The sequence below is a fragment of the Lytechinus variegatus genome, chromosome 16 (genome assembly GCF_018143015.1).
Source record: "Lytechinus variegatus isolate NC3 chromosome 16, Lvar_3.0, whole genome shotgun sequence".
In the NCBI taxonomy this organism is placed as follows: domain Eukaryota; kingdom Metazoa; phylum Echinodermata; class Echinoidea; order Temnopleuroida; family Toxopneustidae; genus Lytechinus; species Lytechinus variegatus.
In genome coordinates, this window is record NC_054755.1 from 1,294,676 (window position 1) to 1,432,798 (window position 138,123).

A 138,123-nucleotide genomic window follows, 5' to 3' on the forward strand; every position below is an offset into this window, starting at 1 on the left:
GGCGAGAGTCAGAACCACTACACCATGGCTCCTCCACAAAAACCATGCAATCACTTTATACTATTAATGGCTATTCACACATCACAAACAGAAGAATGTATCAAAGTTTAATATAGTATGGTAGTGGATCGTATTACCGAACACTTTTCATGAATTCAATCATATCAAACACATTATTCTCATAAAATTCAAACTTTCACCATAAATACACAATTACCTACATAACATAAATATGTAAAAAGTTTGCCAAAATCGATTTTCTTTTTTACAATATTAGCTTCGAATCGGACCCCTCTTCGCATGTGAAATATTTGGTCACTTGAAAAAGGTATTGTATTACCGAACGTGTGTTTTCTATGGGAAAAATTGAGAAAACAACAACCATATTTTATTATTTTTAAAATATTAAGACTTTGAAAATGTGTTTTTGACCATTTTTCATCATCTTTCTTTTGAAGTTCCCTTGGAAGGATGTTGCAATGAAATTATTTTCTGACGCGTACGATGTGTGCGTTCGGTAATACAAGGCCGGTCGGTAATACAATCACTCACTATACACAAAACAATGGAACAGACTGTGTATAACTTTATCAATAGTTCCTTTTTTCATACATTTCATAAGTTCCAAAAATAATATTCTAATATCAGTTCTCTATACAAATTTTCATACAAAATCCTAGCTACTCTGAGTAATCTACTTATTGATATTTCTGATTATTCTTCTACAATGCTGTGTCTTGACCTCTGCTAGGGCGCCCTCTAGTGCTTGAGTCAAGTGAACTAGATTGACTGGGTCTGTTTGAAGTACCTGCATATGTTTCTTGCCACAGTCTTCAGTGTGTAGCTTCATCATTATAGTGGGAATGGTTTGATGTCGAAGGGATCGACTGGCAAGCTGCAAACAAGGAGGAACGAAAACGATAAAAAGAATGGAAATTATGATTGAAATAAACCCCTTAAAAAGAGTTCTGCAATTCAATTTTGAGGGATGATATACTTTTGTTACTGCAAAAGATAAAACTTGTATCATTGAAAAGTCTTTTTATTCCTCTTTACAATGATGTGCCATCTACTGTGATTATGCATTCATGGATTGTGCACTTACCCTATATATATGGAAAAGTCAAAAGTGGAATGCTGCAAAATGCTTTGTTTTCTAACTAGAGTCTCCACTTCTATAGAATTTCAACCATGCAGGCGGGTGACAGTGAATGTTTTGCAAAAGTGTCGGTGGTGGAAGGATGTTTTTTGATGAATGAAATGTGCTTGAAACTAACATCCTGTCTTTTTTTTTAAACTCAACATCCTGAAGCTTTTGAAATAACAAGGTTCAATATTATTCCAAACACATTCAATCCATTAATCGTCCAAATGAGATTACACAATGTCTGTATTTTCAGGCATCAATGCATCTACATCATTCAAACTTGGTCCATCCTTGAAACAATTGGAAATTTGCTAATACATTGGAAAAAATGAATTTTGCAAAATTTCAATTTTGACATTGAGCATGCATATTTATCATGTCTGCGCATTCCATAACATTAGCATTGCAAATGACACATGATTGTAAAGAGGAATATTCTTGCTTTCCAGTGATACCACTTTTACATATTTGATGATGGCACTCTAAGAAATTTATTACCACTCAAACTTTAGTTGCTGGCATTATTTGAGTGGTTTATTATCATAGCAAAGCAATATTACTATTTTGCCACACTACAAAATAAGATGAAATATATTTGTGATGTTTGAGTAATTTCTTTCTGTTTTTTAATTACTTCATCATTTTTCTATAAAGATATATAATTGTGATCATCACTATGAATATAGAAACCTCTGCCTAGTTGACATCTCTTGAGGACACAGAAATCTGTTCAATGTGGGCAAAATTCAACTTGGAAGATGTAAATAAGTAATGTTTTGCACATTCTGGCAGGTGTTTCATAAAGTCGTTAGTGGGTCACAATGAATGGTAATCCTTTCTTGTAGTAAGTGATGCACGCCAAATTTCTATTGGTGCTGATTTGGTTTCGAAGAAAGGATCACCAGTCGTTAGTAAAGTCGCGAGCAATTTATGAACAGCTTTATAAAACACCCATCTGGTTTGATAATGATTCAAGTTAGGCGATTATTCTATTCACAGAAGGTAGATTTATGCTGAGTGATCTCTCATGTACTTACAATACAATGCAATACAATATAAGTAGTTATATAGCACTTTTCACAGTGACTCTATCACAGTACCTTACAAATGAGGTAAAATAAAAATTTTGAAAGAAGAAGAAAAAAAACACCATATATACATGAATAGCAAGTACTTACCTCTACATCTAGTCTCCATTCCAGGTTATGATAGTGTGGTAGGTCCATTGCCATCTCTCCAAGAATACCCCTAATCTCAGCTCGGTTCTCAATATATAAACCTAGCAGATCTTTGCGTAAGTCTTCAGAGAAACCTAATATTGCAATAGAATCTTGGAAATCCAGTTCAGACACCTGCACAAAAAGAAAGGTACACATTTAGTAGTCTTTCATACACAAACATTCTTTTAATTACCTTAAAGGTCAAGTCCACCCCAGAAAACTGTTGATCAGAATCGATAAAGAAAAATCAAACAAACATACTGCTGCAAATTTCATCGAAATCGGATGTAAAATAAGAAAGTTATGACATTTTAAAGTTTCACTTATTTTTCACAAAACGGTTAAATGCACAACTCAGCGATATGCAAATGAGAAAGTCAATGATGTCCATCACTCACTATTTCTTTTGTTTTTCATTGTTTGAATAATACAATATTTCAATTTTTACAGATTTGACAATAAGGACCAACTTAACTTAACCATAAACTGTTAGAATAATGGTAATGTTCAGGGAGAAATAAAACTTTGTTTCCCTTGACAAGTAGGAGAAAATTAGAATATTTCATATAATAAAATACAAAAGAAATAGTGAGTGGGTGACGTCATCAGTCTGCCAATTTGCATACCGACCAGGATGTGCGTATAACTGTTTTTTTTTTAATTATGTCATAACTTTCTTATTTTACGTCCGATTTTGATGAAATTTTCAGTGTTTTGCTTGTTGGATTTTTCTTCTTTTTTCAAATCAACTTTTTGTTGGGGTGGACTTGTCCTTTAAAGTCCACTTAATTGAATGTCAGTTGCACATGAAGGGGTACCTCTAAATTCCTCTAATGTACATTAGTCATGAGATATAGGACTCTGATATATTTGATGAATGAGAATATTGAATGATTTGAGGTAAAGTGTGATGCTATAGTTACTTTGCTACATACAAATTTGTAATATAAAGTTTTTTTGAATAAAGTGATTTTTTACATTCAATAAAGTTTGTTTCTCTGGGAATGCCGAACATTGTTGACACTCAGCATGATAGAGTGTATTTTCTGGTGGGGTTCTCTAACTTTTTAGTACCACTGCAAGTTCAAAAACTGAAATGTTGTTTACCATGAGATTACATATTCTTACCATGAGTCTAGCGCTTTCAGTCAAGAGGTACATAAGGCCTTCCACTCCATGTTTGACCGTCTCAGCATCTACATTTAGTTTCTCTGCAAGGAGTGAAAAAAAATTAAATATTCTACTAGGATATAAAAAATCAAGATCTACAATAATGGACCGTGATGACTTGTGAATTGAAAAGGACCAAATAGACTTTATAGAGTACAGTACACCCTCTTTTTTTTTCTGTACAGTTTAGCCAGGTAGGTATTTCATACAGCTGTTTGTAAGTTAAGAGCGACTTTAAGAATGAAGTGAACTTTTCTTATGCGCTAAATAATCTGCAATTAACATTTAATGATGAACATCATTTTCCACAAGGATCATCAGTCATTCTTAAAGTCACTCTTAACTTACAAAAAGCTTTCTGAAACAGCCCCCAAGGCCAACTTACCTCCATATGTATACAGAAAAGAGCTAGAGATGTTGGTAATTTTGCATCATATCTTATTCTATTATAATCCTGTGCTAATAAAGAAAATTAATTTTGAATCATCCACAGCCCGAAAGAAATAGGGGAGACCGGGGTTAGTTGGAACATGGGGTAAGTTGAAACATTGTAATTTTCTTTAACGCCTGTAAAATAAATTTATGCAATACTGCCCTCAATTTATTGCAATAATAATTCAACACTGTTGTATTATTAATAGCAATAAATTGAGGGCAGTATTGCATAAATTTATTTTACAGGCGTTAAGGAAAATTACAATGTTTCAACTAACCCCGGTCTCCCTTACATGTAGATATCAATCACAAAGCTTTCTCCCCAACAAACTTCCATTTAAATTGTGACCTATCATTACAATCTGGGAATTTTGTTCAAAAATACAGATGGGTGCTAGTCTGGAGGGGGGCAGACAAATATGGTCGGAATGTATATGACAGATGACAGGTTATAACTTACGAGCTGCACCCTGATAGACTTTCTGTGTGATACCTTTCCTCATAAACTCAATCGCAATCCTGCAAAATTCCTGAAGAACTGTTTGAGACAAAAGAGAAAAAAGGTACATTGTACATTAAAGAATACAAGCAAAGAGAGGAAAGATGGGAGGGAGAGTTGAAGGGGTACTTTATTGTAGCTAAATAAATGGTTCAAAATTCACTGAGGAAAACACAGAAAATGTCATCAAAATCTGAAAACAAATGAATTTATTGAATGAATATATGCAATAATATGATTATAAGTTATTTCCCCACTTTCTTTTTTTATTTTAAAGGACAAGTCCACCCTAACAAAAAGTTGATTTGAATAAAAAGATAAAAATCCAACAAGCACAGCACTGAAAATTTCATCAAAGTCGGTATGCAAATGAGGAGACTGATGACATCATCCACTCACTATTTCTTTGGTATTTTATTATATGAAATACTGAATATTCTAATTTTCACCTCATTGTCAAGTGAAACAGAGATAATTTCCTCCCTGAACATGTGAAATTAAAATTATTTTAATACAATATGGGTCAGTCAAGTTAATTGGCCCTTGTCAAATCAGTAAAAATGAAAAAAATGTATCATTCAGACAATAAAAAACAAAAGAAATAGTGAGTTAGTGACATCATTGACTCTCTCATTTTCATGTCACTAAGTTGTGCATATAACTGTTTTGTGAAATATAAGCGAAATTTTAAAATGCCATAACTTTCTCATTTTACTTCCGATTTTGATCAAATTTTCAGCATTATTCTGGTTTGATTTTTCTCCATTTATTAAAATCAATATTTTACTGGGATGGACTTGACCTTTAATCATAGTTGATATTTTCAAGATTCAAAAGTAAGTATATGTCCCCCTTGAAACAAAATATGTTGGTAAGCTGAAGCAATGATTATTTTACACATTATATCAGTTGCCAATCCAATATTTTTCATTTTTATAGGACAAAACTTGAAAAAATATGATTTCATATACTAAAATACAAAAGAATGAAAGGGGAAATGAAATCATCAGCTTGCTCATTTGATATTCATGAAGACATGCAATTGTTTTTACCAAAATAATGCATAACTTTAAAATGTCATAACTTTGTTATTTGTTGTCTGATTTTGATTAAATTTTTATTTTTGTTTGTCTGATTTTACTTTATCTGTTCAAATCACTTTATTTTTAAAGTACCCCTTTCACTAAAAGAGATAGTGAAGGGGAAAGTGAGATATGAGGAAAAGTTCTGGAATGACCAAAATACAAAATAATATATTACAACTTGGCTTCAGAAAAGTTTTTCCACTGATTCGTGGAATATTTTCCCAGACTCTTAGAACATTTCTGGTATTTTCTGAGCCATCCAATTATAATATAAATATTCACGCTGTTTGGCCTGCGACCAATCGCATGAAATGTTTTGAAATCAGCCGTGAATAATAGGAATTTGATACTAACCCAAGATCACCAACATTGAGGATAACCGGAGGATGGACACAGAGTAAAATAAGGGTGAAGAGTAAGAAATTAAGCTATTTTCATTTCTCGTTATATTTTTTCTTTAATTTTTACAATAACCACTGACTTTGTCGATCAAGTTTGTGATCCCACCTTAACCTTTGTCACTCGGAATATCGAAGTTCGGGTAGGTGGAGCGTAGTGTAGCGGTAGTGAAGTGGAAGGGAGCCTACACGAACTTTGCCCAAGGTAACCATAAGTCCATAGCCCTACCTGTAGATTCCCCACACAGGCAGAATTAATGGAAATCCTTGAGTGGGTACGTACCGGCTACTGAACTTACAACAAAAACAGTATGTGGGACTGAATTAATTCTCTTCCTCAAGACTATCGGCGCAAAGATGTTAATGATTTAGATTAGGGGTAGATTCTCTAACTAATTAAGTTTTTATTAATATATTTACCACTGCTGTCTACATTGGCAAGGAAGCTAAGATGCTCCTTGTGTTCATCGTCAAGAAACAGCAACATTTTGGTATTCGGCCAGGCCAGGAAAAGTCGAGAGATATTTACGATCCGCCTCCTCAGCTCGCAGTATAGTCTTGAATTCAGTCTAGATCGATCGAATATGTGGAAAGCCACATCAGTGGTGGAAGGACCCCGGGAGGACTGCTGACGACAATTTGTCATGACCCTGGAACGGGGTACTGAGGCATCCCAAAGATTGGGGGGACGAGGGTGCTGCTCCCGGCCCAATTAATATTTGCCTATCCGATCGATCAAAACTAAATCCAACATCCCCCACCCCCAGGCCCTGAACAGGTTACCCCCCCCCTGAACACCACGCCATCCATAGTATAGCCTTGTCGGTAGGTCATGCAAGGGGAATTCTTCATGGGGGGGGGGGTATATAATTAGGGACCTTGGAGAAGAGGGGGTCGAGGGGCATGCTTGATTTTTTTGCATCCGATCGGATCGATATAGGCGAATCTGTCATCACCCATCAGAAGGAAAATGATTTTCCAAGATATACATCGGCATGATCGCTATGAGATCCTAAACGCCTATAGATTTATTTCCATTTCTCATTTTTTCCTCTTTTTTTTACTATCTGACAAACTTCATTACACAGAGTATATTTACACTGTAAATGATTTATGAATTAATAAAAAACACTTACAAGATAGTGCATTGGTTATAAAAAAGGGGGATCTTGGAATTAGTCAAATCATTCAAAAAATGTAACTTTTTTATATTTACAGGGAGCAAGTATATCCATGATAACTAATTGGCTTTCTGTATAATAATTGATGGGCGTATGTTGACATATGTCTTGAAAGAATTTTTTTTATTCGAAATAAATACAATTGTTGTTTGGCCCAGATTACATCGCAATACAGATCATCTCAGGAAACCTTGAATGAGAACGAAATTCTAAAATGTGTGTGTTGTTTATTCTACAACTTAAAATAATAATAATAATAATAATAAAACAATGCTTATATAGCGGATATAAAATGATAAAATCATGTCTCTATGCCCTTTAGAAAGCCTGAGAATGGAGAAGATAGAAAAGCCTGTTCACAGAGGAGCAAATATATAATCAAATATTTAGGTACATGTATATCTTGTTTTACAAAAAGGAATGTCTTCAAAGGGACTTAAAGGATTCTACATTATTTTGATATTTCGTCGTACAATAATTCAGTAAGATAGTAACAATATTAATGTCAGACTCTCTCTCTCTCTCATCCTCTCTCCCCCTTCCTCTCTTCCTCTGCCCCTGTTCCACCTCTCTCTCTCTCTCTGCCCCCCCCCCACACACATACGCATACACGCATCCAATCAATTATTTTTTCTTCTGATTACGAAAGGGGAAAGGCAAAGCACACATAAAAAAGGTCTTTGAGTTAAACTGATTCTAATTTTGAGATACAAAAATGAAAAATGGTCGTAAATCGATTTATTTATTTCAGAAATGAAATACAAAAACCGGTAAAACGAATCATGGTGCCGTTCGACATAATTTTGATTTCGAAACGGGAAAAGCAAAAACTGTACGCCAGTGGCTTTAAATTCCAAAAATTAGAATTTCCCGTTTCGAAATCAGAAAAAATGAGTTATCTAACAGCACCTCAATAGCATCCCCTTTCTCTCTAACGAATACCGTCTCGACTTTCCCTCGATCTCTCTCTAAAGGGATGATCTGGTCTGAAAGTAAGAATAGCTTAATAAATCGAGTAGAATTCACTGAGCAAAATGCCGAAAATTGCATCAAAATCGGATAACAAATAACAAAGTAATTGAATTTGAAATTTTAGCAATATTTTGTGAAAACGGTCGTCATGATTATTCATTAGGTGGGCTGATGATGTCACATCTCCACTTGTTCTTTTGTATTTTATTATATGAAATTAGGAATTGGCCCAAATTAGCCCAACTAAGGAATATTCATGAGGACTGTTTTCACAAAATACTGCTAAATTTTAAACTTCAATAACTTTATTATTTGTTATCCGATTTTGATGAAATTATCGGCATTTTGCTCAGTGAATTCTACTCTATGTATTAAAATATAAATATTTTAATCCCGGACCATCCCTTTAAAACAATTCCCCTCTCGCATGCGGTCGCACTGCCATGACTACGACCACTCCGAATTCAGTGAGGATATCATGGCAATTATCATAATTATGAAGTAATCAACCCGTGTTATGAGATTTGCCTTCAGCACTTTGTCGAAACAATGTTTTGGAGGTTGATTTCATTATGCGATTCGCATGATCAATCTATCGACATGCAGAGAAACAGATTAAATCCCATTATAACAGCCAAATTGGAAATCGAGCCAAGTCTGAATTTAGGCCTATGTTATTTCTGTTCCTTCCCCAAAATATACAAGTTAGATTCATTCAGAAATAATTTTACATAGTGTGTGACAAAAAATAAAAATATAGGAGAGAATGCGACCACTCCTGCCACCTATGACTTTTCAAGTAGTGGGATATATAAAAGATTATAATTTTTTTTCAGATTTGAAAAAGCCACATTTGTGTCTAGTTTAGATTTTTACACAGCAAAAACTGTGGTGTTAACCGGTGTACATAGAGGACCACGCCAGCTATTTTACACCGGTGTTGAATTGGTGGTGTTAGTTTTACACCTATAGGTGTTATGACAAGACCTTTTGTTGGTACATTTACACTCTTTGGTGTTACGTTTAATCTCTAGGGTGTAATTTTAACACCTCAGGGTGTGGTCCTCTATTAACACCAATTGGTGTCAGTTTTAACACCGCAGTTTTTACAGTGTATGTCCATTATGATACATTAAAAAAGAAAATGGATATGTTTCCGGAACTAAAGTGGCTACCCTCGGTAAATATGTCTGTATTGTTATTATTATTATCATTATTCTTATTATTATGATATACACTCCATTGTCATGATTTGGGTATGGCTGAACAGGATTTTATTTTAGAAAAAAGTCATCAAAATTATCAAACGTGGTTTTTTTTCTTATATACCCATCTGTTTCTGGATATCTTTTTGAAATAATAAAACCATGCCGAAGCTGTGGTATAGGAATGATGTTTCAAAAATAATGAATGCTGAAGAATATCACAATGATTTTTATTTTCACTGAATCCAATGTTATTTAAAAGGAAGGGATTCAAATTTGTTCTAAATAAAACTTCCTTGTGAATATATAGCCACACAGCAAAAACTGTGGTGTTAACCGGCGTACATAGAAGACCACACCAGTTATTTTACACCGGGTGTTAAATTGATGGTGTTAGTTTTACACCTATAGGTGTTATTACAACACCTTTGGTTGTTACATTTACACTCTTTGGTGTTATGTTCAATCTCTAGGGTGTAATTTTAACACCTCAGGATGTGGTCCTCTATTAACACCAATTGGTGTCAGTTTTAACACCACAGATTTTACAGTGCATGATTATGATAGTGTGTTCAGAATTTTACTTCAATCTCTTCAGGGTATGTAATTGAATTCATAAGACATATTGACAATAGGTTTAATATATTCGATTCCATGTTTACATCACTTACGGAATAGTTCCCCATGTTTGTTTGTTTGATTGATTTTATTTCTGCTTTCACAATACATTATCAAAAAATATTTACATTATTTTCAATATAATCAAAGAGCTTTCCTTGGTGAACAAAAAAATCTCACTTTGTTAAAGCAATGGTATAAACATGTAGGTCCATGGTATAAACAAGTATTACGAATTATAGATTTAAAATATTATTCTGAAAGAAAGCCTTTTATCTATCATGTCTATAGGGTTGGCAATGTTTTAGATAATATTATTCGAGCCAATCAGTTCTTACCGATCAGTTCTTACATCCGTTCCACAATCCCCTTTTCAAATATGAAATTATTACAATGGTTTAAACATGATTCTCGCTGTTGGAATGGTAAATGGTATGATATGCGGGTGGATATTTGGTCTCTTCATTTTTTGTACACACCCTGTACACGTGTAGATGAAATCGAACCGAATGGTAATGTAATTTTTTTAGGCCCAATAATCCCTATATCACCATGGTAGCTGTATACCACCCGATAACACAATCAAACAATGAACTTTTCATTATAAATTTAGGCCACACATATAATAATCATGATTGATACATCAATCGCCTTCTCCTGGTCGAACTTAATTAAAAAATAAATCATCGATCAAATTTAGCTTGAAGTTGGTAAACCGGATCGACGGGTGCACCGTGGGTACTCCGCAATCAAATTTGCTCTGCGTGTGTGGTTTCAAATAAAGGTATTGATTTTTCAGCAATAATTTGTTAAGATATAATTTTTTATTCGATACCCCGACTGAAAAGGAGAATGAAGATTGCGACCTATATCATGAATAGGACATTAGGAGGCACAGCGAACGGGGTAAGCATACAACTTTAGTATTTATATCAACAAATAAATAAAATAATAAACACGACAGTAATTTCTATTTAGATGGGTGATATTTAATATTTGTTTTAACCGTTATTAACGTAACAAAGGCGTTTCGGATATTTGTTCTGTAAATTGCGTTTTGACCATGTTAACACCGAGGCGTTCTGCATGATAAAAACCGATTTCGGCCTTCTTTGCGTAATCAGTTGTAACTATTTTTGTCATATTTGAGATCTGTGTTCACTGTAGCGGTCGAGTTTGTAATCATTGTCAAGGAATTGAATTAAAGTATTGTCTATTATTTCTTTTTAACGAATAAGCGTATATCCTTAACGTTTTTTTATTGTTTTAAATGAGGGGAATTTTTTCATAATTTGGTATATACACATTTTCAACAACTGTTGTTGGAAATGCGTATATATCAAATAAAAAACAGTAGATATGAATTAAATACATTCCGTATTCATGGCAATACATGTAGGCCTTCAATGAATTCATTATTTTGTTGAATATATTATCTGCTGAACAAAAACGTCAAAAGCGTATATAGGTCTCATTAGCCGATGGGTATTTTCAATGAATTGATAGCAGTCATTATCCAGGAATATTTCGTTAAAGTCATTTTAAAGTGAATTAGATTGAATTTCGTGCTGTCGATTACTCTAATAACCTATTTTGAATGAGATGGCAATTGTTTTCCATATCACATTCAATATTTAATGCTAATTTATATGTACTTGTCCACTTTTCATTGAAGCATTTGCTCTATACTTTATTGCTAAATGGGTGTTATCTCTATCATTATTATTACTGTTATTATTGTTGTTAGTATTATTGTCATCATTATTGTTATTGTTATCATTATTATTATTATCATTATTATTATCATCATCATTTTTATTAATTTCATTGTTGATATTATCATGATTAATACTATCATAATATTATTACATTGTTTCCTTCACAGATGGGCGAAGCTATCCTTTATATCCTTGTACTTCTTAATCAACTAATATTTCCTTTGGCTAAAGACATTACATACGGAGGGGGTAAGATTATTCTTGTATCTGTGTATCTACCATCTATTACTATCCAGTTTAGTTCACATTACAAAAGAAAATGTTTGGAAAACATTGTTGGTTACAGAATTTTGTCCCAAAGTGCACAGAAATTATACTGGAGGACACTAACAACTACTTTGTCATGTTTGTCAGCTGGTATGAATTTGAAAACAAAATTCGGTTTTCAAGTACCACTATCAGAACATACGATTTTAATTTCGAGTAAATTGAATCCAGAAACAACTTGTCTCTTCACTACGTTGTCATTTTTTTTTTGGGGGGGGTCATACCACTAACACAATAGGAATATCATTTGCACTCATATAACTAAAGACTTAAGCCGGATATTAATAACTGTCAGCGTGAAAGCATTTATACGTTGTATATCGCCGAGCTTGACATTTATATTACAGTCCTCTAAAAATACAAAAATTTCTTCAGAATCCATGGACAGAACGTCATACCATTTCACACATATCGTTTAATGCATTCATAGTAAGCATGGTAAGTGATATGACTTCACCAAGATTCATCCTCCATTACCAATATTATATTTTTTAATCCCTTTTGGCCTCTTCTTTCTTTTTTTTCTCCTCATATTCTCTCACTGTGATTGTTTTATATTCATGACTTCCATCATCTAAATTCACTTTCCATCCACGTTCTGACCTAAGATTTGACTCCGCTGTCTTTCATTTTTTTTGTCTAACCCACTAGCGTACCTACGGGGGTGGGGCAGTCTACCCCCCTGACGAGTCACAATCCATGAAAAGGAGGTATCCCTGCCCCCCCCCCACGACGAGCATGAAACACCTTTTTTGTCCCCCCCCCCCTGACAAGCATGAATATCTTTTTTTTTCTTTTTGCTTGTCAATTTTTTTTGGCGGACTGTTTTGCCCTCCCCCCCCATGTGGAAAATCCTAGGTACGCCACTGGTCTAACTACTGTATTTTCTGCCCTGTCCCATCATTATATTTTTATTTCACTGTAGTTCTGAATCACAACCACTTTCTCATTATTCTCAGAGCGCTAATAACAGTGATAAAAGTACATAACAACATCCATTTTTATCAAGTCATAAAACTATACAGATCAATTATTCAAGAAAAGCCTAATGCCTTCTTTCTGATGAGTAATTCCCCTTTATTTCTTTCGTAAATGTATTTTCTGCAATTATTAGGTATTTGGGTGCTTATCGTTTGTAAGAGATGTGATTAACTTAACTATGGAGAGCGTACTGAATAACGGTTGCTATTATTATTATCATCATCATCATCATCATCATCATCATCATCATCATCATCATCATCATCATCATCACCACCATCATCACCATCGTCATCATCATCACCATCATCACCATCGTCTTCATCATCATCATCATCACCACCATCATCATCATCACCATCATCACCATCATCACCATCATCACCATCATCATCGTCATCATCATCGTCTTCATCATCATCATCTCCATCATCATCATCATCATCGTCTTCATCATCATCACCATAATCGCCATCACCATCATCATCACCACCATCATCATCACCACCATCATCATCACCACCATCATCATCATCATCATCACCATCATCATCATCACCATCGTCATCATCATCACCATCATCACCATCGTCTTCATCATCATCATCATCACCACCATCATCATCATCACCATCATCACCATCATCATCACCACCATCACCATCATCACCATCATCACCATCATCATCATCATCACCATCATCACCATCATCACCATCATCACCATCATCATCATCACCATCATCATCACCATCATCACTATCATCACTATCACCATCATCATCGTCTTCATCATCATCATCATTACCATCATCATCACCATCATCACCATCATCATCACCATGATCACCATCATCATCATCATCGTCTTCATCATCATCATCACCATCATCTCCATCATCATCATCACCATCATCACCATCATCACCATCATCATCATCACCATCATTACCATCATCATCACCATCATCACCATCATCATCATCTCCATCATCATCATCTCACCATCATCATCATCATCATCATCATCACCATCATCATCACCATCATCATCATCGTCTTCATCAACATCATCATCATCTCCATCATCATCATCACCATCATCATCATCACCATCATCATCATCACCATCATCACCATCACCATCATCACCATCATCATCACCATCATCATCATCGTCACCATCATCATCACCACCATCATCATCATCATCGTCAACATCATCACCATCTTCATCATCATCATCATCATCATCATCATCATCATCATCATCATCATCATCATCATCATGGTCATATATCATTGTCATCATTTTAATTTATTGCATTCTTATTATCTTCAGATATTCATGCTTTGGGTCTTGAAAGTGGAGTGATTCCAGACTCTAGTCTTACATCATCCAGTGAATGGGATGCTGATCATTCAGCAAGAAGAGCAAGATTAAATCTATTAAGAGTTAATCTATTACGTGGAGCCTGGTCAGCAAAAGAAAATAAACTCGGCGAGTGGATACAGGTATCGTAAAAAAATACTGCTTTACCAGTTTGAGTGTTTGAGCGTTATTAATTCGTTATATTAACATATTTTACTATCAGATCAGTTAGAAAAATGACACAATCATAATACCATTATCTGTGTGCTCAGGCAGGCGACTTGGGGCAGGCGACGTGTGGATTATACAAATCTGGGAGATTGTGTCATTATTTTGAAGCCATATGGATAGCATTTTGCTTGATATAAATTTAATTTGTCACATTCCATGACTAAGTTGAAGTTACAAAATACATGGTATTGATAACAGAAAATAAAAATAAAACTTGCCCGCCCTCTACCAGACAGTGGTTTGCGTTTATATGGTCAGTGGATTACTCAATATTCTTGGGATGATATGTTACAGCTCCAAGATCCTTCTGAAAAATATTCTCTTCTTATTCTAACTACTCTATCAAAGCTGGATGAATTATTACCGACTAAGAAAATTAAGATAAAGGCTAATGACAAACCTTGGATGACATCACAGATAAAAGCAATCATAATTGAAAGAGAAAAGGCTTTCGAGAAGAATAACAAACCTCTGTGGCGTAGTCTCAGAAATAAAGTAAATAGAATGATAAAAAGTGCCAAAAAAACATTATAACACACGTGTATCTCATCTTAAATCAACAAATCCAGCAGACTGGTATAAACAAATCAAGATTATTACAAAAAAGAATAACACATCTAACGTTATTGCTGTACCTGGTGTTGAACCTAATGATAAAGATCGGAATGAGAAGACTGCTGATACCATTATTTAATAAGCATTTCATTAATATAGCATCGGATTTGGCGCCGTTGGATAGAAGTTGCTTACCAGCTTTCTTACCTTCTCCTTGTGTTTGCCCAGAAGTACAACCTTATCAGGTTTATTCTATGCTAAAGAAAATAAAATGCAGTAAAGCAGGTGTAACAGATGACTTACCCCCTCGTGTAATTCGTGAATTCGCATGTGAACCTCTTGCCAACATCCTTAATACATCATTTCAACAAAGGTTAGTACCTTGGCAGTGGAAGAGAAGTCAGGTTGTTCCCATTCCTAAGTCACAACCACCGAATATTAAAGAACTTCGACCTATATCTCTTACATGTCAATTCGCTAAAATTGCAGAATCATTCATTACAAAATGGTTGTTGGAAGATATTTCTAAATATATTGACATTCATCAATACGGAAACAGACAAGGTCTATCAACTACCCATTATTTGGTAAAATTATTGCATTGTGTATTGGACAACTGTGAAAAATCTAAATCAGTATCCACCGTAGTTTGCACAGACTTTTCCAAAGCCTTCGATAGACTTGACCATAATATTCTGATTCGAAAATTAATTGGATATAACGTAAGACCTTGTATAATTGAGTGGATTGTTAGTTTTTTAGAAAATCGTTCACAATCTGTTAAATATCATGGCGTATTGTCTCCGTATATTACAAATCATGCTGGAGTGCCGCAAGGAACAAAATTAGGCCCGATATTATTTTTGATCATGTTTAATGATGCGTGTCAGAATGATTCTTTACCGCACTTTAAATATGTTGACGATCTTACTATAGTTGAGAATCGTTCAATAGAAACTCCTTCTGTATTACAATGTCATCTAAATGCACTCGTTACCTGGTCATCTAACAATCATATGAAACTAAATCCGAATAAATGCAATGTAATCAGAGTTACTTTTTCTGAAAATCCACCATTACCTAATCTTTTGCATATTGGTGACACTTCTCTGCAATATTCAGAAACTGTTAAAATACTTGGTGTCTATATTCAGTCAAACTTAAAATGGGATAAACAAATTTCAGATATTATAAAAAGGTGTACCAGAAAATTGTGTATGTTCAGACTTGTCCAACAATATAAACTCCCTATGTCAGACCTTATTCAAATTTACATTGGATATATTCGTCCAATTTTGGAGTATTGTGTACCGGTTTTTAATGGAGCACTAACTGCTAAACAGGTTAAAGACTTAGAAAAAAATACAAAAAAGAGTTTGCAAAATAATTCTTGGCTCAGATTTTATAGACTATGAAAATGCATTAACAAAATGTGGATTAGAATGTCTTGAAAGAAGACAAAAAAGACTGTGTTTGGAGTTTGCTAAATCTCTTTTAAAAACCCTCACTGTAATATCTGGCTACCAAAAAGGAAAAATGTCTCAATCTCATTAAGGAGTGTTCCAAACTTTGCTCAGTTAAAATGCAAAACAGATCGCTTTAGAAAAAGTGCAATACCATATTTCATTGATTTACTAAATTCTAAATAATTTTTTCTTTTCATACCCTTGAAATCAACTCAAATGTTTGCCATTGTTTTAGTCTCCATTCCAATCCAATTGATATTTGAATTTTTAATTGTCTAATATTCATCACCTTTTAATATTGTATTTCTTTTTTTCGTTCTATTTTATTATATTTAATGAATTTTTATGTACACTTGCTCTTTGAAATTTATTTATTATCTATGTACATTGCAAATTGTAATTGTTTGCTTTTATCAATGACTTGTGAACGTTTTATTGTAAACTTGTTAATTTCAGCCTTCTGGCTTTGTAACATGTATTGTTTATATACAAAATTAACCATGATTGAATTGAATTGAATCGAATTGAACAAGTCCAACCCAGAAAAATGAAAATTTGAATAAATAGAGAAAAATCAAACTAGCAAAACGCTTACAATTTCATTAAAATCGGATGTAAAATAAGAAAGTTATGACACTTTAAAGTTTTTCTTATTTTTCACAAAACAGTGATAAGCACAACTCAAATTAGAAAGTCATTGATGTCCTCCACTCACTATTTCTTTTGTTTTTTATTGTTTTATAATTATATTTCACTTTTTATAGATTTGACAATAAGGACCAACTTGACTGAATCATATACTATAAAACAATGCTCATTCCATATGTTCAGGGAGGGGAATTAATCGATGTTTCACTTGGCAATGAAGATAAAAGTAGAATATTTTGTATTTCGTATAATAAAAAACAAAAGAAATAGTGAGTTGATGACGTCATCAGTCTCCTCATTTGCATACCCACTAGGATGTGCATATAACTGTTTTGTGAAATCAAGCAAAACTTTAAAATGCCATAACTTTCTTATTTCATATCGGATTTTGATGAAATTTTCAGTGTTATGCTTGTTGGATTTTTCTCTTTTTATTCAAACCAACTTTTTGTTCGGGTGGACTTGTCCTTCAAACTACTTATCGGGACTATTAAGTTAAAATCACTAAATTCATTTGAATTAGGCATATTTCCTTAATTCTTCTCTGAATTTGTCATTCAGGTTGATCTTTCAGTTACATATCTGATCGTTGGAGTAGCAATCCAGGGTCGGAATGATCTTGACCAGTGGGTAACGAGCTTTAAGATTAATTGCAGTCTCGATGAAGTTTCCTTTGATACAGTTCAAGACCCCAACACCAACCCAGCTTCTGAAAAAGTAATTATAAAAATATTGTCGATCGTGCTTTGATCGGACTTATAGCTAAACCAAAGCTTAATATGTCTAACAAAAACGATTTACAATCTGAATTTCTGATATGAAATAAGATAGGAAAAAATTCGATTGAAAATATGAAAACGAATAATGTTGAACGCATTTCATTTTGCGAATCGCACGTCTCACCGAGAGAGTAATGCACTATATTGGAAGAAAAAAAAAAGTACTGCGTGACAAACATGTTATTTGTAAATGTATCTAAGTTTAAATTTATTTCTGTGTGGGTTAAAAGAAATAAATTATGAAAATTAATGATTATGAAAAAAAATCTTCAATCAATCGATTCATTCATCTATTCAATCATTCATTCATTCATTTAATTTAAGAGCAAGAAGTGCAACACGTGCAAAAATGCGTTCATTAACGACAAAACGACATCCAACTGCAACACACACAGAACTAACACTAAGATAAGTGATATTCTTCTTCATTCCTCTAAAGGTGTTCACAGGTAATAGCGACCGTAACACCGTGGTTAACAACACCTTACCCATTCCACAGATGTGTCGCTACGTACGTCTTGTACCTCAGACGTGGCATAAGCATATCAGTCTACGAATGGAAATATATGGTTTAATTCCTACTGGTGAGTGACATGAAAAGTGTGTGTGTTTTTTAAATAGCCCAAAAGTAAAATTTGATCATTCCAATAGCATTGCTAGCAGAGGCGTCATGAGCCAAAGATTTTGAAGGGGTAGAAATGGCGCATTGGTGTAAACTTCCAAGTCTCCGGACTTTGACCCACAAGGTCGGGGGTTCGAATCCCACCGTAGCATCTTGGGTCCTTTGTAGGGCGTTTATGTACTTTGTTCATCTCCACCTAGGTGAAGTGAATCAATGGGTACCCGATAGGGAAAAAAAATTCCTTGGATAAAAATAAGCTCCTGATTGCTCGAGCGCTCGATAAGAGAAGTAGTAAGCCCGGACAATAGTGTGTAGTACTTAGGAATCATTTTATTCATCGATATTAATGTTGCACATTATTAATTTTTTTTATCATTATCAATGTTATATCCAAAACATGGTTGCATAGTTTAGCGTTATCTATTCAATTCGTTTTTTATTTGTTTGTTTTGTCATGGCAATTTTTTTTTTTTTGGGGGGGTGCCCCCAGTTCACATTTGGCCGAATAGACGACTTGAATTTATTCGGGTGTAATACTTTTATACTGTTTCAAAGTCACATTGTTCATTCGAGCTTACCTCTTATTTTCTAATCTACAGGCTTTCAGCGATCCACCGTTTTCAGACTTATTTCAAATGACCAGATTCTCACTGATACATATGCATCCTATCAATCTGTGACGTCACTCATTAGATGTGGTCAACTTTGTCTTCAAGATAAATCGTGCAATAGTTTTACATACATCCACCGCAAGAGGGCATGCTTTATGGGACAACAATCTACCACAAAGTCACGCAATGGGGCGGCAACTTACGTCGTATAGGTTTTTGTTTTTTGATTTAGTGAACATGCCAAATACAATTATTTTTCCCTTGAAAATATTAAATACTCATGATTTTAGGAAATGATATAAAAGAAAAGTGGGGACAAGCAATCATCGTTTCCTCCTATTCCATATTCTAGACGGCGTGCATAATGTTAACTGTTTTCATAAAATATTGCTAAACTTTGAAATTCAATAATCTCGTTATTTACTATCAGATTTTGATGAAATTATCATTTTGCTCGGCAATTTTTACTCAATTTATTATAATACTTTCAGCCCGAAATACCCTTTAATGACGGCCACCAAGGTATTCGATAAATGTACGCATTATAAAGTCGAAAAACCCTATTCTTGATTCACATGTGAAAGTGTCCGGGTGGACATGATCATAATTTGGTGATTCTTGCCTTAGAGGTTATGTGTTTAAAGGCCTAGTCACACCGCCGGAGCGTTGTTGGAGCGGTGGGGAGAGAGGGTCGAATTTCGCTCACAATATTGGGGAAAAAATCGAAAAAAATAACAACAATCGAAATCGAAAATGGTGAACGGTAGCGAGCAGTGATGATTTTTTTCTCTCCGCTCCACGACCGCTCCAACAACGCTCGGGCGGTGTGACCAGGCCTTTTAATGCGTTACATGATGGGGAATTGGGATCTCCTCCGGCATGTATTTTGAAGCACGTTGCACAACAACATTTGATATTACAACCTTGATAATGGACAGGTTTACAAGAAAGGAGACCTAGCAAAATATCTGTATGAACATGATGAATGACTGTAAAATAATAAAGGATAACTTTTGATTTGCTTTATTTTTCTTCTGCATTCACATCTTTTGTATAAATACAATTTTCATTACGTAACAAACATAATATATCGGTAATTGATTTTGGTATGAATCATAATGAAAAAATACAAAATAAATAAGTCATTCTAAACAAATATGATCTACTACCAACAAGAAAAATTAACATTTACAGTTTGCAGGAGAATGATTGTCATCATAAGCATATTGCTTGAAAAAATGACAACCCATTTTGGTGTAGCTTGGTAAAAATTCATTGAAAATAAATGAAAAAAAACCCAACTTATCCCTTTAATCTGATTGAATGTGTTTTATTTTCTGATATTACAGTACAACCTAGTAAATGTTGATTTGCATAAAAAGAAGAAACATCAAATTAACCCAACTCTGAGAATGTCAACAAAATCGGATCTAAATTTAAAATGTTATGTTTTAAAATTTCGCTTTATTTCACAAAACCGTTATGCACATCCTGACCGATATGCCGAATGAGTAACTGATAACACCACCAGCTCATGGGGTGAAATCCCAGGGGGACAGGGGGGCACTTCTCCACTGCCATAAATAGTAGTGGGACACAATATCAAATGTCCGATTTGGTCTTTTAGGATGGAGAAAAATCCATCATTCACAATTGAAATAATGTATTTTAAACTAAATGACCTTACACTGTAAAAACTGCGGTGTTAAAACTGACACCAATTGGTGTTAATATAGGACCACACCCTGAGGTAAACATAACACCAAAGAGTGTAAATGTAACAACAAAAGGTGTTGTAATAACACCTGTAGGTGTAAAACTAACACCACCAATTTAACACCGGTGTAAAATAACTGATGAGGTCCTCTATGTACACTGGTTAACACCACAATTTTTGCTGTGTACAAGCAGATGAGGTACCTTACTCTGTAGTATAGAAATCCTAAGAATAGATTATGTGCTCTTGATATAGCCGACCTTTAATGAACTTCGGTTAACTTCTTTTAAAGAAGTTACAGCACCCAAGTTTTCTATTATTGCCATGATTGCGAAGGTCTTTAATATTCTTGCTTGGTAATTTATCAAATATTTGAAACTTACCTTTAGCACGTCTCGTCATCTTTTATTCTGCGTTTCGTGATCCGATGACGAAGTAATATCCCTTGAATTAAATCAGTGATGACACGCATAAACTTTAAGAACAAATATTTTGTAGATGGCGGAATAGCTTCCCTTATTTGTTGATGTGGTGCTGTCCTAGATGGACAATCACAAGTCTCGCCACACCAGACCTTAAAGAAAAATAGGACTTTCTATACAGTATAGCCAGACGTTCAGAAATTTAAAATGGAGAAAGAATATAACATAATACTATACCCGCTGGAAGACAAGTTGTCTTGTATGTTCTTTTCATAAAAGAGAGTTCGCTGAATATAACCTACTATCTTACCTTACACCTACAAATATATGCCGGGTTCATCACGATGGTCAACGCCACTTGTACCACAACGGAAGGCAAACATTGTATTTAGTCCAAATGATCAATATAAGGAAGTTGTCATTTTACAATTTAATTAATGTACACGAAGATAACACAACATAGATGAATAGGCCCATGGAGCCTAAAATAATTAAATTTCCTTAATAAAGAACGAAAAGAAGAAGAGTTAGAGAGAGAGAGAGAGAGAGGGGGGTATCATTGCAATCTTGTACAAGCAACAATTATCGGTTCTTTGAAAAGGAGGGAAATCGGAGAACAGAACAGGGAGAAATAAATCAAAGGGGGATTACAGTAAAAACAACAGTGAATTAAAAAAAAGAGGAAGAAAAGGAATGGAAAATAGATTTCCAGGTCTGTAAATTCCATTCGCGCTTGTACCGACAGTTAGAAGGGTGCCAGTGGTAGGAGGGGAGCTGAAACACCCTCATTACCGGCACCATGGCCCCTGATAGAAGAGAACAAAAATGAGATGTCATGAATCAGTAAAATATAGCCTATTATTATGATTATAAAGTCATGAACCTCGGAAAATTAGTCTGGACTTTGAAGTTTACTTATAGGCTTCCGGCCTGCAATAAAATCTTCATATAGGCCGTTACACTGAATTTCCGTAGCTGTATAGTAATTGTGTGTGAGACTGGTGAGAGTCATAGACATTATGCATTCACGTCATTATGCCACCATTTTATAGGATGAAACTATTACCGTACATACATTGATGATCTGCACCTGCCGCATCTCTTTATTCCGTTTATGCGTATTCCTATATCCTCTGAGGGAGGGCGCTATAAGCTTACGACGTCACATGCCTAAGGTCTATTGTTGACCCGTGAGTGTCCCTGAATATATTCTTGTCATGTCGATGTCATCTGATCAACCATCAGGACCTGTTCGGATCATGCTGTGGAGCACACCGAGGTCGGTGTCGACGGCGTTTGCGAGGTCGATGTCGGCTCGGGGTGATACAGAAGTCTTCTGGGAACCCTACTTTTCCTGTTATTTCTTTGGCCCCGATGGAGCAGAGAGGATCGGTGAATTGCCATTTGATGGTGGGTCTTTACGAAGCCCATGAGGAAACCTTTTCCAAAGTTGTTCACACGATTTCTAACTTCTTCCTTTGACGTGGGAATGGGTTAAAAGTCGATAGAATTAGCTATACAAGTTGAGGGAACGAGTTTGCAACTGGTATATATCAAACGAGGAAACTTAGGGTGAAAAGAAGGTCATGTAACTTTTGGGGATGCGTAGGCTTTTTATCCTTTTAGAGAAATTAAAAGTTGAATGAAACGACGCTGTCATTGCAAGGTGAAGACCATTCTTGTACACAAAAGCATAGCAGTTGGGAAAATTTATCGTAAGTTTCATTAAAAATATTGAAGCTAAAAGAAATTAAATAGCATCTCCGTGCCGTGATTCATGCTAAAAGTGAACTGTGGCTGTAAAAATAATATATGTTTTTATGTGAGTGAAATTTAGGTTACATGAGTGCGTTTAAAATTAATGTGAGGGTGAGTTTAAGACCGGGGGTGTTTCACAAAGATTTAATTATGACTTAGGTCGCACTTAAATGTCGACGCGTACATGATATGCAACGCGCAATCTTATTGATCAATACGCAGTAGTGCGCGTCCTCTTGGCATGATCTGACCAATGCTGTCATGCCTTTTATACTGCGCGCAGCTAGACATTTAAGTGCGACTCTAAGTCATACTTAAATCTTTGTGAAACAGCCCCCGGGGTTTCTAATCACCTATTTCTGGGGACATTTTCCTAAATACCTATCAACCATAGACGTCCTGCAGCCCGAGACGCCCCTATTCATGCCAATCTCTTCTACATCTCATTTCAAGCGTTTCACGTGATAATGTTTTGGAATATATTTCCATTCGTTCCACTGAAATAAAAATTGTGCGTGCACGGGGCTGTAGAAAGCATCCCCGGATAGCAAAAAATGTTCTCATGTACGTTTGAAATAAATGTGCCCTATATTAGTGGATGAAATTAAAGAACTAAGTGTATTGCAAACAAACGTCCCCACTTTGGGAATTAATGACAAGTGAGGCCCCGATTATATATTAGAAGAATGTGTCTGTAGGGATGTGTTTCCCCCATTTCAATATCAGCACTTCATCAATTTTATCGTAATATTATTAGTGATAAACGTTCTGTTCAAATGATTTCTCTTTTAAAACCTTGTAGGTACGGAGCTGACCAACGAAAAATATACGTATAACTATGTTAACAAGTTATTGGGATCCGTCGACTTTCCCGTATCAAGGATTCTCTTCGTCAAGGACATGGTTGAAGGTATCAAGGATGATTTCAATGTCGTCAAGTCGGGCTACAAACATTCTTTTATCATTCGCCATCCACGTAAAACTTTTCGTTCTCTTTACCGCAGCAATCAAGCGAGAAAAGTATCCCAAGACAATGCCAATCTGATTAAAAGGCACAAGGATGTGTATCATACCTTGGAGCAGTTTTACCGTCACGTCCAGACCGAGCTCGACCAGGGTGCACCTCCCATTATCGATGCTGATGACCTCGTCGATCAACCAGAGAAGCTGCTTCGGAAATACTGTCAAGCCACGGGTATTGAATACACACCAAAAATGCTGACATGGGAGAGCGTTGATGGCGACCAGCTAAACTGGCACTGTACCGATGTCGGGATCTTCGCGCGCCCTGAGACGAAAAAAAGTTTGATGTTATCAAATGCTTTGAAAGGACAAGGGTTTGGTAAAGCACCGGATCTTACCAAAGATATGAAACTGCCATCAGCCATTGAAGAGATGATTAAACATGCTCTTCCAGCCTACGAGAAGCTATACAACCTTCGTATCAAGCCATAGAGAGTGTCCCTTTTACAAACTACTCAAGGTTTTTCTACTTATGTATAACATATTGCAAAGTAAGATTAGTAAAAGCATTTCTTATTAATAATGATATTCATTACCACATTACAATCATGTAGGAGTAGTTTATTTCGTTTATCATGTTTGTGGAAAGTACGAGAAAGTTTTGGACAAAATGCTAAACTTTTCAGCTTCCCTATAATATGCAATTCTACGTTTGTTCGCTCATGCAACTCACTTTCACTCTTTAAAAGAAGATTAAAATGATACTTACTTAAAAATAAGTCTATAGAGCAGCTATATTCCCAAGTTGATCTCTTCATACTTGTATTGCTTATCATCCTCTTTCTTCACCCATTACTTTTGTCACGTATGCATTTACATATGATTTGATTATAAGTAACCTCCAAAATCCTTTATGTTTAGATCTTCCCTCGCAAGGTCAATATTGGCTTTACTTTGAAGTCCATCTATTTTATTCTTATGACACAGACCATGCTTATCAAATTTCATTTGTATGAATCCTAAGATGTTTATGTATTACTTTACATTAATAATCTTTATAATTATTTATATATATATATGTAATAAATGTGCGAAAATATACCAGATAAGATTTGGCAACCCTTCTTCTTTCTTCCTGCTTTAACTTTCTTCAATTATATCAACTGCTTCATTACAACTTCATCAATCATATCAACCATGTCAACTGATTTCTTACATCTTGCTTCATGGCCCTGAGAGCGGGGATGCTTCGTGTATTATGCTCCATAGGCAGCACCCCGAGGTATTCTGGAAAAAATGTAAGAGAAATGACCTTCATTTTGTAATGACCCCCCCCCCCCACTTTTTTTTTTGCTTTTCAATTTGACATCAGCACACCCAGCAACAAAATCGTTCCCAGGGCTGTGATGGAGAGCTGTTTACCCGTGACGTCACATAACCAAATTTTAAAATTTCATTCCTTGACGGATTTTTACCAAACCTTCCACAACTTTTTTCTACTTCTTCTTTTAAAGGTCAAGTCCTCCCCAGGAAAATGCTGACTTGAATAGAGAAAAATAAAACTAGCTTAGTGCTGAAAATTTCATCAAAATCGGATGTAAAATAAGAAAGTTATGACATTTTAAAGTTTCGCTTATTTCTCACAAAAATCACTATTTCTCTTGTTTTTTATTGTTTGAATTATACAATATTTATTTTTTACAGATTTGACAATAAGGACCAACTTGACTGAACCATATAGTATCAACAATGCTAATTCCACATGTTCAGGGAGGAATTAATCGTTGTATCACTTGACAATGAGGAGAAAATTTGAATATTTCATATTTCATATAATAAAATACAAAAGAAATTGTGAGTGGATGACGTCATAGTCTCCTCATTTGCATACCCACCTTGATGTGCATATAATTGTTTTGTGAAATTAAGCGAAACTTTAAAATATCATAACTTTCTTATTTTACATCCGATTTTGATGAAATTTTCAGTGTTATGCTTGTTGGATTTTTCTCTTTTTATTCGAATCAACTTTTTGTTGGGTGGACTTGTCCTAATTTTGATCAGGGTGAAACTCTCCTTTCAAACACCACAAACAAAGCAACAATGCACAAGACATAATAACAAGAAATTGAATCCTCAAAAGATTTAATATGAAATGGCTAGCATTTATTAGTTTATCATCATGATTACTGATATAAAAAGGGAAAATATACAGTTACATGGCATTCAAATGATCAATAGATTACTATGTCGATAAAACTAATAATTCACAAATAATATACACACTCATTCAGAATGAATAAACAAATACAATTGCTACACATGAACAAAATAATACAGCACACATACAGTTGATAATACAATGAGCCACCACACATAATATTTCAAATATAAAATTCAATAAATAATAATTTTGTATACATTATCCAATATAAAACAAAAGAGGAACTATTCACTGAAATATACATGACTAATTCGAAAAATAAATATGGACAAAATATGGGGTGTGTCGATAAAAGGGAAACTTATGTAACTTGAACGTAAAACTTATCAATAATCCATACTACATATATTCAACTAAAGCCTTCAGTAAAGGGCCTATTTGATTTTTCTTTAAATTGAATGTATACATATCAGCTTTAAATGACATTGCTGAGAATTAATAGATTAGATCAAAATGTTAGTACAAGTTTAGATGCAATTTTATTCAATTATTAATTATAACAAAAATAATAACATTACATCAGATATTATATATACATAATTGTATAATATACCTGAATTACATTGGAGATAGGCCTATGTCATGATCTTTATTTTTATTGATTACTATTTTACTTAGGAAAACATGAAAGTTGTGTTTTCTTCTTTTTTCTGCTACACCTATAAAGAGAAAAAAAGGTATACAGGTATGAGCCTTTTGTGAAAGGGAGTACATGTACTTAAGAAATAAATTATAATCAAGAAAATAATACACATTACTACTGATGGCAAATCATGTTTAATTACTTTTATGGCTTAAAAATCAACCACATTAAAATTTCCCTCATAAAATGTCAACCATGCCCCCAAATTCATTGTTATAACAATAACAAAATGTTACCATGTTAAAAACACTCATGTATATACGATGAAGCAAAAATGCAGTTTTAGGTTTTATACAAACTCTTAAAATTATATCATACAGTCATAATTGAAGAAAAAATATAAATACCAACACCAATAGATACATCTTTATCATCAAACTGTAGGTTTGTAGGTAGTGAGTGACTTCAATCCACCACCAGTATAAAAAGGCAATACTGCCCCCTCTAGTTCATTTGGAGGTAACCATACTGATAGCTCACTCAAGAGGCCTGTTTTCCATTTTCTAGATTTTGTAAAAAGTGAAAATCTTACAAAATCCCAAGAAAAAAATGCATATTTCTATGCAGAGATTGGAAAAAACATGCTAAATAGAGCCAACAGATTTTTCACTCATCTAGAGTTTTCTTTAATTAGGCTTTGCCTTGATTTTAACATTTTTTTTGCTTGAAAAAATGTTGTCTTCTGTGAAATTTTGTGAATTCCATGTATGGCTTTATTTGTAAGCCATTTTGGTATAACATAATAGAATATCATTGCATTATATTATTATTATTAGTACTATTCATTACAGGATAATATTGATATAAAAATACATTTTCAATATTCATTGCGTTGAATGAACATAGATCATTAAAAAATTACTATCATCTGTCACAACTCAGAAGTTTAAATCACAGTGCGTAGTAAATATCATAATTTATAAACTGTAATACTTATTGGAGATAATTGTTGAAAATATGTATGAAGAAAAGCTACTATGATAGTGTATGGTGCAATATACAGTCCAAATCAACATACATCATTCATTAAATGAATTATTCTTGCTTCGTCAGCTTTGGACCAACAATTTACTGTATAATATGTATGCATTAGGCATAAACATTTTACTGAAATGTAAACTAAACAACCCATTTCTTTGTATTGATTGTTTCATACATTGGGTCTTGCATGATTATTCTTTGCATCTATGCACATCAACAGATATGTGTTATCTATATAAAGCACACACACACATCAAAAAATTGAAATTACTTTGATTCTAATGCTTAATGGAATTCCAAGCCTTGTGTATCTAGTATATTTGATTTGATATATATCAAAGCTTTTTTGTATTGAGGTAAAAATGTAAAATGGTCAGTTTTAAGTTTGATATGATGTGATTGACCAACATAATGTTAAAATTCTATTATATTTAAGAATGATTAAAAACACAATAAATTTATATTTAATACTTTTTAAAATAAGAAAAAACATTGGAGGATGAAAGAATAAGAAGAGCATTATGTAAGGTTTAAAAGGTTTGACTATCACATAAAGAAGATGACTAATGCCATGACAATCAAGTTTAAGAAAACATGGAACCGCTATCTCTGGGAATTGCTCTATCATGACACATGAAAATTGAAGAGTATTCTTGTCACAGGGTTGACTGTTTTAAAGGTCACTTTCATATCTGAAATTATGATAATTTCAATTAAAAAAAAAACCCAAATAATTCTTCATGCACATATTCTTAGAAATTAATCCACATTTTATCATTTTCTCTATCTAACTATGCACAAGATATCATTATACTCTTTCTTCTACCAGTTAAGAGGTCTGTTTTAGAAATAGATGCAATCAAGAGGCAACTCGCAAAAAATCATACATAGCAAATCAAATGCAAGCACAATTTTTCGACTTATCAGATAGATTGATCAATGCGATCTTATTAACAGGGTTGAAAGCCATAAATTGTACCTACAATATAATCGTGACTTCTTCTTGAATCTGAAATATTGGAAAGTATAACAAAATTCAAGACTGCCTTTAATACCAACTCCTCACTTAAGACGCTGCTTATTCATTCAGAAAGCCAAGTTTATCACATCGCGGGATACGGTGTCAAGCCGCTTCAGACGGCAGCCGCCTGCCTCACCGGGTTGGTTGTCACTGGCATATGACATTGATATCATTGTTTATGCATTTTGGTACTCATCATTGCGACTAGCAAGCGCCCTTGTCTGGCGAACGAGCATGAATTGCGGAATGGAATGGAGGAAAGATGAAAACAAAGTGAAGGAAGATATTGATAAGATGGCACGCATGTATGATGGCAGTGTTTATGCTGCTGCTGCTACTGAAAAAGAATTACATGTGTAAAGAGTGCTATTATGAAAAGAGAACTGTACGTAACAGATGGAGAAGAGAATTTTGTACATGGTGTAATGTTTCATTCTATCTGACAAAGAAATCATAATTTCCATTAAAAATTACCATGATCGCTATATTTACACAGCAAAAACTGTGGTGTTAACCGGTGTACATACAGGACCACACCAGTTATTTTACACCAGTGTTAAATTGGTGGTGTTAGTTTTACACCTATAGGTGTTATTACAACACCTTTGGTTGTTACATTTATACTCTTTGGTGTTATGTTCGATCTCTAGGGTGTAATTTTAACACCTCAGGGTGTGATCAGGGTGTGGTCAGGGTGTGGTGTCAATTCTAACGCCACAGTTTTTACATTGTACCAAATGACAATAGTCATAACGCTTTAGGTGATGATGATCATGAGAGTAATGAGTGTTACTAAATTACAAACAGAGAGAGAGAGAGATAAAATGATCAGAATAATCTAAGAATATTTCATTTTCTAAAGAAAACACGAATCCCCCATTCACGTCACTATATTTTCCATGTCTGAATGACTAAGATATTCAGTAAGAAAGCAATATGTCTTCCAAAGCATTGTTTAGACATCGTTTAACTCACTGTGTAATCTTGTTGGATGTTGACACAAGACCTCCTGTTCCTTTGTAAACATACTTGAAGATGGCCAGTATTTCCATGGATCTCTTATATCAACTGGCATGGATCCACCTCATTCATTAAAAGCATTCATTATTAATTTTGAAAAGTCTCAACTCTACGGTCCCCTATTGTTGCATGTGTCTGTATGTTGAAAATTTTGAAGCCCTGTAAAAAAATTGCATCTGAAAATCATACTTTGGTGCTTGATAGAGTAAGCATGTACAAGGGACAGGAAACACCATCTCAATTTCACATTTGTATTCCGTACCTGTACTAGAGAAATTAGCTGATGTTTCATTCACAGATATCCTGTGAAGTGTCTCCAAGATTTTATTTTCTTACTGGGCGTTTTTCTTTCATAAGCAATATTTACTTAAAAATACAACACAGGATTAAAAAGAACCCTGTAATACTAACTAATAAACTTAACTTCATATTGTAACCCTATTTTTAATAGCTCATTATTTAGATAATAATATAGGATATTTATATTGCGCACATATCCACCTTGTTAGGTGCTCCTATATTACCCGGCTAAGCTAGGCGTTCATAGCGCACACAGCTTCTAAAGGAATTACTTCCTACTGGTACCCATTTACCTCACCTGGGTTGAGTGCAGCACATTGTGGATCAGTTTCTTGCTGACGGAAATTACGCCATGGCTGGGATTCGAACCCACGACCCTCTGTTTCAAAGTCCGAAGACTAATCCACTGGGCCACAATGCTCCATATTTATAGCATATTGAGTTGTGTTGATGAACTTAATGAAGATTTATTTGGTTTCAACCGTTAGGAATCTTATAATTCAAACAGACAATTAGGAGAGAATAAAATCATATACATTTATAGGGTAAGAGATCACAATTTGAGGCAGAAGTATAAAATATGGTTAAAATACAAAAAAATATATATTCATACAGCTTCAAAATAAAGAAAACAATAAATAGAAATCATAAACTGGTATTATAAATGAAACGTTATTCACATACACAAATCATGGAATTGGTTGCCAATTTTTCACTCTCATCTCAAGCGTTCATTCCACTTACACAACAGACTTATCGATAGTGGTTAATCTTGCGTAATCTCAGAATTAAAAATTGATGTGTATGTATGAACTCAATACATGACATAGTCTCTATTCATTCACATAATGAAATCCTGCTAACTTTAAAATGCCATCATTGTACTACTTCGTAAATTTTACCAAGTAGTAAAACCAGTGGTTAGGATATGATAATATAATGTTACATTTCTATCATAGAAACCCTATATTTTTTCTATTTATTGCTGTTTACACAATGAATATTTTTCACTTTGAGTGATATATATTTTGGGGTAAAAAAAATACATAAATCAAGGAAGATTTCATCATCAATATCTCTGAAAAATCTATTTTCTTAATGCCTATTGTTTTATCTTAACAAGACTCATGAGTGATTACAAAAATATAGGGCATATAGTAAAAATAACTAATTATTATAACATTCAGAATATAAATTCACATATATTTGTTATTTTACAACATTCGGTTAAAAAGTGTTCCAAGATGGTTGAAAGATGAAATTCAAATAAAACAGGTTAATACCGTACAAGATGGGGAAAAAGATGCCCAAAACATCTAGCATTTCAAAGAGGTTGTGATGTTATAAATGGCACCACTCTAAGCACATTAGGTGCTGATCTTTCTGGTGAAAATGCAATCAATCTTGCATACAACAATTTCACATGAACACAAAAGTTCACTTTATGAAATAAATGTTTCATTGTTTAGCCTACACCCATTCTGATATGATGTATATCAACTTAATTTGAAAATTTGATGATACAAGTCTGTTTTTCCCCTTTTTAAACATCTATAAAAAGATTTAGTGAAGAGATATTCATTGTCTGAAAGGAAATTGTTAAATATTGTCTGCTGCAGACAATGAGAATTATAAAAAAATTATTCAGTTTTATTTTACACAAAATGTCAATTTTGAGAGCAAGCTTCTCTGTCAATAATACAGATATGTTTATCTTCATGAACTGCAAGTGCTATCACTTTGTCCCCTACGCTATAACAATCTAGATTGGTAGTGAAATCTACAGATATTCTGTTTGATTTTCTTTCTTTGAGTGAAATGAGGCAGTGAAAAAAAAATCGTAACTCAGTTTGACAGGTAGATCAGCACGGGAATCAATCCCAATTCAGTTCATTACTCATCAAGGTGTCTGTAAAGATACCCAAGTATCCGTCTCAGATCAAAGCCAATACAAAATAGACCATGAAAGTACATTAATTATCTTTGTTGAAGGTTGCTGACAATCAACAAATTGAAACTGCGAAAGTGCAATCAGCATTACTTTCAACGGACAGTCTGGACAGCATAATTCAAATGATTTCTGTTACTTCCGAGGAGTCAAATTTCAGTAAACATGGCACTATCAAACCGGGAGTCGACTCTGTTTTTAGTCAAGTGCGTTGCTTCCAAGTTAATTTGAATTGGAACAGAGATGACTCCTAGAGCTGTGCCATTCGGAGTCAAATTTAAGAGTGTACAAAGTGAAAGGAATGTGGAATTCTGATTTAGATGAATTATGATCACTGATTATGACAGCTAACTCCTATGTGATACTACTGCAGCTACTACTAAATACTAAAAATGAATGCATAGTGTATTTCTCTTCAGAGAGAATGAATAGCTTTGCTATGGTACTGTGGCCAATTTCTTTCTCAGTCACACTGACAGTAAAAAGAGAAAAAAGACACATTTGAATCTTCTTGAATACTAGTACATTTAACAATTGTATCTAGTCGCATTGATGCATTGGAAAGTTGTAAACTATAACTATCATGTAATGATATTAATGATTACATTCTGCTTACAATGCAAAGATGGTTTCTTATTCATATCATCTGGTCTTCATTCCTCCATCTTTGGTGAACAGTGATTCGGCACCCAGCTACCGGAGTCACCCATCTCATTTTTTGGTTATGGCGTCAGGGAGTTGTATTTCGTCATAGACTTGTCTCACAGTTTCAGCTAAGAGGCGCCATTTGAAGATTTACGTTGTGACATGGAGAAGTAGCTGCAGCCTTCCTGATCCAAATCATGTTCCATTTTCGGATGCGTTTCGTATGTGACCTTTGCATTCCTCCAATGTCAAAAGGTCAAGGGTCATTGTCAGATCCCATAATGGTTCATTTTGGTTGCCCCAGCTCGGATGGACAGGAGAGAAGCCAATAAGAGTGCCCCACAGCTGCTTGCGGTCAAATAGAACGCCCAATCTAATGTACATTCACCTGAAGTTGAGTAAAACAAAAGAGAATACAAAATAATTAGTCAATATGTTGCATAATGACAACGTAATGCAAGGTTACATGACATTTTCTCCAGCGACAATTGCTCCAGGATTTATTTCATCTAAGATATAGGGTTAGGGTTGCAAGAGGGTTTCATGCTAGGATTAGTCCCGGGAGGGGAGGGGGCAGTCATATATATTCCTGTACACAAGCATGGTTAAGGAATTTCCAAACACCCCCTAAACAAGTTTTTCTGTGTGTGCAAAATAACCCCCTAAAACAAGAGTTTTTTGGGGCTTTATTTACACATTTTGGTCCCTAAACAAGTTGTCGCCAAAAAATTACCTCGGGGAAAAAGCTTGGGGGGAAAAACATACCCTAAACATGTTTGGCTAGTCTTAAAAAAAGCTTTGGGGAAAAAAATATACCCTAAATACGTTTGACCCCAATTGACCATTGACCAGTCTTTCAAACCCACCCTTTTTTTCTTGAAAATCTGTGTTTTTTATACCCTTAACGAGTCCACGCACGGACCCCATCAAACAAGTGGAATGCCTCTGGCCGTCTCACCTGCATCACGCGGTTCAATATAGCAGCAGTGCTGACTTTGAATACTACTCTAACTCGCACAAGATGTTCAGTGATACATGGTTACTCTTATGTCCACTTTTTATGAACTAGACCAATAAACTTACAGAGATATGATGGTTATTCAACAAAAAACCCCAACATGGCCAAAGTTCATTGACCTTACATGACCTTTGACCTTGATCATGTGACCTGAAACTCGCACAGGATGTTCAGTGATACTTGATTACTCTTATGTACAAGTTTCATGAATCAGATCCATAAACTTTCAAAGTTTTGATGGTAATTCAACTGATACACCCACTTCGGCCAAAGTTCATTGACCTTTGACCTTGGTCATGTGACCTGAAACGTGCACAGGATGTTCAGTGATATTTGATTACTCATATGTCCAAGTTTAATGAACTAGACTAATAAACTTTCAAAGTTATGATGGTAATTCAACAGATACCCCCGATTTGGCCAAAGTTCATTGACCCTAAATGACCTTTGACCTTTATCATGAGACCTGAAACTTGCACAAAATATTCAGTGATGCTTGATTACTATTATGTTCAAGTTTCATGAATCAGATCCATAAACTTTCAAAGTTATGATGGGAATTCAACAGATATCCCCAATTCGGCCAAAGTTCATTGACCCTAAATGACCTTTGACCTTGGTCATGTGACGTGAAACTCATGCAGGATGTTCAGTGATACTTGATTAACCTTATGTCCAAGTTTCATGAACTAGGTCCATATATTTTCTAAGTTATGATGACATTTCAAAAACTTAACCTCAGGTTAAGATTTCAATGTTGATTCCTCCAACATGGTCTAAGTTCATTGACCCTAAATGACCTTTGACCTTGGTCATGTGACATGAAACTTTAATAGGATGTTCAGTAATACTTGATTAACCTTATGGCCAAGTTTCATGAACTAGGTCCATATACTTTCTAAGTTATGATGTCATTTCAAAAACTTAACCTCAGGTTAAGATTTGATGTTGACGCCGCCGCCGCCGCCGCCGTCGCCGCCGCCGTCGCCGCCGCCGTCGGAAAAGCGGCGCCTATAGTCTCACTCTGCTTCGCAGGTGAGACAAAAACTGAAAACACCCCTTTAAACATGTTTTTTTGATCAAGTGTGTGTACAGCAATATATTTGACTGGCCTTCCCAGGAGTTTAGGGTTGGGTGTAGGATGGGGCATAAAGTTAAATCCAGGGTTAAAGTTGGTAATTCCTTTAGTGTATGGTATTAAAGGTCAAGTCCACCCTAGAAAAAAGTTGAATTAAATAAATAGAGAAAAATCAAACATGAATAACGCTGAAAACTTCATTGAAATTGGATGTAAAATAAGAAAGTTATGACATTTTAAAGTTTCGCTTATTTTTCACAAAACAGTTCTATGCTCAACTCAGTGATATGCAAATGAGAGAGTCGATGATGTTACTCACTCTCACTATTTATTTTGTTTTTTATTGTTTGAATTATACAATATTTCATTTTTTACGAATTTGACAATTAGGACCCCCTTGCTTGAACCAAAAAATGTTGAAATAATGGAATTCCATGTGTTCAGGGAGGAATGAAACTTTGTTTCACATGACAGTGACAAGAAAATCAAAATTTTCATATTTCATATAATAAAAGACAAAAAAAATAGTGAGTGGGTGATGTCATCGGTTCCCTCATACCGAATGGGATGTGCATACAACTGTTTTTTGAAATTAAGCGAAACTTTAAAATGTCATAGCTTTCTTATTTTACATCCGATTTTGAGGAAATTTTCAGTAATACGCTTGGTTGATTTTTCTCTTTCTATTCAAATCAGCTTTTTGTTGGGGTGGACTTGTCCTTTAACAGCTGAGCAATTGTCAGCGGAGTGAATGTCTAGGAACCATATTGCACAAATCACCAGGGTTGGTATTCTATCCAAACTGGGATGAAATCTGACCAAGTATTCGGTCAGGTAAGAATTTTACTATCTCATCTGCCTGTCTATCTTTCTCTCTCTTTCCCTTCTTTATATCCTCCTTTCCTCTATCTACCGGCCTGTCAGTCTCCTCACCTGTTTTTTTCTATCTCTCCTTTACTACCTCTCTACTTCTTTCACTCTTACTATCTCATCTATCCCTTCCTTCTCTTTGTCTGTGGCTCTGAGGTGAAATTAATAAATTCTTGACATTCAGTCCTTGAGTATGTAACAATCTGAACCTGATCTTAAAACTGAATAATCCCCTCCCGACTGAGGCTGATGCAATACTACACATCCCGATAAGAACCCTCACTTTACTTTAAAGAGCACTTTACTGGGGGTCCCAACAGCTCCTTGACAATATTACCTACCATTCAAATGTCAACCCAGCAGGCAATTAAAAATACAGAGAGGTGGATGAAGTGGCTACGAGCCTCCTGGCAAGCATATATGAATTCATTGCTCAAACCGTCTTATATAAAGTCACATTCATATAATTCACTCTCGTCATGTAGACCCAGTGCAGCTCATGGTACATAAATGGATTCAGAGAATAATTCAAGGGAATTCATTTTCATTAATTCGTTTCACTAAATATGATGTTCAGCATTTTTTTTTTTCAAATTTGGAAAGAACTGTAGCAAAGACAACAGCATCTTTTCATGGTTCGCAGTGAAATATTTGATTGAAAAAAAATTGAAATGCTTTGCAAATATAAAGGTTTTATTTCAATAGCCTAACAAGAATATCTTATATGTTTTAAATTATCTTATTGAAGTATTTTTAACACACCTGTACACAAAATAATAATTGATGACCTGTTAAAGCATACCCCTTTCATAAACCCAATTATGCGGATAATAGCTGCATAATTTGGTCGTAAAATCGGAGGAGGACCAGAGTTATCCAGATTTTGACTTTATGAACGAATTTCAAAGTAATGCGGATAATTGCCATGGTGCGGTCACAAGGTCACACTTTTCCAACGCAACCCCATCGGAGGGGGCGTGTGCAGTTGCCATGACAAATATCCTCCTTTTTCAGGTCGGGCGCTCGTAAAAAATAGTGTAGATTATTTTCGGAGTTTGTGAATGCAATTTTTATTGAATTATCCGCATTACTCTTAGGCGGATAATTGGAGGATGGGTTTATGAAAGGGGTATTTAAATGCTGCCATGCAATACTGCATGATATGTATAATGTCATGACCCCTATCATATTTTCATTGATCACAGGATGGTTACTCCTCCAACCAAGGGTATTGATTGTCTTGTTAGTATGAATGGAGCCCCTCAAGTGGAGACACTCCGAATCCTTCTCATGTTCAAGGGGTGATTACAATAAGGATATTTTGGCCTCTGACAATCTAATTTACAGAATTAATCAACAGAATTAGCCCGACTTTTGTTTCATTCACTAAGATTATTCACACAGGAATTTGAAAATTCCTTAAACGTTTCATATATACATGCTTAGAAATAGAGAAATATTTTCAATTACCATTGACTTATTGTGCTTTTAAAAGTTTTATTTTAAATGATTTTATCAATCTATCACATGCATTCTCCTGTTATTCATTCATCTTTATCAATAACTTACTGTGCAAATGTATGTGAATAATTTGAATTGTATCTGTATTTTTTTATCATGTATTTTAATTGATACCCTGTAAAGCATGTGTAATTCAGTTTTTACTGCGATACATGTCTATTGAATAAAACATTGAATGAATGAATGAATGAAAAAAAGTAGTTTGTATCATCTCTCCGTTTTGGTATGTGTTTAGGAATTTACTGATCTGAATGGGTAAGTTGGAGACTGCAGAAAGAACTGATTGCTTTAATCGCTAAATTAAGACGAGATAGAAGTTGGTTAGAGGCAATATATGCAGGAACGAAAGATGGATTACCGGACCGACGCTTGTGAATATCTTCGCATATCATTATATGCAGTACTTCAAGTTGACTTGTACGAATGAATAAAAAAAAACACTCAAAGCTAGGATAAATGTTGGGAATTATCTTGATCTAGTTGAAAGATGAATTATTCTGAAAATTGCTCCTTTACATCCCCGCTCGTAATACAAAGATAACTTTGGGAGATCGTGCTTTTGCCTGTGCAGCCCCAAAGTTATGGAATGGTTTGCCGTATGTTGTGAGATCCTGTCCATCAATAGAAACATTCAAACTTAAATTAAAAACATATCTGTTCAAATAACTCCCATACATTTCTTTACCCCCTTTTTCTAATTTTGTTTTTCAAGCATTTCACCAGCTCTAAATTGCAGCGCAGTAGAATATATGCACATAGATTCTGCGCTATATAAATCCATCAGTACATTATTATTATTATAAATACTTATAGCACAATGTATACTTAGGCATCATTATGGTGATTGCTCTGGGGAAATTGTTATACTCTGTGATCCTTAAAATGAATTATTCTGAAAAGTAATAACATTCCTATGTCCACAGGGTGCAGTCTTGTTATGGAAATTCACATATTATTTAAGCAAAAAAATAAACAACTTGGAAAATACTGACAATCCTCTAACCATTGATTCTAAAACTGATCAGCAGTTAATAGCTATGGTAAACTGAATTTTGTAAACTGCAGTGCAATGATGATTTGATACAGAATATCTTTTCACACACAACTTTTAATTTAATGATTTAATTACACTATGAATTAATCTGCAATAGCTTCCTCTATCCAATTAAGAGTAGACCATATTTACAATGTGTTATATGTTAATTCTTTATCTGCTAATATTCATAGGAACGAAACTCTGTATTTCTGAATGCGCTGACAAAAATAAAGTTGAAAAAAAAGGGCTTCATTATTCATGCGTAGCAGCAGCAGATATATCGAACAAGCGTGGAAGGAGGTCGATATTAATTTATCCATTTAGGAAGGACCAAGACTCGAGGCTCCCAGGGAGACAATCAAACAGGAGACAGAGGAATTAATAATCAATTTTTTGGATGAACGAATTGATTAATAATTAAATATCATATTGGAATGAGAGCAGGACTGCTTAATGCATTTATTGCAGGTATGTGTGGAAAGTTAAAGGTCAAGTCCACCCCAGAAAAATGTTGATTTGAATAAATAGAGAAAAATCAAACTAGCATAGCGCTGAAGATTTCATCAAAATCGGATGTAAAATAAGAAAGTTATGAAATTTTTAAGTTCCACTTATTTTTCACAAAACAGTGAAATGAACAACTCAGTTGCATGCAAATGAGACAGCCGATGATGTCCATCACTCACTATTTCTTTGTTTTTTATTGTTTGAATTATAAAATATTTCATTTTTTACAGATTAGACAATAAGGACCAACTTGACTGAGCCGTATGGTATCAAACAATGCTAATTCCACATGTTCAGGGTGGAATTAATCGTTGTTTCACTTGACAGTGAGCAGAAAATTAGAATATTCCATATTTCACATAATAAAATACAAAAGAAATAGTGAGTGGATGACGTCATCAGTCTCCTCATTTGCATACCGATCTGGATGTCCATGTAACTGTTTTGTGAAATTAAGAAAATCTTTAAAATATAACTTTCTTATTTTACATCCGATTTTGATGAAATTTTCAGTATTTTGCTTGTTGGACTTTTCTCCTTTTTTTCAAATCAACTGTTTGCTGGGGTTGACTTGTTCTTTAATGCCCTTCTTGAAGGTATGTGTGGAAAGTCAAAGTAGATTCAGAAGGTGGTACATGTGATATTGATATCTCCTTTGTATCAAGAAAAAGATGAAGAAGAAATGTATAATAATATTCATGAACTTAGACTGGGTATGATATACATGCAGGAGGGCAATTTTGTCCTCATTACACCCCAAATCACCCCTAAAATACCCCCATGGCATCGCCCTTATACCTGCTACAACTGAATTCTAGAATACTTAGAAAATCATATTCTAGTGAAATAAATGATATATGCATTTACTACATAATGTGTTCATTCCAAAAAAAGGAGCCCTTGAAATATACAAAATATATCCCTGAATATTCAACAATCACCCCAAGGTGAAGAAAAATATTTCCTTGAAAAAAAGAGACTATTGCCTATCCTGTTGCATGCCACATGACATGAATGAAGTAGTCTAATTCTGTCTAAATACAGTTTTCATACATCTCTTTCTTCCCCTTTATCTCTCCCTAAACAAGATCTTAAAGAACAAGTCAACCCCAACAAAAGTTCATTTGAAAAAAAGGAGAAAAATCCAACAAGCAAAACACTGAAAATTTCATCAAAATCGGGTGTAAAATAAGAAAGTTATGACATTTTAAATTTTTCGCTTAATTTCACAAAGCAGTTATATGCACATCCTGGTCGTTATGCAAATTGGCAGATCGATGACGTCACCCACTCACTATTTCTTTTGTATTTTATTATATGAAATATTATAATTTTTTCCTCCTTGTCAAGTGAAACAAAGTTTTATTTCTCCCTGAACATGTGGAATTACCATTATTTTAACAGTTTATGGTTAAGTCAAGTTGGTCCTTAATGTCATATCTGTAAAAATTGAAATATTGTATTATTCAAACAATAAAAAACAAAAGAAAATGTGAGTGATTGACATCACCGACTATCTCATTGCATATCGCTGAGTTGTGCATTTAACTGTTTTGTGAAAAATAAGCGAAACTTAAAAATGTCATAACTTTCTTATTTTACATCCGATTTCGATGAAATTTGCAGCGTTATGTTTGTGTGATTTTTCTCAATCGATTAAAATCAACAATTTTCTGGGGTGGACTTTGACCTTTAAATATACTATCCTCTTTCAGCCTCCCTCTCACTCTCCTCCAATTCATTACTCTATCTCTATCCTTCTCTCTTTCAATTCTCATACATTCTCACTCCCATTACATTTCTGGGTTACACTTTAATTGCCTATACCTCGATGTTCGTTAATCCGAACATTTGGGTGTTATTCCGTAGGTTCGTTATTCCGAAGGTTCGATAAACCAAAAACGAAATAAGGTTCGATGTTCCAAAGGTTCGTTAATCTAAAAACGAAATAAGGTCCGTTGATCCGTAGGTTCATTAATCCGTAAACAAAATAAGGTTCGTTGTTCCGAAGGTTCGTCAGTCCGAAAACAAAACAAGGTTCGTCAATCATTTTGTTTTCGGTCTAATGAATCTTCGGAATTATGAATCTCATTTCGTTTTCAGGTTAACGAACCATTGGAATTACGAACCTCATTTCGTTTTCGGACTAACGAACCTTCGGAAATACGAACACTCGGAATAACAAACCTTCGGAATATCCGAACCTTCGGAATTACGAATACTATGTGACATTTCTGTCTCTGTTTGCATCTCTTTGTCTCCATGTCTCCTATTTTGTCTCCCCTCCCATATCTCTTTGTCTCTCACTTAAAAACAAATTCTTAATCTCTAATGAGCTTGTCTCTTTCAGCACCCCTTCCGCTCTTCTCCCATCCCAATTTTTCCGACTATGTCCTTTTCTCTTTTCCATTCTCTAATGTTCACATTCCAATTACATGTCTGATATGCCTGAGGCAATCACTGGCTTGTAATTGTCACATCACATAGTCTGTGATAGTATGAGATTACATGTAGGTAGGAGCTTTCATCACATCATCACACGGCTCATGCCAATCAAATATCTAGTTTTCCTCATACTGAACGGCAGATCCAACTGGCTACAAATATTCCTTTCACTTGCACAGTGAATGCATACTAGTAGAAGTTTACAAAAAAAGAACGAACCAGACTATAAAAATAACACCAAAGTATCATTCATATAGTGCAGTGATTTCTAACTATGAAATGCAGTATTGTGCAATTGCTTGCAGTCCCAATTGTGACCTTAAAACTTTACAGGTATATAAAAGTTCATTTCTATAGCAAACTTAATTAGATATGAAGTCTGTGAAATAGAACAGTAATGCACGTGCACAGCAAAAACTGTGGTGTTAACCGGTGTACATAGAGGACCACACCAGTTATTTTACACCGGTGTTAAATTGGTGGTGTTAGTTTTACACCTATAGGTGTTATTACAACACCTTGTGTTGTTACATTTACACTCTTTGGCGTTACGTTTAATCTCTAGGGTGTAATTTTAACACCTCAGGGTGTGGTCCTCTATTAACACCACAGTTTTTACAGTGTGCAACAATGAACCGTGTACAAAACTTAAAAAATTACCATCTGATCATGTTTTTTTTGTATGGTCAGCCCCCACACACATTACGCTCAGCCCCCCCCCCTCCATTTTCAAAACTCTTCTGCGCGGGCCCCTGTTTGAAAATGGGTTGAGAAAATATTGCACACATTAACTCCTATGATGCAATGTCAAATAGATATCTAGATTTAGATGTGCACTTCATAACATGAGCTTTGGGGCACCTTCAGACCCCATACATGTTATCATTATTGATTTTTAAAAAATGGCAGAGGCAGGATACTGAAGCCAAAATAGTGTAGGAAACAAGAATCAAGAAATATTTGCATTATAAAAACAGTCATATTGCATTTCATCTTTATCTCTCAAGCCAAAATAAAAATAGAAATCTACATTAGATGTGGAGCTTGTACATAAAATATCATTAAAGGACAAGTCCACCCCAACAAAAACCTGATTTGAATAAAAAGAGAAAAATTCAACAAGCATAACACTGAAAATTTTATCAAAATCGGATGTAAAATAAGAAAGTTATGGCATTTTAAAGTTTCGCTTATTTTCAACAAAATAGTTATATGAACGAGCCAGTTACATCCAAATGAGAGAGTTGATGACATCACTAACTCACTATTTCTTTTGTATTTTGTTGTATGAAATATGAAATATTTTTATTTTCTCGTAATTGTCATGTGAAATGAACTTTCATTCCTCCCTGAACACGTGGAATTCCATTATTTTAACATTTTGTGCTTCAGGCAAGGAGGTCCTAATCGTAAAATTCGTAAAATTTGAAATATTGTATAATTCAAACAATAAAAAACAAAAGAAATAGTGAGTGAGTGACATCATCGACTCTCTCATTTGGATGTAACTGGCTCGTTCATATAACTATTTTGTTGAAAATAAGCGAAACTTTGAAATGTCATAACTTTCTTATTTTACATCCGATTTTGATGAAATTTTCAGCATTGTGCTTGTCTGATTTTTCTCTATTGATTCAAATCAACATTTTTCTGAGGTGGACTTGACCTTTAAAAAGTGACATCTGTACCACCTCAACCAAATATAAAGAAGCAAGAAAATGATTCAAGCCTGAAAGAAGGTAAGATTAAGAAACTACACCATTTTACCATATTACAATACATCCCTATCTGAAGATCTGAAAATCTTTAGTAGATGTGGACTTTGTACATGAAAATCACATAAACACCTGCACCATCCCATCATGTAGCACTCTCTCCCGCTTGTCATCCGCACTGCACCCTCCATCCAAACCTTTAAGACTGTACTCAAAACGTACATGTTTAACAATTGATTAATTGTATTTCTTAATTGTATAAGTTGAGATATTCAATTCTTGTATATAATTATGTGAAGCGGTTAGAGACCTTATGTATTATGCGCTATAAAAATGTAATTTATTATTATTATTATTATAAAGAAGCCTTATGGAGGAGACAAGAAAATAAGAAAAAAATGAACCAATAATGAGTTAATTATTACATGCACATTCTGCAACTGTATGTGTAGACATCTCAAGAAGATACATGTATAGAGTTTGTCAGGTGATATGTGGAATGATTTCAAATAACAAGGCCCATTGATATGGACAATTTTTTTCTAAAAATGATAAAAGAAAGCATAGACAAATTCTAGCAAAATGAATGACATTTGTAGCTACATCTTTATGATACAGGGCATAGATGAAACACAGATGTCTGAAACTAGCCAAAGATGAAACCACTAAATTAAAAAACTAGCTTGTTTATTATTTTTTTGATCCAGCTAAATTTGAAACGGCTGGTAGTAAGGTGTTAGATCTAATCACCAGGGGTGGCACTGTGGAAAGAAGAAAACAAGGTTTAAGCCTCAGGCAAACATACCAGTCCTATAAACCTCATTTTACATTGGAATACCATGTCTGTGTTGCAATTCTCTAGTTGTGCAGAGCTTTAGCCAAGACAGAAAAATGGGAGAGCATTTCATGAAATAAATAATGATTTTTCATATTGTAAAAAGTGGGGTATTACTATTACTATTAGAACCAACTCCAGGGTATCATTTCACTAGGAAATTTTGCAATAATAATCATGCAAAATCTTTGTAACACATTTATCATCAAGCAATCATATTGAAGGATATCAGTAGATTTTGAATGTTTGTTATTTCAAATTTGTTCTTATAACAAGTTTTATGAAACAAGGTCCACTTGGTGATTCAAAAGAACCTCACGATGAAGTGATAGGATTACACCCTACATGTTGAACTTAACACCAAAGAGTGTAAAGTAACATCCAAGGCCCCATCTTACAAAGAGTTACGATGATCCAATCAACCTAAATTACGGAAATCCAACAATGTTGCATTTTTTTTGTAAGAAATTTGCATGATGTCCTTTCTAAACAAAGAGAAGCAAACTTAATTTTCAGGAAAACCATGAATGTATGATTATACATCATACATATCTAGAAAATATTTTGAACAAACATGAATTTTAGATGTTGACGTTGCTGGCTTTCAATAGATGTGGTTGATCGGATCAATTGTAATTCTTTGTAAGATGGGACCAAGAGGTGTTGTAATAACACCCAAGAGTGTTGAACTAATGCTAAATTTAACACCAGAGTAGAAAGTCTGGCTTAGTCCTATATGTACACCAGTTTACACCATAGTTCTTGCTGTGGGGTAAATACACAAAATAATCAGCCTTTTTGTTTATCCAACCCCACTTTTGATTCTTACTTCACTTCATAAACTGCGTTTATAAGCCATGGTCATTTGAGAGCATTTCAGACTGTCTTAACTCTTTGAACCCGGAATTATTAGGGGCGGCCGTGACCTATACCCTGAATTATTTGCACATAAATGACTTATCGACCACATTCACACAATTCCCCATGATTCAAGACCCAAAAGCACCTTCCCCCCGCTAGTACCCGGACCGAGCCGGCTGAAGTTGTTTAGCTTCTCGTAGACCTAGTCTACAAACAGAAATTTAGTGTCTGTTTTGGGCTCAAAATCACTGATGTCACCAAAGTCAGATATACAAATTGCTTTCACATAGTAGGCAAGTGACTCGCCGCATATTACACCGTGTGTTACCGCACATACGACACGAGCAACAACAAAAGAGTGGCATATTTTGGCCATTTTTAAGCTAAATCCTTTCGAAACTATTGACGGCATTGACTGAAATTATCGACTAAATATTCCTACACGTATTAAAAACATGTCATATTAAAAGATCACCTGACATTTAGAATCGATGATTTTGAAGTCACATGGCTGTAGGTTGGTATTCCGGCCTATCAGGTATTTGCGCGTTTACTGGCAGGCCAATATTTTGGCCTATCGGGTTCAAAGGGTTAAGAACATGAAATCAGAGACAGCTACATGTTAATTTCGGTTTGAGCAGTTAAGATTTTCCACTGTACAAAATGCCATAGGCGATACAACAACCCTGACCACGATTTCAATGTGCGCGGTCAGTCAAAAAATTTTATCGCTTTTTTACGTGCAAAGTCACTGCAGTGCCGATACGACGGTTTGACTGACTGCATATTTGCATATTAAATGCGCGCAGCTGTTGTTTGCTTTGCTACAGTTCACGTTTCCTGTGGGATTTGAGCATTTTATCAACAATTTTGCTTTGCTACAGTACACGTTTCCTGTGGGATTTGAGCATTTTATCAACAATTTGCATGGCAAAGCCATGAAAATCCCCACATATCTCAGAAACTGCAATAAATTGCTGCGTGTAGAAATTTAGTTATGAATAGAATAGGACTTGTAATTTCATTTTCTGCAAAAATCTCAAAATCGATTTTTGTGACCAAAATTGACTGATACAAAGGTTCGGATGAATGCCAATGATACAGTGATCATCATTTTTTGAAATTATAAACAGCATTTTTACAGTGCAGTATTTCACTCACAAAATCACTGCAAATCTTTTCATAAAATGCTCCCAAAGATACATGAGAGCATTATTATACACTACGAGAGTGCAGACGACACAAGTAGGTATATTTTTGTCATTGTTTATTCCTGCCAAATAGTAGTATCTTTGGATTTGCCAAACTCCTCGGGCAAAACAAGCACTCAAATCCCATTATCACAATCCACATGATTTACATTCAGCACACATTCCGACAAAAAACAACACTTTTTATGTGTAAGCCAACTTACAGGATGTTTTGACGCAAAACTTGAATGGGGAAGTTAATTCTGCTGTAAAGTTTGTTTATAAAAGCAGAAAAAAGTAAAACAAGCTCTGAAACGGTTAAAAAACAATATTTCACAAGATATCACAAGATACAATACATGATTATTATTCATGCAAGTATGAAACTGAAATGGATCGATCTGATTTTTTTTAATAATAAAGAACCCCCCCAAAAAAAAAATACTGTTAATATATCCATGGTAAGTTCATGATAGCCTACATGGAAAAAGAAATGTCTGGGAATATTTAGCTTTGAAATTGTTTCCCTTTCTTTTAGGCCTCTAAATATTTATAGGCTCTGGCACTGTTAGGTCATAGTTCAGGAGAAAAATGAAAAAACAAATCATATTTTTGACAGTTGACAAATGAACGAAACTGGAAGAATGTCAATAATGTAAAAGGGAGGGCTGTATGAATACCTCGCTTTGGGATTGAACTGTGCCTACTTACCCGTAAAATCATATTTTAAACTGAAAATAACCAGGGTCTACATTATGAAGTGTCAATTGGGAAATTTCAGCATGGTTTTAATTTAATCAATTACAGCCTCTCACCTCTTCATGTCTCTCTTGCCCTCCATTGTTCTCTCTCTTTATCACCCCCTTTCCCCTTTCTCTCTCCCCCTCTCTCTTCCACCACTCTTGGGCTCTCTCTCCCTCCCTCTATCTCCTATTCATGTATGATCTTCAACCCCCTCATTCTTTCTTCATTCATTTATTTCTCCCATTCAAATGTTGTCTCTTTCTATCCCAAATTGATTGATATCTAAAATTGATAAATTCATATGCTCAGAAAGATGGGCTTTCACTTTGCCTATTGCAACAAAACTGCGCACCTCAACAAAACTGCGCACCTCACCAAAACTGCGCACCTCGACAAAACTGCGCACCTCGACAAAAACTGTGCACCTCGACAACACAAACACAATGAACTCACCTGAACCTCTTCATACATACTCATAGATATTTGAACATGTCAACTCAATCAACACAATTCATTGTGTCAATATAAAGTTGCCAATTTCAGACTCTCGGGAAGAGCGAAAATAATAATGATTTACCTAAGTTGAACGGTGCCGATGTTCCACCGCATGCCTCTTTAACCTGTATGTGACTCCAACCATTCGGATATAACACACAACCAACTGCAATAAGGAGAGCTGGAAGAACAAAATCAAGAGAGATTATTAATATATTAATATCAATTTAAAACAATATAAAAGTTTAATCACATTGAAGTCAACGCATACATTCGTAATTCCGAAGGTTTGTATTTCCGGAGGTTCGTAATTCCAAAGGTTTGTTAGTCCGAAAACAAAGTGAGGTTCGTAATTCCGAAGGTTCGTTAATCCAAAAAAGAAATGAGGTTCGTAATTCCAAAGGTTCGTTAGTCCAAAAACTAAACGATTAACTAACCTTATTTCGTTTTCGGACTAACGAACCTTCGGAACAATGAACCTTATTTCGTATTCGGATTAACGAACCTTCGGAACATCAAACCTTATTTTGTTTTTTGGATTATCGAACCTTCGGAATAACGCCATGTTATGTTTGGATTAACGAACCCTTTTACGTTTTTGGATTAACAAACATCGAGGTATAGGCAATTTACGTGTTTCGGAATTACCAACCTTCAGAATAAAGAACCTTCGGAATTACGAAGTGTAAACGAAGTCAAGATGAAAAAAAAGATGGGGTTGTAAGACCCCCCCTTTTCCAAGAATGGCCCTCAATATGACTTCCTGGTTCATTTCTTACTGGAGGATAACTTCCCCAAAATGGCTAGCCCCTGAAACCCCCCCCCCTCACCATTCCAATGTGAAGTTGTCATTCTAGAATAGTCACTGGAATATCATATCATACCCCACCTAACTATCTAACTTCCAAAGCTGCTAATATATGCCTGCTATAAGCTGCAAGGTATTCAAGTACAGAAATAATGCATGATCATGAACAGGCATTTCTTTGGTTCGGAGAGGAATTATGGATTTTATTTCGTTTACATGTATATTTTTTTGTCATTTATTTTGATAGGGGAAAGGTTAGTATATCAACAATATTTGTCTACATCATTTTCCAAGGAAGTCATCAGGACAAAAAAAGACTCAGAGGTAAAAGAAATCAACTGAATCAAGATATTGAAAGAACAACCTTTCCCGCTCTTTTCATCAATGGTAGAATACAAGGCTGATCACTATAGATTTGCTTTGAAGAATATATAGTACATAGAAAATATGCTAATGTCAATCACAACCTCAAATACCTCTATACAAAACTCTTCACAAGTGACCACAATCTTTAAAAGAATCATTAGTTGGATGATGAAAAATAAAAGTCAATGGAATTGTACTTTTTCAGGTACCTTGTACTTTGTCAGTATTACATATGATTCACACCTCACCAGTAAAGAAAATACCTGCAATTTACAAGACCTTCTAATTGGGCCTCAAAATACCCATGGAGGTTAAGTTATTTGTATTTCACATCTGCCTGAACTAGTAATAATAATGTGACTTTATAAAATGCCAAATCCACTCTGTAGAGTGCTCAAGGCGCAGAAAGAGCAAATAAAGTTATGCTAATATTATGAACAAGGAACAAGTGGATTAAAAGAGCATCGCAATTAACTTGACAGAATAACAAAATGCATTTTTGTGTAGTAGGTACTCAAAACTTTGAGGAAATATTTTCACCAAAATAGAAAACAAAACCTTTTGAATTTAAGAATTTTAACCTTTCCTTGCAAGCCTGATATTGTTTCACACTGCAAAGTGCAATCATCCCTGAATCTAAAATTTTGAGAAATTCCTGTATACATTCTTGTGATTTCAAACAGTATATCAGTTGGTGGGTATTTTCTTACAGGGATATCATGAACATTTTGCTTGAAATTACTAATGGGTAAAATACATTGGGCTCCTCTAAATTGTGTAGAATGGTTGATTGCAAAATATCTAGTATTTCTTTACAAATTAGGGCAAGTGTGAAATTCCCTATATTGACACTGCTGCCCATGCCTGAAGCAGAAACTTCCATTAGGGTTTTCAAAGCATACCTGGTCGGTACAGGTAGTGACCCCTGTATATGGACTTCTAAATTCCTCTAATGGTAGTAAAAATATTTGAATGTAAATAATGGTCAGGTATGATTGAGGAGCAAGTCAGTAGGTGGTTTCAAACCGCCTTGATCATAAGAATCCCCGTTCAATTACGAGAACTTTTTTAGGCTAAAAATACCCATTAATTCATTCCTGCATTCACACCGCCCCGAAACATACCCTTCGGGATAAGTTCCTGAAATTACGAGCATGCGCAGTATATGGTCTGATAAGTAGGCAAGGCGCAAGATTCAAAAATCACTAGCCCAGCAGCCACCCACGGCGCCCGCGCCCAACGACACGCTGCGCTAAAAGTTCCTGTAAATTGCTGTCACATTGCCAAAATACCTGCGACCTTGGAAAAATCCCTGTGAAAGTTCTCATAATTTCGCCAAGTACCTACTATTTAGCAGGTATTTTCTTTCGGGGAAATTACGCGTAGGTTGCTTTCACATTACCAAAATACCTGGTATTTTCAGATAGGGGTAAATTTCCCAATCAGAGAATATCTGGAACTGCCAAACTTCGAGGCGGTCTGAAACCACCTAGTGTAGAATAATTTGTGAATATCTTCATCTTCATCTTTGAAATCAGTTTGATATTCTTTGATTCATTTTAGCCCCTCAATCAAATCACGAGCAGTTAGAAAGGCAACTGACATGGAGTCCAGTTATATATGACCATCATTATATACAGGCTAATTAGTATGTTAGAAGGAAATCTAGACAAACACAACTTATGATGAAAATATTGCAATGTAGCCTACAACACCTGATATTCAGGGCTTAAATCGGATGTTAAAATTTGCATAAGTTGTTTGATTTCCCCCTTTTTTCATATCAACTATTTGCTGTTGGGGTGGACTTGGCCTTGAAATGGGTGAATTCGGAAATAGTCTTCAGTGATTGAATTATTTTGTGGTGTGAGTGAAACCTCAAAACTGACAAACCACAAACCGCCTTTCAAACATTCCATAAATTCTGAGTAAACAGAAAATATTGATTTGGATGTGTATAGTGGTATGCCTTTTTCTGTTTGATCAACTTGACCGGGCCTTTAAAGGAAACCAAAACACAAAAAGAGATGCAATCTTATTGGAAAGAGAAAAATGAGAGGAACAATTAAAAAAAGTTTCATCAAAATCGGTTATGAAATAAGCAAGTTATAGACAATCAAAAAGTTTTGTTGTACTTACTATGTGGATCCTCAAATTGGCGAACATGCTTCAAAATGGCTAATTTTGTGGACAACTCTCCATTTGTTTTGTACACATATTTTCAGATTTTCCCCTTTATTTTACATATTTCACATTATCTCCTCCTGACCTTGACATATATGGTGTGGATTATATTTTCCCATGACATATTTTGTGCTCAGAAGGAGGCAAGATGCAATTTGAAAGATAATGAGGAAAATCTGAAAATGTGTGTACGAAACAAATGGAGTTGTCCACAAAATCAGCCATGTTGAAGCACATTTGCCAATTTGAGGATGCCCATAGAAAGTACAACAAGAGTTTTCAAACTCCCATAACTTGCTTATTTCATAACCGATTTTGATGAAACTTTTTTTGAAATTGTTCCTCTCATTTTACTCTTTCCAATAAGCTTACTTCTCTTCTTGGGTTTTGGTTTCCTTTAATTGGTTATTTCCAATTCGTCCAATTGCCAACTCGTCTACTGTCATTTGGTCTACCATCAGTTGGTCTACTTTCATTTAGTCTTATGCCATTCCGTCTAATAACCAGTTGGTCCAATAGCCATTTAGTCCATATATCATTTGGTCTAATTGGACTAAGAGTAAAATTGTACTGATAATGAAATGGACATTAGACCAACTGGTTATGAGACAAAATAGTTATAGACAAAATAGTGATTAGACGAAGTGATGATTGGACCAAATATTTATTGGACCAAACGGTTGATAGACAAAATGTTGATGGACGGAATGGCATTAGACTAAATGAAAGCACATCATGTGGTGAGTGGACGAGTTGGCAGAAGACAAATTGGCTATTTACCCTCTAATTGTGCTTCTTCGAGGCTGTTCTCACTACGTTCCTAAAACTAGTTTACTGGAAACTAGTTTTAGTGGAAACTAGTTTAACGTGTAGTGAGAACGGTCAAAGCGGTCTTGGAAGCGATCTTCTAAACCAGTTTGGAAAACCACCTCGCGATGTAGTTTTCAAGATCGCTTTGCCTCGTTAAACTGGTTTTAGCGTAAGTGAGGACACAACCGTTCTTCGGGAAGCGATCTTCGCACATTTAAGCGCGCTACTCCACACGACAGGTGTAGAATGCCTATGCTGCGGTTTCGAATTTAAAGCGAAACGTGTCACCCCACTGAGAGCGTTTCCATAGCAACAAGAGCGCTTTACGTGAAGTGATTTTGAAAACCACTTTCGTGTGATCCAGTGAGAATGCTAGCAAAGCGATCTTCCAAAGTGGTTTCCTGAATCGGTTTCCAAGTCTGAGCCCCCAAACAAATTGTGCACAATTCCTGGAGAGCCATGCCATCATTATTCCTCAATATTGCTCTACCAATGATATATTTGTGCCTTTTTGCAGTCAAATTTTACCCAAAATGGTATGAACTTGGAATCAAAATTATTTCAAATTGATGCACTTCTGCATCATATAAAGTAATTTGACTCAGAAAAGAATTATTTGAACAGAATGGGGTTACTGGTTCCATTCAACCTTATGAAATTTCCGATTTGAGTGGCTCTCCTGATAGGAGTGAACACTTCTTTGAAGCTTAAAGTTGTAGTAAAAAGTAACTTTAAGAGAAGATCTTTCAAAAATGTCAAAAGAAATGCATAAAAAAGAGGTGTAAGATTGCACTAAAAGAAAGTTAGCTGGCAGCCCTGTTGTAATCTATCAGGCAATATATCATGGGACTAGGAAGCACCCCCGCCCCCGGGCCCTCCCCAATCCCTCCCAAGCCCCTTCCCATCCCTCACCTCTATCCTTCCCTTGTAAAAACAACTCCTGAAATATGCACATTTTAATGAATTCAAGAAAGCCAACGAAACTGAACAATAGAAAGTACCCTCAGGTGCAGATTATTTTGTAAACAATGGATTTCTTTGCACTGAAAAACATTTTTTGAATTGTTGTTCAGCGAGGCAAAACTTCAGTTAGATTTGCCATTGACAAACGACAGCTACGTGAATCAATAATCATCCTGCCTGTGGATCAACTTTTGAATATGTGACCTATATCAAATCAGGAAAATAGAAAAATTATTTCAATGGAGAAATAAAACTTATCACTTCATGAAATGGATGAATAAATGATAAAGTTAGAAGGAAAAGCTTAAATAACAGTCTTGATAGAATGAAAGACAGTGCAGTCATGGTGCAAGAAAGAAAAAAGAAGCTAGAGAAAAACTGGCTGATTCCAAAGTTTCTTAATATGGTTTCCCACATTAGGAAAATTAAATTCTTCTATTACAGATGCATCCTACATCTGAAATGTAGAAATGAATTTAGGAATAAGGATTTTTTTCTTTGAAGAAGACTAACACATACTTGAGGCCTAATTAATACTTACATTTTTTCTCCTAGAATTTTTTTTTATAGGCTTGTTTCAAGCTCTCATGTAAATTGCCTCCATAATGACACATTACGAAATATACTACTATCATACGCTGAACAATGCTATTACAATGTAATTCCATTTTTTGTGAGCATTATTTTGGATAATTCATGTTGAATTTCCTTAGTAAAAAAATCAATACCCTTTCCTTCACAACCCTACAAAGGTACAGACTGATTGGTTGCCTGCATCAATTCACTCAAACAATTATACTTGATATGTCCGCCAAGTTGGTTAGACATCTAATTAATCTTCTTCATCCTTGAGGAAACAAGATGTTCCCAGTGATAAATCACAATTAAACAAACATTTCTAGTGTATTCACACACATGTGTACATGCTAATCGCTTGTCTTTTGTAGTCATGCTGTGATCAGTGGTCTTGTCTCAATGATCAGTTTAAAATTGAGTTGTGAGGGTATCAACAGCATTCCCATTTCTCTCATTTATTCCCTCTACATGTAGCTTCCAATACAGGACAAGGAATACACAATTGATTTTCACCTTTAAAAATATATGCTGCATGATTGATTCCATGTTCCCACTTTGTATATCATTTAAATCTACCTAACCCCCACCCCCCCAATAAAAAATAAAATGAAACTATTTCTTCTACAAATTTGACAAAAAGTATTACTAAAAATAAAACAATGAATGATACCACCAGCATTTTATCTCTAAATTCTTTAAGATAGTCATTTATATAAAGTGGGTAAACAATCTAAGTGGCATAAAGTCAAGAGGACCTCTCTATTTGCTCGCTATGTGTACACGCGTCCCTGGGCACCAGCTTGAAGTTAAATGCAGTAGAAGGCAGTGTAAATATTTGAAATGATAAATGTTCAAATTGATCTTGGATACCAACCACTGTAGATGAAAATGATAGATGGTTAGACATAAGAAACAAAGGACAGGCTTGAGTCCAGAGGCACATGCTATACAAGTTAAGGGAGAAATTACAGTAAGAAGAAAAAAGATTAAGAATACAGGCAAGATAGAAGCAAGGGGAGCATACAAGAGAGAGGTATAGATTGGGCATGTGTATACTACCACTATAATTAAATTAAGGGGGAAAAGACTTTATGCCAGCACCCCCACCCCCCCCAAGAAAAAAAATACCTTGCTGACTTGCCTGCCTGGCTCTTGCCAGCCCAGCATTCTCATGCAATAAATACTTCTTCTTTTCTCCTTAGTTTTGAAGGCCCTCCCCCATCAACAACAACAAATATGGAAAAAACAAATTTTGAAACCAAATGAGCATTTCTTCCCTTTAATTTCAAATAACTTGTTCTACTTGTCCTCCACTTCACCTTTTGCTTTCATATTGAAAGAATCTTGTTACCATAATCAAATAAATGAAATACTGGAATGAATGAAGATTTAATCTCAATGGACGAAGTTTGCGGTTTGCTCACAATCAAAACTACTCTAATGGCTGCCTTTTACAATTTACGAGTGACATCTCTCCAATTATTTACAAGGTTTTCCTCAAGCAAAACAAGTTTAAAACATCCATGCAAGACTACCTAGAGTTCATTTTGCATGGTTTGTTGGTGTGGATTTTCTTCTCATCTGATTTGGAGCAAGTGTATGCATCAAGGTGAATGAAATAAACTAGGGCTCGGCAAAATTTAAAGAAATCAACTTTCATTACTAAGTGTGAGTTTTGACAAGTTGAAAGTGAGGGCATTGATTAGAAATATGATAAAATGGCTACAGATCTGGTGACTGATACCATGATAGATTTATTGCTTTCATTGCTCTGCTTACAAACATGAAGTGTGTCTTTGATTAATGCCAATTTAATACCCATAAAAAATGTGGGTCATAAGGGAGTCCTGAAACTTCTGTAGTCTGCATAAATTTTGTTTGGGCAATTAAAATAAAAACATCCTTATTTATTATGTCAATATTAACCTCCCCCCCAAAAGGAGCAAATTCAAAGAAAGAAATACACATAAAAAATTCATATACCAACAGTTCAACATAAAGCAACCACAAAAAAAATCTTTAAAATCTGACAATCACACCCCCCACAAAAAGAGAAAATGCTCATCATGGATTTAAAGAGGGCAAAGGCCCAGTTATTTTTTTTTTTTTTAGTATGTGAGACCCCCAGACTCCATCCCACCCACCCATCCATAATCTAGTACAAAGATTAAAAAAAAAAACATGTTCTCAGAGTCCCACTTCCCTGTTATACATGCCAAGTTGACTTGGTAATGTATTTTCATATTAATTTCAAGAGAATTTAATATGAAATGTTTGTTTTTGACATAATTCTATTAAAATAATATCTCAATCAAATAGGATCATAAATCAATGTGATTGATATTTAAAATTACTCCTCACACTTTGGAACTGTCATTCACTAGAAGCTTTTGAAACTAATTTCTAATCAAAGAAAAACAGATCAGGGCTCTGTGACACAAAGATAAGCGATCAGTCGCTAAATTAACTGACCAATCAACATCAATGTTTCATGCGCATTTGGTTTAAGATACTGACCAGGGACCAATCAGTACAGTACTTTCACATTTGCAATCTATCACAAACCTTTGTGTTACGGAGCCCTGATCTCAATAGTAGGCAACTGGACAAAATCCATCCCTTCCAAAGGACAACATTTATCCCTCTTCAGCAGATGGTATGAAAAGGATCCGAATGTGACTGAGAATATATCTTCAATCTCATTTGAGATTTAAAACCGACTGGTGAATTGGGTAATGGTCCTTTACCCCTGTGAGATTCTCTCCCATTCCTCACCGCAAGATACGCCATGGCAAATTAGATTTGACGTTTGATTCTGCGCTGAGTGCCTTGGAACTGCCCGTCAAATTATCCCATCGAGCAAACAATGTTTCCCCGTGATTGCTAACTAACTGCGTCGCTGCAGAACGGGGATGGGGACAATTCGGTTAACATTCCACCAAAATAGCAAATTTGTTATTCACTCCTGAAGACTTGATTATTCGAAGAAGAAAAAAAGGTGAACGGAGGAGGCAGGTAATTGAACTTTTACTGGATTAGGAAGATCATAATCTGATGAATGAAAAAAGTCGAATGACAAAATGAAATGCATGAATTTCAAATTTTGTATGGTTCCTGATGACTTAATTTTGTTTTTTATTCATGATCGCGTGTGAAATGAATTGTCTATTGATGTACAAAAGGTACAGTGAAAACTATTTTTAATTTTCTGAGAAAATGGCATTTCATTGATTTTTTTACCATTCGTTATGTAGGAATGCTGCTCAATCAAATAATTGAAATTCTAATAACTTTTTAATTATTTGATGAATTTCTCTCAAACCATCGGCAATATTTTTTACTATTTTTTCTGCTATTTTTACAATAAACTTTTGTCAGGGTGAACTTCCCCTTTAAATGACAACATAAATGTATTATTCTGCTCATTTTCTCCAAAAATAAGAATGAATATAATGCTACGATGAACAGGAAATGGATGGAATTTAGATACTACTATTTTCAGTTTCACATCATGGAGTTTTCATTTCATGAAAAGAATTATGGTACCAAACTGCAATTACTGTACAATCGAATTATACTGAATTGTGAAATGTCAAGATTTTTTCTTAAGAACAGAACATATTTTGTTCTTATATATTTCTACTCACTGGTCATGCACAAAGAAACAGATTGCAAACAAAGGATTAGAAATACATGTACATGAGTGAATTTATCCCACCATAGACTTCTTGAGTACAGTAGTATAGCACTAAAAAGACACAATGTCATGATTTACAAAAACAAATTCAAGAAGTCACATTGCATGAATGTTTCAGTTCATGATGCTCAGACTAATCACATTTATGTTGTTTACATCCTGTCTCAATCTTGGTACAATATACATAGGGACAGTGATTTTCCGCGATCGCGGAAAACGGACGGAATTCACGGAAAAGGCCTTTTGAAACGGAAAGTGGCATTTCAAACGGAAAATCACGGAAAACGTATTTTTCCCTCAAAATACACAGAATAGCAACAGAAATTACTCCAAAATAACAGCAAAATGAGAATATTAAATGGCCACAAAACCCCAGAAATCACGATCTCACTTCGCTACAATCATGACAATTCACACATCGTGATTGCTCTCGACATCAGCACACTCGAGTACCCCGCGATCGCGATCGTACCCGGCCGGCCGTGTTGAGCTTCACATCGCTTCAGATCGCTCAACTGCACGGTCGTGTGTTGCTGCCCTCTACGTTTGAAGATGTAACAGCACGATATCGTGGTCTTAAAATCCAAGATGGCGGATTGGCGAAAGTCGTTGACTGATGATAACGATGTCCAAAAAACCCCAAAATTATCGATGAAATTTAATTTCACCGTAAAATAATGCTAATTATGTGAAAGGTGAGGATGTATGCATGCTAAATCAGTTTGAAAAATTATTAAATACACCAGCATAGATCCGATTAGAACGGATTCTATTGTGTTGTTGGTACAGTAGCAGATACAAATTTTGGCCAGTGCGAGTGTATGCGCTTTGATTTTGCTATTCAATGTGTAAACGGAATTGTCACTTTTCCGTGTGTACAATGTCTATGGGGAAACGGAATTTCCGTTTTCTGACGTGCTGAAACGGAATTTGAGATTTTCTGAAACGGAAAAGGCCATTTTATGAAACGGAAAATCACTGTCCCTATATACAGCTGTCGAAAATAATTCATGGAGCAGAGGCTTCATGATAATTTTAATCTAAGAAAATCAATTTGGTTTCATTAAGCTAAGTACATGCTCCAGATAAGTAAAGGGACAGTTTGGAAGTGCTTCTGTTAGTATGTTCTTGTTTTCATGTAGAGGCTTCTGCTAAACATCCTTTCAGTTTCAGGCAGTAGAGAGAGGGGAAGGGAGATGAGCTATAGGAGGAGAGGATAGATGAGGAGGAGGGGAGGATAGATGAGAAGGAGAAGGAGGAGGTGAGCTATAGGAAGAGAGGATAGATGAGAAAGAGAAGGAGGAGGAGAAGGAGGAGGAGGTGAGCTATAGGAGGAGAGGGTAGATGAGAAGGAGGAGGAGGAGCAGGAGTAGGAGGAGGAGAAATAGGAGGAGAAATAGGAGAAAAATAGGAAGAAAAGTAGGAGGCAGCAGAAGAGCAGGACAGGAAGAGATGAGAAAAAGAAGAGAAGGCCAAGAAGTAGTAGGAGGAGAGTGATAAGGAGACGGTGACAAAGGAAAAGGAGGAGAATGAGGAGATAGAGGCAGAGAAGACAGTGATGAAGATGGTAATGAAGATGATGGTGTCTTTCTTAATACCACGATTTTTTATGTTTTTAATTTTTTTTAACATAATTGTTTGTTACACTAAAATTATCCATGAATACACTGAGGGCATCCATAAAGCCCCATTTTGATACAAAAAAATGTAGGCTATATTTATGGCAATATCTACAGTAACATAAATTGTGAGTTGAAAAGATTTTGATGACATGAGGTTTATTACATATTACCGTGGTTCAATATCCTTTAGATAACCGCATTTTCCCTCTCTTCGGTTATCCTTAAATTACATGGGACAATAATGGCAGTGACATGTCATTTCAATTCTTTATGAATATCTTCTGAGTCTCAACCGATATTGGCATGCCATAATAATCTTTCAGGCTTATTTCATTTCTGATAGATACTTGACCCATTCGACAGATCGTTATGTCCCATCGACATTCCCCTGTGTCTATTGTGTATGACAAAGCAAGAAATTTTATGAGGTTATTTTTGGAAGCAAAATCTGGAGAGATAAGGAATACAGGAATGCCTGTCAGGCTTTGAATAGCCAACGTAGAAGTAAGAATAAAACTTGTCAGGCACTTCACTGAAGAAAAAAAAATATCCTTATGTTCATACCTACTCAAATTATTGCCATTATGGAGGGGGCATGCAAAATTGTGTAAAATTTATAGCAGGAAAGATGCATCGGTATTTCAAATGAAATTCATACTTTCTTCCTAAAATACTATTAAAGAACAGGTGATTCAGCCTCATTGCAGACCATGTCTAAATTGACACTTTTCAAAACGCTACAGAAAATAAACGCTATTTTGAAATGAAACTTACCTGCAATGAACTGAATAACTCCACAAACTTTTCCAACTTTCCGCGTGACCAAGTCTCTCATACAGCACGCTAACAACGACGTTAGTCCAACAAACATAGATGAAATACAGGCAAGTCCAATTACTATGGTACAAATCTTCCACGTCAACGTGGGTATGTCCCCAAAGGTTGTATAATGTCCACAGTCAAAGACGTAGTTGTTGGGCGCTGTCGGGTAGTTACACCGACGGAAGACACCGAAATGGACGGGAAGAGTTCCATTGAACATATGGCCACGCATCCAGTAAGGCATAAAGAGGCCGATAGAGGAGGCCATCGTTGCTATGATTGAGACGATAGACCAGAGAATGCCAACGGCTGTGAGACCGAAGGATATGGTCATGGTGGTCTGGTTGGTCCCGATGCGGTCTCGGCTCGCAAGGCCGGCGTGGCTGCCTGCCCCAATGGTTCCACAGCGATGGCTGGAAGCAAGACTAGTGGCTGAACGTTTGATGTATGTTCCTGGTTCTAGTGATCTGTAGTCAAAAGAAAAAAAAATATATGTTGATACACTTTGATCTTCTAAGAATATACTCTGGCTGATCACTGTACATTCAGAGACAAGATTACAGTCTTTAAGTATGAAAGGTAATATTGTTTGTGTTCCTTGCCAATGTCATAAATAATGACATGAAAAAAAATCAAAACCTAAACAATGATAATATTTCACACTCATTAAAACTGAATAAGCCTATACTTGCCATCTTAGGGTCACTACGATGAAAGTGGTTTTGCCTTGTGCATTTTACCATACCTTTTCATAATCAAATGCTGCCCCTTTTAAACAGGTTAACCATGTACTTCCTTGCATTTTACTCTAACAAGCAAGCTCTCATCCACTCTGAAAGAAAGTTCAACAGGGATGTTTTCATATTCCACTTTTCACCATCTTCTCCACTTACATTAAACAGGGAAGGGCTCATTATGAAAGGGGTATATTTTACACTTCTCACTTTTAAAGTATAATTAGACAACCAAAAAGAGGACAAATGGGAAAATCGATTCAATCTTTTCTTCCGGAGGCCAGGAAATATCTGGCTAGGTGTTATGAGAACACCCACAGCGCGTAGAGTTTGTCATCTAAATGATGAAAGATGCCCACAGTCAAGTTTAGGTTGGACTGAAAGTAAATCAATACCAGATGTCGACTAGATTCACCTTAAAGGGCAAGTCTAAACTGATATATTTTGTCTTTCACCCATAAGAGGGAATTTATTTCAAGAAAAAAAAACATGAAAATTACATTGTAGGGTTCCTAGATATCCAAAATAATACAGCATAAGCAAATAATGTATTCCTTCTTTTATTGTCCTCTTTTTTTTAAAATTATTAATTGGCATAAGTAGATTTTAAACCTTCAAAAAGGCAAACCATAATCTTATTCTTTTATTCCTTACCATTTTATTTTCTGAAAACAATCCAGAGAGTAATGATATCATTCAATGTGTTGGTTTGATAAAACAAAGGTAAAAAAACTAGAATGATTATAAATTACACTTGAAGTATTTACTTTTATCACCTCGTTTCTATTTCTCAATAATACCTCTTTAATCAATTTCTTTCTTTTTTTTTTAAAGAAGAAAAATAACCCAATTCCATGTAAGTTGCTATCTATTCACACACTTACCTTACACATATATGATTGGCCATAGAAATGATAAACCTCTGAGGTATTAAAATTGGTTACAAAACCAATTTGACATTGACTTTCACTTGAATGTGAGGTGGGGTAATAATTGGAAGCGTTTCTATTTTGGGGTTTGCCATGCTAGGGGGCAGACGTTCCAACAAAGGGGGGCAGACTGTTCCAGCATAGGGGGTCAGTATGAAGGCTACTTGGAAAACTGATATAGAACACAATATTGCAATCAAGATGTAGGATAGTATCATGTGTACAACAAGCAAAGATACAGGAAGTTTATAACGGAGTGTCAATTGAGTCTGACAACTCAATAAAACATTATTCTTGTTTAAAAATTTCATCCAAAATGAATTTAAAAATAAGAAATACTGAAATAGTATGTTACATCATTGGATTCTTCATATGCATACTGCTGTGCATAATTATAGGCCTATTAACTGTTTTGTGAAAATAAGTAAAAAGCTCATAACTTTCATAAATGATTTTCTCGATATAGTTGTTCAAATCAATTTGTTGGGGTGGACTTGGCCTTAAAACAATGATTTTCACAAGAAATGGGCAGAAACTATTGTAGGATACATTTCTAGATTGAAGGGGGTAATATTAGCCCCCCACCCCCTCCTGAGTCTGGTTAGAAGTCATATATGTTGTAAAGCTAACATCTCCACTTTCTCAATCTCAAGACATATGAGTTTGGTTTGTCTGTCTGTAACCATGTGACAGTTCTGCTACCCACAACATTAAAAACATTGACAGATTATAAACACAGACAGATCAACAGTAACCACAAACCACACATTAAACAAAGCCGGGGAATAAAAAGCCTACATTATCTGTAGGATATTTCCTATGCTGACCAAAAATGGCATCACATAGTAATTTTGTTAAATGCAGGCTCTGAAAATTTACGATCAATATCTAGTACTTTATGGTGTAGTGTTTTAACTAATTGATATGATTTTAGAGAAAAAGAAGATAGAATTAGGACTGGCCAAAATGAATGAACACCAAAATCTTAAATTTTAGCAAAAATTTTTCATTTTTTTTCCTTCAAACCTCAGAGTATTCCATCAGAGTAAAATTATGTAGGCCTATGTTGCGACCAGGAAGATGAACTTGAAGCTTAATCTGCATCTGATTTTATCTCTATTCTACTCTTACCATAACAATAAACAGTAATTAAAAAATCACAAATTACAGAAGTTTTCTTTACTTATACTTCTTATAGAATGCTGTTTAAAGAGAAATGCCAGTAGTTGCAGTAAACACTGATTCCATGAGAAAGTCTGTAAAACCAGGCTTAATTGTCAGTATATCATCGAGGATCTGGTACAGTGAACTTTGTGAAATCTTGAAATCTACGCTAAAAAATGTTCACGCTGAAGATCACCAACACAGATAGGCACACGTGGGACAGTGTATTATTATTGTTGGAATAAAGACCCGACGGAAGTGACCGAATCCGCGCTTATTTTGCTTATTTCTCAGCAATTACACAATTTCTTCCAGAATCCTTTGGCACATATTTTTATTCATACAAACAGACACTTGGGTGGTTATTATATTAGATTCTGTAAAAAGTCATTTTGAGATCATTACCAATACAGGAATTTTTCTTTAACTGAAATGAAAACTGCATATCTTACCCCCCTCCCCCCACCATTTCAGTGTGGATGTAGAGTGCAATAAGAAGATGAGACTAATACCTTGGTCACATTTGCTCTACGGTGGCGGTACGGCGAGTCGAAAACAGCCGTTTAAACATTTTTTCTTTGTAACAGCTACATATAGGTGGTTTGAATAAAATAAATAAAACGACTGTTTTGGACTCGCCGTACAGCTGCCGTAGAGCAAATGTGACCACAGTATAAAGCATGCATGTAGGGCCTAATTATGTAAATCAGGCCTAGATTTTGAAATAGTTGAATACTGCCAAAACTTAGATACAAACTTACAGATAACCAAGCCTTCTCTCCATCACTGTAAAACTGCCTGTCTGATTGACATTCCATAGAAACATACAATGGTTAAACTGTTCAGGCAACCAAATCAAGTTTGTGACACTTTCCTGCCCAAACAACGTTTCTTAAATGACAACAAAACATACAAATAATTATACCCTGATCCTCTCTACCAGGAAGCATGTATTCACACTTTATGAAATGGGCGTTTGTTTTGATGTTTCACAGCCAGTTAAAAATGGTACTTGCTCGTTAGATTTAACTATGGTTTAAAATGATAGGCCTGTCATAGAAAGATTTTTTAAGCTTTTACTCATAAAAATAAAATTATTGAAATTATGAGTATATTCACAATTCTTCTATGCCATGAAAACTCCTCTAAAAATCTTTTCTCCCCATGAGTGCCCATTTCTCCCTTCCCAAAACACAAATACTTGAAGTGAACCAAGTAGTGCATTTTGCTGACTGAAGTGAAAGTAAATTTTCCTTTTACTTTCTGTTTCCTTTTCTTTTGAGCAAACACATGCACATACAGTCAACTTAATATATCTCACCATATCTTAAAATTGAAATGGTATTGTAACGTGAACTGAAGGAGGGTATGAACACACCTTCAACGGTCCTTGATAGATGATCCTATCCTCAATAAACATCATCAATAATTGATTGCCATTACAAAACACATCTATTGATCGCAATGCAAACAATCAATAAAACAGCTTTAGAGAAGAATTTTCTTTTGACTGTTGCTGGCTTTATATAGAATGGGGGGTGGGGTTATTCAATGCTGAGGATGGAAAGGAAATGTTCGGAGTTGTCATTTGAAGAAAAGCAGCCTTGGCAGATTTCAGTTCAGAATTATCTTTTGCTGTATTCTTTATTTTGAACAATTGCATATGTACACTCTTAACTGCAAGGATTTGATATAAATCAAGATTGGCTGTGAAATGTGACCGGCTGAATATAGACCTTGCAAAAGTCTTTTTTTTTTTTTTTTTTTTTTTTTTTAGGTGGCGCCCTTTTCTCATGGCTGCACTCTTTATCGCTCTGCAATTTTGCTCTGTATTTTACCGTTTTTGTGCTTACTTGCTGAATATTTTTCAATGTTTGAAACAGTATTCTATTTTCGTCGTTATTTCTAAGTCATCTTTCAAAGTTTGGACCCTATCTTGCCGCTAAAATGGACTGTAATTTGAAAAACTTGTTTTCATCGAGAAGTTCGAGTTTTGAGCCTTACATTGGGCCTTACACGGTACGTACAGTATATACACGTACACTATTCACCCTTGCCGTGATCTTGATTATCTTGCGTTCACACACCATGACAAGGATAAGCTACTCTCGCGAAGAGCTTTTGAGTATTGGACAGAGCGTTTCTTCACAATGTCACGATCGTCTAATGCCATTATCTCGCGATGAATGGGAGGTATTGAAAAGTTGGAATATCGCCCGTAAAACTAAAAGGGGTAATCGAGGTGGACGCACCGCTAGAAAGTTTGCTATTCCCCGTGTGAAAACGTTTTGGATCGATACTCCTTCTCGTTCCAGTGACCATCATGATCGCCAACGATCTCCCATTGGATCCCCTAGATCTTGTCGACCTCCTAATGAGCAAAATCATTCACATATTGGCGTTTGGAATGCCCGTTCCATGTCAAGTAAGACTACATGTATATGTGATATGATACTGGACAATGAATTAGACGTCCTAGTACTGACAGAATCCTGGTTAACAGGAAATCAAGGAGATGATTTAGTCATTGGTGATATCAGGTCAACACTTCCGAATTATGATCTTTTGCATTGCCCTCGCCTGGGATCCAAGGGCGATGGGATTTGCATTGTATATCGTTCTTCGGCTCAAGTGACCTTGAATTGCAGGACTGAATTTGCAACCTTTGAACTCATGGATGTTACTATCCGATTCTCCGTAGGATCGGTTTTGAGATGCTATGCAGTATACAGACCTCCACCTTCAGCACGCAACAAGTTCACTTATAGTACGTTCCTGAAGGAGTTTCTTACTCTTCTCGAGTCTGCAGGAATTTCAGACAATATGCCCCTAATTCTTGGTGATTTTAATATTCACATTGACGATGTAAACGACTCCCAGGCCAAGTCCTTCATGTACTCCATTGATTCGTTGGGCTTCTCTCAACATGTGAGCGGGCCAACTCATCGTGGTGGCCACACGTTGGACTTGATCCTGACAAGAAGAATAGACGATATCATTTCATCTGTCCGTATTATGTCTGGGTATCCGTCTGATCATTCAGCCATCATCGCTGATGTTACCCTTGCAGCCCCTAAGAACACAAAGAAACTTGTGCAGTATAGACAACTTCGGAACATTGACATTGCAGTCTTCACAGAAGATATTCGAAATTCTTCCTTAGCAACGTCAACGCCGGGAAACTCTTCTGAAGCGGTTGGTATCTACAACGAAACCCTGAGCCAACTCATTGACAAACATGCGCCAAAGAAGAGCAAGACTATCACAGTTCGACCTTCTGCTCCATGGTACACAGAGGAGTTGAGAGAGGCCAAGAGAATCCGACGCCAGGCAGAACGGCGCATGCAGAATTCTGGTCTTTCGATTGACAAGCAGCTGTATCAGCAAAGTTGTTTGGCTTATTACACTGCACTACATGAAGCCAAATCCAAGCACTTGACTGCTGAGATTACAGAGGCTGACACCAAAGGACTTTTTCGTATTGTCAAAAGACTTACGTCACCTTCCAGTCAGGAAACTGTCTTACCTGAACATCGGAATGCTGTGGCATTAGCCAATGAATTTGGTAACTACTTCAATGGCAAAATTGCTACCATTGTATCTGGAGTTCAGTCTTCTTCAGCTAATCTTCAGTTTCCACCAGCTGCCAGCCAAATTCCTGACCTGGGACCGGACAAATGTTTTTCAGCATTTAAGCCTGTATCCTTGAATCAAGTGAAGAAACTCATTGCGTCACTCAAGCCTAAATCGTGCAACCTAGACCCGGTGCCAACATGGCTCGTAAAGACATGTCTAGACGACCTTCTGCCTATCATTGTGTCAACAATCAACTTCTCCCTCTTGTCTGGTGAAGTCCCAGAAGCACTTAAGACCTCTCTCATAACACCTCTCCTAAAGAAGTCATCACTTGACAGGAATGACTTCAAGAACTACAGGCCGATCGCCAACCTCCCTTTCCTTAGCAAAGTTCTAGAGAGGATTGTGTCCATGCAGCTTAGGTCTCACCTAGAGTCCAACGACTTGTTTCCAGCAAACCAGTCGTCGTATCGGCACCATCACTCGACTGAGACAGCCTTGTTAAAGGTCGCAAATGATCTTCTGTTAGCAGCTGACAGTGGACTCGAAGCTTGTCTGGTACTATTGGACTTCTCGTCTGCGTTTGACTGCCTGGACCACACGACACTCTTCAAGCGACTCGAAACCACATACGGTGTAAATGGATCTGCGCTTGAGTGGATAAAGTCCTATCTTTGTGATCGTCTTCAGAGAGTTGCAGTTGGGGGCTCTCTGTCACAGTCATTCCCTCTCCGATGGGGCGTCCCGCAAGGGTCGGTTGTGGGCCCTCTGCTTTTCATTCTCTACACTGGCCCTCTTTGCGATGTTATTGCTTCACATCATGGCATACATCACGTTATATATGCAGATGGTACCCAGCTGTATCTTGTTATGAGAGCTGATGTTGGCGACAGAAAGGGTGCAATCAGTAGACTCACTGAGTGTTTACGTGATGTCAAGTCTTGGTCCTTAATCAATAACTTGAAGCTAAACGAATCGAAGACTGAAATGCTGCATATATCATCCAGGTTCAGGCAGCAGTCTGATGATCTGTCTCCCTTACATCTGTCTGGAACATGTGTCCAGAAATCGGAGTGTGTTCGTGATCTAGGTGTGACTTTTGACAACCACCTTTCTCTTGTACAACACATCCGCGACAAGTGCAGGACGGCTTCTTGGGGTATAGCCAGAATTGGCCGAATCCGAAAATACCTCAACACTACAGCTACTGAGAAACTCATCCACGCATTTGTGTCCTCCCATCTTGATTATTGTAATAGCCTCCTAGCTGGTCTTCCCCAATCCCACATTGCTCCCCTTCAACGCATCCAGAATACCGCAGCCAGACTAGTTACTCGGACTAAAAAGTATGAACACATCACCCCAATCATCAGGTCTCTCCATTGGTTACCAGTTCAGAAGCGCATTGTCTTCAAAATTCTCCTTCTAGTTTACAAGTGTATCCACAATCAAGCCCCTTCATATTTACAGAACCTCGTCTCCCTCCGGTCCTCATCAGTTTCATCTGCATCTCGACGCCTCCGTTCACACACTACTGCCCATCTTCAACTGCTGCCTGGACCCCGAACAAAAACCAACTACGGTGACAGATCCTTTTCAGTAATCGCCCCCAAGCTTTGGAACAGTCTCCCCATTAATGTACGTGAAGCGCCATCATTAGAATTGTTTAAGTCCCTCTTGAAAACTCACCTCTTTTAATTTTGGTTATCCTATCCTTCCTTGCCTTACTGATTTGCATGTAATTATACCCCTCAGTTAAATTGTATCACGAGTCATATTGTATTTAATATTTCAGTAGTTTATGATTTTAATTGATTCAGATGTCGATCTTTTGTATTTAAGTTGTATCTGTTTAGATTATTTCTATATTGTATTTCTAATTAATTGTAGTAATGATATTCTTACTTTCATTATATTCGTTGTATACTATATAATCCTAATTAATTGTATTATACTATTCGTACTCTTATCATTTCTTTCTTTTCTTAGCGCTTTGAAACATTATGTATAAAGCGCTTTATAAATGTTGTGTATTATTATTATTATTAAAACTAAATTTGAAAGCTTTTATAGCTTTGATTGAATTTTTTGAAATTAAAAAATTAATTGTTAAGGTTTAACAAGTGGTGCCTCTGGCCGTCTCACCTGCATCCACGATTCAACATAGCAGCAGTGCTGACTTCGAAAACTACTATAATAGGAAATAAGAAATACAAAAGAACAAGTGGAGATGTGACATCATCAGCCCACCTAAAGAATATTCATGATGACTGTTTTCACAAAATATTGCTAAACTTTAAAATTCAATAACTTTGTTATTTGTTATCTGATTTTGATGAAATTTTCGGCATTTTGCTCAGTGAATTCTACTCTATTTATTAAGCTATAAATACTTTCAGCCCAGACCATCCCTTTAAAGGGGAAGTTCACCCTGAAGAAAACTTTGTTGTAAAAATAGCAGAAAAATTAGTAAGAAATATTGGTGAAGGTTTGAGAAAAATTCGTTAAAAAGTAAGAAAGTTATTAGAGTTCAAAGTTTTGGATTTGTGACGTCATAAACGAGCAGCTGCCCCATGTCTTATGTAATATAAAATGCATGAATTTCAAATTTTGTATGGTTCCTGATGACTTAATTTTGTTTTCTATTCATGATCAGGTGTGAAATGATTTGTATATTGATATACGAAAGGTAAAGTGAAAAACAGTTTCAATTTTCTGAGAAAATGACATTTCTTTGATTTTTTTACCATTCGCTATGTATGAATGCTGCTCGCATATGACGTCACAAAAGACACAAATCAAATAATTGAAATTCTAATAACTATATAACTATTTTTACAATAAACTTTTTGTCAGGGTGAACTTCCCCTTTAAGTTTGACACAGGAATCCTTGGAAGTTGGATAGCAAATCTATATTATAATGATTTCATTGTTATGCACTGACATGATACAGGTCCATTAACAGTCATTACAGTCATGAAAGATTTCATTTCATTTACATGCATCACTCCTCAAGGCCCTATTCAATGCTCAACCTCGGGTAATTGCATATAAAATGAAGATGCCACTTTTGTCAGGGTATGTCTAATGCATTTCTCAAGTACTTTAATTGTACAATCTTTCTCCAAGTCATGGCCTTGAGATGGGGGGGGGGGGTAGAGGGGAGGGGATGCTGTCTACTCTTTAATGGTAGTGACCAATGCCCCCATGCCCCCCCCCCCCCCCCCCGTTTCGAGGAGATCAACAAAAGAATGGTGAAAAAAAGGTGTGGAGTCACCCGATCCCCTTCCTGTGCTTTCCAACTAATGAAACAAATTAAATGACACAAAATATGAAAAGGGGAAAGAAAAAGAATAATAATAATAACATTAATTGGCATTTATATAGTGCTTTATCAATCTACAACTGTTCAAAGCGCTTCACATTCATTATTACCCGGTCACTGGATTCATAGCATTCCAAGCAGCCTGTTAGGCGCAAACTTGCGAACCAACCACAAAGAGGGTAATTTCAAATAAAAACTTGATCACTGGAGAATAGTCAATTTCGTCATCCAATTAATTTGATTCTTCTGGTATGATTTGCAAAAATCTGAAAATCATATTCTGAATTCAGCTTTGATCATTGATGCAATATAATAAATGAATGAGAATACTCACTAACGCTAGAGGCTCCGTGCTCACATCTTGTTGTGAGCAGTGCATGATCTAGAGTTGGACTGTTGGTTTTTGTTGCCCCCCCCACCAAAAAAAAAATGAAGAGCTTATTGCTTCAGTGACAGGTCTGTACACTTGAAATAGCATATTTGAATATTATCTATCAGCCATGTATGCAGGGTCCTACAAAAGCACTTGCCCGATTGCCCGGGGCAAGTAAAATTTAAAGTCGGGCAAGTGTTTTGAATGACAAAAACTTGAAGTCGGGCAAGTGTTTTGAATGACAAAAACTACTTGCCCAAAGTGGGCAAGCGAAATTCTCACAGTAGAATTACCAAAATTAGGGTCGATATGATATACCGATCCTAAATTTGGTCATGGCGGGCAAGATAAAATTTCTTTGTAAAAATAAATGCAAGAACAAGGTTCATCAATTCATGTCAAAAGAGAGATAAAAGGTCAATGGTTTCTTAAACCATAATATATATTTTTTGAAGAGGTAAAACTATTTTTCAAGGATTTTTTCAGGCAAGTGAAATAGATTTCGGGCAAGTATATTCAATCTATTAAAAAATTTACTTGCCCAACAGGGCAAGTTAATCTAAAAAGTTATGTAGCACCCTGCATGTATGTATCTCTTATTTCATTTTTCACAGTCACATTCTTACCAAATTACATGCACCTGTACACAAACTGTGTCCATAGGCCAACATTATCATAAAACTTGTTATCAATCATATTCCCATATAACGCCTATTTGTAGACCTACTACAAAACATTCCATGAGCGTGTTGAGTGAATTTTGCACCGATTATTGCCGTGATTATAGTTTTCAGTGAGTGCACTCTGTTGCATACAATTTAACATACCTGCCTGCAGAGCAATACAATGTTAATCTGAATCTAACAAAAGGCTTACCCCTCCTTCAGGAAATACCTCAAAAAACCCTCCCCATTTCTTCCACTGAATCGTGACTGGATAGTCAAAATGGTGAACCTCAAATATAATGGAGTTTCCAGTAAAAAAAAAATTCTTTTCTTACAACACCAGCAAAGTTCTTAAACCTATCACTACCCAGTACAGAGGACTAAATAACGAAGACTGTTTATAGTAAAACAGAATACTCTGCACTAGCAAAAAAAAAAACTCAGTGAGAAGAATGCAGCCTTTAATACATCAAATTGAACACACTGAGTTGAAGAATTGTAAGGATGTGGAAATGAGATCGAGATAAAGAGAGAGAGAGTGGGTAAATAGGTGAATAGCCATGAATAAGATAAATAGAGGAGCAAGAACTAAAACTGGGAAATAGCGGGCCAAAATCTTGGCGTGTATTCGGCTTCGATCCCATTCACATGTCATCTCTGGATGAATTCACCAGGCACTCATGCAAATATGAGTAAACTAATAGCTTTTCTGCTCTACCAAGCTGTCTGCATAACAGCGTATGCACAAATTAACTCTACAGGCACGCTCCGAACATTCCACCACGAAAAGTAGCTGTGCACAATCGCAACTTACCGTGCATAACCTTGTGATTTGGCACTTATTCTTAGCGTAACTTGAGCTTTTATTGCCTGCTTGCCTGGCTTTGACTTTGTCAGTTTGTGCAACAATGTTAGATGACAAATGATTATGAATTAAATTTCCAGTCATTTAAAGGAGAAGTTCACCCCGCCAAAGAGTTTATTTGGAAAATAGCAGAAAGAAATAATAACAAATATTGGTAAAGGGTTTGAGGAAAAAGTTATCAAAATTTCAATGTATCTATTTGTGACGTCACATAGTACATTTGTACGAGGAGCTACCCCATAGTTCATTCATATAAAATGCATGAATTTCAAGTTTAAAGGTTCATGGCTAAATATTTCCTTTCTTCAGGAGCGGGCGTGTAGTATTGTCTGCTGACTGAAACCCATTTTCATTTTTTTTAAGAATTGACATTTCATTGAATTTTTTTAAATTCACGATACCTGTGAAGCTGCTCGTATGTCACATCACAAATCAAATCATTAGAATTATAATAACTTGTTTAAATATTTGATAGATTTTCACCAAAACTTTACCAATATTTTTTTTTCTCCAGATTTTACAAGAAACTAATGTCAAGGTGAACCTTCCCTTTAAATTGCACATGTACAGTCCCAACCTGAGCACAGAGGAGAAAAAAAACTGCAAATAGCAAGCATTCCAAAATATGATAATAAACTTCAGACTGGAGTGAAAAGCTAAACCACCATTCATTGGGTTTTACGGTTCCAATTACCAAAAGAGCTGTCAATAGATAACAATCATCATCAATCACATTTATCCTTTTATTGATCTAGCTTTTCACGGATCTACAGGTGGATTTTTGTATATGTGATCAGGAAGTGGGGGGGGGGGGCTGGTGTCGATCGATGGCATCAAAGAAATTATATCAAATGACACCAATTATATCATCATCTCTCATCATGCTTTTTATTTCATCTCTCTTACTTCCTTCTCGCCCCTCCCCCCCTTGATATTCACCATGATGACCCGGGCAAAGCAGATGATATCTTGGGTGTTCTGTTCAATGTCTGATTGTTGATCTCCATCATCCATCAAAATGAAATCACAATTTACCTCTCCATCTCTACTCTTTGAAAGAAAAAATGCAGAGTTTGAAATTTTAATGAATAAAAATCATAAATTGAAGGATTTATGAAAAATCTCTCACTTTGAATTACAATCCTTGCCATCAATCATCATCATCTGTTTTCATATGGTGTACATTAAAGCCCACATCCCACCCATTAGACCATCATCTATTAAAGTTGCAAATGGTAAAGTGAGTAGATTAGAATTTTCATTTACAAAATCATATTGTGTTTGAACAAACAATACCAAGTAACCTTTGTTAGAGGAGACACCAAATTAAAGAGAAATTCCAGTAGTTGCAGTAAACACTGATTTCATGAAAAGTCTGTAAAACAAGGCTTCATTGTCAGTATATCATCGAGGATCTAGATCTGGTGCGGTTATACTGAACTTTGTGAAATCTTTAAATCTACGCTGAAAAATGTTCACACCGAAAATCCCCAACACAGATAAGCCCACGTAGGACAATGTATAATTATTGCTTAGAGCGTCGGGCCCGACGCTCTACCCGAATCCTGTGCTTATTTGCTGATTTCTCAGCAATTACACAATTTCTTCCAGAATCCTTTGGCACATGTGTTTTATTTATACAAACAGACACTTTGGTGGTCATTTCATTGGATTCTGTACAAACTCATTTTGAAATCGTTACCAAAACTAGCATTTACCTTTAACTGAGTTTGTTTTCAGAGATGTTTGTAATGAGCATTTTCATATGCCAGAAGTCAATAACAGGGGCAATGAAATGACAAAGTGAGAGAGAAAAATATTTGTTTTTTAAGGGAACTTTGTTAAAAGGCGATGGATGTTATAAAATATATATTTTACCACAATTAAAATCAAATTATACTGGTATGTATGTCAATCATCAATAAAACATTGAAAAGTTATAATGAATAAATTAGATATGTTTCAGTTGTAATTAATAACGAATGGCAGGGATGGGAAACTGTAGAAACAACCAATTATTATTCCTCTTGCAAGACTCCATATGAGAGTGTACACTGTACATAAAGCTATATCGAATATCATTGAAACTACATGTAGACAAATCAATACACCAGCCATAAAAAGATAAAGCAATTTAAGTTATGGAAAGGCATCGATGCATATTTATTGGGTACAAGTTATAGAATAGTGAGCTTAATGGATCATAAAATCAACCAAGAAAATATTGGGTGTATTGCAAGTTATATTGAATAGTGAGCTTATTGGATCATGAAATCAACCAAGAAAATATTCAATAACGTATCGTCAATCAATCATTCCCTTTAAATAAAGGCCGATAGATCTAATTGCATAATTTTGCTGTTTGAGCAATTATTTTCTACCACCGTTATGCGCACCCATGAATTAGGCAGAGTCTCAATGGGACAGGCAGACGTGTTGCGGTAACATGGCGAACCCCTCATGCGACATCTGCACCGTTTATTTCCCTTCACCTCTCTTGCGTAAAGCTAAATATCAGTCAATAATGCACGTAGCATCCGGGATTAAAGGTGCCAATCTACTGAATATAAGAGGTGTCAATGTGGTCTGGCTAACAAGTGGTAGAAAAGCAAGATGTCAGGATGGCAAAAACTGTCCGATTTCTTCCCTCATGACAGTTCAAACTGAGTTTGATTTTTTAATAAAAGGTTATGTCAATATAGACTCTACCATTACATGTAAAGCAGGTGCTCATGCTATTTTTAACAGAGAAAATGTGAGCAAATCTTTGATGCTTGAGATTACAATACTTGTGTAAGTTTACCCATTCTTAAAAGTCAATATTTACCATTATTAAATTTTTACAAGAATGTTTATTATCTTGTATTAAAAGGAAATGATAAATTACATTTACTGAGAATGAGCTAGAACAACAAAGAAAAATTTATGGTGTGAATTGATAAAATTGAACTTGTATATTATAAATTTGGTATAAAGGGGCACATGCCTACAAGATTTTAATCTTTTTGGTTGCCTCATACCATAATGATTTATAACATGAATTTATAATTGTATTTATTTGTTTTTATTTTTTTGCTTCATGTATGCATAATTTTATTTTGCATTGTAGGACCGTATTTCAATATTTTTATATGGTGAATAAATGATATTGAATAGAATTGAATAAATACAAATAGACTTTTAATATGTTAAAAGAAGATATAATGTGATGGAATATAATATAATTGAAATACCTGGTAGATAAATATTTAAAGAAAAATAGTATGATAAAGAAAAATAGTATGATTAGGAAAAAACAATGATTTCAATGGCTGGGCCACTGGGGAATTAGACATTAGACAAGTTCTTCACCAATTTTCCTCGTACATACATTACTTGAGTTTGAAATTCAGGATCTCAGACCAATATTTGTAGTCATAGCTGACAAACTAGTAAAAATATCTGATTGGTAACCTTTCCCAGATATATTCAAGAGAAAATCTTGATCCTGTCTCTAGTAGGCTATATATATATGTGTGCTGCTGAATCAGAGTAGCTAGAATAACGAGAGGGATGCAGCAATAAACCGATGAAAAATGTCATCCTTCCATGTAGTATCTTTATGTAGATCGTTATGGATCAGCAAGAACATTTCTAGAGCACTCCACCTTTAATGAAGCATTCGAAGCAAGCCAATATCTCTTGATGGTGCAATCAGAGGAGTTTGTATTTGGCAAGACATCCGGTGAGAGGACAGGTGTATGAACAAGGTGCTGGTTTCAGGCCAATCTAGGGAAGGTATACAGTACCAGGATATTGATTGGGGGATAGGGAGGTGGGGGGGGGGGGCAAGGCAACCTCTTTTGTTCTTAATTAAATTACAATGATAATAAACAGAGTTACTCTGTTTTAGGGCCATTCTTCATCACGTGCGTGACAGAAATTATGAAAAATCTGGACTTCAATTAGTTATAAATTCAAAAATTTAAGAGATTAATTCAAAGGTTATATATCACATTAACATGTTTAGTCAGATATCATTTGAAAAAAATTCTGTCTCCAAAATGCATGTTCAAGGTCAGAGGTCAAAAGAAGTAGGTCACCTGTGTGACTTAACAAAGAAGCATGATTTTGAAAGTTTAATCAATGGTACATGTACATGTATGTAAATCTCTCAAAAATGTTGTATTTATATAAAATTAACAGACTAATTTTTTTTCGTAATTTTGGTCACACACATGACCAACGATGGCCCTTTAGATGTTCTTCGTTCTTCTCTTCTTTTTTTTCTCCCCCCCCCCTCCCAAATTGAAAAATCATAGGAGAAAACCAGTCAGCATTCTGTATATAGGGGTGTGCTGACCAGTAGGATGACTGATACTCGAACTATGCTATTTTCTTGTGCAAATGAAGCACAATCAAAATTACCCCTTTTGTCAGCAAGGGGCAAAAAAAATTCATGTGAACAAACCACACAATATAATTCAATTTGGTGACAAGATATCAATTTCAAAAGCATACAAACAAATATTGATATTCAATTGATTTTACTTTATTAATCAAATGGAACAGTCCACTAAAGATAATGTCATTTTAAATTATCTATTAAATATATCTACATTCAAAGAAAAATTTCTAAACATTTTGTTTGAAGTTTGATGTCATGTTATTCTGAGAAAAATCTAATGTGGGATCATTATCCCGTCTACTCTCTAAATTTCCAGGATTTAAAGAAATCTAGATCGACTGTGAATATAGTGACAAGCTGAACATTGGATTTCGATAAGATAAATGTCAAAGTATAAATTCAAAGTTCAATGATTTGAATTTCAAATCCTTTTGAAATTCAAAAATAAATCTTTATGATTCAAATAACATAGAGTTTGACAGGTCACTATCCACAGCAAATATACTTTAAATTCATGTATTAAGTCAGTGTAGTTTTAAGGCACTACAAGCAAACTTGAAGGTCTACAAGACTATTACGTGCATAGCTGAGAATAAGAATTCAGTGACGAGAACGTGGGATATATTCATGCACTATCGAACGGCTTGAGGGTCCAACCACTTCGGTCTCAACCATAGATCGTCATTAATTGAGCGTAGTAACACAGGCGAGTCAATGAACTGTCTTATAAATAGCACGTTGATTGAACGGCTGGGAAATAGAGAAAGGCTCGCCTCATGTCGAGGGTATATTATTGATATAATTCCCTAAAAGACCTTGACCAAGACTATATGCTGCAGAAGCATAGAGGCTTGGGATGGAACATAAATTATGACACCGATATACCATGTAAAAGTAGGGAACATCGCTTTAATCAATAATAATATAAAGAAGATAGAGAGGAATAATGCAAGCAGCCAAGAGGGATAGGAAGATGGGAACGGAAACTTGGGAATAAGTCAAGTGGTTTTCGCTTGACGAAGAAAATAACCTAACCTTCTTCTAGTCTGACTACCAATTAAGCTCATCAGGAATTACAACTCAACGCTCTGCTACACCAAGAAGCTTAAAACACACAAAAATGTCTTAAATCATAAAGCTCCACGGTCATAATATTACCAATAATAATATGACAAGCAACTACAATAATGATTGGCAGCTAAGTAGCATTTAAACTCATGAAAATATTAAGAAATTTATAGCATTAATGATATCATTTCATTATTGATTATGATAAATCATGTATATTCGTACCTGGATAATTTCATACTTATTTCATACATAAACAGCACCTGAATGTCAAAACAATGCCAAAGAATGTCATTCTAGATTTCATTTCAGTGCTCGGAATAGCTTTAGTTGCACTAACTTAAAAAAATCACAATCTAATTTGTTTCTTCCTTAATTCACCATTTGTTGCATTGTAATTACTATTTCTGATAATTTTTTTTCCATCTTAGTTAGATACCCAACCTCTTTTTCTCTGTTCCTCCTGTCTCCCCCTCTTCCTCTTATTTCATTCTGTCTTTCTTTCTTACATGTTCTCACTACTTTGTTCTAACTCCGAGGCTTTCTTCTCACATGCTGGGTATTTCCATGAATGATTATTTTGTAGAACAATTTCATTTTGATAGTTGCATACTTTATTAAGTTTTATATTTTTGACGTCTGTATATATACCATTTATACACTGAATGTAATTCAGCCATTTGGCTGCTATTTTCAGAGTGTATTTGAAATAAACCATTCAATAATAAAATATAAAAGTATTTGTAAAACCTCTTTGATGTGTGTATACATACGATTTTTCTCCAATCAAAAATGAAAACCATGGGCCCATCAAAATTTTTTTTTTCATATTTCTATCAGTTCTTCTAATTTATGTCTCCCCCACTTTTTTTTCTTATCAAATTTTGTACCTGTGTCCATCCCAAAATTTGAGGTGGACCCCCCCCCTAAAATTTTTGGGTTCCGCTGCCAATGACTACACATCCCCCCCAAGAAAATGAAAAAAAATCTTTATTACTCATGCACATACTAGTTTCCAGTAAACTAGTTTTAGGAACGTAGTGAGAACAGCCTCTACATTTGTCTATGATAAAAGGAAAACGTGATAGTAAAATGGGTAATGTTTACATGATAACCAAATATAACATGACATGATGGCCTAGATATCAGCAATATTAAGAATGGGAACAATAATAAACATCAGAAACTCGGTAAACGAACATCAATCTAGACCTTCTCCAATGACCTTAGTTGAAAAAGTGTCAAGTGACTCTCTTGAGAAACCCTCTCTACCCCGACCTACGTACAAACTCAATTTCCACACCATTGCGTGAATAACTCAATTCATTTCTTTTCTTATTCCATGTGATAATCTGAAACCCCTTCAAAAACTTACCGCATTGAAATAGGATAACCATGTGTGCGGCCAATGCTGTTATAGGTGTAACGTGTCGTATCCATGATGAGTGATGCGCTTTCTCTGATTGCTTCTTACAAAAGTACACTTTCAAAAAGTCTTTATCATGGTGACAAAGTCATGGCTGATTCTCACTTGAGTAGATCTGCATCTCGTTTTGTCCAAAGTGAGGATGGTAAGAGTTGAAATTCTCCTCCTTATTTTTCAGATGCATACATGTAAACTTTGCAATCAAGCCAATAACAATCATCAGTAGTGTTACTTTTGCTGATCACTGACTGTTTAAGTTAGTTATGTCACAATATGATGAATCCATAACAATAATTACTGCTGCTTTTCAAAATTTCCTCATCTGTCTGGGTGAATGAAATGGAATAATATGAATAGAATCCTTGATTCTGAAAAGATTCAATAGTCCTGCTCAGAACAATTGAAAGTCAGATGACCACAAATCGCAATTGCCTCATCCTCAAATTCACTTCGATTCAGAAAGTTTTGTGTAGGATCAGAATAAATAGACACTCCTTCTTATTCATGCTATAATACGCAAGACACAACAAAATATTCACCACAAACCTCAAAGTCAAAATTTTACAAGTAGGCTGAAGAAAATGTTCAAACGATCAATGAATGCAATGGTGAATATGTGTCCATAATATCTACCAACCAATAATTTGCTAATCATCAACAATTTCAGACAGAATCATAATAACAATGCCAATTCAGTTTCAAGGTGCTAGATAGTCACAATGTGGAAGTGCAAAATAAAAATGATTCTGGTTCCGGATTTTGATCCATCAAATTCCTACCACCACCAATGCTCCCCTGCAATGTTGTTGGTGCAATCCAATAGCTGAAATATTGAATCTGACATCGAAAAGTCAAAAGACACCATGTGGTCAACTTTATATCCGTAGGCCACAATCGCCATATGAAAAGAACTCACACAAAACCGGAAAAACCTCATTGCCAGAACGATTGTTACTAGTTTGACACAACACTTGCTAAAAAGGGATAAAGTCTAAAGACCTCAAAGGACTAGTAGCTAGCCAGAGGGAGGTAAGGGATCTAATACCCCCTTTGAGCTTCAAAAAATTGTCCATGGTACTGGTACTATACAGACTCATCCTCTGTATCCCCTTCCATCTATCCCTCTTTCAAATTCCTACTGAACTTGAAATGGATTATACCTTCACCAAGGCTCCACACTAACTTTTTTTCTTGGTGGCCCAAACAATCTACCAAAATCATCAATTTCATATTTTTGGTGGCCCTAAAACAATAGAAAATATTACAATTTATCAAAACTTTGGTAGCCCAACCGGGCCACCAAGTGTTGGCTTTTACAAAATTTTGGTGGTCGGACTCTCATTTTTGGTTGCCCCGGGCCACTGCTAATGTCGAGCCCTGCCTTCACATTTACCTTTCCATTTTCTTCCCTCTTCTTAAATTCCTTCTGAAAACTGTGCCTCCCTTATTCAAGAAATGTTTTACATGCCCTAACTAATGGCAACTTGAATTAGAATTACTGGTGCATGCTTCAGCAGAAATGCTACCATTCATCTAAAAAAACATTCATAAAAAGTGAGATTTTATCAAACAGTACGCTGTATATTGGAAATCACATTCAATGAAATTATTGATCGATCAACTCAATGCCTTTTGAATTATTAGAAAAACAAAACTCAGGATAACAAATAAAAAATGAATAAAAAGATATCTACTTCCTCTTCAAAATGAAAAAAAAATGATTTCAGTTCTGCTTACAACTAAAATCAATCAAATCAAGAATAAGTAGGAGTACCGATGTTATCTGGCCGTTCAGGCTTAGTCGTCTAAAAAATCTCTTAAAATCCCTTTCTCACTTGTCTTGTTGATTAACATTTTCTTCTTAAAGTACTGGTATGGCATTCCTGGCAAATAATTGCCTCTTGATCAATAAATATCAAATTGCTTGGTGCAAACTTCTGTAAATGTATCTTTTAATAAAAAAAAACTCTTGGAAAGAAATACAGAATCAGGATCCTAAAAATGGCAGGAGGATGTAAGCTTTTAACTACCTATATTCTCAAGAAATATCTTCACACAATTACAAAATCAATAAACATGTCTCTTAAAATCAATAGACATGTCTCCTGCTTTTAAATCCTTCCAATGAATGACAAATCAATTCTTCCAAACAACAATTACTTCCCTTTCTCTTGTGCTGTTAGAACAGAATTATCCAACTGAATAATACTCATTGTTCCTAATCTTTTGTTTTTTTGTTAGGTTTGCTTGTTAAAATAACCCTACCAACTGGAACAAAGCAAGACAAAGTTGTCCGGAAATACTGAACCAACTTAATTCAAAATACTGAGCCCAGTGAAAATATTTTGTAGAAAAATTTACATTTGAATTTATACATGTAGGATTAAGAAGAATTATGCCATCATAATTAGGGGTCACTGACCTCCCATTTATGAAAAAAAGTTTATTCTCAGTTCCTGTCAACTTGAACATCTATCATCTAATGTAAACTTGCACATCTATCTAAACACAGATTAAAAAATGTTTGAATCATCTGGCGGACAAATCAAAAGACAGAACCAAATTCAAATGGTTCACAGATTCCTCAAAATCTACTTGAACAAATTGATTGACTGGAAAGTTTGGCATAACACTCTTTAAATCTGATCATGTGTGTGTAGGCCAAAATGTTCTATGTGCTGAAAATCAAATACCTTGTCATTTATAAATTCATCTATAACAGACAGGTATAAAGACTTTCTATACAAGGAGGTGCGATAGCTCAGTCGGTAGAGCAGGGGTTTCGGACTCCGGTGACCCGGGTTCGATTCCCAAATGGTGCGCTAGTGCCCTTTGGTAAGGCATTTATCCTCATTACCAGGTCCCTCGGAGAGGACCTTAAGCTGTTGGTCCCCTGGTTACTTGCTCACAAACATTAGTGCTTTCTTAGCAGTCAGGTAAAAACACCTTGGTATAACAATGAAAATCTCCAGCCTTTGAAGATTCTTGCAATTATCGAGAACCGACAAACCAGTCGCCTTCACCATTCGAGCAGAAGATTGTCTTCTAACTGTATTTACTTCAACAAGTCACTCTTTCAAACAAATCAAAACTTGATTTAATTCATCAGAGATTCCAAAATGATATTCCAAAAGAGATGCAGATATCACAATCCTTCATTGCCCTGCTACATGTACGATTTTTATATTATTTTTATATTATATTATGATGGTGTATGGCAGTAAATTGCCAAGTACTGCCAACTCATCCACTCACCAAATTTATGCTAATGCCATTCCGTCCATCAACATCTTGTCTAACAACCATTTGGTCCAATAACCATTTGGTACGATCATCACCTCGTCTAATCAACATTTAGTCTATAGGCGGTGCTGCACCATCCCGAGTTTGCTCAATCTCGAGATTTTAGCCCGATCAGCCCTCTTCGCGATTAATCTCGAGATTCAAGAAACCCCGTCTCCACCATCGCACTAAGAGCGATTCTTGCTCGAGCGAGGCAACAAGCCCGATATTCCGAGCATGCGCACTTTCGATCTTGGAGTTTCAACGGCCCGCGCTTTTGAACAACTTCCCGCGATATGCAATCAAGTACATGTACTCTTTCGCCGAATTCGACCGTTGTTATGCAACAATCCTCTCAGCTCAGCCGCGCTATAATTATAAGCGAGTGAAGTATTCTTCGTTTAATATGATGGCGGACTCCGAGGCAACGACAGAGGGGGAGAGAGAGAGAGGGGAGGAAAGAAATGCTATTTGCTCACATTTTGCGAAGGAATAAGACGACAATGCTGTCAGTATTGTTATTGACTATGACCATCGTCGATAATGAGCGCCTCCCCCATCGGTCTGGTCTCTCCCAAAATCCATTCACGGGGGGCTTGACACCATCGTTGCTGATTGGGGAATTGATGAACGCTATGATAAAGTTGACTTTCGCATGCGTTCGGTATAATCGCTGTTTATGTTTTTACCAAGGCGGAAATGGAACGCGAATTGCATTATGGACTGAAGGTCATGAATAAATTAACCCGAGTCCAAACCCGAGTGCGTCTGCACCTACGAATTAGCGCGATAATTCGTAAATAGCGCGCTATTTTGCAAATAAACCCGAGTTGACTTGGGATTGCAATCTCGAGATTAATCCTACGAACTAGCGCGATAATTGCGTCTGCATTACAAACAATCTCGAGATTTTTCAGATCGGGATAATTTGCCGGATCAGAAATAGCGCGCTAATTTGAAAACTCGGGATGGTGCAGACGGCCCTTATGACCATTTTGTCTCATAGCCAGTTGACTAATATCCATTTCATTATTATTCATTTTGCACTTGTTATTAACACTTAGTCCATTTAGACCAAATGGTATATGGACTAAATGGCTATTGGATCAACTGTTTATTAGACAAAACTGCCATTGGACAAAATGGCAATTAGACCATGTGGATAGTGGACGAACTGATGGTAGACCAAATGATAGTAGAAAAGTTGGCAGTTGGACGAATTGGCATTAGATGAATTGGAAATAAGTAAATAAAATACGATTGTCCACTCATTTTATAGCTGGGTATATTGTTCATGCTGGATTAGGTTAAGTGTTCAATTTACCTCCAAAACCCAAAGTTATTCTTTCTTTTATAGATTTTGTGGCAGCGGTGGGATACTACCCATTCCATAGAACAAGATTTTTTTTTCTTTAATATTAGAAACTATACCATTGCATTTGCATAAAGCTTTCCGAAATAAACTTTTAGGCCTATACTATCAAGGAAGCATGAAGGCCTATGTATCGGACCTGCATACATGTACATAAACTTTCAAAAGTAGGACTTAGTAAAGGAAAGAGCACTGCTCCAATATTTGAAAGGTACACGTAGACCTCTTGAGCATACTTAACCAACCTTCACTCATTACCAATGAATGGACCAAGTATAGAAGGCTGTTTATCAACTCCTTATTTTCCTTTTAAAATGCCCATTTCTTATCTAATGTAAATCGACATGTAGGACTGCATGCTTTTGGGCAGGAAAAATATCAGAAAATGTTCATTGTAAATAACATTCATTTCAAACAAAACCTTTTCAAACCACTTATCAGAACGCCCCACTTGGTGCATCTGAACACCATCACAGCCTTGAAGTAAGTCCTCTACCAACAATCAATAACAGATAACTGCTACACTGTAAAGCTGATAATGGCATACTAGAGGAGGTTTTGGTACACTTGTATAGATTAATGTTATCTCTGAGATTACCAAACAGACATCAAAGGGATAGCCCGATGGGGTGACAGCATCAGAGCTTGACCATGTTCAGTGCAACATATCAACTTCAAAAATGAAAAGAGAACCAACAATGACAGATGCAAGATGCGTTATATTCCATTCAACATACCAGATGCAAATATCCTTTCGAGGGACTTATACTTTTGTTTTTTATATTAAAAGCTCTGAGTTAGCCCTAATAAGTAAGATAAAAATGAATTGAGAACAATTTGAGTCAATTTGGCACAAATGGGCAAGTGTAGTGCAAACAAATATCTGTTGAATATTACGGTCCCAAAAACTAATTAATATTAAAGTTTAGGCTCCGATCTTAATTTTGTCTTCAAACGGGGTCTAACGGCCCTTTAATTTTGACAGTCATCATTCTTCCACATCATGAAGGTGAGATTAAAGGGATGGTCCGGGCTGAAAGTATTTATAGCGTAATAAATAGAGTAGAATTCACTGAGCAAAATGCCGAGAAGTTCATCAAAATCGGATAACAAATAACAAAGTTATTGAATTTCAAAGTTTAGTAATATTTTCTAAAAACCGTCGTCATGAATATTCATTAGGTGGGCTGATGATGTCACATCTCCACTTGTTCGTTTGTATTTTATTATATGAAATGAGGTTTATTCAATTTTTTTCCTCCAAGAACTAGAAAAATTGGATTGACAACTGATTTAGTGCATTAGATATTTATTACTGTAACTTATTTCCTTATAAGGGAGACATTATTCACACAATTATGAAATAATGAAAAAAAAAAATGATTTTATGTAATAACATTTAACGGAAAGTAGAGATGTGACATCATCAGCCAACCTAATGAATATTCATAACGACTGTTTTCACAAAATATTGCTAAAATTTAAACTTCAATAATTTATTATTTGTTATCCGATTTTGATGAAAATTTCGGCGTTTTGCTCAGTGAATTCTACTCTATGTATTAAGATATTTTCAGCCTGGACCATCCCTTTAAAGGTTTCAATTCAAAGTTAGTTCAAGGTATGCTATCAGTTGCTTAGTGTGTCTAACGAAGACATCACTTTGACAGTGAACCCTTCATACGATAGCAGAAGAGTGCTACCTATAGCATTCCATAGATTGGCAATACTCAATCATCCAGCCTAATCTATTGAGCCCTGGCTGGAAGGCATTGAGATGATGAGATTAATTATCTTGGTATAATGGGTCAACATCTATCATCACACCGGAGGCCATGTTCAGATATTCTGCCAAGTATTACTGTCTTGCAGCAAAAAGCATTGAGTTAAAATGTCCATTAAATGTCCCCACAAATAAGAAAATAAAGTAGATCTGGAAAGAGAGCCTCAAATCTCTTTTACTTCAATCTTGAAGGTAAATATAAAATAATCATATGATTTAACAAAAGGAGTCTGGGGCATCCACCTGTACACAGGTGTGCTATGGCTCAGTCAGAATGAATTTAAAAGCTTGAATCACTATAAACAAGAGGTTCACCCTTCAACCTAACATTAGAAAAAAGCCCAAAGAGCATTCACACATTGGTTATATTAAAATGTAAAGGCATACATGTACATCTACCTCAAAAGTAAATGCCTTGAAATGAAAGATTTTAGCAAAAATGGCAGAGAAATTGAAAAGAAGTGCGAAGACAAATTTCATTATCCTTCCACGTCTTTTTGACTCCTGAGAGATGTCAAATGCAGACTGATCTTTGTTTCAGAGACAAAGACATATGGTACAGTAAGATCTACAGTAACAATATACTATGGGATCGTCAAAATAAATGCGAGATGCTTGCAAGCCACAAAGACACGCAGATCATTGCAAAGACAATAGATGCAAACTTCATTGAGTAATGGATGAGCTCAGACACTGTAAATCTGTGTAATCCAGAATAAATTTTCCTGAAAAACGCCAATTGAAAAACGCCAATTAATGTGTGAATCCTTCATGTAAAACATAAAAAGATGCAAAATCGGCCAAATCTAGTGCATTCCTTGAATAGATGGAGAATGATCCATACTGCACTTGTACAACATCACAGTCCAACACAAATCACATAGAAAATGGCTCTACCAGTACATCACTACCATTGGCAGGAGGGTCCATGCTGCGCCATACCAGGGAGCGAGTTCGGCCAGTGGTAGCAGAGAGAATGGAAGTGATGCTAGTATTGGTAACCAGCTAGCGTCTTTTGTGTAATGGAGACAGACTCTCAGGACCGCTATTGATGCCGATGATGATGCAAGCAAACACCCCGCCTTGGTATAAGATTTCATCTTCTCCTCCAGAGGGGCGGACTGGACCAATCACGGATGAGAGGGACCGGTAGATGGCTGTAGGTATTCGGACCAGAGGGGAAAGTAAGAGGAGGGTCTACTCCTGGTAGTCTTGGCCTCAATACCTTTTGCTATCTTTGCCTCCTGGTGCTTGTTCCCTTGGTGAGATAGTCTACCAATGTCACACTAGAACAATAGGAATTACATGTACATGACATTTACAACACCTGGAAAATCTGGATATGGAACCTACATGTACATGTAATAGCAACCTGAAGCATTATCATTATGTGTGTAAATGTCTGGTCAACAACAGACAGCACCAATGTAATTTCTAGGAAAAGGGGCTAATATTAAGTCCTATAACTATTTTATGAAACAAAGCGAAACTTACAATTGTGCTCTTTCATACTTTACATCCAATTTGGATGAAATCTCAAGTGTTTTGCTTGTTGGATTTTTCTCTTTTTCTTCAAATCACCTTTTTTCTGGGGTGGACTTGTCAGTAACCCCTCCCCCCTTTCCCTTTATGTCCCAACGCAACAAGCGAAAATATTTGTGAAACATTCATCTAGTCTGAAATGCCAGACTACTATCAGAGTTCCAGGGGAGTTGATCTTTGCCTTGCGATTGGCCGAATGTGATGGAGGTCCAAACAGTTGGTATGCTAGAAATGTACACAAAGCGCTTATATCTGGCACACCAGGATATTCCTATGAGAGATTTGACATGTAAACTTGATTTACATTTTCATTTTCATACTATACTGGGTCTGTTTACACTAAACATATTTTCATCACTGTAGACCAACACCAAACCTTAGTGAACAAGCACTGCAAAGCTTTACAAAGGTGTCAGTGCCTATTATGCCTACGTTTAATAGGTGGTTTCAGACCGCCTCAAAGTTTGTCATTTCCAGGTATTTTCAGATCAGGAAATTTACCCCGATCAGAAAATACTTTGGTAATATGAAAGCAAACTATGTGTGATTTCCCCCGAAAGAAAATACCCGCTAAATAGTAGGTACTTGGCGAAATTATGAGAACTTTCGCAGGGATTTTTGCAAGGCCGCAGGTATTTTGGCAATGTGAAAGCAATTTACAGGAACTTTTGGCCCAGCGTGTCGGGTGGCTGCTGAGCTAGTGATTTTGAATCTCGCGCCTCACTTGCATATCAGACCATACTGCGCATTCTCGTAACTTCAGGAACTTATCCCGAAAGGTATGTTTCAGGGCAGTGTGAATGCAAGAATAATGGGTATTTTTTAGTTCTCTGAATTTAACGGGGATTCTGATCGAGGCGGTTTGAAACCACCTACTGTGTACTTTTGTTGTGAACATTCCAGCGGGCTTTAAACTTCAACATTTTTAGGGCAAAGCCTCTTCCTAAAGGATGCATTTTTAGTCTTGGCACTTGGCTTTACAATCAGTGTAGATTTAAATACAAGTTACAATAAAATAAAATAAATGAATTTATTTTAAAAAAAGAAAAGCAGCCTGATTTAAAATAGAATCTAGGGCCTACATGTACACTACACCAAACTTTTTTTCCAGTTTATACGACAGTACACTGTACACGGATCCCCGTATAGAGAACGAGGTACTGGATGGAATTTGTTTTGTGGACCACAGGGGAATAAATGGCATGAAGCTGAATACACTGCACTTTACTTTCAACATTACAGGTTAAATCAGGGAAATAACATTTCCCACTTTCTAGTGCTATTTACACTGTCCTAAGGTACACATTGAAAGCTGTTTTGCTTTCTTTGTGAGAGACATGCAAGATTCCAAAAGTTGTAATCCAGCCTAAATCAAGTTGAACATAGAAAACTAAACTGTATGTAAAGCAACCAAACTTTGAAGGGGAATTCACCTAACAAAATTTGATTCAAACAAAGACAATCAAAGCCGAACATCGAAAATCTCATCAAAATTTACTCATAATAGGTACATGTATGACATGAATAATTGTATAATTTCATGAAAACAGTTAGTGCCTAAACTGCCTATAATGCGATGACCCTATAAAATTTATGAAAAATATATTAAATATCAATATAGCACTACTAAAGCCTACATAAATTACTTATTTAACATTAGATTTGATGAAATTTTGAGCATCATGCTTGTTTAATTTGTCTACATGTATTTTGTAAATCAACATTTCATTGGAGTGGATTTCCATTTTGAGGATTTTATGGGTCGTTTTTGTAATAGCATGCATTTCCCTGCATAATACTTCAGAATTATCACTAATTCATGAACATATCAACTGGTGTAAATGCATCTTTGCAACTCCAGTTATCACTCTACAGGGGGTGGACTAGGACAGTTGCCATCTATCATTACATTCCTAATGTTATGACAGGTTAACAGAGATGAAGTTAAAGGTTTCATGCTGCGCTAAATGCCTTGCTGTATACGTAGGACTAAACATGCTAAGGCTGCGTTTATGCGACCTCGACCCAGAATCATGATTTGAATCACCATTTGAATCATGATTCAAAACAGCAGCATGAATCACGATCCGACAGAATCAGCGTTTATACGACCATCTTTGAATTCGGGCCGATCCAGTGCGCATCACAGTGCGCAGTTTGACCCAGGAAGTATAGGTCAACATTTTCGCACGTGTTTCTAACTTCACGTCGGCTGCTAGATTTTTGCTGCCGCCGGAGCTAACGCGCGATCGTTTGTGCAAGTGCAACGCTTACTCGGGCTCGGCTTCCGAAAAATAAATCTTTTACTTCCAGAATTCCGTGTATTGTACCTCGTATTGTTTTTGATCGGGAACCAGAAGGGGTCATCATCCTCCCTCCCACCTCCCGATCGATTTTTCTTGTCTATGATGGTCCTGTACTGGGCACGAATTCTGTTAATTTTGTCTCGACAGGCGGTGCCACATCTCCGTTGAAATCCCTCCCTCGCAAGCGCCGCTGAAAGGGATCGTCTTATTTCTGTGAATCCCCGTAAGGGATGCTTGTGCTTCAGGCTGAGCCCAAAGCACAAGCAGAGCCCTGAGTTCATCGTCAGTCCAATTTGTGCCTTTGGAACTTGAAGAAATGATGGATGAAAACAATGAAATATACAAATGACGCTACAGTACAACCCCGGGGTACAATACACAGAATGATAATTCCTAAATGCTGGCAATACTGCTACACGAAAATTAACCTGCACGAAACACAGCGCGCGCCTTTGAGTCGAACCCGGAAGAAGCACGACACAATGACGTCATAGAATCATGATTCAAATCACGATATCGTTCATACGACCTTTTTCGTTCGTGATTCTACAGAAACGTCTTTCCAAACGCCCCTTTTTTCGTGTTTCATGTTTGTGATTCTAATCATGATTATATTCAATTTCGACTAAACGCAATCGTGATTCTGCAGAATCGTGATTTGAATCATGATTCTAATCATGATTCTAGGGTAAAAAAGTGTCGAATAAACGCACCCTAAATGGAAGTAACCTCTGGTGGGTGTTTCATAAAGCTGTTCGTAAGTTAAGAGCGACTTTAAGAAAGGATCACCAGTTGTTCTTAAAGTCGCTCTTAACTTACGAACACCTTTATGAAACGGCACCCTGAAAAATATTGATTCAAAATACCTCCCCACAAATGGTAAAAAATGTTGTTTTTTATGCTAAGTAGTACACAATCTATCAAGATTGATGAGCACAAAAAAGGATGAATAACTAGATGTAGTTTCCACAATCTTTTTCGAAAATTTAAATTTCTTCAAATCTTGTCAACAATGTAGATTTCACCACTAGGGTGCAAGACTTAGTATCTAAAATTCTAATTTGTTTTACTACATGTAATGTCATATCCAAATCACTGTTTCTTTCATAAAACCCTGAAACCCAAGGTGTCATGGCGGCAATGACTATTTTCACTCTCATTTACATTTCCTTTTCTTGATAGAAGCTACATTGACAATCGACTGAATATAGAAACAGCATTCACAAAGCATGCACCTTGGAATATTCTCGTCCAAAAGCCTCTCAAAGGAAATCAAATCTCATTCATTAATCCAATTATACAAGCCAAGGAGTGTCTAAATTACAGCTAGATATTGACTCGGAGTCTTCATTCAATTATTCAATTACTTCCATCGTCCGTGCCATGATGGTTCAAAGGGATTTGATCAATTTGATTATTGTGCAGATCTCGGGACCAGAGTTATCTCTCTTTTCCACGTGGACAGGTAAAAAAAACACATTCAAATGAAGATCGACTTTGACGATTTCTTTTGCACACTCGTTCTATTTGTGCAGGGTTTGTATGGCTTTTATTTTTTTTAATTACATTTCGCAAACTCCATTTTTAGGGTTTATCTTCCCCTTTTCATTAAATATCAGGGTGCCTTGGTCTGGTGGTTACACCTCATGTTATTTCAATTAATCAGAGGGACGTGGGTTTGAATCCCAGCCATTAAAGGACAAGTCCATCCCAACAAAAACTTGATTTGAATAAAAAGAGAAGAATTCAACAAGCATAACACTGAAAATTTCATCAAAATTGGATGTAAACTAAGAAAGTTATGACATTTCAAATTTTCGCTTCATTTCACAAAAACAGTTAAATGAACGAGCCAGCTACATCCAAATGAGAGAGTTGATGATGTCATTCACTCACTATTTCTTTTGTTTTTTGTTTGAAATATTTTGATTTTCTCATCATTGTCATGTGAAATGAAGTTTCATTCCTCCCTGAACACGTGGAATTCCATTATTTTAACATTTTGTGCTTCAGGCAAGTAGGTCCCAATCGTCAAATTCGTAAAAATTGAAATATTGTATAATTCAAACAATAAAAAACAAAAGAAATAGTGAGTGAGTGACATCGTCAACTCTCTCATTTGGATGTAACTGGCTCGTTCATATAACTTTTTTGTTAAAAATAAGCGAAACTTTGAAATGTCATAACTTTCTTATTTTACATCCGATTTTGATGAAATCTTCAGCTTTGTGCTTGTCTGATTATTCTCTATTGATTCAAATCAACATTTTTCTGAGGTGGACTTGACCTTAAGTGTTTTCCTTCAGCAAGAAATTTACCCTCATTAGGCGGGGCTGCACCAGCCCGAGTTTGCTCAATCTCAAGATTTTAGCCTGATTGGCCCTCTTTGCGATTAATCTTGAGATTCAAGAAACCCCGTCTCCACCATCGTAAGAAGAGCAATTTCTGCAATCCTGAGTGCGTCTGTACCTGCTAATTAGCGTAAAATGGCGTGCTATTTTGCAAATAATCCCAAAATGACTTAGGATTGCAATCTCTAGATTAATCTACGAACTAGCGCGATAATTGCGTCTCCATTACAAATAATCTCTAGATTGTTTGGACCAGGATAATTTGCCGGATCATAAATAGCGCGCTAATTGGAAAACTTGAACTGGTGCAAAGGGGCCTATTGTGCTGCACTCAACCCAGATGAGGTAAATGGGTACCTGGCACTTTTTGGCAGGATTACTTAGTAATTCCTTGAAATGCACTGAGCACTGAAAGGCAGCTCGATCTACAGCTCTGGGTAATAATGATAACAACAATACGCATCGGAATACATTATTTCTTCAATAATTGGCTATTATTATATTTGTAAAACACATTATGTGAACTTGCTTAAATTTCTAATAAAGGTAAACGTGCATTCGAGTCAACCTTTCCATACAAGACAAATATTCAAAGCTTTCTTTTTTTAGACCATCACCAGATTATGGCAAGCATTGTGTCAATTATTAACCTCTCTTTTAATAAGCCAAATTACTCCGAAGAACATATATTTACATCCGAATAGATTTAACTTTAAAATTAACCTCACTTACAATGTACATGTACTAAGCACATTTGATGTGTTTGTTTGATAAACAATTCATCACATAATGTCTCTATGATCCTCTATGATTGTCACCCGGGGGGGGGGGGTAAGTCAAATGTATTACCGTACACACGCGTGGCCATATTATTTCCCAACACCTCCTAAACAAGTTTTTCTCTCTGTGCAAAATAACCCCCTAAACAAGTTTTTGCGAGCTTCATTAACACATTTTGGCCCCTAAACAATTTTTTCGTGAGCTTCATTAACACATTTTGGCCCCTTAACAAGTTGTCGCTGAATGAAACATACCCCCGGTACCCTCCTTTGGCTAGTCTTAGAAAAAAAAAAGCTTTGGAAAAAAAAACATACCTAAAATACGTTTGACCCCGCAATTGACCATTGACCAGTCTGTCAAAACCACCCTTTTTTTAAAATTGGTGTTTTTTATATCCTTAATGAGTGCATACATGGTCCGCGTCCAAGACTGAAAAAACACTCCTTTAAGCATGTTTTTTGATGTATGCGTGTGTACAGCAATATATTTGACTGCCTCCCTGGGCCCTATCACTACCCTCAAACTGGTGGCCTTGTATTCTTTAGAAGTGCAAGTTTTAAATGCATTTTTTTTTCATAGGAAAAATATATTGAAATAAATAAATCAAGTTGCTCACGATCATTATGTTTAAATCATATTTTACAGTACCCTAGCAGAACCATGGTTGACCCCCTCCCATCCTCATTACACTGTACTATCATAATGATGGTCGTCATCATCATTGACATCATCATCATCATCATCAATCATCAATCATCATCATTATCATTATCATCATCATCCTTATCATCACCATCATCATCATCATCATCATCCTCATCATCCTTATCATCACCATCATCACCATCATTATCATCAATTCATCATCATCATCATTATCACCATACCCATCATCATCATCACCATCATCATCATGATCATCATCATTCCATCATCATCATCATAAGGATCATTGCCACCATAAATAATGATCATCATGTCATCACCATCATTCATCTTCATTATCAACATAAAATGTAATTATCATAATAAAAATAAATTGCCTAAATATGAACTGCCATTGTCATTCTTTTTTAGCTTATTATATGCAGCTGTATATATTCTTATATCAGTTTTGATTTATGAATTTTGATGCAACTTTTCACCATTTCAGGACCTTGATGTAAAACAGTTTTAATACTGATCTCAGGCTTGACTGATCTTGAATAAATATATTTCAATTTAAAAAGATATATATATTTTCAAATGTTAATAAAAAAAATATCACAGGTTTATTCATAAACCCAAAATGCTATTTGTAACTTGTAAGTACAATAAACTGCACATGATATATTACAAGGGCAACTCAAGACAGTGCTAAATATACTTCTTCTCTTTAAAAAGCCAGATAATTAAATGAAAGAAAACAGTACACTTGCAATTTACGAATAATATTTCACAATATCTGACCTGCCATTTAACAAGACTCTCATTGATTAATCATCTTACGCATATCTAAATATATATATATACATATATAGTGCCAAGGGCCGAAATCTCTCCCCAAAGGTAGGGGGACCAGCTAGGGGCTGGAAAATTTGACAAGCAAAAAAACAAAGAAAGGTTATCCCCCCCCCCCCAAATGTAAGGTCATTTCTACAAAAATAAAATAATCTCGTCCAAAATACCTGTTTTATTTCGATTTTGAATGATGTTTTTCTGCATCATAACAGACCAAAAAAGTAGACGAGACATTTGATATTGTGTCCCCCCCCCCCACAATACTATTTTGGTTTGGGTAGGGGGGACGCGTCCCCCCTGGGATTTCCGCCCATGCTGATAATTGATCGGGGAATCCTCAGAAGGTACAGGTACCGGGAAAGCAACGAATAGCACGCCGGCGCCGACCCCGCCCCCGGAGTAAAGGACATGGAGGTCACCATCCAATTACTTTCGGGGGTTCGGCAGCTCCACACAATTGGCACAGAATTCTTTATACTTGGTGCTAAAAAATAAATATCACTCACCAAACCTTGATATCCTCCAGATAGCGGCTATAATAAAAACACTCCCAGATAGCCTCCAAATTTCGAATTAATATTAGAGAAAGTGGAACTTGAAAGTGGACCCCGGAAGTCGCCTTAACTTACTCCTCGCTGGACTAATTTACAGTCCACACGCGGAGCACGCGCCGCAGGTAATCCACCAAAAAAGACCAACCAGTGACTCCCGAGTCCAATTCACTCCCTTATTCGAGCTGTTAGCTAGCTTTAGAGATAGTCTGTCGGTTTGGTCGAATTGATCTGCCAGAGGCCTGGCGGAAGAAGAGCGGCTTGCTTTCGCATCGGATAAAGTATACCTCCTCGAGTTTATGCGAACAGGTGCATGTGTGATCACCTCTCAATATTTTTCAGCTCTCAGAGATGCAGACAGATTTTGAGCATAGTTATTGCGCCACCTACGATATCAGCATTACAATTATCTATCTCAAAGAGAAAACAATTTGAACGTGAACCCTTATCACTGTCCCCACCGTCACTCGGGACCGTCACGATCATCATCAATATCACCATCATCACCATCATCCTCCTCCTCCTCATCATCATTATCACCATCATCATCATCATCGTCACCATCATCATCATCATCATCGTCACCATCATCACCATCATCATCACCATCATCATCATCACCATCATCACCATCACCATTGCCACCATCACCATGATCATCACCATTACCATTATCATCATCACTTTACAAACTCATCCTGTAATCACTATCCCCACAATCATGCTGCTGAATTACATCCATCATCACTATTGATCATAATCTTTGCTATTATCCTCTCAACCACTAGCACCACCACCATCATCATCAATCATCATCCCCATCACCACCATCATCATCGTCATCATCATCACCATTATCATCATCATCACCATCATCACCATCATCATCACCATCATCGTTATCATCGTCATCATCGTCATCATCAACATCACCATTACCATTTTCATCACCATCATCATCGTCGTCATCATCATCGTCGTCATCATCGTCGTCATCATCATCATCATCATTATCATCACCATCATCATCACCAGTACCACCTTATCATCATGGCCATCATTATTAGTATCAATATCCCTTCTTCCTTTCATTATTTTCCTACACATCTCAACATCAGAATTTGAAGTGTGGGAGAATGGAAGATTAAAGTGATTGGTTAACATTGGTTTGACTTAAAAAATCTGAGCTAGAAGGTCACACTTGTCACCTGTGTCTGTGATATTTTCCAAAAATGAAGCCCAGAAAAAATTGCGTTCGAAAATGATTATTTAGTGCTTCAAAAATTGAAATATAAAGTGACCGGAAACACCATCTTAATTTCATCCCATACACTTATGTGTACTATTTAGGTGTCTATAAGACGCCTATTTACAAAATCGGGGTTTGCCCCTTAGTTTTAGCTTTTCATTCTCAATAATGGTTGTTTTCAGGGTTTATTAGTTCTAATACATGCACTTGTACACATGTTTCATCTTGGTTTGAGAATTTTTTAAATCGGCTGCTCACAAAGTTAAATAGTACCTTTAACAAAACTGTAAACTCAAAGAAGTCAAATACTTAAGATGAGTAGTATGTTCCCAACAATTTTATTTCTCTCACTTTTTAGGACTACTTTACATTTTCCTTTACATAATTTATACAGTAGTTTTCCTATATTTTCCTTTGCCATGTTCCATCATGTTATAAATTGACTCTTATTGCATCCACTGAAATCTGTTTCAAAATATTGGTACTATTATTTCAAGAAACATGTACATTGCATAGTATAAAAGGACAATGTTTTGATTCCATCCCTTCACGCCCTTGCTTTTGATTCGACTTTAAAGGGGAATGGAACCTTTGGAACAAATAGGCTTGTTTCGAAATAGAAAAATCAAAGAATAAGAACAAAGTTTGAGAAAAATCAGACAAATAATGAGAAAGTTATGAGCATTTGAATATTGCATAATTGCAATCACTAATCCCATGGAGATCCTCCCATTGTCAATGCGACAAGGATGTTTGATGTCATACGTGAACAACTTTCCCTTTGGTGGATGAAATACCCCCAAATGTCTCTTTTTACCTTTTCTAACGGTGATACAAACTTTTTATCCATGATGTATTCTGTAAAAATCTGTATTACATTCCCTCCTATGCCACTTTGAGGATCTCCATAGCATTAGTGATCGCAATATTCAAATGCTCATAACTTTCTCATTATTTGTCTGATTTTTCTCAAACTTTCGTTGATCTGTTTCTTTGATTTTTCTGTTTTCACACAAGCTATCTTGTTCCAAAGGTTTCATTCTCCTTTAATGATACACAGTACAATGTGATTATGCCACAAGTTACCAATGAGTTTTTAAACAAGAATTCATGGAGACAAGGAAAATACCATGGTCAATTATGTAGTGCAATATTTCAAGGTGATCAATTCTTAATGGAATTAAAGAGAAATAGAATATAACTAATTTTCAATGCCAAAAATCTTTTAATCAAGTCTGCTAGGGCACTCAAAAGAGATACAGACTGATCACTCATAAAAGACTACAAAAAGTAATGGATTGGTCATCATCTTTTTTTTCTTACTAAAAGTTTCAGTGAATTATTGAAAATCTCTCAGTTAAAAAGTTAAATGAATATTCTCCCAATAAATAGATTCATAAAAAATAACTCATAAAATCATGGTCAATGGATTGGTATTGTTTCAAAATAGTGTCTGAAACAAATTGCATTATTTTGTATAAAAAGTTGTTAAAAATACAAATGTACATGCACTTTGACCCATGGCAAACATCTTGGCCCTGCAACATACAGACATTTTAATGAATATTTCTGTACAGGATGTGCAAAAATTCATTATTACAATCAAATTATTTTTTTTTAATGTTTCAGAGCCTAGCTCATACCAGTGGTTGATTTCAGTGAAAAAAAACCCTTATCCAAAACAACCAATTCAAAAAATTATTACATGTGTCATTTTGGTACATTTCAATTATGTTTTCCATTTTTATTTTCTTTTTTTTGTAAATGCAAATTGGAAATTCAATTGATTGAAATTGATCATCTAAAATATTGCCAAGTTAGAAGTGCATTTCCTCAACATTTATCTTGTAGCCAAGTAAAACGGGTGACGTAATGTGTCCCATATCTTCATTCATACATTACATCAACTCACAAACATTTCTCATACTCGTACTAATTAATCATATTTACAACATACTATACATATAATATATACAAGATGTTAGGCACAATGCATATATGAACGGATATATCAGTTTTCATAATTTCTCTTTACAGATATGCATTAGAAATTTCATTAGAAATGTGATACAAAAAATTCATGATCGGTAATGATTAAATTGTGTTTTATGCGGTTGAATAAAAGAATTTTAAAAAGTGCAAGATTAAAAGAACTGTGGTTTGTGTTTATTAGTAAGTTTATAAATGACAGACATAATTGAAAAAAAACCCTTTGATTTTTGTTTTTTCATGATAAAAATAAATAATTAATAGAGAGCATTCATAAATGAATGTGGGCACTGAAATATCAAAATTGATGGAAAATTAAATAAAGCTAATCTAAAAAGGAAAATCAAAGAAGGGAACAGAACGTACATTGTAAAGCAACTAATCAGAAAAGCTTGATTTTTAGCAAGTTATTTGGAAAAAAAGAAGAAAAGTTGGAAGTGAGGAGATGTAAAAATAAGAAAAGACAGAAAGAAAGAGGAAGAGAGATCAGAGTGCTTTTGTAATTTTATACAATGATTACATACAATAGAGGTAACTTTTTTTTTTAAATGACATTATATTATAAGAAAGTCTTGTAATTAGAAAGATCAATGAATATAAATCAATGAACATAATTTTGCCTGAGCTGAGGAGATCATTTCACAAATTCATCCCCTTAGAACGACACTTACGCCAAATTAAATCATGGAGGTATTAGCCGATCTCCATATTTCCCATTGAATCCAAAGCACTGATTAATGAAACATTCTTTTTTTTTAAGGATAATGAGAGGACCACAATTTCATTTAAAATAAAAGAAAGCCCATGAAAAAAAAATGCATATACAATGTTTTACTGACTTGGCACCTGAATCATGAAAATACTGATCTTATATACACGTAACAAATACTCATCATCCATCATAAAATCTCTAAAAACAAGAGGTAAAAAGCTGCAAAAGATATGACCTCTGCCATCATTTTCATCATTGAGTGGAAATCCATCTGGTCACTAAGTGTTAAAACCTTGTATCTCAAAATTTGAACATTTTTTTTCAGGTCTTTTTTTTTAGTTTGAACATTTTGATGGCAGCTCAGGAAGTGCTGTAAATATGAAAATGGACCTTGTATCTCAAAATTTGAAAAAAGAATTTCAGGTCTTTTTTTTTAGTTTGAACATTTTGATGGCAGCTCAGGAAGGGCTGTAAATATGAAAATGGACCTTGTATCTCAAAATTTGAACATTTTTTTCCAGTTTTTTGTTTGTTTGAACATTTTTATTTTGAGCAGCTCAGAAAGGGCTGTTAATGTGACAATGGTGGCAGCTTCAGTGTGTTACCCAATTCCTGCAGAGAACTCTTTCCGGGCAAAAGAATGTTGCCACGTGTGTCCCAAACTCTAAACCCTAGCTTTCTCCGAGCTGTTATTGTGTTTAAAAACATTTCTAGATAAAATCCCAATCATCATCCATGTACAATGTATTTTCAGGACTCTCCACACACTGCAGGGGCAGTATTGAATTAGTGCGCCAACAGACTGAATACCAAATTGACACATGATATTCGTCTTAACTAGGAATGACAGATACTATCAATGAAAACCCTTCTCAAACATGGTCAAATACCATGATTTTAATAAGATATCGTTGCCTGGCTGTGGCACATGTGCGATGATGTTGCGGCATGTGCATCTGGCATAGGGGCGTTAACTCAAGCGCACGCTGCACAAATAGTGCAGCTAGTGCAGGGGAGATAACATCCTTCTGTCTGACTAACAGATTGATGTAGGGGCAAGTCCCAATGTCCTTCTACCAGCCAGACAATGATATATTAAAGAGATTCCATTCAACAAAGGTTCCATTCCATATCCACGCTAGAAAAATTAGCCATTTTAACATCATCTTTCAACCTGCGGTCCAAACACACAAGGAACTTCAATTGTTTTGTGGTTATAATAGAGCACAACTGGATAGTCTTGTGAAAAAGTGGCAAACCAAAAAAATATCTCGTCCGTGGTTAAATTAGAGGCGAAAATGTTGTGTGTTGTACGGGACATCTTTGCATCCTATACGGCACAACAGTTTCACCTCTAATTCACCCATTTTCTTTGGTTTGACACAAGACTACCCAGTAAAACTTTATTATCACTACAAAACGATTTGAAGTCCCTTGCTTGTTTGGACAGCAGGTTGAAAAAAGTTGCGAAAAAGGCTGAATTTTCTAGCACCATCTTCACCAATGACAAAAAAAGGTAGAGGTAAGGCAAAGAAGTAATAAAAAGAAAATTCATAATGGCCAAATCTCAGCACTATATGATGCCTAGCAAAGACTACACAAGTACACCTCTCCGCAATGATACAAACCCAGGGCCTAAATTACAGAGATGTGTAGGGTCCTTGAATTGGTAACAGTACATCAAAGATGGATTGACTGGATCAGTGGTACATCCAGCCAAGTTAGATACAATACCACTTTGAGGGCCAGTATCGTTTATGTACAATCTCAAAAGTGCTGTCTTAGTACTCCGGCTGGATATGCCCCTGAACATGAATTGTAATCCGATGATATGATTTGGCAAACGAGAGTATTTTCTTCATGTCTCGCTGACCAAGGCTTGATAGCGAAGGCTTTTCTTGGACATTCGATGACCATGGATGACCTGAATGGTGGTGGCGATTCCTGATAGACAACGGTGATGGTGAGTTAGGTACTGCATCATAACTCCAATGGGTCGATGCATGGGATCTTGGCTACCTCATAGAACAATCTGTATGAAAGAGAGAGAGAGAAAGAAAGAAATGGTGAACAACCCACAGGTAAATTAATCATCCATGCAAACTTCAAAGGCACATATTTGTCAGCGCTCACAGGAGAATCAGACACCATTTGGATGCCATCGTTCAACGTAAAATAAGATTAATGACCAGCAGACGAATTGCCTTGTGGCAAAGTCATCATCTTACTTTGTCCCTGGCCAGAAGTTTGGCTGAAACCAAGCATTCTCTAAGAATCACATGAGCATTGATTAGATGGTCTAAATCACTTGAAAAGAACTGCAAACAGGCGGACTATTATTAAATATAAAACCATTATTACTCTGTACATAAATAGAAAAGAATTTCTCTCCACCTGCAGAGATGCCAACCTCTTGACACAAAAAATCAGACTGAATATCCTCAAAAATCATATTTTTTAGTGAAAAATCAGATTTTCACGAAAACTCAACATGACCAGTGCGAGCATTGAATTAAGCAGCTGCAGGCCGGGGGCAATTTTTTTTTTTAAATTGCCCCCGGCTCGCAGGCTTTATACAGGAACCGGGGGCAATTTTCTGGAACCAGGGGCAATTAAAAAAAAAGAATATAACTGTGAACCACACTCCAAATTTGTTTATAGTAAGCGCAGCTCCTGCAATTTTTTAATTAGTACAGAAATAGCATGCTAAGTAATAGGCTTATCAAACAACTAAGAAATCAGATTTAAATGTTTAAGTGTGTTTTGACACCCTCACTCAACATCCCCTTTACATGGGCTTATTTACTTTTCATCTTTAATGAACCACAAACAATGACCCCCCCAAAAAAAAAAATCTAAATAAATGAATAAAATGAACATATAAAAAAGAGAGAATTCAGATCAAATAATAAATTTAGAAAAAAATAAAGTGTTTTTTTCATGGTTAGAATCACGGTTGTGGGTGAGTGTTTGTGTATGATTGTGACTGTGAGGTGCACTTGGATTGCATATAAATTATGTTAAAGAAATGAAGAAATCAAATCAATATCTAACTCAGTCTATTCAAATTCCAGCACATAGCCACAGGCTACATGTAAGTTTTTAAATGTACATGTATTGTAGGTTCATGTACCTTAAGTTTTTCACAAGTTATTTGAAAACGCAGATCTTCACAGAAAATGCCTTTCATTCTGGGAGAGTCTAAATTCTGTGAAAATGTATTCATTAATAACTTAAATATTCATCACAATGAAGAAATCATGAAGTTTTTTGACAGTTTTCAAAAATTGACATGAAATCCAAACTCTATCTGAAACAGAAAATCACCATCACTTAGGCCATTACTGATAGAATTCTCACCCAGAGCTCTGGCAGAGAACTTGAGCTCAAACTGGCTAGCTAACAGCATACAAGTACCACACTCAAGTGCACGGCGTCCTCCTATTTTTTTTAGATGGAGCCTTGTTTGATGATTTATTGTCTGATATTTACCCCTCACCAAGAAAGAAATTAAAAATCTATAATTCACAACTATTGATTTTGGATTAATAAGGCTCCGTTTTGACAAGCAAAGTCGGCGACTGTGAGGATAAAAGACTCGCACATGTACATCCTATGTTCTGTGAACGGGGATTTATCTCCTGTGCAATTCAAATTACTATATCACAGAATTGTGATATCCCGACTAGAAATGTGTGCATTAGAAATTGCACATGGTGAAGTAGGGAAAAACTGTTACCGCTACTGGAAGCATGCGCGTACATGTATTACAGGAAAAAAAAAGACGGACTTAGCTCACTTTTCATGGTACTGAAAAAAAGACGCACTTGGAAATTTGAAACTGTGCTTATACATGTACACAGCACACATATATGGGACAAAAACAGGACAATGACAGAAAGTCGGGAAATCGTATTTTTGATGGCCAAAATCGTACTGTCGTATTTTACTTGTTTTATCGTACTAAATACGATAAAATCGTACTGGTTGGCATCTCTGCACCTGGTTTAAGAATATTTCACTATAAATGCTCTGTGCTATGTACATGTACGATACCACAAAAATGAAAATCAATGGCAATTGCAGTTACATTACAATACACAATGTTAAAGGTAAATTCCAGTTGTGGTAACGAAATCAAAATGAGTTCGTACAGAATCCAATGAAATGACCACCAAAGTGTCCGTTTGTATAAATAAAACATATGTGCCAAAGGATTCTGGAAGAAATTGTGTAATTGCTGAGAAATCAGCAAACAAGCACAGGATTCGGGTCAAGCGTCGGGCATGACATTTCAAGGCAATAATTATACACTGTCCCACGTGCGCTTAACTGTGTTGGTGATCTTCAGTGTGAACATTTTTCAGTGTAGATTTCAAGATTTCACAAAGTTCAGTTTATGTAATTGTACCAGATCTAGATCCTCAATGATATATTGACAATTAAGCCTTGTTTTACAGACTTTCTCATGAAATCAGTATTTATTGTAACTACTTGCATTTCTCTTTAAGGATCTTGACATAATGGAAAGAGAAAGAAAGAAGCAAAGTGCAACTTACGGATGAGAGTACTTGTTCCTGACAGTGGCAAGTTGTTTGTTTGGTTCTCTGTTTAGCATTGAGTTAAGCTGGTACATGCATTGCTTCAAATCTTCTTCCTTGTAACCTGAATAGTGTCTCAGTGTAGCATCCTAAAACACAATAAACAAATGTGAAGCATTTTCAATACTTGACAATCTAAAATCATAAATTACAGCAAAAAATCCTAGTTGTGTGAAGATGATGTGTAAAGTCTGGCAAAGTGAAAGAGCAGAGCTGCCGACATGAGCAAAACCACTTTGGTATTCTAAACGCTGAAATTCAGCATTTTAGTGAGGAAATCGGTATTTTCAAAGAAAAGACAACACATAAAACTGAAACTTTAGATATAATCAGTATTTTACATGAAACCATCAGTCTTCTCAATTTTCTGAACTGAAAATCAGGACTAGTTGGCAACTCCAAAATAGGGTGTAAAAAGAGACAGAGAGACAGACCGAGAAAAAATAGAAATTATTATACAAATAATGCACGTAAGCGCGTGCATGCAGGGCAAAATAATGAACGATGTGCGAGAAGAGTCAATGGATATACCACACAAGGTCCGCAGGACCGAGTGCGGTATATCCACTTGGCGAGTGGAGAACAGAGTTCATTATTTAGGTCCTCTATGCACAAGAATCCGTGCATTGTTTGTTTTATACAACCTCCTCGTACCCCATACGTTACTGAGTTGCCCCGAATGCTATATTTGATCTAAATTTTAGATAATTCTAGATAATTCCACACCTCGCACTATCCTGCACTCTGACGTCAGAGTGCAGGATAGTACTTTTGGTATGACATCAGAGTGCAGGATAGTGCATTTTGGATGCAATAGTGCAATTCGCTGAATATCATGTGATCCGATTTGGACCAATCCGATTACAGAACATTTTTAGGAGTTGTATAAAAAAGAATATCTTACCCAAGTGCCATTGCTTTTCATCCTGAAAGCTAGAAGGAGAGCAGAGGATGCTATAAGGGAATCAGCCATGGTAATGAATGTACTCTCCATCAATGAGAGTTCTAGGATGAACCTAGCTAGGGTAAGCGTCTCCAGGGTGGCATGGGCACACTGTATCAAGAGAAGATTACATAACAAACATGTTATTTTAATAACATAATTCCATTTTTATTTATCCATGTGAACCTTCCGCTTTGCGATTTTTATATCCCAATCTCAACCTTCTCCACAATTTATAGATTTGTTTATTGAATTTAGTGCATGTACTTCAGTTATCATTACCATATTACAGCTTTTCTTTTTTTTTTTAAATATCTTTGGAAATAATTTTGTAACGTGCTCTCATCTAGAATTACCTTGTAAGTGCAACCAACATCAATTAATTAATTGTTACTTTATATTATTTAACTATTTCATTTCATTTATGTAACTATGAAATTTATGTTTACATTGTAATCTTTGTTTGTATCAGTCTCCCAACTGTTTTAACAAGGAAGTATTTTGTACCAAAATGAATGAATGAAAAAAAAAATGAAAAAATGATTAATAACACTTTCTTTATCAAACTTCTCTTAGCACTTTCTTTAGGGCTGATTCTGCCCCCCCCCCCCCCGAGATCTCAATTTGAAAAGTGGGAGTGTGCGATATTATCTACAAGGCTGTATGGTCAATTTTTTTTCCAAAAAGTAAGATTTTTCTTATAAGGACTTAATTATGCTAATTTATTCATAAAATAAAACATTTGCTCTAATCAGCTATCATACTGCCTCAAATATACTATTTTTTCAGACTCTTCGTAGGATCCTGATCAATGTAATAAAAATATAAATATTTGGTATCGCAATTTTTTTTCTTATGTATTTTTTTAATTGTTTTTTTTTTTATTCTTATTTCTTTGTTTTTAACTTTTTGTTTTTTCGATGGAATTTTTGCAGACCTAATTCTGATCATAAACAAGACAAAATTAATTAATTTTTAATCAGTAAAAGTAGAAATAATGATACATTTATGAATTTTGGCTAAATACACAATTTGCATTGGATTTGTACATGAAATCACGTTAATAAGCAATTTTGGGTCTGACATGCACTTACATAATGTTGCGTAATGTCGTAACCGTGTGCGCGGGCGTCAACTATTTGGTCTCAAAATTTGCGCGAGACTTGAAAGTAGAAAGTCAGTGAGCGGCGAGGTCAAAAAAATTTGCGCAGCAGATATATCGCGAAAATTGTCGAGGGGGGGGGGCCATTATGCCCCCGGAGAATTAGGGTTAAACATGTAGCTTAAAACTTGTTATTTTGTTGAGAGATAATTCTGTTCACAAACAGTTCATCTTATCATATAGACTAAATGATGATAGACCATAGTGAATATCAGACTAAATGGGTACAGCCTTACTCAAGGGTGTGAGTGGTCACAACTGAAAAGATCTGAAAAAAGCTGAAGAGTGTTGAAAAAGTCTGAAATAGAAAAAAGCTCCCATACTTTTTGTACAGAGGAAAGCCCAAGATAAGCTGAAATTAAGCTAAAAATAAAATAACAAAAAATCTGAAATCAGCTAAAAATCTGAACTCTTACTGAGATAAATGGGCTGAACGGATATTACATAGACAAAATGGTTGGTAAATCTAGATGATCAGGTTGTTTACCCCCACACCCTCTTTCATGTGAGTATTTTGTCAGCTTTGAATTGATATTCTTGTTTTCATTCCCTGCTTATTCTTCATATTCCGTTTTCCTTCTTATACTGATTATTTCCTGTTTGTTTTTGGTATTAATGTACAGTGTATATTGTTACAAATTTCTCACTGGTTTTTAAATATTTATTTGATATGTAATTGTTAATTTAATTGTACTTCTTTGAATTGTCAATAATCCAACTGTCATGGTTGCAATGAATAAATAAAGAAATAAAATGACTAAGGATTAGACCATGTGTTATAAGACCAAATGGAAAGGATATGAAGCGGGTGTAGACCAAGTGACTATTTCTGTCTGGTGATGAATTGACGATTACCTTTGCATATCTTCTGAGGAATCTGTAGGAGAGCGGGACACCAAGAGAGAAGTTGACAACCCTTAGTACCTTCCTCTCCATATCGGTGAACTGCGTCCTAGAGTATGCATCGTCACAGATGTACAGGAAGTCATCAAGGGCTGGTGGTATACGCTCCTGTGAAACAGGAAAATAAATGGCAGCACATATTCACGATTATCATTGGCAAATCAATTATAAATTAATCAAAGATTTATTGAAAAAAGATGCTCCACATGCCAAACTGAGTGATATTTTTTATACCAGCAATCTATGATGGATATTTGGTAATCAATAGGGCGGTTTTAAAAATGTTGGCAGTTATCACCCTGAACCTCCATATCTTTTTAATTGTGAAGTCCACAGACTATACTTTGTTATAAGATACAGATATCTGTGTATCTGGTTGGCTCAAAGCAAAATTGTTAGTGAAAATCACTGTAGAAAAGCTCTTCATTCAAGTTTCAAACGCAATCAATAATCAAAAGAAAGGGGGGGGGGGGGCTCTGGGTGATTATCCACAAATATCTTGCTTGAAATACCCTTGATTCATCAATCACGTCTGCCCATGACACGGTGCATTCAATTCTCTAGGCACAATAAGTAGACTTCTCAGCAGCCCTCACAATTTTTTTAAAAAGTTTTACACAACAATCAATACATTTAAACTTGAAAAAACCCTAACAAGTTGCCAATCTGTAACCAACTTTGATCAACCTCTAGTTCACTTACATCAAATTTGCAGGCAATGAAAAGCGAGGTTGCTCCTAGGAGCTGCAGTAGGTCCTTGGCAATCTTGCACTTTGCGAGGTACATGTCTGTGAGTTTGACTGCCAGGTAGAGCGTTTCGTGATTGAGTTCAAAGTTCTCCTGGACCTCAACAAGCCAATCAACCAAGACAGACCTCATGTGACGGGTGATATCCTTCTGTCTACTGAAGTAGTCATCGATCTGACTTGATTCCTAAAATAAACATGGGAAAAAAATCAAAAGTCATACATACAGTCAGAAAAAATGGGGATTTGAGACAAAAGCCCAGAGCACTATGTGACGCGATGGCATATTGCTTCAGCTCTGCAACTAGCTGCATCTCCATGGCACCTCTTCTTTTGCGTGTACGGTGTCTGCAATGCAAGAGCGCAGCAAATTGGGCAAAATGTCTTTGTCTCCGACAAATCCCATTGGCTTGAAATCAGCGAAATCGCAGAAAGAGTTAACATGTCATTCTGAGATTTGGTCTGTGATTCTTCTGCAACAATTGGATCACAGTTGCAGTGCGTTACAGGTTGATGCGCTCTGCGATTTTGCTGCAATTAGGTCTTTATACTGCAATCACGTTGCATAGTGTGCGCTGGCCGGCTTAATAGCAAGTAATATCGAATAATGCAAACTGTGCATACTACCCCTCACCACTACACCTATGTCAGGGTCAGTGTGTGACGGTAGTCTTGAGGACGCAATGATGATGATTTTTTTAGATATGTCATATATTTCTTCATCATTGACGTCTTGACACTCTCTCCATAGTGCCTTCAGCGAACGACCAAAACAAAGATGGATTCCCCAAAAAATCCATCCTTTTAAACCGAAGTCAAGAGCATTCATTTAATTTTATTAATTCTTACACCTTCCTACGCCTAATGCGTAGGAAGGTTTTAAATATTACTATTTAAAAATGTAAAAAAAATGAAGATTTCTTACCTAACTGATGCCGCGTAGACCCCTCGTTCCACATGTAAACAACGGAAATACAATAGCGTCGACCCTTGAACCGCTTATGTATGACGTACTTCCGGAAAGCAATGCCGTCTCAACGAACAATTTAGAGATAAAAAATCTTATTTAACAAATATTAGAATTTATTTCGTGATCATAAATAATTCATATCAATATATATAAATTATTTATGATCACAAAATAAATTTTAATATTTGTTAAATAAGATTTTTTATCTCTAAATTGTTCGTTAAGACGGCATTGCTTTCCGGAAGTACGTCATACATAAGCGGTTCAAGGGTCGACGCTATTGTATTTCCGTTGTTTACATGTGGAACGAGGGGTCTACGCGGCATCAGTTAGGTAAGAAATCTTCATTTTTTTACATTTTTAAATAGTAATATTTAAAACCTTCCTACGCATTAGGCGTAGGAAGGTGTAAGAATTAATAAAATTAAATGAATGCTCTTGACTTCGGTTTAAAAGGATGGATTTTTGGGGGGAATCCATCTTTGTTTTGGTCGTTCGCTGAAGGCACTATGGAGAGAGTGTCAAGACGTCAATGATGAAGAAATATATGACATATCTAAAAAAATCATCATCATTGCGTCCTCAAGACTAGTGTGACGGAGTGATGCTAGAGTTGTACTCTGCATTCTTCTGTGTTCAGCTTCAGAAATAATAGCTTTCCTGACCCTCTCAAAGAAGCCAAACTGGACTTTAGGTCAACATGCCCTGTGATAATCAAATATCCATAATATAAAACAGCAATGGTGAAAATACAGAAATTGTACAGAATAGCAACCATCTACCACATATCATTCTTATTTGCAGCAGGAGTCCCTGATATGATTGAAATGAATTGAATGAAAGATGGTCCTACCTCCTTTTCTTTGAGGTATTTGAAAATGTCTGCAGCATAATTCGGAGCCAGGTTAGGATCACCCAAGTTCTCTGCATCAATGTCTGTGTACTCCTCAATCTCTTCCGTCTCTTCCTCTGATAGAACCCGTTCTTCCTCTACCTCATCAGATTCCAGTGAGATAGCTGCAACCTGGGATAAGAACAGAGAAAAGGACTTCCTTTCAAACGCGTCACTTTGGTTTTCTTGCACCCATGGGGTGAGTTATCTACGCAAACACCTATTTATGACTGAATTACTATGATTTCTTGCAAAAATGAAAGCTCACCAAGAACAGGGACACCGAATATTTGATAAATGTCGGAAGCTAGCCTGCTAGTAGGTTGTAAAATGGGTTGTACAAGTTCTTTCAGATTTCCTTCAGAGAATAACATGCAAACACATTTCATGTTCAGGTGCATATTCAAGTCGGGTGAAAAGTAATATACTGTTTCAATCTGTCTGTCTGTTCTCATCCCTCCGCTTGGTTCGGAGATCGTCGGGTCCAACCCGCATGTGACGTACATGTATCTTGAAGACTGAATGATAGTGACTCATCAGGCCAGGAGAGCACTGGAACGTATAATACACTAACATGCACTAACAATACAGTGTAATACTTTACTACACTACATTTAGGTTAATGTGAAATCAGACATCAAAACAAAATTTATGGGTGTATTGAAAGTTTGGACAATCTGAGGAATAATTCTGTTATATCCATTAACATCCTCCTATGATGGTAAATTATTGAACTACATTAAAGGCCAACACCCACTCTCTCTTTCTATTTGGTCTCATCCCACATGGCCTATTATACAACTCCCAAGAATGTTCCGTAATCTGATTGGTCCAAATCGGATCATATGATATTCAACAAATCCCACTATGGCATCCAAAATGCACTATCCTGCACTCTGACGTCAGAGTGCAGGATAATGCGAGGTCTGGAATTACCTAGAATTTAGATCAAAATAGCATTCGGGGCAACTCAGTAACATGGGTGGAGGGGGGGGGGGTTATATAAAACAAACAATGCACGCATTCTTTTGCATAGAGGACCTAAATAATGAACTCTGTGCTCGACTCGCAAAATGGATATACTGCACTCGGTCCTGCGGACCTCGGTGCGGTATATCCATTGGCTCTTCTCGCACATCGTTCATTATTTGGCCCTGCATTCACGCGCTTACATGCATTATTTGTATAATACTTCTTCTACAACCAGTTCATCTACTGTCCATTTTGTTTAATTTCAATTAGGATATACCCGTTTCTTCTCAAATCCATTTGGTCTTAATGCTACTCAGTCTACATGGCAAGATGAAATGTTCATAAACCAAACATTCATTTAAAAGAGACTAACCAAGTGAGACTAAACAAGCCTAAGCCTTGTAGTGTCCAGTGATACTTACTGCATCTTTGATCTCAACACTGGGAGATGAAACCAGATTCTTCTTGTTCATTGATTCGACCATTTCATTACCCTTGGCACTGGAAGAGAACGAAAGATAATAAACATTCTTCAGACTGGGCAGCAGTGGCTTCAAATATTTTTAGAATGAAAATGAAGGGATCAAACCATGCTGTCATGAGGGAAAAAAATCCAAAAGTACAGAGAATAGCAGGTTGTGCCATCAGTTCCCTCATCAGCATACTTACCAGGGGGCCGTTGCAGAAAGAGTTGCGTTCAATCGCAACTCTAAAAATGATGCGCATCTTAAGTTTCAACCAATTAACAGCACGTATTTGGGACTTACGATTGATTTTTTGACTTTCGTTTAAACGCAACTCTTTCTGCAACAGACCCCAGATCTTGCAAATGATCATATTTTCAAAATTAATTAAAACTTTGAAATGTCATCTAATTACATAATTTAATTTGATGACATATTCGGCATAATACTCGTTTGATTTTTCACTATTCATTCAAAACCACACATTGTTGGGATGGACTTGGTCTTCCAGAAAAAGGGATTAATAAGTATTTTACCTTGTACTTGGTTGGATTTCTGGCAAGATGGTCGTCAAAGCTTTCTCTGTTTCCAATGGAGGTACCCTATGGTCTTTAGTAACATTCTCCTTGACCTTTGACACGGCCTTGATCGGAATCGAGGATTTTACAGGAGGCTTCTTCACTAATCCTTTCTTGGGCTGCCCTAAAATATTTTTACTGGTGAAGGCCTAGAAAAGATTTTAACAAAAAATGATATCAGTCAGACAGTCACCTGGGGAGCGTTCCATCAATATTTTCATCCGACAAGTTGTCAGATCTGACATCTTTCCATGATTTTGATTGGCTGAGAGGCACTGTTCCTATGGTAACTGTCGGATAAACTGGTACTTGTCGGATAAAATGTCTGACAAGTCCTTTCATGAAACGCCCCCAGATACACACATAAAATGCATAGGCTATGCTAATATTTTTCATTCTCTTTTACAAATTAATTTGAATTTTGGAATATGAATGAATTACAACTTCTCCAATTATTGGAACGACCCTATGAGCAAGGCAATACAGAATCCATTGTAAATATCAATTTCAATTTCTGTAAAATGGTGCTCTACTCTTCCACCTCCTTACAAACGGAGTCACAAGCTACTGAAATCCTTTAATTAGATTGGCTGATTGTAGATTTCTGAAAGAACAAGTACAAACACTCACGATTTGCTATCCAAAATCTATGCAGAGATTTTGAAGAATTCCTGATCTGGATTTGAGGATTTCATTTATGAAGACACACTGATAAACATAGCCTTCATACATGTACATGTAAATCATCAAGGGAGCATTCCATGGAAGGGTTTCGTCAGTGATTTACGTTGACTAATTTGCTCCCAACCAATCAGATATAAGGATTTTCAGTAGCTTATAACATCTATTGGTGAAAAATCACTGACTGCACAAGATGATCCCCATCACTTACATTTGTGATGTCACCAAACGCCGCTCTCTTCTTACTCGGTCCCTGTATTCCAATCACTTCATTTGACTTCCTCTTGGCCCTGGTAATCATTGGAACTTTGTCCTCTCGAATCTACAAGAGATTTTAAAGAAAAATTGATGTAGTTAATAAAATCAATGGTTACATATACGGCATGGAGGAATATAATCTGCAATAGCTACTATTGTGCATCTTCACAAAACCGTTCTGTGGTCAAACAGACATGGATGTCTACCAATAATTGCACTTATTTATCATGTGTCATTTTTTCTAAACAAAATATTAGTTGAAGATATATGTAATATATATGTAAGTGTAAAAATATCTTAATACTGGAATCTCTGATTTCTCCCTGGAAAATAACAATTCAAAACAAACTTTGAATCTTTCTTAAATTCCTACCATGTATGAGAATGTACATGTATGTGGAACAGTTTGAATGCTTGCCGGATGCCCAGTGTGCCATTATAGTTAGTTACATGTATATCAAACAGAATCATTTGAAAGCAGGTTTATGATGTAGAGTTTGAATAAAGGTAAAGCACAATAAATTCAAAATAAACAAAAATGTATTTACCTGGGCTGTAACTACTCCATTTCTTTTCGAATTGAGAGGCATGATGAACAGCAAATGGTTATTAATAAATCACTTCCCGAAAGTCAGTTTGGGTCGATGTACGTGGTTTATCGTAGGCACTGCCCAAACGATGTTAAAATGTACTAGTAGAGGTCCACGCAGTAGGCTGTAACAAGAATATAAGAAATATATGATCAAATGAGCTTCTATGAGATCAAGAATTCTGTTTTCCAACACACACTTCTTCATCTACATTGTAAATTGATCAGCAATTTAACGTGATCAGGCCAACACCCCTAAGACCAATTGTTACTGGTATATTTCCCAGGACTAAGCTCTCGACTCTAGAGCTGCTAAAGACACTTGGTGCATTATTTCAAGGAATTAATGTCAAGTCACGCGACAGCTGAAGTAAGTCACTGTTTTTTCCCCTTTCAAGTTTATTTTCCCCGTTTTGGTGCATTTCAGGCCAAAACAGAATAATAATCTGTATTTTGGTAAAGTTCTTTTCATACATTCTTATGAAATATAGACAAAAATCAATGAAATACGTTAGAGGGCAGCAAAATCATGAGCGGTGCTAGATTAAAAAGTGCTAAAATGTCCCGCTTCAACCACTGAACTGAAAATATGTATTGCTACATGTAGTTCAGTGGTTGAAGCGGGACATTTTAGCACTTTTTAATCTAGCACTGCTCATGATTTTGCCGCCCTCTATACGCGTCACGTAACTAGGTTGCATTAACAAAGGTTCAAAGATGGCGATGTCAACAAATATTGTGAGTAAACTCTCTTCTACTTTTATTTTTTTATCGCCTTTGGAGTTTTGGCGATATTTTGTAACCAGGCATAACTAGATCTCTAGGCCCTATCCATTTTTAGCCAAACGTTGCCAACCGATATATTTTTACCCATGTACAGAAGTGTTAACCTCAGATTCTAAACATAACTAGCAGTAGCAGTTTGGCGCATTTTTATAATTGCCTTTTCCTTTGGTGCATGGGAGCCTAGGAATATATATCAGAGCTACCAAGTCTCACGCATTATGCGTGAGACTCGAGCATTTTGGACTCTTGTTCATCCCTGCAAATCTGTCTCACGCAACTACATGAACTATCACAGCCTATCCCCATATACATTGTACACAATGTCTATGATCTCACTCAGATTCACAGAAAATCTCACGCATAGCTTGTCTTTGATCTTGGCATCTCTGATATACTAGTATTCGAGCGCCAGGTGTCGTGTCAGAGAGGGGAGTAACCTGTGTAAGAGGAGAAATTTAATTTTAAAACAAAATTTACATGTAAATTTTAACTCCTCGAAACAGACAGCTGCCAGCTGTCTATAGATCTTGCTTTAATTTGCTAACACAACATTTTTCATCTTTCATTAGAATTTGCGAGATGAAGCCGCGCAAGCTGAGCCTGAGCTGAGGAATGCCAATTGACTGATGTCGATGTTGTTGAATGCATGCGTGCACGATTCACCCGTTCAGTTCATTCATTCAATTCATTCATACATACCGCGCAGTTCAGCACACCCCCCATTTGTATTAACACGCACCATGGTCATGATGGTCATGCAGTGCAGTTGCATTAGCCATTACCTCACTCACTTTTCCAAATTTGTGCTATGAATTTAATAAAACATACCACTTACACAAATACATATATTATTTACCTCCAGAATGTGGGTGTCAATTTGAGCTTACTTTCTCCTTAATCAGAATAAAGCCATCGTCACATACGGCGAAATTTTCACTAAATTTTGGCACGATTCAAATTTGACGCGTCAGTTCAGCAGCTAGCTGCGGATGTTTTGTTTGATGACACGTCGCGAATCGCGAACGATGATTGGTCAATCTTTTCTTGTGTCCTAGTCTTTGAGTTAGACTTTGATATTTCTGTTGAGTAGCAATGGAAAAAAAAGGGGGGGGGTCCCTATACTCGAGGATATTTTTACAGGTTTTACCTTTACCTTTTTTGGGGATATGCGAGGACGCTAAATGTTTTCCTTTGTCCCCGGATCATTCCTTTACTAACCGCCTCTTTTTTCAGGGGTGCATGAGGAATTAGCAGCAGGACTCCATTTTATCTCATCTCCCCTCCCCTTTTTTTTAGAGATTAATTAATTATTCAGTCATTTCATTCTCTATTCATTTTGACATGGGCGGGGAACAAAACCCCGCCCAATTTTTTGATCTGCTCATATACACACCATTACCACGCACACACACACACACCCTCACACACACAATTTCTTTCCAATTAACCCCCCCGGCATCTACCTCTACCCCCTCTCATTCTCAGTCTCTTTGTCAGGGAGACTGGATGGGGACAAGTCCCCCCCCAAAAAAAAAAAAAAATAATAATAATAATAATAAATGAATAAATCAATTAATTAATTAATTAAAAAATAATAATAAATAAATAAATGAATAAAATAAAAATAAATAAATAAATAAATTAAAAAAAATAAGGGTGTGGGACGCTAATGGCCGTGCCCCTTCCCCAAGTTTCGGATTAATGTACGTAATTTGATTATTTTTATTACTATTATTATCATTATCATTATTAACATTATTATAATCATCATTATTATTATCATTATCATTGTTATATTATTTAATTAGTTAGACTGTGAAATACCTATCCTCTTGGTCAATTCCTACAAATATTTTTTTTGCAGGAATACTCTATTTGCAAGTCAATATAATTATCAAATATTTTAGCGCGTGCATCGCCACTGCATTCCCTGTTCATGCATTTGACAAAGTGCATAGAAATATAGTTATACTGTAATAACTGCGGTGTTAAAACTAACACCGGTTAGTGTTGATAGAGGACCACACCCTGAGGTGTTAACATTACACCCTAGAGATTGAACACAACACCAAAGAGTGTAAATGTAACAATCAAAGGTGTTGTATAACACCTATAGGTGTCAAACTAACACTGTCAATTTAACACAGGTATAAAATAACTGCATGGTGTGGTCCTATGTACACCGGTAAACACCACAGTTTTAGCTGTGCCAAGTGCCATGTACTTTTACGTCTTTATCTCCAAAATTTCAGATTGCATATTGCTTTTGAATAATTCATGTATTTTTATACGTTTCCACTTCATATTTTTTTAAAGACAAACAGTTCATTTCAGTGCCATCGTCAGGGGCGGATCCAGCTTTCGCCAATGGGGGGGGGGGGGGGGCGAAAAATATTTTCATCAACATTTTTCTCGATTGGCCGCTATAATCTGGGGTTTTTTTTTTTGTTGGTTTTTCAGGGATAGTCCTAACAAAAGACTAGAGTTTTAAGTATATGTTAGTTTTATTGTCATAAACAAGATAAGGTGTCTCATGTGGTCTTAATATATAATGGGAGCGCGGAGCGTGAGCTAAAATTCTTTGATATTTTATGTCCTTAGAACCGAAGATTCTGAGCATTTTTTATAATCATGAACAAAGATAAGTATCCAACAAAACAATGCGAGCGCGAAGCGCGATCCCATATTTTATTATAATAACGCGAAAGGGACTCAATTAGGACAGTTTTTTGGTGATTAATGAAGAGGATACAAGTATCACCAATCAAATAATGAGAGTGCGAAGAGCGAGCTCAAAATTTTTTATTCTGACCTGAAAACTGGACAGTCTAAGCGCGTTTTTATTTGAATAAAGAACAAGCTGTGTGTCTCAAACAATTAAATGCGAATGCGAAGCACAAGCTTAATTTTTTGATATACTAAAGGAGCATTTTGAAAAATATTGGAAAGCATTTCCAAAGAGGAAATGCATCTCACAAATCAACAATGCGAGCGCGCAGCGCGATCTGAAAATTTTGATATAACAGTTTGTGTAAATAAAAAAAAAATAATGAAAGCTGTGCGAGCTAAAATAATGTGTGCAAATTGATTTCAGAACTGGATATATTAAGTATCATTTAATCCTCTTGAATGGGATTCATTACACAGGCAATGCGAGCGCGAGGCGCTAGCGAAATTTTTTATAATAAAGTCTATTTTCAAATTCTCCCCTCACCTTTTTCTTGTTTCCTTTCGGGGTCGGGCCGGCCGTTATGAGGTTGTAAATTACACTTCATGGGTATAATACCTCTTTTATACTTTTCTTTCTGTTTTTCGTAGTTTCAAGTTAAAAAGTACACTTTTTCTGCAGGTTGTCAAAAAAATAGGGGGGGGGGGCGGGGCCGGCTCGGCCCCCTCCTGGTTCCGCGCCTGATTGTAGGCCTAAGTAAAATTTCTTGATCGGTGAGATATGTAGGCTTATCATCTTTAGGACCCTTTTCAGGTCAGTACATAAAAAAAGATAGCTCGCGCTTCGCAGGGCACTGGGAAATTTATTTTTTAACTGGGGTTGTAATTTGTGGAAATTTGAAAAGCAAAATGAAAAAAAAAATCACCACAAAATGAATGTCATTTGGTTACATTTTTTTTTTATTTTTCCACACCTTCCTGAATTCCAGGGGGCTGCCTATGGAGAATAAGACACGCCGCACCCCTTAGAAAAATCTCTGGGTGCTTCAGCACCACCACTTGAGGGCCACGGCGCTTCGCGCACGAATTTATTGTTTAGTTAGATACTCAATCTGCTCATAATAACAAAACCAGTGCTTAGAATTCCCTCGGTTTTTTGGTCGGAATATCAAAACATTTCGCGCTCGCACTAAGGCGGGGTGAGATTACGGGGATGAGTCACTGCAAAAGATCCTTAGCAGGTCCCCTTTCCGGTCAGAAGCCTATATTTAAAAATTATCAGCTCGTGCGCTTCGCACTCGTTTTTACTGTTCGCATAGTCTTGTTCATGATTACAAAACCTTCTCAGAATGGTTAATCTTCAGGTCAATGTAATTGTGTAAAATACACTAGCTCGCGCTTCGTCAAAATCCAACAACAAACAGCTTTTAAGCGGCCGATCAGGAAAAAAATGCTAAAAATATTTTTCCACCCACCCCAATTGAGAAAGCTCGATCCGTCACTGCTATAACAATATAATTCAATTTTTCTTGTGCCCCCCCGGCCCCTCCTCCCAATGTGACGCCCGTGCTTTTTTGTAGACTTGAGTAGCCGACGATAAAAAGTAAGTAAAAGGCCTTGTCCTTACATATTATAGACATGTTATAAGTAATAAAAATAAATTAATTAAAAGAATGGGCAGATGTTGCGTTCTCATGCTTTTTGGATCGATGGATAACAAAGATCATTGAAACTGGTCGATAATTAATAATATAAAAACCTCCCAACGCGTTTCTTTGGCTATCTCAAAACATGAGTGGTGTAGAAATTCGAGAAAAAAAGGAAGAATGTTTAATTTTTTTATTCGTAAAATATGTTTTGTGAATGATTTTCGTTTTCTTTTGAATTTCCTATAAATTTGAAGGGGAATAATTTCCTTTGGCGAGGTAAAAAAATAAGTGTTCAGAATATATAGATGGCAATGGAATATAGCCTATCATGAAACCAAATTTGTGAGACATTTGTTATACATATATATATTTTTTCAGGGACATTTTATAGGCTGTATTTTCATTTCAGATGTGTACTGATAGATTCATTTTCCATTTTCTTTTGTCCGAATCTGTCAGCCCTTGGATTTCATTTCTTGCGCTTCCTTAGCTCTTTCCCCTAATTCATGGATTCGGTTTTTCACAGGAATTGTAATTATCTGAAAGGTTAATCAACGTTTCTTCGATCTATTCACTTCGATCTTTCGTCGCAGTATTGCAATAGATCCATTTTGTTTATTCTGTCTCCATAACAACACAATCGAAACAAATTCCATTATACTCCGATGCGAATATCAAGGTCATGTAACACACTTTCTCTCTCTCTCGATTTATCATAAATTAGGAATGGCCAATCAAGGTCTCTTCTGCATGCGCGTAATGTTCAAAAGGCAAACCGAAAACCAATCAGAAGAGTTGTTTCCAAGTTGCTATTGATCAGAAACTTTTGTGATACACGGTCACGATGGGATATGCGAGTGAGCTAAACGATGGAAAAGGATGATCATTATTCAACTCTCAACCACAAAGAGAATGTACATCAATTTAATCTTTGCTCCATATCATCTAGTATCAAGCAATGAAGATCATTTAATTTGAGTAAGAATCAGGAGAAGAAGATGAGAGTCATTGCGTGTATCACGCTTCTCATTTGGGGAGCAATTTCAACCAAGAATGCCAGTAAGTACATAACTATAAACTAGTCTATGTTTTATGACAATAATAATGTTATAATAGCGCCATTTCCACTTTGCAAAAAAAAGAAGAAAAAGGAAAAATGCCAAAGGCGCATTAAAATGGGGGAAAATAAGAGAGAAAGAAAAGAGAGGGAGAACTGATATCAAACAAAACATATATGACTTCAGAAATGAAAGAGCTCATGGTAACGAATATCCATTTTTCTTTTAATGGACATGACTAAACTGACAATTTCTTTATTATCCAAATTGACATGTAGACCCTAAAACATTTTAAGCCACCATTAGATAATTTTCAATGTAATAAATTTCTTCACACTAAATCTCGGAACAAAATATGTTTAAAACATGTTTTATTCCGAGATTTTGTTGAAATATGTCTGGAGATATTTATTACATTGAAAAAAATCTAATGGAGGTTTAAAAATGAACAGGGGTCTGTACAAGTCAATTTGTATGAAAAAATTATGTAAAGAAGTTGTAATTTTTAACAAAGCTCTTTAAAATTCTGACAATAAACTGCATATACTCTTGGCTAAAATAATTTTGCCAAAAACAATACATCGAGCAAAACTGTGAAAATTTAACGAGGTAATTGAATTTTAGGTTACACTTCGTAATTCCGAAGGTTCTTTATTGCGAAGGTTCGTATTTCCGAAACACGTAATTTACCCATACCTCGATGTTCGTTGATCCGAAAAAGTAAAAGGGTTCGTTAATCCGAACATTCGTGGCGTTATGCCAAACATCCGTTATTCCGAAAACGAAATAAGGATCGATGTTCCGAAAGTTCGTTAATCTGGAAACGAAATAAGGTTCGTTAATCATTTCGTAATTACGAACCTTCGGAATATTAAGAAGCTTCGGAATTACGAATGTATGCGGAATTTTAAACTTGAGCATTATTTTTGTAAACAGCCATAAACATGCCGCTGTCCCAATGTTCCATTTTTGCATGAAGTCATAATCATTTTATGAAAAAATAAAACAAAAAATATTCGTTTCTGTAAGTAACATTTTGAATGAATCTATTGCATACATAATTATGTAGTTGAAGTCTGCTCTCTTTAAGTGTATATTTACAATGCATTTTGAAAGTGCCCTAATGAATACCAAAGGTTGTACTGATTGGGATACTCTTATGCTGTGAAATAAATAAATGAATAAATAAATAAATGTATAAGTAGGTATATGATTTTTGTAAAGAAGTAAATAATATGCCAATAATTCAATATCCCATTCACAAAACTTTGTATTGCACTCCCTTACTTCTTCTCATTCATCTTTTCTTAATTCTCCTTCTCTGCTTTCTCCTTTTATTCTGTTTTCCCCCTTCTTTTCACTCGTTACACTTTTTCCACCTCCTATTTCTCTTCATAAAGTTCATTCATCCTATGTCCCCTCTATCCTCTTTTCATTTCAGTTGTAAGGGGGTGTGCTTGATCTATTTCAATTTTTTCTGCAATCACCATGTATAATCGTTTTATGTAAATTTGATTGTGATACTGTATATATTGTGTATCTGTATTTTTTATTAGTCCTGTACTTCGTCCTAAAAAAACGAGTAACCTGGACTTATTTTCATTGTCTGTAACTTCCCTTTGTTTTGAATAAAGGAGATATCAAAAAATAATAATGATAAATGAATGAATAAATGAATAAACAAACAAACAAACAAATAAATAAATAAATATACCTCACTTGAAAAAAAAAGTTATTTTTTTAGCCTGGCGTGTCCCGTAATAGTGCATGGAATCTACCAGGTTTAAAGGGAAAGATCACAGTTTTGACGATAAGTCAGTTTAAATAAAAGTATAAAAATATATAGAGCTCATAATATTTTGGTGAAGGTTTGATGAAAATCAATAAAATATTTAAAGACATATGATTAAAAAAAAATCTTATTTCATTTTTTAACGTCACATGCGAGCACCCCCAAGTCTTACGTGTGTGTAATTCTTTTTTTTTCTGTATTCTAGGCGGAACATTTTGTTCTTCAGGCTCCTTGAGTCCGCACACCGGGTTTTGCTACCACGTCCATCCAGAGAAAAATGCCAAAGTGAAAGATTCGAGAAAGATCTGCCGAGACACCTATGGGGGAGACATTCCTTCCATCTTTTCTGATGATGAAAATACGTTCATCAAAAACCTCCTGGAACCGGAAAGTCATGAGTATGCAATAGAATGTAGCCTATATAGTGTGTGTGTGTGTGGGGGGAGGTGGGTGTGCTTGTGTGTGTGGAAACGGAAACATATTCACATATATTTTTGTCTTGCTTAAAGGTCAAACTGATATGGGAAACTTTGATACAGCGATTTGAATTAGATGAAATAAAGGACTTGAATTGGCGGGATATATTTGTTGGTTTGTCAGGCAATACAAATAGAATAAAACGTTGTAATACTATTATCTTTATGGTAAAATATATATTATTTATATTTAGAAAGGAGGGGGTTTTACCAACCATTGACGATATACATAAACTTATTTTAGAATATAAGGATCAAGAAAAGAAAATAGCTATTAAAATGGGGAAATTAGGGCGGCACTTGCAAAAATGGGAAACAGTAAAATTGTGACAAGGTTAAGTTGTAAGTCTTTATTTACTTTCAATATATGTTATGCTTCTCCCGTGAGCTTGTTACATTCAAAATTTTTCATCGAATTGTTTTGTACTTTTAAACATGATTTATTTATAATGAGTGTGAGCAGATCTTCTGGGCAGTGGTGTGTTGGGTGTGTGTGTGTGTTTGGGTGTGTTTTGTGGTGGGGGGGAGGGGGAAGTTTGGTCTTTAAGCATTTTTATAATAACTGATTTCATTGTTAATTTTTTTTTAAAGATATATATGACTCATGATTTTGTTAAGTTAGTGGAAAAAAAGTGAAAATATGAAGTGTAAAGTATTATATATGATTTGAAATGTTAAATTGAAATGTTATGTTCATGAAATCAGAATAAAAACATTATTAAAAAAAGTGTGTGTGTGTGAGAGAGAGGGTGTGTGTGTACGACTTTGGGTGTGTGCGGTTAAGTGTTTCTGACTCTCGGCTTGTAATCAGAGAATCGTGTGTGTGTGTGTGTGTGTGCGAATCCCGTCCTAGCATCATTTATATATATATATTTTTTGGGGGCAAGGCATAATAATAATGCAGCTGTATTTAAAGAGCCTATTGATGTAGAGGTACAACAATGGAATTTTGTGTTTGATTTTCACATTATGCATACCGAGAACAAGATCACAGTCTTTCCTCTTCATCTTCTTTCCTTTATTTGGTCATTAAACTTTAGCGGGGCTATGGCCCCTATAGGCCCCATTTGTATGTCATTTAAAGCCTGTGTATAGCTTTGGTAAACATGGTAAAGGGTCAATAATGTGATTGATAATCGAATATCATCTAATATGACAGTCTTACTGAAGCGTTAGAGACCGTTAGATATTTTTCCAACTGCACTTCTCTGAGAAAATTTCAAATATTCAAATCTTGGATATATATAGCGCCTTCTCTCGGCGATGCTTGTTTTAAATAAAAAAAATGGGCATTCAAGCACTTATCTTATAAATTTAGTGATTAGATATCCAAAAGTTACAGACAAAGAACATATCTTGAAAGTTTCAGCCCATTCCATGATTTGGAATAGGATTTAATTGAAAGACAAAAACACACAGATATTTTAATTTGATCGGGTGACCCGATCAAGTTAAATTTCCATGTAAAATCGCAAAATTTATCCTGTAAAACACATTTTCATTTCATATCCTCCACATCATAACTGTTATAGGGCATATCCATTCATATTAGCTAGCAGTGAATTGGAATAGTGATAGGTGCATTTTGGTGGATTTACCCAAACTATACTCAAGCTTTAGCAGCATCAGCGGCAGCAGAAGTAGCAGCAGCAACAGTAGTAGGAGTAGTAGTAGTAGTAGTACATGTAGTAGTAGTAGTAGAAGTAGTAGTAGCAGTAGTAGTAGTAGTAGTAGTAGTAGTATATTATTATTAGTAGTAGAAGTAGTAGTAGTATTAGTAGTAGAAGTGAGTAGTAGTAGTAGTAGTAGTAGTAGTAGTAGTAGTAGTAGTAGTATAGTAGTAGTAGTAGCAGCAGCAGCAGCAGCAGTAGTAGTATACAGTAGTAGTAGTAGTATAGTAGTAGTAGTAGTAGTAGTAATAGTAGTAGTAGTATATAAGTAGTAGTAGTAGTAGTAGTAGTAGAAGTAGTAATAGTAGTAGTAGTAGTAGTAGTAGTAGTAGTAGTAGTAGTAGTAGTAGTAGTAGTAGTAGTAGTAGTAGTAGGAGTAGTAGTAGTAGTATATTAGTAGTAATAGTGGTAGTATTAGAAGTAGAAGAAGTATAGTAGTAATAGTAGTAGTAGTAGTAGTAGTAGTAGTAGTAGTAGTAGTAGTAGTAGTAGTAGCAGTAGCAGTATAGTAGTAGTACTAGCAGTAGTAGTATAGTAGTAGTAGTAGCAGCAGTAGTAGTAGTATATAGTAGTAGTAGTAGTAGTAGTAGTAGTAGTAGTAGTAGTAGTAGTAGTAGTAGCAGAAGAAGTAGTAGTAGTGGTAGTAGTAGTAGTAGTAGTAGTAGTAGTAGTAGTAGTAGTAGTAGTAGTAGTAGTAGTAGTAGTAGTAGTAGCAGTAGTAGTAGTAGTAGTAGTAGTAGGCCCTAGTAGTAGTAGTAGTAGCAGTAGTAGTAGTAGTAGTAGTAGTAGTAGTAGTAGTAGTAGTAGTAGTAGTAGTAGTAGTAGTAGCATGCATCGTCTTCGTAAAGTAGCAGCAGCTGTAGAAGAAAAGGTACGTGGTTAATATACATAATTATACTACATGGCAATATTGAAAAGTTTGATAATAGTTCTTATGACATTGTTTTTTTTATGTATATGATATATAGACATTACTGGATAGGTGTCAACGATCGGTTGCTAGAAGATGATTTCCGTGACGTCATGCGAAACGAGAGACTAAACTACAGTCACTGGAAAGCAAATGAACCAGACAATGCGTTTTATGCCGACTGTGCAGCTATGGAGAGATTAAGTGGTGAATGGATAGACTACTCATGTTCGACACTATCATACTTCGCACTGGGAATCATCTGTCAGCAACCCCCTAATCCAAACCCATACACACGTACGTACGCGATCAAAGACTAAGAAGTTTTAGCACCGCTACGCAGAATCAATCATAGCACACAGAAAATGCATTGAAAATGCGAGTCAAATGACAATTAAAACCTTTCGATTTTGTCGGAAAAAAAAGCAGTTGATCGTCCGAGTGTGATGTCGTTTGTCCAAATTTACGAACGAAACTGCTCTTTCGATTCACCTACTTTTGACAAATACTGCATTAAGGGTACTTAATTGACAATAGATTTACTACGGTCCAGCTAGGGGTGTTTCATAAAAAGTCGTTCGTAAGTTAAGGCGACTTTAAGAACGACTGGCGATCCCTTCTTGCGGTAAGATGTGTATTGAATTGGCGATGATGGTTTAGCACGTAAGAAAGGATCCCCAGTCGTTCTTAAAGTCGCTCTTAACTTACGAACACCTTATTGAAACGGCGCCCGGAAAGCATTCTGCGTAGCGGTTGCGAAAACTGTTATAGTAGCTTGGCGTCGTAGTGATGATTCAAGAACGGAATAAATATTAGTCATTAATAGGGAGTTTTCGATTTGCATGTCGACTAGTGGACTGCGACTAAAGTACGTTATAAAAGTCTGCTTTATGTTGATGATATACAAAGTCAGTCGAGCACAAGATTGGAAGACTCTGAGCATGTGCAAGCCATTCCTGACACGTCAACTTCATGATGACGACCGTGGATTTCGCTCAGATCACGCTCGTTCGAAATGTAGTAAACGAGTAATCAAATCCTTTCCTATTGATTGAGGCCACGTGGTGATTTACTCCAGCGGTTTTGTATACCGTAAACACAAAGCAGACTATTATGACGCACTTCCGTCGCAGTCCACTAGTCGACGTGCATCGAAAACTCGCCATTATACCAACGAAACCGACTCTGAATAGACCAGTGTGGTGTATCATTAAAAGTGACATAATAGATATGGTCGGTGCACAGCAAAAACTGTGGTGTTAACCGGTGTACATAGAGGACCACACCAGTTATTTTACACCGGTGTTAAATTGGTGGTGTTAGTTTTACACCTATAGGTGTTATTACAACACCTTTGGTTGTTACACTTACACTCTTTGGTGTTATGTTCAATCTCTAGGGTGTAATTTTAACACCTCAGGGTGTGGTCCTCTATTAACACCAATTGGTGTCAGTTTTAACACCACAGTTTTTACAGTGTGTGAAGTGGTTTCTCCGGTGTGACTTGGTCATGACTATCAAGAAAGCAAAGCCTTTGTCGAACTATGATGAAGCGGACATATATTTTCGTCCTAGATTCAGGACGAGCGATACATTTAGAATTTTCGTCTAAGTTGAATTTTGGACTTGACTGCTATTCGAGCAAAATATTGTTCGACAAAGACGCGACCTTTGACAGATGAAAATATATTAATTTGTTCTTGAATCGTAGCTGCGCGTCACTGAGCTGAAAAAATATTGTAACCCAACTTGAATTAAGTAAGGGAATAAATCCAACTCTTAATATAAAATGAGCGTTATAGACACATGATAGAATAAACAATTTCGGGATACTATTCACCACACTATATGTTTATGGAAGAATGGTCGATGCAGTCATCCAACACCACTGGTGTGCATATTTTGTATAACGGCCTGCTTTTGCTGTCTGGACAGGTTGTTTTTTTTAATATACGGGCCTGTAATAAGAGGACCTGCTTGTCTCAGAACAATCACTATTTTGTCAGAATATTGTCACGAATAAAGTTAAAAGTCATCGGTTTCCGCAAAAAAAAATTATTTCGGCTTATCCATCTCAAATTCGCTCCCTCAAAAACCTGATGAAGTTAGGAGTAAGATGAATTGACAGTTGGCCTATATGTTTTCTCTGCATACCCTATAGTGTGTCCTGCTAATATGCTCAAATATGTCGCTTCTTCGGGGACAGAGTGCTACTGGTTTTCGATGGACAAATTAACAGCTCTTCAGGCCGTATCCCACTGTGCATCTATGGGCTCTAAGTTGGCTTTCATTGAAGACCAAGTCTTGGATCTTTTCCTTTATTCCTACCAACAGAGTGCAGAGTAAGAGACCGAACTCGTCATTCTAAAAGTATAGAAACATTTTGTTGACCAGATTATGCGACGCAAACTTAAAGGTCAAGTCCACCTGAGAAAATGTTGATTTGAAAGAGAAAAATCAAACAAGCATAACGCTGATAATTTCATCAAAATTCCATGTAAAATGAGAAAGTTATGACATTTTGAAATTTGCTTTTTATTTTTCTTTTCTGCATACAGACCAGGATGTGCATATAGCTGTTTTGTGAATTAAAATGTCATAACTTTCTTATCGTAAATCTGATTTTGATGAATTCTTTTAAGTGCTACGCTAATTGGAATTTTTTTTATTCAAATCGGCTCTTTGTTGGGGACTGGTCCTTTAAGTGGAAAAGATTTTGGTCGTCGCTATATTGTGTGCGTAAACAAATTGACATCTCACAAATCCCCAATTTAAGGAAGAAATTATGCCAACTGTTGATCGAAAGACAACCCAATTCATTTCGCATGCAAATGCTTTTTAACAAAAAGTTAATATAGTCTTATATCAACAAAATCTTTCCTACTCTAACAATATTTGTAGGACCTAGAATATTTATATCACCTTTATGCACTGGAGATAAGTTCAAAGTTGGGATGGACAATGCACATTACCAAGTGTGTATAAAGTACATTATATAAAACGGAGAGGAGGGGCGACTGTACCACTGCCCCTGCAAAAATGACGGTAGCTGTACGGGGGGGGGGGTCCTAAAGATTTCGGAAAATGCACCACTTTGTTTGCTTGATTTGTTTTGTTTTATAATATGCAGGATGGACACGCTATGGATTGGGACTCAGCAATTGCTTGATAGCAGTGGTCAAAGTTACCGATCGGTAGAGTTTGGTACGACCACACCCGTTTACTATGATAACTTCATGTCCACATACTCGGGAAATGAGACCCTTGTCTGTGCAGCCAAGATCAGCTCAGAAGGCGGGAAGTGGAATCAATTGAACTGCGACGAAGGAACGTACCATTTCGTTTGCCGGTTTATTAATGGGACAGGTAGGTGAGGGCGTCACTGTGGATCTTGTAAACGGCGGCAAATAGCACAGGGGGCAGAAAATTGCCATGTTAATAATAATAATAATATGAACATTTGTAATGCGCCGGTATCCATCATAAAAAGATGCTCATGGCGCAATAAAGAAAAGAAAAGGAAAGGAAAAAGAAAAAAGAAAGGAAGAAAGAAAAACCTACTAAAAAGGGGTAGAAAAACAATTACCTAAAAGCTTGCGTGAATAACCAGGTTTTAAGAGAACTATTGAAAGTGGTGAGACAAGAAATATTGCGGATTTCTATTGGCAGTTTATTCCATAGGAAAGGCCCAGCATGTTGAAATGATCGATCCCCCCATGAATTATGAGATTGTGGTACAGCGAGTAAGAATGAACTAGAAGACCTAAGGTTGCGAGAGGGATGGAGTAATCAAGGAAGAGTTGTATTGAGGTGCAGTTCTGTGAATGGAATGGAAAACAAGGAAGATTCTGAATTTAATGCGCTGTACAACGGGTAACCAGTGAAGAGACTTGAGAATGGGGGTTATGTGGTTCCTCTTGGGGACATGGTGACGATACGGACAGCATTATGTTGGAGTTTCCTAAGGCGATCTAATTGAGATTGTGAAACATTATATACTAAAGCGTTTCACCAATGGTATGTCGAATGTTATATCCGACAATTACCATAACAATCATAAACATGTGCCTCTCAGCCAACCAAGATTAAAAAAAATGTTGCCTGATCTTTTATATCACCCAATCTGCATTAAAAAAAACACATTAAAAACAGATCGTTCACTCTCTTGTGCTCCAGTACTGCATGCTTACTGAAAATGAATGTATTACTATTTTCCATAGACAGATTTTAAAAACAATTTGAATGATTAAATCCATAAGTGATTGCAGGACTGTTACATTTTGTTAACAAATTCGTGTAACTTATGTACTGAATCATGATTTCAAAATATCTCAAGATACCCAATAGATGTGAAGATTATAAAGATCATAATCATATAATTACAATTGAATACAATGTTTCCTCTTGTACACCATCTGAAGAAACTAATACATCTACGGAAACCACAGTTGCAACAACAACCACCACCATTCCCTCTACCACGCCAGCCAATACCACTATCCACACAACAACTGAAGCTACGACTCCTTCCACCACCAATCCAACCACGACAGCACCAACAACAACAGAATCTACAACAGCCGTGCTAACTACGACTCAAGCAACTACAACTCCTACAACAACAGAACCTACGACACCAAAACCCACCACAACGGAAGAAGATACAACGACTTTGCCCTCAACCACAGCAACCACTACCCACAATCCAACTACAACAGCAGTTACTACCACCATACCTACAACATACTCTTCTACAACGCAACCTGACACAACAGATAGAGTAACAACTATCACTGCTACAACTACTCAAGCCACCACATCGGAAACAACTGCAACTTCAATTTCCATATCCACAGAAGCAACGGGTAGGTATTTTGGTAAGGTGTATTTTGTTGTACGTGTTTCTGCATTCCGTGTTACATGTCTGTCTTCGTTGTGAGTCTGTGTGTATTGTAAACCCGTGAAACCATGAGCGATCAATGCGCGCGCAAACTCTCCTGGTCATCGAAACGTAGGTGGGATGGGAGGGGGTTTAATGATCACCAAAACTTCTTCTTTTTCTCCCTCTTTAAGATGCCCTGGCACGCTCGCCAGAGGCTGTGGCTTTCAAATCACTATCTACAGGATATTCAATAGCTGACACGGTCGTAGACAGTCTTTTAAAGGAGGCACAGACGTTGGAAGCAGTGTCCTTTCTGATGATCAGAGGGATGAGGTAGGATATCATCGTCATTGTGTCGTCAAGGAGGCTCATCTATGCAAATCAAGAACAACATCCATCTTCATAAGACTCCGGAATTCAACCCTGATGATAGTACATCGAGTTTCTTCGATGTATCGTCTTTTAGACTCAGACTGGAGGCGGCGCCATATTGGGAACCAAGGCGACAAGATCATTAGTGATGATTGTTATATTGATGCTTGTTTAAAATGTCAAATGTTTTTAGCGTGGTTATAGAAAATTGTTTTATGTAACATTATATACGCAATAGTACCTTTCTTAATATTATCATGTTTGTTGCTTTCTAAGAAACTCTGCTAGCAGTGTTAGGGGCTGCCGTCCCCTTTATAAGAAATAACGAAGGAAAAGAATTGAAAAGAAGGCAGCTAGAAATTAGACTTATTGAAAAATTGAGTATTGTGTAACTATGTAATAAAAAATTTTCATTGAGAAAACAAATAATGTAGAAACCTTAAGGTTATTATACCCCCATCAAAATATCATGTCAATCGTAGCTTTAACACAGATGTTTATATTTTTCATTACGAAAACGTACAATTTTGGGTATGCATTCTGCGTTACCATCATAATGGTAATCTGCTTATAAGAGAACTGAAAATCGCTGATAAATAAATACACGACAAGTTGGAAAACAGCTCCACTTATCATTTCCAATCACCATATTAGCTTATAAAGTGATATATGAGATCTTTATTGCTTAATAGTTTTGGCAAAAGGCTTTTATAGCTACCATTTAACAATCAGACGTTATATTCCAACAAACTTACTCAATACTATAGTTTTTTAAATAAAATTTAGTCAGGTTTTTAATATTAGTACATATGCAGTCCATGCTGGCACATTAAATGTCATGCATATCATTTCAGAAGATAATTATGTAACTCGTAGTTAAAATAAAGTTCGATTGTACATCAATACATTCTAACAACAGAGATTGATAACAGACTGTAGAGCTCCTAGGGTATTACGGACCATAAACATAAACTTGGAGTTCATGTCATAAACTTCAAGTTTGAGATGCTTTCAAAAAATATTTTAAAAAATTATACATGTTTATCAACATTTCTTAGTAAAAGCACAAAACTTAAGTGTCACCTGATAAGAAATATATACCTTTTTGTATTAACAGTAATGAAACTATTTATGCTTTTGTTCTTGCAATGAATAAAGTCGAAATTTGAGTTCTGGATCTGTTGCTTTACCAGGAATAAAGGATATTCACGAAGTAAACAAATTTATTTGCTTCTGTGGTAGTAATAATATACACTTATTTTGTAAAAAGAAAATTCTTAGACAAACTAAGAAATGCATGTAAATGACCTGACTTTGAGATAATTCTATCAGCGTTGAAACGTCATAACGAAATTGAAATAAATGCATTACAAACTTATCTCAGAGAATATGTCAAAACGAAGTTGCTTTATCTTTTTGCTTTAATGTTGTTGGTACTTTCCCCACACAAATATGAAAAATTGTACGTACGTTATTTTTTCCATTCCAATGCATGTGCTATTGATGTTGCCACGATTTTTTTTTTTGTTTTACCTCACACAATATAATTGTGCCTTTGACCGGATTATTCGTATATGTGTTGTCACCAAGCCAAAATATCTATGCAAATATTTGCAGGAAAATTGTTTTATGTATTGTATAATTCATGTTCATAGGGGGGAATATAACGGATTTCCCCCCAAAAAAAAATTCAAGCCTTTACTGTTGTCAGCTTGATATTTTTTCTTTAAAAAAGACAATCCTATAGTCATGGTGCTGGAATTATTTACGTCTGTAATTCCAATATGTTTATACCCAGTGAATATTGGGTTGATGTCCTGATTAATCCCGTTTCTTTAATTCTACAATAAATTACCACACTGCAATGTAGGCCTATTACAAGTTATATGGTATTCATGAGAAATGTCTTTTTTCACATTGGTTTAGATGCTCCCCCTTTTCACTACACAAGTAGATGAAATGTTCAATGTTTAATGAACGAAAGTGTTTTCCTAAACACACTCGTCTCGGGAATATGAGCAAGGTAAATATTTCCATCCGAGCTTGGACAAGCACGATCTGCTTCATTGCAAGCTCTGTTATCGAAGATATAATTTCAGATGTGAAGAATTGACTCGATATCATGTGATCTACATGAGCTCTTACCACAGTAGATGAGAACATGAATTTCTGTTTAATCAAATCATCCACAAGATGTGTTACTGTTTACACATTGACAATATATATATATATATTTTATGAATTGTCAAATCTTTCAATTTTATCAGAGTAGGCCTTAAACCTGCGTGACGTCTATAGAGTTGTCAATATGAAATAAAGTACATCATTATTATGTTTCAATGTAACTATGACAAAAATACGAGGTTTCAATATTTTCCATCATCCGAATTTGATTGCAAAATAATTTATGGCCTCGTGATCGTTTTAAGATATATTTACATACTTCCAACATACAATGAATCTTCCATCTTGTTCTCCATATTTGAAGTAATAAAACATTGCCATTATTTTCAATAAAACATTTCCTTGTTTTCTTTCTCTTATTCTCATTGACTATGGAAAAAAGGAAAAGGGAAAAACAACCAAAATATGAGGAAATCGACTCATTATATGAGCATTTCCCTTGTATTTGAATATTGGGTGCAGTGTGTTTGGAAATGGTGCTTTATTAAAAATTTGAAGGTTTGATAATTGAAAGTGTGTAACACAACGCTAATCAAACTTTGTTTCCTATTTGCTCCAAAGTGGCCTTATCATGTTTATGATGAAACCGCAATCAATACTCTATTTCAATTAAACACTCAGACCAACTAAATATTGTTCAAGGCAATTTGTTCGATGTGGGCACAGTTCTGAATTAAATTTGCACATTACATGGTGGATTAATACAAATACGAAGACAAATTGTAAATTCCATATAGACAAGCGCAGATATGCATTACGGTTTCTTATACGATGGTAAATCATGAATAAGGCACATGGACAATGATGGAGTGAAGTCAGTATCCGACGGATGCCCGACTGACAGGTGCAGCGGCAACAGTTTCTGCGGGTTAGGAGCTTATATTCTGTGGCTAAAAAAGTAATATACCATATGATCTGCAAAAGTCTTCTTGTTTCTTACACTTACATTTTTGGAGAAGGGGTAGCATCCCGCTTGCGATGCCTTTATATACGAGTCTTTTGATTTGATTTATTGTTTTCTTTTGCATCCATAACATTCGGATAATACTTTTTCTATAACATAATAAACATAATATGTTAGCATTTTTGGCATGAATCATAAATAAACTGTACTAAAAAAATAATTCCAGACAAAAATGATTAACTACCAAATTATTATATGATATTCACAATTTGCAGGAGGATTGTCATCATAAGCAGATTGCTTGAAAAAAAAGACAATGCCAAGTATCCCTTTTAAGTATATCTTTGAAAAAATGAATGACCGTAGATTCTTTAGGGCTGCGTATACATTTGGCCAAATTTCATTCGGCTGGAAAAACAGGTCGAGTGTGGACTGTAAGGCCACCTCATTCATGGGACGTGGGTGTAACAGTAATGACTTCTCCCTCCGTCAGACAGGCAGAGCCATTCTCTGAAGGGTATTCTCCATCTGTTCTGCTGGACTCCTGATAAGCTTGGTTTATAATTCCATTCGATGATATCTCATCTTCATCCTGGTTCCTATCACTGTTGGATCCAGTTGATACTAAATCGATGGTGATACGGATCCCGTTGTCCTGACCCGTCCTGTGCGCTTCTGACATCCCTGGGTTGTCTTGGGTCGTATTGAGGGCGCCCTTCTGTGGTCTCCGCAGATTACAAAACTTTGGACAGAGCAGCTTGTAGACGAATGGACGAAATGATTCCAGAGTAAGCGCGTATACCAGAGGATTTATACATGTATTGAGATAGGTTACCAACAAGGCAGAATAAAACAAGACATTGCTCAAACGAGTGCTGACTTTGGTGTGTCCGCCATTTATGAGCCAGAGAAATATCCCAAACGCGTACCCATAATGCACCGTAAAAGTAAAGACAACACGGGATATTGACTTGAAGATTTGAATTCGCTGCTTCCACCGTCGTGTTTGCTCTTCTCCCTGTAGCTGCGTGTTTAATGGGTTATGCAAAATCACTTTCAAGATGGCTAGGTACATCACGAAAAATAAGACAAGCGGAAGCAAGAAGGCAAATATCATGAAGATCATCATCGCGTTCCTGCTTCTTGGGCTGCTGTGTACCTGGAAGATATCTTGACTGCCTCCACCACCAAGAAATAATGGAATCATACATATACCTGCAACTGGATTCAAGAAAGAATGAAATGAAAATCATGGAGTTGCTTAGTTAACGCTGGGCTATGTTGGAATTAAATAGGAAAGACCATCAATGACATTATTCGTAGCAATGACTGCAAAATAAAAATGGTTAAGTCACGAAGACTTTGTAAATGTCAGAGGGCTAGCATTGATTTAATGATAGTACTGTACAATGTTGATCTTCTTTTGACGGTTTTCTAGATTATGATACACCAAGAACAGTCTATAGGCCTATCTGATTAAGTATCATATTTCAACTTTCCCTACACTCGCTAATCATCTTTGGTAGATGTAAACATAGTCTACATTACAAAGCTTAGCCTTACTGATGGGGGAAAATGTATTTTAGTAAATTGAAAATTAGCGTAATTCCCCCCTTTCGTTTATTTTCGTTTACTTCTCAGTGGATTCTTAAAAAAAAAACTTATTGGGGCAACGGGAGGGGTTAGATGGGGCTATGCCTCCCACATCCCCACCACCACCGGGTGCCGCCACTGCTACTTAGACCAATACCGTCTCTTCCCGCTACTACTTCTATTACCCCCCCCCCCCCTCCTCTTCTGTTGTCCTCAGTTGAACCAATAATCTCGAATTCATGAATCTGCAGAAAGAACACAATTAGTCTTTAATTAACATCATCGTTATCATCAGGATAGTTGATCATCTGGTTATCAAATTAAATGTTAATTCAACTTACTAATCCAGGCAAAGGAGTTAGCAATGATAGCTCTCTTCTTGGTTCGATACGGTCTTGATCGCAGAGGGTGTACTATGGCTAGATATCTATCAAGTCCTAGGATAACTAATATTGTGAAGGATGATGTAGCAACAAACTGTGAAATGAAAGAAAAACATAAGGCTTTCATGTTTTTTTTTTAATGCATCCAAACCAAATTTGTTGGACTAAAGGAGTGGAGATGTTGTTCACTTCGTAATTACCAGCTCATGCGTGGAATAATGAAAAATATGAACATCATGATAACTGATTTATTGTGCAGAAAAGGCAGATAAATGATTTAATAACGATTTCATAACTCATCCTGACAGCCATGACATTTAAAATTTTCACTACTAAATTATTTCGCTTTGTGCAGGGATATTTCGGTTCCTGTAGAAAAGTGATTAAAACGTTTTATAAATCAACTTGGCAAGGTAAAACATCTCGTCAAATAGATGCCACTTTAAGTATGTGGTAGCACCAGGCAATCTCAAGAGTTTGTCTACATAAACCCATTGGGAGACGACACCATCCATGATATAATCTCTCAATGAAACTATTGGCCATTTTGAGAATACAATCAAGGTCTGGTTGAATCCCGATGAATACCCCTCAAACCTTTTGAACAAGATGAATGAAAACAAAATGATAGGCCTACTATTTTTTTAACGTAGACTTATAACTCGGTTTCCATGCCTTCCCCCCTCCCGATATGGTATCTTGATAATGAAAAGGAGCATGCTTTCACTGTAGAACTTACCATTTGAACAAAGAATAAACCTGTTGGCATGGATGAATCCTTGACGATCCTGATTTGAAATGCCATTTGGGCGAACAGCGGGAGGTTACCACCGCTGACAATGACAAGGTAAAGGATACCAAGAAACGCCATGTTACCGATGAACATGTTCGGGATCGTCCTCATCTTTCGTCCATTTGTGAAGATGATGATCAGGAGAATGACGTTGTTTAACAGACCCCAGATGAGAAGGATGATGCTTAGGATGATGAATATCATCGAGGCTTTCTTTAAAAAATCACAGTCTTCTGGAGCGATCATATTATTTAAGAATCCTATGCAGGTAGCATTCCCTGCGAAGCTCGATGTCGTCGTCATGGTTGTTGCCGCGGACGTCGACATTACTTACGATGACGTGAATGATAAAAATACCATGGAACTATAGAAGCGTGTCTTTTTTTTAGGATTCCAACGAAGTTACCTTGGTTGCTTAACTGCATAAATTAAGGCAGACTGTACCCTTCTTTGGACAACGTAGAAATGAACGATGATCTCTAATATATTTGTCCGACGCCACCGTGACTCTAAATTTTGCGATTCAATCAGTCATCATGGATAAATCTATTTGCAGTCGCTGATGTAGAATATAGCCCATACAAAATGTAATGCGTTTACAGGAACGTGTTCACACACCTATCACCAATTCACCAAACTAACAGGAGCCGAGAAAGAGAGAGAGAGAGGGGGGGGGGGAGACGTGAGAAACCAAATATATCTTCCAAGAGAAACCATGTCACCCCATCCACAATTATCATTGTAATTAAATGGGGGTAAACAACCCTAATTGCAATAATTGACTGTCAACAAAAGAGGTAGCCGTGTTCTCGATCTGTCTATATACCTGGTATACCGTTCATCCATTAAGCAATCGTGTCTAATTCTCAAAACGGTCCACGAACAAAATGATTACTCCTTAATCACCTTCAATCAAGATTTGAACTTAACATCCACCATGCCCACTCTCGCCATCAATGTTGATGAAAACCAACGGGTTCGCCGAAAATGATATGTGACCCGTCTTCGTATACGCCATGCTTTCTACACTGATTTCAGCACTAAGTATATAAACAACCTTACAAATTCTCATTCATAGCAATATGTGCATTCAAAAATATTTGCAAACGTGTTCTTTGCATTGTCATTATTCATATTGCAAATAAGGACGCAATGAATGTCTGCTGAACCGAATTATTTCTATACAGCACCTTGACCGAAAACCACCCATGAAAGATTTACTTTTGTCAGTAGTATGTTATACCATGGACCTACTAGTAGGTCCATGATTATACTTAATCATATACTTCTCCCACGCCATACTTGCCAAATTCATCATTCTGGCTGAATTCAGAACATCAAAATCAGCCAAACAAAGTCATCAAGCAACTTTCGAGTTCAAAATACTGTAGTAGTGGTCAATGTTTCCTTTTCCGAGGTGCAAAGGTGTGGAATTCCCTTGCAAAACACATTCCATTCGAAACCAAATTTTATGCGATATGGTCGATTAAATCCTTCTTTAGCACTCATTATTAGGAAACTTCCCAATCAAACTTTTTATGACTCTAAAATTGCGTCTTCTTTCACTTTATTTTTTTTCCTCATTTTTGTCTCACCTGCATAGCAGAGTGAGACTATAGGCGCCGCTTTTCCGACGGCGGCGGCGGCGGCGTCAACATCAAATCTTAACCTGAGGTTAAGTTTTTGAAATGACATCATAACTTAGAAAGTATATGGACCTAGGTCATGAAACTTGGCCATAAGGTTAATCAAGTATTACTAAACATCCTATTAGAGTTTCATGTCACATGACCAAGGTCAAAGGTCATTTAGGGTCAATGAACTTAGACCATGTTGGGGGAATCAACATCAAAATCTTAACCTGAGGTTAAGTTTTTGAAATGTCATCATAACTTAGAAAATATATGGACCTAGTTCATTAAACTTGGACATAAGGTAAATCAAGTATCACCAAACATCCTGCATGAGTTTCACGTCACATGACCAAGGTCAAAGGTCATTTAGGGTCAATGAACTTTGGCCGATTCGGGGGTATCTGTTGAATTACCATCATAACTTTGAAAGTTTATGGATCTGATTCATGAAACTTGGACATAATAGTAATCAAGCTTCACTGAACATTTTGTGCAAGTTTCAGGTCTCATGATTAAGGTCAAAGGTCATTTAGGGTCAATGAACTTTGGCCGAATCGGGGGTATCTGTTGAATTACCATCATAACTTTGAAAGTTTATTGGTCTAGTTCGTTAAACTTGGACATTAGAGTAATCAAGTATCACTGAACATCCTGTGCGCATTTCAGGTCACATGACCAAGGTCAAAGGTCAATGAACTTTGGCCGAATTGGGTGTATCTCTTGAATTACCATCATAACTTTAAAAGTTTATGGATCTGATTCATGAAACTTGTACATAAGAGTAATCAAGTATCACTGAACATCCTGTGCGAGTTTCAGGTCACATGATCAAGGTCAAAGGTCATGTAAGGTCAATTAACTTTGGCCATGTTGGGGTTTTTTGTTGAATAACCATCATATCTCTGTAAGTTTATTGGTCTAGTTCATAAAAAGTGGTCATGAGAGTAACCAAGTATCACTGAACATCTTGTGCGAGTTAGAGTAGTTTTCAAAGTCAGCACTGCTGCTATATTGAACCGCGTGATGCAGGTGAGACGGCCAGAGGCATTCCACTTGTTTAGATTTTGGGTGCACAATTTGCGGGCCCAAATTTAAAAAAAAATTAAGAAAGTGAATGAAGGCTTAAGAAAATTGGGGTGATATCTTTAATCAAACATGATAGCTTACTCAAGCATAAAATCATCCTCGCTATTATCATCATCATCAACATCACAACTACCAGCATCACCATCAATATCATAACTCACTATCAATATCATCATTATCACATCACCATCCTCCCCATCGTTATCTTAGCCATCAACATCAACATCATCATCATCCTAATCATCATCATTCTAATCATCCTAATCATCATCATCATTAACATCATCATCGTCATCATCATAAACATCATCATCACAAACATCATCATCATCACAATTTTCATCATCAGCACCATCATCATCATCATCACCATCATCATCATCATCATCATTGTCATCATCATCATCATGATCATCATCACAATCGTCATCATCATCATCATAATTATCATCATAATCATCATCATCAAAATCCTCCTCCTCATCATCATCACCATCACCACCACCATCATCGTCATCATCATCATAATCATCATCGTCATCATCATAATCATTATCATCATCATCATTATCGTCATCATCGTCATCATCATCATCATCGTTATCGTCATCATTATCGTCATCATCGTCATCATCATCATCATCATCATTATCATCATCATCATCATCATCATTATCGTCATCATCATCGTCATCATCATCATTATCATCATCATTATCGTCATCATTATCGTCATCATTATCGTCATCATTATCATCAGCATCATCATCATCATCATCATCATAATTATCATCATCATTATCGTCATCATCATCATCATCATCAGGGAGAGAAAGACAGACTGAGAGAAAATGTGGATTGAAAGAAATGGAAATGGGTATCATGAAACATAAAAAAGAACTGAGAAGTGCAAAGAGTAAAATTATACAAAAATTTAATGAGTTGTCTCCGTAACAAAATAATAACATTAATAATTTATGTCAATTGACATTTTGATCAATTCTATCAATTTCCTGATTAAATACTAGACACATAGGCCCCGTATTCTGAAGTTAGGTTTAAATTAGGTTTAGACCATGGTAATAGTTATTCATAAAGTTTGTTTGTATAAATTTAATTTAGGCATATTAGGCAACCCCCCCCCCCTTTTTATGTTGTAGTTTAGTGATTTTTTTTTCTTTGTTATTAAAATCTTTGATTATTATGTTATAGGGTCAGCTAATCACAAGGCTCGTTCCTTTCTTGCTGTCCCTCTCATCATCAATCCAATGTTTATTTCTATTTGTTGTTGTTGTTTTTCTATTTTGTTAATACGATGCTTTGTATATGTTGTGTTTTTGTATGGATTTTTATGAGAAAATAAATTGAAATTGAAAATTGAAAATTGAAATTGAAAAAATAACCCTGTGCTAAAATTTTGGGAAGCCAAAAATTCAAAATTTCTGTCTATATTGTAAATTTCTAATGTTTACTATTTTGTTTCTTTTGCTTTCATAATGATGAATAATACTTCAAAATATGTCAGTTATCATTCACAGACAATTATGAACATTTGAGTGTCATGTGACTTAATAAACTGGATGTGTACTGTTAGTGGTTTGTGCCCCAATTGGCTCTCCATACTTAAACCAAAACTTTAAACCAGGGTTTAATTTAAACCTCAGTTCAGAATACATGACATTGACATGTAGTCAACTCGTCATATTCAAGTTTAGTTCAAAATTCAAGATATAATACAACAAACTGGCAAGATGATAAGATCATACAGGCACCCTTTTAATTGTAGAAGTACTTTGTATAGATGATGGAAAACAATATTATATGCACATGACTACAGGGGCTGCCGAAGCGAGAGGGGGGGGGGGGGACATCAGCCCCCCATTTTTTTCCAAAACCGTGTAAAAAAACATAAAAATGACCATATCATTGTGATTTTTTGCATGGTCAGCCCTCCCCCACTTTGAAAACCATTCCGCGGCCCCTGCATGTATATCCTTATATTCATAGCCCTAGCACCAAGTGAGATTTCCAGTGAGTATTTTTTTCTTTTTGTTTGATGAGACAGCCCCTGCACTCCTATCCATGAGACATTCACACTTTTACAAGATTAGAGCTTGAGATTATTTTAGTTCAAGAAAAACCAGGTATTACAGCTCAGCTGAAAAGCATCAATCGCTTGGACAGAATGTCTGATCCCAGACAGATCAACCTTAAGATTTAGCAAAATTGGACCTACTGTCTTTCGGGTTCTTAAAATAACCCAAACATTTTAAGAATGGGAAAGGCGCATTATACACCTGTAACTGCCTCCTTCTTTTCAATTGGCCTCACAAAAAAGAATACAATTTATTATAGTAAATTTTTTAAAGAGATATTTTCCTTCGTTACATAAATGATTTAGTTTCCAATACTACCTCTTTCATTTTACAAACTCCCTTCCTCAAAAAAGGTAAGATCAAAGACTGAAAATCTGAATTCAACATGACTATTCCAATTTTTATTTCTTTCCTTTTGTAATAGAGAACTGATTTTGAATTATAGAAAAACACC

General features: G+C 35.9%; 7 protein-coding genes and 1 long non-coding RNA gene across 8 annotated transcripts; 4 read left to right on the top strand and 4 right to left on the bottom strand.

Annotated features, from left to right (window-relative positions):
- Positions 1-617: 617 nt before the first annotated feature.
- On the bottom strand, positions 618-6,522 carry LOC121429812 (COMM domain-containing protein 2-like). Its single transcript, XM_041627050.1, has 5 exons — positions 6,375-6,522; positions 4,433-4,510; positions 3,496-3,578; positions 2,326-2,499; positions 618-895 (listed from the first exon to the last, which is right to left on the bottom strand). Exons 1-5 carry the CDS (start codon positions 6,439-6,441, stop codon positions 695-697), a joined length of 603 nt encoding a protein of 200 aa, XP_041482984.1. The 5' UTR covers positions 6,442-6,522; the 3' UTR covers positions 618-694.
- Positions 6,523-10,334: 3,812 nt separating this feature from the next.
- LOC121430150 (retinoschisin-like) lies at positions 10,335-19,874 on the top strand. Its single transcript, XM_041627428.1, has 6 exons — positions 10,335-10,355; positions 11,816-11,897; positions 14,299-14,471; positions 17,790-17,945; positions 18,447-18,591; positions 19,229-19,874. The coding sequence occupies exons 1-6, from the start codon at positions 10,335-10,337 to the stop codon at positions 19,450-19,452; spliced, it is 801 nt and encodes a 266-aa protein (XP_041483362.1). The 3' UTR covers positions 19,453-19,874.
- Positions 19,875-22,426: 2,552 nt separating this feature from the next.
- On the top strand, positions 22,427-25,168 carry LOC121430409 (branched-chain-amino-acid aminotransferase-like protein 2). Its single transcript, XM_041627698.1, has 2 exons — positions 22,427-22,789; positions 23,940-25,168. The coding sequence occupies exons 1-2, from the start codon at positions 22,597-22,599 to the stop codon at positions 24,590-24,592; spliced, it is 846 nt and encodes a 281-aa protein (XP_041483632.1). The 5' UTR covers positions 22,427-22,596; the 3' UTR covers positions 24,593-25,168.
- A 6,846-nt stretch (positions 25,169-32,014) lies between these two features.
- On the bottom strand, positions 32,015-77,783 carry LOC121429847 (LHFPL tetraspan subfamily member 6 protein-like). Its single transcript, XM_041627091.1, has 4 exons — positions 77,508-77,783; positions 58,998-59,512; positions 47,280-47,378; positions 32,015-33,270 (listed from the first exon to the last, which is right to left on the bottom strand). Exons 1-4 carry the CDS (start codon positions 77,570-77,572, stop codon positions 33,152-33,154), a joined length of 798 nt encoding a protein of 265 aa, XP_041483025.1. The 5' UTR covers positions 77,573-77,783; the 3' UTR covers positions 32,015-33,151.
- A 17,467-nt stretch (positions 77,784-95,250) lies between these two features.
- LOC121429468 lies at positions 95,251-97,471 on the top strand. Its single transcript, XR_005971938.1, has 2 exons — positions 95,251-97,300; positions 97,399-97,471. It is a non-coding gene; the product is annotated as an uncharacterized LOC121429468 (long non-coding RNA).
- Positions 97,393-112,523, bottom strand: LOC121429467 (G2/mitotic-specific cyclin-B3-like). The gene is made up of 11 exons (XM_041626485.1): positions 112,377-112,523; positions 110,694-110,859; positions 110,099-110,209; positions 109,165-109,355; positions 108,587-108,665; positions 107,154-107,324; positions 105,287-105,517; positions 104,537-104,692; positions 102,481-102,630; positions 101,535-101,665; positions 97,393-99,007 (listed from the first exon to the last, which is right to left on the bottom strand). The coding sequence occupies exons 2-11, from the start codon at positions 110,733-110,735 to the stop codon at positions 98,956-98,958; spliced, it is 1,314 nt and encodes a 437-aa protein (XP_041482419.1). The 5' UTR covers positions 110,736-110,859; positions 112,377-112,523; the 3' UTR covers positions 97,393-98,955.
- Positions 112,524-116,682: 4,159 nt separating this feature from the next.
- Positions 116,683-128,423, top strand: LOC121430307 (mucin-17-like). Its single transcript, XM_041627586.1, has 6 exons — positions 116,683-116,895; positions 118,892-119,084; positions 121,801-122,039; positions 123,904-124,084; positions 124,873-125,108; positions 126,164-128,423. Exons 1-6 carry the CDS (start codon positions 116,835-116,837, stop codon positions 126,679-126,681), a joined length of 1,428 nt encoding a protein of 475 aa, XP_041483520.1. The 5' UTR covers positions 116,683-116,834; the 3' UTR covers positions 126,682-128,423.
- A 2,106-nt stretch (positions 128,424-130,529) lies between these two features.
- On the bottom strand, positions 130,530-133,597 carry LOC121430152 (somatostatin receptor type 2-like). Its single transcript, XM_041627429.1, has 3 exons — positions 132,800-133,597; positions 132,019-132,154; positions 130,530-131,305 (listed from the first exon to the last, which is right to left on the bottom strand). The coding sequence occupies exons 1-3, from the start codon at positions 133,178-133,180 to the stop codon at positions 130,530-130,532; spliced, it is 1,293 nt and encodes a 430-aa protein (XP_041483363.1). The 5' UTR covers positions 133,181-133,597.
- Between the last annotated feature and the right edge of the window lie 4,526 nt (positions 133,598-138,123).

Coding starts and splice junctions, on each gene's coding strand:
- LOC121429812 (XM_041627050.1), bottom strand. CDS start 6,441: ATGTTGCTGTTTCTTGACGATGAACACAAGGAGCATCTTAGCTTCCTT. Junction 3,579..4,432: donor AGTCTATCAGGGTGCAGCTC/GTAAGTTATAAC, acceptor CACTCCTTGCAG/AGAAACTAAATGTAGATGCT. Junction 896..2,325: donor AATGGAGACTAGATGTAGAG/GTAAGTACTTGC, acceptor CCTTGTTTGCAG/CTTGCCAGTCGATCCCTTCG.
- LOC121430150 (XM_041627428.1), top strand. CDS start 10,335: ATGATTCTCGCTGTTGGAATG. Junction 17,946..18,446: donor CCAACCCAGCTTCTGAAAAA/GTAATTATAAAA, acceptor ATTCCTCTAAAG/GTGTTCACAGGTAATAGCGA. Junction 18,592..19,228: donor ATATGGTTTAATTCCTACTG/GTGAGTGACATG, acceptor TCTAATCTACAG/GCTTTCAGCGATCCACCGTT.
- LOC121430409 (XM_041627698.1), top strand. CDS start 22,597: ATGTCGATGTCATCTGATCAACCATCAGGACCTGTTCGGATCATGCTG. Junction 22,790..23,939: donor CGGTGAATTGCCATTTGATG/GTGGGTCTTTAC, acceptor AAAACCTTGTAG/GTACGGAGCTGACCAACGAA.
- LOC121429847 (XM_041627091.1), bottom strand. CDS start 77,572: ATGGATACGACACGTTACACCTATAACAGCATTGGCCGCACACATGGT. Junction 59,513..77,507: donor GGTTATCCTATTTCAATGCG/GTAAGTTTTTGA, acceptor TTTTGACTACAG/ATCACTAGAACCAGGAACAT. Junction 33,271..47,279: donor ATCGGCACCGTTCAACTTAG/GTAAATCATTAT, acceptor ACTCAACTTCAG/GTGAATGTACATTAGATTGG.
- LOC121429467 (XM_041626485.1), bottom strand. CDS start 110,735: ATGCCTCTCAATTCGAAAAGAAATGGAGTAGTTACAGCCCAG. Junction 109,356..110,098: donor CGTTTGGTGACATCACAAAT/GTAAGTGATGGG, acceptor AATCTTTTCTAG/GCCTTCACCAGTAAAAATAT. Junction 108,666..109,164: donor GAAATCCAACCAAGTACAAG/GTAAAATACTTA, acceptor GTTCTCTTCCAG/TGCCAAGGGTAATGAAATGG.
- LOC121430307 (XM_041627586.1), top strand. CDS start 116,835: ATGAGAGTCATTGCGTGTATCACGCTTCTCATTTGGGGAGCAATTTCA. Junction 124,085..124,872: donor TCCTACCAACAGAGTGCAGA/GTAAGAGACCGA, acceptor TATAATATGCAG/GATGGACACGCTATGGATTG. Junction 125,109..126,163: donor CCGGTTTATTAATGGGACAG/GTAGGTGAGGGC, acceptor CACCATCTGAAG/AAACTAATACATCTACGGAA.
- LOC121430152 (XM_041627429.1), bottom strand. CDS start 133,180: ATGTCGACGTCCGCGGCAACAACCATGACGACGACATCGAGCTTCGCA. Junction 132,155..132,799: donor GTTTATTCTTTGTTCAAATG/GTAAGTTCTACA, acceptor TTCATTTCACAG/TTTGTTGCTACATCATCCTT. Junction 131,306..132,018: donor TAACTCCTTTGCCTGGATTA/GTAAGTTGAATT, acceptor TCTTGAATCCAG/TTGCAGGTATATGTATGATT.